Raw genomic sequence first — 144179 nt, 5'->3', positions numbered from 1 at the left:
TTTTTTTTCTTTTTTTCATTGCGGGGATTGAACCCAGATTCCATACATGTAAGGCATGCACATTACCACTGACCACATGTTTATTAAGTTTGTATTTTTAACTTATTTACATTATTATAAAGGAAATAGGGTCAAAGCAGAATTCAATTTTATGGTATTGGTGTACAACATTACTGTACACCACTAACAACAAAGTACCCATGATTCTCCAATCTGTCCTTATGTCAGCTCCAGTCTGACTTTTTCTTCCCTTCCACCCATCCTCTCATTACTTGTTGATTTACTGTTGTTGGGTTTGTGATAATATCACTTCCCTTAATGTGCTCCAGATCCTGCATCCTTATTCCCATATTACTTCTAGTCTATTTATTCCCCTCACATTCACCACCCTAACCTGTTTGTTTCCCACTATCTGAGGTTTAATATTGGTCAATACTGTCCATAAAGAATCCAGTGTGGGACCCCAGGAGCTAGCACATTACAGTATAATTGCTACTCCTTGACAACCCACTTTCTTTTTTTAAATTTTTTTTAGTGAAACACCATGGAGTACAGTTGTAGACTTACAAATTTTTGTGCTTGGGTTTCAATTATATAATGATCGAGTACCTATCCCTCCACCAGTGCCCATTCTCCACCACCACGGGTCCCAGTATCCCTCCCACCCCGCCATTCCCCCCATCCCACCCTGCCTCTGTGGCAGGGCATTCCCTTTTGTTCTGTCTCTCCTTTTGGGTGTGACATCCCACTTTCATGTGCTCTCCCATGTGAGTTCTACTGTGGGTGCTTTCGGTGGCTGAGAACCCAGCTGCCAACAGCGACAGATGAATGAAGAAATAGTGTCACAGGCTGGTTGGTAATCAGTGACCTTTTATTCAAGTCTCACAGCATTAGTTATATAGAAATCGCGAAGGGTGGTGGTTCATATAGGTGTGGTTGAACATTAGCATAACAATAAACAGATTTAAAGCCCCTCCTTCAGGGGAAGTTCTTCTAGGATATTAACTCAAGGACAAAATCCCATCTGGGGGTTCAGCACTCTAGATTACTAGAAGATCTGGTCTAAGGCAGGATTCCATCTAAGGGCGCATTGCTTTCTCCTTTCCTTAATTAGTAATCCATTTAAACAGTTATATTAAATTTACTCTTTACTAATATTTCTAGTCATTTTGTATGAACACAGTCAGATATGTTAACCTTAAAGGGTGGCTCTTCCTGTGGACATCTGGGGACATCTCTCTCTATATATATCCAAGACTACAGTCTTCAGGCAAAGTTAGTCTTTCCTAACTCCAGCAAGATCCTTATTCAGTTACTTCTTTGGGGTCATTACAGAGTTTATTCCGTGACTGTGCTCTTAACTTATTATACTTCTTATGGCGCTTAGCCAGTTCCTATTCTATGCCAGGGTAGCTTAAGATTTGGCCTGTGTCCATCCAAGTCCCTTGTCAGGACCCTTCTTTTGGGTGTGTTGAACAATACTAAACCACGCAAAGGACATAAAAGAAAGATAAAAGCAATATAGGATGGAATTGGGTGTGCCTCAGTAGCACTGTGTTGGGTGCAACTCAATAAACCTAAGCTTCCTGCGGGAGGAGCAAGGAAAAACCTATGTTATCCAACACTCCCATCATTACCAAAAACTGTTACTTTTTTCTGTGCTACCCAGACCTTCTTACCTACTCAGAGCACAAGCCCTAAATTCAGTCAGATCATCAACTTCACCTCATCGCTGAAAAACCCCATCCTTCTCTTTATTTTCAAAATTGTTCTCTCCTCTTCAAGACCCAAACCTGCCATATTTGCATCCCACAGTTCCCATTTAGATTGATATGTCCCCTTCTAATGGCTCCCCAGGCTCCCTGCCTTGCAGTAAGGCGGTTTCTTAGTGTCACAATTCACTCATATTTGTAGTCCTTTACTGGCCCATAATTAAGTAGGTGCCACATTATAGAGCGCCTAAGTCTACCCCCTATATTCCTCATTCCCATCTCCATAATCTTCTTTTCATTTAAGTTCTCGTCGTTGCTTATCACATTTCTTCCTCTAATCAGTGATATATGACATTCCTTGGTGGTCTGTGGTCCATGTCCATGTCCATGTCCCAGTTCATCAAAAGTCCCATCAATAATACCTATATGTTTGCTAGATGGGTAGACATTTTTATTGTGCATAATCCTTTTGAAAATAGTAAAACTGATGCAGGGGGCAAGAAGGCAAGAAATGAGGGAATCAATTTCACAAAACTAAATGTTGAGTGGATGCTATGAAGCTGAAAGATAAAAGAATTACATGCAAGTCCTATATCCTATTCAGCCTTTCAGGGGGTTAAATATTGTGCAATGACTAAGGTGAAGTGAGTAAGTGAATATTTTATACCTATTGAGGATCAGAATTGCCCAGGTTAGGCACTGAAAGTACCATATAAAGGCGAAGCTACAGTGTGCTTGGGAGTGTTGGTTTAGCATCAGCGGTACCAGAACTCATAAAAGCCCAATAATATCTATGACCTGGACATGGATAATGGAAGATGAACGTAAAATAGCCTTCTCACAAAAAAAAAACTATGTGCTTACAGGAAGTTGCATGAGGGTACAGGACACGAGATTCCCCTGAAAAGAGCTCCCTATAACGAAAAATGGGTCAGTTTAACAAATAAGTGTGATTCTGGCATATGTAATTATAACCCAAATAATAAAAGTCTATGACTCAATGAGTACATTATCTGTACAAGACTTTAATGGAAGAATAATGGCATAGCTTCCTCACAAAAGGGTTTCAGTCATATAGCAGAAGGGATAAGGACAAGGAAGTGGAGAGAAATCCTTTGCATCTTCCTCTCCTTCCTGGGTTTCTTTTACTTTTCTCTTTCTGAATCTGCCAGCTTAAAGGGTTACCATTATGCTTTGTTGGCAGGGAATGCTAGCTCATCACCTATATTGTGTTGTCCCTTTCTTCCTAGGAATGAAGAGAGGCTCCATTTCTCTGTTTTCCTTACAATTCTACTGTGAACACCTGATTGAGCAATGGCCAAAGGGACTGAGTGGAAGTTATCAGTGCGAGGCCCTGGCCAAGGCTTACTGAGTGTTTGAACTTCTGCTCTCCTTCTTCCCTTTTTGATATCCAGATACAGATGGTAACAGTTGGGATTTCTGGGCCCTAGATATATCAGAGGACATATCATGAAGAGAATATAACTATGGGTTGTGCAGAACCACCCAACTGTGACTGTTACTAGAATGAGAAATAAACCTCCCTATTTTTGAGCTATTTTAACTGTCATGGTGTTTTTGTTGCCTTGGTTTCACTTACCCTAAACAGTGTTATCCCAGTACCAGGAGGTTTACTCCACATCTTGGAGGCCAGCCTCACACTCTAGGGGTAAAGGCAGCTCAGATAGAGAAGGGAGCACCAAATAAAGGGTGCTGGGAACTTCCGCCCAGGATGGGAAATGCATGCTGAAAGTAGACTATAGACCGAACATGATTGCCACTCAATTCCTCTTTTGCAAACCACAGCACTCAAAAGGAGAGAGAGAACAAAAGGAAGTTCCCTGCCACAGAGGCAGGGTGGGATTGGGGGGATGAGGGTGGTGGGAGGTATACTGGGATTAGTGGTGGTGGAGAATGGGCACTGGTGGAGGGATAGGTACTGGATCATTGTATAACTGAAACCCAAGCACAAAATCTTGTAAGTCTACAACTGTACCTCATGGTGTTTCACTAAAATTTTTAAAAAATTAAAAAATTTAAAAAATAAAAAGAAAAAAATCTTATCCCCCAAATCTTTCCAGGACAAGTTGCAGTTTCTCTATCACCTTGCCCTAACATACATCAGAGTCTGAGGGTAGGCTGGCTTTCCTTCTTCTTACTACATCTTCCATACAGCTTCTATGTTTTCTTTATGTATGTGCCATATTCTATTTTAATTTATTTTAAAATTTTTATTATATAAAAATACCATGATTTACAAAGTTATTCATACTACTTGAGTTTTAGTGATCTAGCACAGATCCCATCACCAGTGCACTTCCCTCTACCAGTGTTCCCAGAGACTACATCAACTTAAAGAGTTTCTTCATGGCAAAATCAATGCAGGCTAAAACTAAATGACAGCTAAGTAAATGGAAAAAATATTTTCATTTGACACATGAAATAAAGGGTTGATATCCAGTATATACAAAGTACTCACAAAGATCAAACAAAAATAAATATTAAAAACTCCATCAAAAATGGGGAAAGAAGAGGCTGGAGAGATAGCACAGCGGGTAGGGCGCTCGCCTTGCACGCAGCCGACCCAGTTTCGATTCCCAGCATCCCATATGGTCCCCTGAGCACCGCCAGGAGTAACTCCTGAGTGCAGAGCCAGGACTAATCCCTGTGCATCGCAAGGTGTGACCCAAAAAGCAAAAAAAAAAATGGGGAAAGAAAATGAACAGGGACTTCTTTGAGGAAGACCAACAGACGGCCAAATGGTGCATGGAAAAATGCTCACTATCATTTATTGTTAGGTGTAGGATAACAATTGATTTGTCCTTTCTCCCTTGCCACAAGGAGCTTAGCTTTATCAGGTTACACCCATCACAGTGCTCCCGAGTCACTCCCATTCCTCTGTTTATCTGTAACCACTTCTCTATGCTCTCTTACCGAACCAGTTAATCAGCTTTTCCCCCTAATCAGACTCTGTTAATTTGTAAGGTCAGATCCTTCTAGGACACTGAAATTTTATTACAAGTTAATATTGCCTTTCTCCTCTCCTTATGTCTTTTGAATAGTTTACCTTAAAGCAATGCCCTTTTTGTATAGACACAGGAAGACAGTTAATATTATGCTTTGTAACTTAGGATTTAATTGGCTTTGAATATTATTCACTCCCAGGCATCTGCTTTCTCGACTTAAGCCTCAGTTGCCCTTAGTTCCTAACACCCCAAAATCAGGGTCCCGACGAATGACTGAATGGACCCAGGCAGCTGTGAGCTACCCTGGCATCGAAATGGGCCAGGCCAAAGTGCCACGATTCTTAACTTTATGTTAAGAGTTTGATCATAGACAAATGCTGTCATGATCCAAAAGTAACGATGAGACTAGGACCCTGCTAAGGATAGGAAAGATTATCTGGCCTGAGCACAGTAGTCTGAGATTGAGATGGCCCTAGAAGAGCAATTCTATAAGCTTAATGTATTTCTTACTGTGTCCATACAAAATGATTAATATTATGAATGCTTATATGTTTGTTGGACAAGGAGAGGAGAAACACACCCATGGTATTCCGCTCTAGGGTGGGTCGACCTGCTAATGAGAATCTGTCCTAGAAGCGACTTTCCCCATTGGAAAGAACTCTACCCCTATTGATTGTGACCACACCTATGTGCAATTGTTACCCCAACCCCTCATGTTGGGGGATATAACTAGACTGTAATAGTGGGCTGGGGTATTGGGATCCAGACTCCAGAAGGAGAAGGAGAAAGGTGATCAAGATCCAGATTCCAGAGCCAGAAGGAGAGTGAAGGGAGATCGAGGAGGAGAATGAAGTAGATGGGAGAAGAAGAAGCAGTGGGGGAGGCAGAGGAGAGACAGGAGTGAATGGAGAGAGGATTGGAATAAACTGCAACTAAGACCAACCAGCCTGGCCCGTGTTCCTTCCTTCGCCTGCCCATCGCCATCGACCTCCCTGGGTTGGGGGAAACGGCGTGAGACTACCGAAACGCAAGCAGTGGGAGAGATAGACCACTGAGATCCTTTTCTGTTTACACAGTTAGGGAAATCCAAATCAGGACGACAATGAGATACCATCTCATACCAGTAAGAATTGCACAAATCAAAAGTACTGGAAACAATCTGTGTTGGTTGGTATATAGTGAAAAAAGAACTCTCATCCACTGTTGCTGGGAATGTTGTCCCCAGTTTCTTAAAAGAACAGCTATCTTGATGTACGAATTCCCTAATGTCACTCGTTGGCATTCAATATTATGTTGGGTATCTAGTTTGTTGTCTTCTTCACCACCGTGACTACTGGAAAGTATCTGGGCAAAAGTATCCACTATAGAGATTGAAGGGATTGTCCTCCCATTGTTCATTGATTTTCTCGAGCGGGCCCAGTAACGTCTCCATTGTGAGACTTGTTGTTACTGTTTTTGGCATATCGAATACGTCAAGGGTAGCTTGCCAGGCAAAATACTCTCAGTAGCTTGCCGGGCTCTACGAGAGGGGCGGAGGAATTGAACTTGGGTCGGCCACGTTGGCTGCGTGCAAGGTGCAAGGCAAATGCCCTACCCGCTGTGCTATAGAGATTACTCAATTGCAAATACCTTTGCAAACAGCCAAACACTTGTAACATCTAATTAACAACTTTGTCATTCTTGGAAACTGGTCAGATGGAAGCCCCCAGGTTTCTTTGTAAAACATACACAGTGGGATTGGAGAGATAATACTGCGGGTAAGGTCTTACCTTGCATGCAACTGACCCAGGTTCAATCCTCAGCACCACAACAAATGGCCCCCTAAGCACTGCAAGGATTCATCTATGAGCACAAAGACAGAAGTAAGCCTTGAGCATCACCAGTTGAGGCACCAAAAAAATACACTTCTAAGTTGGGAAGCATTTTCTCTATATGAACAGAAATTCCATCATCTCAGACAATCTCCTTACTCCTCTATGTAATACATTCCCTCCTTCTGTGAGGAAATTACTTCAAACATGATGTGTTTTTTGGATTCGACAAGGTGTTTCACGTTACAACTATCTCCAATGACTTTGGCACTTATTTCATAAGTAATAAGAAATCTCTTAAGGAATTAGGAGATCCCATGACTCCTGCCTCCTCAGTCACTAGTTCTCTTACAGGGAAACAAGTTTCCTGGTACTCACTTAAGAGCCTAACACGCATTTCTCCAGTACTTTTCTCTGAAAAGTCTGTCCTTTTTCCCTGTTCCATACTATCTATCGATCATTCCCTATGGCATACAAGTGCCTTAATAGCATCTTTCAAAACCAAAACACACTGGTGATAGGTGTGTTGTTGGAATTATGTGCACAAGAAACCGTTATTAATAGTATTGTAAACCACATAATCTTAATCAATAAAATTTAAATAATAGAAATAAAATGAATTTCATCTATCAAAGAGAAAAACAAAATCAAAACACGCTTCATTGGAGACTTTTGGATTCTGGTACATCATTATTATAGTCACCATAGAAAAATAGTAGCACTGTAGCACTGTCCTCTCATTGTTCATTGATTTGCTTGAGCAGGCACCAGTAACGTCTCCATTGTGAAATTTGTTGTTACTATATTTGGCATATTGAATACCCCAAGGGGAGTTTGCCAGACTCTGCCATGCAGGCAGGATAATCTCGCTAGCTTGCTGGACTTTCCAAGAGGGATGGAGGAATTGAACCCGGGTGGCCGCATGCAAGGCAAATGCCCTACCCGCTGTGCTATCGTAAAAAAAGAAAATAGAAAATAGTAAGGGATAAAATTCTTCTCATTTATAAGACAGTGAGTTCAACTGCTGGCACCAAAAGAAAACTGAAAAAAATAAACTGAAAATCAATAGCTCTTCTTACATCTAGCAGAGAATATAAGGCACATGCAAGCCAATCATCCACCAATGGGAGAAATGGATGCAAGAATTATTACTTAGAAGCCAAAAGTGTAGGAGAGAGACCTCCCTTGGAGTCCCTAGTGGTATAGAATATTGAAACTAAAGAACTACTGGAAACTGAGTGTGGATGAAAATGAAAGCTAGAAATACCATAAAGAAAAAATATTATTTTTTATTTTACATATAAATATATAGTACAAGTACTGACATAATTGTTATACCGTTTAATTGTAAAAGGTGGCAATATTTTTACAAAAATTAATCCTATGATAGGGGCCAGAGCAACAGTGCAGTTGAGTAGGGAATTTGCCTTATATAGGGCTGACCTGAGTTTGATCCCTGAAATCCCATATGGTTCCCTGAACACCAGCAGGAGTAATCCCTGAGTAATGCTGAGTGTGGCCAAAAAGCCAAAAAATCAATCCAATAATGTCCAAAAATACAGTATGCAAATCAGTGTGAGAAAGGTCTGAGATAATTAAAGCAGAGTGATCACCTAAAAACTAGAGTCATAGGAGCAGGGGGACACTAACATCTCCCTGGTTGGAAAGGGAAAAATCTAAATGTTCATTTTTATGTTATGAAACCAAATCACAATCCAAATTTATTTGTGCATTTTAATTTAATTACAACATATAAAATTGACATCCGTGTAAATGAAGAGTTAGGATCAGCTATATCAACCACGAGAAAAACAATGAAAAAAGAACTAGTTTGAAATGTTTGTTAAAGGCCAGTGTGATTGGTAATATGTTGCCAAATGAGGAACAGAACAAGGTGTGATATGAGAGTTAGGTATGGTCAAATAATAATATGTATTATTTTAAGGGAGTTATATTTTAATCTAGAGTGCCACTTCTATGGTTAAATAAAGTCATGTTTCATTACAGCTCTTGAAAATCAACTATAACCATACTAAATATTAACCTACAACTCTCTGAAGTATTGTACTGTATTGTAAAACTTATAAGACTATGTAGTACAGAATGGTCCTTCCGTTTTGTAGTTTCTGACCTGAGGGAAGGACTCTCAGCATATAAAGTGGCTAAGGCTCTAATTGAAAATTGACATATTGCTGGACCTGAAAAATCAGAATAGAGTAGAGACAATCAGAAAATCTAAGGTTGTGCTTTAGCAATAAGAAAGTTAGGAGACAATTACACATGCACAGGTTTAAATAAAGCATGAAAATGAGAGATTAAAAAACTGAGCAGAAATTTCAGCTGTTACTCAAGACAGACTTTGTATTCTGAATCCAATTCAGTGAAAATTTGAAAAAGAAGCAAAAAGCAACATTTTTCAGAGTAATAAGATAAAATTCAGAGATTTCATATGGAATATATTGGATACTATCTAAAATTATTCATCAAAAGAAAAATTAGCACAATACCCATTTTCAAAAGAAAGGAAGTATAGATTGATCCTAATTAGAGAAACATGTTGGCTGGTACAAGTTATAACAAACATCTGCTATAATTTCATTCAATAATAAATTGAAAATATTCCAATAAGAGACAATATATTAATTCTCAACAAAGAAATAAATCCTTTTAACAAAAATCAATTATAAAGCTTGTAACTTAAAATCCATAAAATTTAAAGTCATGCAAATTTAATAGAACGGTTATAACAAAAAAGAATTATGAAATTTAACAAATAAAGGTACCCTATTATTATCATTCACTCCCAAATTTTTTGGCTTCTAGGTACCTTACTACTTCCAAGTGTGTTGGAGTTCTTCCTGGCACAGCTGCTAGAGGTAGCTGGGTCAGGTGGAATGCCCCAGGTCCCGACTTCTCTGGGAACTGGGCTGTTGCTGGGGAAACCTGGCATTTTCAGAAGATAACATAAATTAAATGGCCTTGTTATTTCTGGTGGCCAATGGCTTGGGATGAACACGGGTCACGGTCCTCCCGTTATTCATCGATTTGCTCGAGCGGGCCCAGTAACATCTGCATTGTGAGACTTGTTGTTACTGTGTTTGGCATATCGAATACGTCACGGGTAGCTTGCCAGGCTTTGCAGTGCAGGCGAGATACTCTTGGTAGCTTGCTGGGCTCTCCGAGAGGGGTGGAGGAATCGAACCCGGCTCAGCCAGGCCGGCTGCATGCAAGGCAAACGCCCTACCGCTGTGCTATTGCTCCAGCCCGTGGCTTGGGATGTGGGAAGCAAATATCTTTGGATGTCAGCAATACTTCATCATTGCATCTTCCTTAGAGCATCAAGGACAGTGCTCCAGTGGCTTCTTTCTAGTCATAACATACCCTCCACAACCTGATCATTAATGCACTTAGGCACAGTACCGCAGTCTCTAACCATTGCCTTTCCTAAAAAAATTTGTCATATGACTACAAGTCTATGGCCCGTGTGGGTGGTTTTTGTCCCAGCCATGCTGCAGTCTGAGTCTTTGAGCATCCATTACCCCCAACCTGGAAATCATCTCCACATTCCTGGGGTTCAGGTAGTTGGGGGCAACTACAAAAGTGGCACCCAAATTAGGTACCCTGAATGACAGAAGACTAACATGGATATCCCACATAAAAGTGGTATATGCGGTAAAATAATGAGACAAAATCAGTGCAGAGTTAGGCCCTTTATTAATAATCAGTCATTCCCGGATGAAGAAACTCTAGAAACTGAGATATGGCATAAGGCAAGAGAATGTATTTCAGGCACTGAAGCAGGGCAAGAAAATAGGAGACCGTAGAGAAGGATCTTCCAGATGGCTACATAGTCAGGATCCAAGTCCCTGTCTGTAGCTGTTGGATGGCTACAAAATGGGTCCTGGAAGGAACAGTTACGGAAAAAGAAATAAGGATTAAAACTGAGTTCTCTCTACATGACTATGAGACCTTCCAGAGGGTGTCCATGGCCACTATATAGTCAGCCACAAAGGATTAATAAAGAAACTGAAAATATTTTTGCATCTGAAAACTTAGAAGCTGCTGCACCTCGTCCCGATTCTTATTAAATTAAAAGAGACTTTATCCAGCCATAGCTAAGTCTCCTGTAAGAAGCGAATATGGAGGAAGAAAAAGAAAAGCTCAGTACTGGATTAAAGTCTGAAAAATCTACTTTTGCTCCTTGTGAGTCTTCTCTGTCGACAGATCCAGTTGATTTGTATGACGAGCCAGCTGAAACTGATATCGTCACTTCAGATCCAAGTTCAGACTCAGATTCAGACACTCTCCAGAAGCCTCTCAGGCCTGAGAAAACCCCCTTTAAGATGCACAGCTGCGGGGCTGGAGTGATAGCACAGCGGGTAAGGCGTTTGCCTTGCATGCGGCCAACCCGGGTTCGATCCCCAAGCACCACCAGGGGTAACCCCTGTGCAACGCCAAGTGTGACCCAAAAAGCGAAAATAAATAAATAAAAAGAATTTTTAAAAAAATTTTTAAAAAGATGCACAACTGCACCTTTGGCTGGCACATCAAATACCTTCTTCCTCTACATCTTGTTCCTTTTCATTACATTTACTCCCAGGCTTGAAGGACTACCGGTTATGATCCAGTGATTTGATAAGAAAACGTTAATTCTAACTCTCTAACTTAAAATCAGGAAAGCTGGAAACGGCAATGTCTCACTGTCTTTGGTTTAGAACGATTTGGCTACAATTTGACAGGCCGTCTTCATACCAAATGAGCTGTTTTTCTGCTGCCCAGAGAAACAGACTGGGGACAGAGTGCAAAGGTGAAAGGAAAAAAAACACTGGATAATCTAGATCAGCTGACAGAGCCTGATTTGCTCCAGAGATGCCCTGTTCTTCTTGTCCCAACTTAGCTGCCCTCCTTGTCATTCTTAGATGATCAGACAAACAGCAAGTTGATAGCTCAAACATGTGTGCATGTGTGTATCTGCTGATCATCTCTATGTTTGTTTGTGTTCAGTTTGTTTGTCGGTGTGTGAAAACTAGAAGAATCCAGATGCTTCTGAATTGTGCTGGACCATGATTAAGCTGAAAAGTCTCTAAACTAAGTGTTGACTACAGAGAGAAATTGTGGAATTAGAGCCAAAAAACAGAAGTGAGATAAGAGCTCTGTGAGACAGTGCAGAGTTTTACTTTCAGGCATTACTTTCTTAGCTAAATTTAATGAAAAATTAGGCTGTTTTACAAATAACACAGTTACAATGGATATCTAAACTAAATTAGGGAATGTTTTCTCATATTTTCATCACAAATCACAATCACAAATCATCCTGTTATTCGTCGATTGCCTCGAGCAGTCCCCAGTAACGTCTCCTTCATCCTAGCCCTGAGATTACATTCAAGGCTCTTTAGGAGAATGAGACCCATCATTGTTACTGGTATTTGGCATATTGGGTACGCCACGGGGAGTTTGCCAGACTCTGCCGTGTGGGCAGGCTACATTCGGTAGCCTGCCAGTTTGTCCAAAGTAGGAATGAGATAATAAGATGTCATAATAAAATGTCCGGAAGCTGGTTTTTATAGTCTCTGGGTCTTGGCCGATGATGAGATTACACGGCGCCAGGGGGCTAGTTGGTGGGTGTGACCCCCGCCTACTGGAATTTGGAGGATCTGGGTGGAGGATGCCCGGCCCCAATCCGAGTAGGCTTGGAGATCTCGGCCCCGGAACCCGCGTGACTTTGTCCCTCTGCCAGTACCTTCATGTGTGCGGAGAGTGGTCTCAGCATGGTGGTGGCTGGTCCTAGAGGTCTTCGGCTGCCAGAGCCCTGGTCGGGGCGGGGAGTAAAGCTCAACCCGCTTCCCTCCAAGGGGCCCCGGCGAGGACAGCTAGGTGCGGGGGCAGGAGACATATTTTCATAGATCAAATATTTTCTTATACTGGTATCTAAAAGTTTAGTGAAAAACAAGGACTTTTATGTCTGAAAGCATGTTTGTTTTTTGTTTCTGTATGGAATCATTGGGCCAGAGCGATAGCATAGTGGGTAGAGCATTTGCTTTGCATGAGGCTGACCCAGGTTCGATTCTTCCGCCCCTCTCAGAGAGCCCAGCCAGCTACTGAGAGTATTCCACCCACACGGCAAAGCCTGGCAAGCTACCTGTGATGTATTAGATATGTCAAAAACAGTAACAACAAGTCTCACAATGGAGACATTACTGGTGCCCACTAGAGCAAATGGATGAACAACGGGAGGACAAGGCTACAGTGCTACATGGAATCATTAGATTATTTGGTCTGGAAAACTTATGAATTGAAGTCGTGTCCAAACAAACTGTCCTCCCATTGTTCATCGATTTGCTCGAGCGGGCCCAGTAACATCTCCATTGTGAGACTTCTTGCTACTGTGTTTGGCATATTGAGTACTCTCGGTAGCTTGCCAGGCTCTCCAAGAGGAGCAGAGAAATCGAACCCGGCTCGGCTGGGCTGGCTGCGCGCAAGGTGAACACCAACACCCTACCGCTGTTGAATTGAAGTAAATATGGTAAAATCAAAAACTGGCTTAAAGAGCAATAATTTAGTTAAAGATATGAATTTCTTTTTTATTTTTTTAATTTATAATTTATTTATTTATTTATTGAATCACTGTGGGAAAAGTTACAAAGCTTTCAGGTTTAGGTCTCAGTCATGCAAATATCAAACATATTTCCCTTTACCAATACTTATTTTTTTACCACAAACCCCAATAAAACCCCACCTCCCACCCCTCCCAATTCCTGTGAGGCAGATGAGTTCTAGTTAACACTCTATCTACTTTGACTAGATTCATTGTTTCAATAAAAGATGCACCATTATTATTTAGAGTTTAACCCCCCCCCAAATCAGACATGCTGAAAAAGCGTTGTGAAATGATTTGCTTTCTACAGCTGGGTTCAAGAATTAAAACCTCGCGGCTGCACGGTTTTGGATTTCTGCTATTTTACTTATTAACCCTGGAAGTATTTCTGCTAAAAGTCAGATAATTAAGAGATTGGTTTCTGTGCTCTGGAGTCGTGGCCGTGCCGGAGAGCCGCTCGTGGGGGGCAACTGGTGAACTCGGTAGGGCGTGAAGGATGGGCCGGAACGCCCCCCTTCCCATGAGGTTTTCGTTGCCCCCAGACCCCCGGCTCATACCTGCTGTCAACAAGGAAAGATATAAATTTCTAAGTTTATAAAATTTTATTTAAAACTTTTTCTATCGGGGCTGGAGTGATAGTACAGCAGCTAGGGTGTTTGCCTTGCACGCGGCCAATCCAGGTTCAATCCCCAGCATCCTATATTGTCCCCCGAGCACTGTCAGGAGTAATTCCTGAGTGCAGAGCCAGGAGTAACCCTTGAGCATCACTGGGTGTGACCCAAAAGAAAAAAAACTTTATCAATGTTAAGAGACTGAAATTAATTATAGATATTTAAAAAGTAATATAGTCTATAGACCAAACATGATTGCCACTCAATGCCTCTCTTGCAAACCACAGGATCCAAAAGGAGAGAGAGAGAGAACAAAAGGAAATTCCCTGCCACAGAGGCAGGGTGGGATGGGGGACGGGGCAGGGGATGGGAGGGATTCTGGGACCCCGGTGGTGGAGGATGGGCGCTGGTGGAGGGATGGGTACTTGATCATTGTATAACTGAAACCCAAGCACAAAAATTTGTAGGTCTACAACTGTACCTCATGGAGTTTCACTAATAAAAAAAAAGGGAAAAAATTAGAAAAAAATAAAAGAAAATCACCGTTCTCTACATCTTGCATTCTACTGTCATCCAAAAATTGTTTTAAGCTAATTGAATCAGCTATTCAGCTGTTTTCAAATTATGAGTAACATGTTTTGTATGTTGCATATATCACTTAATCACTTAATCACTTAATCCCCGTTATTCATCGATTTATTCGAGCGGGTGCCAGTAACGTCTCCATTCATCACGGTTGCGTGCTAGCGTAGCCCAATGGTATCTGTTCGTTTTAGGAACATGTAGAGCCTCAAACCGATCATTTAGGGTCTTGACGAAGAAGTCTGACCATCTTATAGGTGGGCGTCCACGTGATCTTTTGATGTCTCGTGGAATCCAATCAGTAATGGCTCTAGTCCAGCGGTTGTCTGTAAACCTCATTACATGTCCAGCCCATCTGATTTTTGATGTCTTGGCAAATGAGACAGCGTCTCTGATTCTTGAGCGTTGACGAAGATCAGAACTCCGGATTCTATCTCTCATTTGAGTGAATCGTGATATTCCAAGCATAGTTCTTTCGATTCCTCTTTGAGAGACCCGAATAGTGTTCTCATCCTGTTTTCGTAGGGTCCAGGTCTCTGAGGCATATGTTAATGCAGGAAGAATAGTGGAATCAAAGAGATGTGCTCGTAGTTGGAGGTTCTTTGTCCTTTTAGTTATTTCTTCAATGCTCTTGAAGGCATTCCAAGCCGCTCTCTTCCTCCTGCGTAACTCAGGTGCCAGGTCATTCATCATGTTGATTTCTCAACCTAAGTATATATAACTGTTGCATTCGGAGATGGTGGTTCCGTTGAGAGCGAATGGAGCGTCAGGAACAAGGCTGTTTCTCATAAACATTGTCTTCGTAAGATTCAGCTGTAGTCCAACCTTTCCACACTCACGGTCAAAGTCCGCAAGCATTTGTGCTGCTTGGCTGATGTTTGGTGTTATTAGAACGATGTCATCAGCAAAGCGGAGGTGGTGTAGTTGCCGACCATCTATCTTCACTCCCATGTTTTCCCATTCTAGTCGTCGCATGATGTTCTCGAGGGTGGCACTGAAGAGTTTTGGTGAAATGGTATCACCCTGCCGAACCCCTCTCTTGATATGGATGATTACTTCTTTGTAGAATGGTGAGATCTTGGTAGTGAATCCGCAATAGAGCTCACGAAGGATCCTGATGTATTGAGTTTGTACGCCCTGATTGGCTAGGGCTTCCATGACCGCTTCCGTCTCAACAGAATCAAAGGCCTTCTTTAAATCAATGAACGTTAGACAGAGCGGCATCTTGAACTCCCGAGATACCTCAATGAGCTTGGTTATTGTGTGGATATGGTCGATGGTACTGAATCCTTTTCGGAATCCAGCTTGTTCACATGGTTGTCCTTCATCTAGTGTTCTGCTAATCCTATTCAGGATGACTCGAGTGAATAGTTTGTAGATGACAGACAATAGGCAGATTGGGCGATAGTTGCCAATGTCGTGGATGTCTCCTTTCTTGTATAGTAGTACAGTCTTGCTGGTTTTCCATTGGGATGGAACCTTGCATTCAGACAGGTAGCGTGTGAAGAGTCGAGCTAATGTATTGATGAGTACTGATGGTAAGTTCTTCAGGTGTTCAGGTCTGATCTTGTCTGGGCCAGGTGCTTTTTGTTTCTTTACCGACGAGATGGCATGTTGGATTTCGGAAGGGAGAACATTGGGAACGACATATCCATCATGTGGTATGTGGTATGTGGGCAAGTGGATGTGGCTATTAAAGAGATCTGAGTAGAATTCATGAATAATCTTCTCCATTGCCCTTCTGGAAGATGTGATAGATCCATCATGATGTCGGAGGGCAGTCATCTTGGTTTTGTAGTTGGTGAAGGACAGGCGGGCATTACGAATGTTTTTCCCAGCTTCTGCTGCATCTACCAGTACTGCTGCTCTCCTGTTTTTGAGGTCATCCTTGATGGCTTTTCTGCACTGTTTTGCCAGTTCGGACGTTTGCTTGTGGTTGCCTGAGGCACGTGCCACGCCACGTTGGCGAATAAGTTCAAGAGTGTTCGAAGAAAGACGGTTTTTTGTGGTTATCTCTCTCTTGGCATTCCTTGCACAATCATGGAGGTGCTGAATCATTCGATCGTATTCCTCATCAATGTTGTCAATGACGGCATCTTCCCATGTTGCTGCAACAGAGCCAAAGAGTTCCCAGTTGGTGGTTGTTCTGGGAGTCTTCTTCTTAAACCTTGCATTCTTTTCTCCTCGTTCTGTGAGGTAGAATTTTGCACGAAGAAGACGGTGGTCTGATCCCGTTTGGAATTTTGGGACAACAGCAACATCGGTTAGGCAAAACCGCCGATTGAATATGATGTGGTCTATTTCATTGTGGAACCGTCCATCGGGAGACTCCCATGTCCAACGTTTAGATTCAGCCTTTTGGAATTGTGAGTTACCATGGAAGGTTTTGGTTGACATGATGAACTCAGACAGTCTGTCACCTTGTTCGTTCCATTCCAGGCCATGGGTTCCGATGTGGAGTTCATCGACTGATCTTCTTGGTCCTATCTTGGCATTAAAATCACCGACAATGATCTTGTAGAAGGTGTGATCTTCTTTATAGAATTTCTCCAGCTCCATGTAGAATTTCTCAGTTTCTTTTTCACCATAACTGGATGTTGGTGCGTAGACAACAAAGATAGAAACTGCCGGTAGTGAGCCACATTTATTCAAGTGTAATCGTCCGATTCGGGTTGTTAGGCATTCAAATGAATCAATGCTTGTGACTAAGTTTGTGTTGACAAGGATACCGACACCACCGACGCCTCTTTTATCACATGTTCCAAGGAACAGTTCTTCTCCAGTGTCGAAAACAGCATGATGGGATTGATGTCTTCTCGTTTCAGTCAGACCAATGATGTCGTACTTGATCTTTCGTGCTTGTACCATAAGGTCTTCAATGGATGCAGCAGATGCCAGCGTACGAGCATTAAAAGTACAGACAATCATTTTTGTTTTTCTGCGTTTTGGCAGCCCATGTCTGCCTTGGTGTTTTATCAGCTTCTCCTTCCATATCCTTCTCGACTCTGCATAATCAGGGCTAGGGGAATGAGATCCATTTATTACTGGATTTGGCATATCAATTTGGTCTATTTGGCATAGATCACGGATAGCTTGCCAGGCTCTGCCGTGTGGGTTGGATATTTAAGGATATTTAAGGTATCCGGAAAATTATTAAATAAATAGTCGCGCGGCCGCGAATGCGGCCGCGCGCTCCCAGGAGCTTGTTGTGATAATCTTTGGATCCTGGCCTTTGTTGGGGTTACACGGCAGTTGGAGGGTGTAACTGTTTAGCTACTGACAGGTCCAGTCCCAAACCGTGCAGGCTTAGAGATCTCAGTCCCGGGTCCCACACACCTGGGTTCCTCTGCCAGTTCGGTTATGTCTGAGGCTTATATGTTGCATATATGTCCTCACATTTATGTACTTAACATATTCAATAATAATAAACTTTAAATGATATTAGAATTAGAATTTTAACAAATAATGTAAAATATTGAATGCATTTTTAAAAATGTGGACAAATTCATCTTCAAATAAAATAATTTTCCAACAAAAAAAGTAATATAGTCTTTTAGGTTTGGTTAGCTTTGCTGGAAGATTAGTATGAATAAACCAAATGGGTAGAAACAGTTGATGATTAAAACATTTTGTAACTTAAAATTGTAGTTACTTTAAAAAGATATGTTTGTAGCTGTCTCAGAAACTAAAACTCCATTTATCGCTCCCTCTAGAAGAAGCACTCAGCCTCATAACATTTATTATATGCTTGTTAAGGAGTTAGTTTCTTGATAACAGACTACAGAGAAAAAAAAGTGACTGTTTTAAAATCCAGCTGCAAAGTGCTGCTTCAACTTCAGTGGTTTTAAAAATGAAGAATTGGCAAAATAGGTGATAAATAACTCTAACTAGATTTTCCAAAATATATTCTTAATTAGTCAGCCTAGTACAAGAATATGCAGGCTATTATTAAGATGTTTCAGGACAATTTATGTGTTTTAACTCTGTAATGTCTCTGCAGTTCTCTGGAGACCAATGTTTTAAAACAAGTATGTTCTGGTTAAATAATAATGTGAAGCAAACATTAGTGCCGAGTATAGTATGTGTTTAAGATCCGTAAGTTTAAAGTGTTTTGGACATCTATAAAACTGATGTAATACTTTTATTCAGAAAGATCTGCAACTTGTCAGAATCTGGATCTGCTGATGTACAACTCGTAAGTCCCTTGCAGACTGCTACAGCAGATAGGGTGTCTTTAGATATTCCATGCCCTGAAACTATTGCTGTTTGGATGTTTAAAAATCAGCACATTGGGGCTTGAGCCATAGCACAGCGGGCAGGGCGTTTGCCTTACATGCTGCCAACCTGGGTTCGATTCCCAGCATCCCATATGGTCCTCTGAGCACCGCCAGGGATAATTCCTGACTGCAGAGCCAGGAGTGACCCCTGTGCATCACCAGAGTGACTCAAAAAGCAAAAAAAAATCAGCACATTACTCAACTACTACTTCTCTCCTATACCATAGCAGGACCCCAGATTTGGACAAATGACTCTAGTTATTTTTCTCTTCCTTGGGATTTTGGGGTTACCTCAGTTTCCTGATGAAGAAGGCACACTCTTTAATTTTCCTCTAGGATACTCCCTTTGCTCTATTTGTATAGGTGAACCCTCCTGCCTGAGACTACGTGGACAACAATGGCGGTATGTGCTTTCGCCTATCCAGACCCCTTCTTCCTTTCAACAGATTGCCTGTGCTCTGATTTGTATGATCTCTATTGATGTTTCTCATACCTTGCTTAAAGATATAGGTCATCCTGAGGTTCCTGTTTGTAATGTCATGTCCGCTGAACGTTGGAAACCTAAACCCCCTCATTAGAAGGAGTGTCGCTCCCCCTGAGGAAAACATTTTTCTCATTCATATTTTAGCATAATTAATTGGAGTCCTCATGGAAATTTTATTACTGGCTGTTCTGATGAAGACCATTTTATTCTGGGCCACTCTTGGTTTGGAACCTTCTGAGTCTACACTTCTAAGGTTTATGTCATTAGAAGAGGACAAAAGATTTTGGACTGGCATGACGGGAGACTGGCCCCTCCACAACTCGGGGACATTAAAAATAAAATCCTTTACCCTGAGCATAAGATTTATGGAAGATGGCTGTGGCTTTAAGCCCAGCTAGCATTTGTGTAGGAAATATCCCTGCTGACAAATATAATGAAGTTGTTCATCACGTTCACTGTAAGTGTTCTTTTTGGATTCAATCTTGTGTAAAATCTCCCTATGCTTTTGCTTGTGGGACCATTTCTTTGGATATAAAATTTAAAACTATTAGTTTTAATGGTTATGCCTTGTTCACTTGTATTAAATGCTTCCCTATTTCTATATGATGTAAAACACCATATTGTACTGCTGAAAGCATGATCTCACGTTTGCCTACCTGTAAACCTGAATAAGGAATGACAACATTTCCCCCAGGGAAGGAATTTTAATTATTGTTTTGCATTGGGGGGTAAATGTAAGGATTGGATGTGCTGGTTCATATGGGAGCCATATTCTTTTTTTTATTGAGTCACTGTGAGCTACAATTACAAATCTTTCATGATTGAGTTTCAGTCAAACAATGATCGAACACCCATCCCTCTACTAGTTTACATTTTCTACCACCAATGTTCCCAGTATCCCTTTCATCACCCCACCCACCCCACCTCCTGCCTTTATGGGAGGTACTTTCCTTTTCACTCTCTCTCTACTTTGGGTGAGCCCTATTCTTACCTATTTTAAGGAACTTCCACACTATTTCCATAGAGGCTGAACCAGATGACACGCCCGTTATCTGTGGATAAGGGTTCTTTTTCACCATATCCCTGCCAATACTGAGTGTTTTCAACCTTTTGATATATGCTGTTATCGCTCATGCGAGATCATATCTGACTGTTGTTTTTATTTTTATTCCTTTGATATTAAGTGACAAAGAGCACTTTTTTTCTATGCATACTGGCCATCCATATTTCTTCTTTGGAGAAGTATCTGCTCATATCCTCTCCTAATTTTTGATAGGATTATTGTGTTGCTGTGGAGCTTTGTGAGTGCATTTTATATCTTGAATATTTGCCCTTTTTCTGATGTATTGTATGAAAATAATTTCCCCCAACCAGTAAGATGACTTTATTTTAGCCTGGATCTCTATTGCCATGGGATAAAATTTTAATTTAATATCGTCTCAGTTATTTACTTTTGGTTTTCCCGTCTTTGCCAATGTAGTAAAATTATTGAAGAGAACTTTGAATTATATAACTCTGACAATTTTCTCATTTCAGCGAATATTGAGAGGATTGCCACTCTAATATCATTCTCCAGCAGCATTAAAAGTTCTGATATGCTTGAGAACTTTCCTAGACTTCTGTTTTTTTTGTTTTGGTTTGGTTTTGGACCATACTCGGTGATGCTCAGGGCTCACTCCTGGCTTTATGCTCAAGAATGACTCCTGGTGTGGCTCTAGGGTGTTCAGTTGGCCACATGCAAAGCAAATTTCATTCCTGGTGCGGTGCTTCTGTCTCTCTAGCCCTATAAAGTCTGATTATTTTATTTTAATTTTTTTATTTTGGGGGTCAAATCCAGGGGTTCTTATGGATTACTCCTGGATCTGCTTTCAAAGATCACTCCTGACAGTGCTTGGGGAACCAAACGTGCTACCAGGGATTGAACAGAGGTCAGCCGCATATAAGACAAGTGCCCTAACCTCTGTACCATCTTCCTGGCTCCATCACTTGGGATTCTATCCTCAACTGCTGGTGCAGCTGAATTATTTCTTTTTTTTTTTCATTATTCTTGGTGCTTCATGGTGAGTCCCAAGCTTTCTAAACAGCAACCTAATGCTTACATTTGAAGTATCAGGCTAATGTGCGTGATTCAACTAGTTTCTGGCAGCCATATATGCCATGTGAGAATTTCTTAAATGCTTGGAAGATAAATCTAGTAATTGGATTTATGTGTGCACCTGAATGACAACAGAGCATTGATGGCATCTATACCCTTTAGTTGCTACAGAACCAAGGTCTACTTAACCTTGACTCTGGCCTAGAGTTTCCAGTTGCTGGTCTCTGGCAGTTGAGGGGATAATGCAGTCTCACTGACTTGTGCAGTGATTGGAGATTATGTTCTATTGAACCCAATCATGGCTGTTCGGCAAACTGATCTTCACAGCCAGAGTGTGATTTTTTTTTTCACTTTTCAGTATCAGTTTCATGATGGTTGCTCTTAATAACGGCCTGATGGGTAAGGCTCACCTTCAGAGTGCTTGCTGTGTGTGTGTTTGTGTGTGTGTGTGTGTGTGTGTGTGTGGTGGGGGGTAGGGTGACAGCTCCCGGTTGCTTTCTCGGGAATGACATCTCCAAATTGTGGCCGAGGGACAACTGTACCCTGTGTGTGCTTTATACTGCCAGCAATTAGTCTCTTTCTAACACGATGGGTACTGGAACAAAACCGAACTTTTTTTTAACTAGATGTTTTAGTAGGAGACAATCTGACTTAGGTAGGAGATTGTCCAGTATACTCTATGGGAACTTTCTTTGGTTTTAAGCTGGCTGTACTACAAGCCTGTCAATTGTCGGACAGCTGGAGCCTGAAGGGCAGGGTCTGTGAGGACAGAGCTCAGGTTATGAGCATTTTGGGGTGGGGCCAAGATCTAAGCCTATAGCAGTGTAAATCTGACTGCTACCCCCATCTGAGATCCTGCTGAGTGGTGCTTACTTCCAGGTCAGCTTCTCTCAGCCATGATCAGGTGTGACTGTGCGCCCTTTGTTGGGCTTAAGAAATTCTGAGACTCAGAAACTCATGAGAGGAGCGATAGTACAGCAGGTAGGGTGTTTGCCTTGCATGCGTCCAACCTGAGTTCAATTCTCAGTATCCCATATGGTCCCCTGATTACCACCACCAGGGTAATTCCTGAGTGCATGAGCCAGGAGTAACCCCTGTGCATTGCCAGGTATGACCCAGAAATAAAAAAAAAAACTCATGGGATGCAGTACAAATTAAATTCTGTGAAAATCCTAGTTGCTTAGGAGGAATTATCTGGTGGGGGGATGACACAGGGCCATTTCGATTCAGGAGACAATTTTGTTAAGGCTGAGTCAGATCACTTCAGGAATGGCGGTTCCCTTCTCATTCCAGGAGCTGCACTCCAAATGCTGTATTGAGGAAACCCTAGTTTGTTTGCTATATTTTTTGAATCAAGATATTTTCCCTATTATGTCTTCTTTTACTTTTCATTAATTATTTTTATTGAGATCTCGCGATTTACATACTGTTGGCCAAATCTGTTTTCAACTTAGTGAGTTCTGTAAATCCGTCCTGGTGTAGTTTAGTGTTTTCTGTCAGGTACTGGAATTGCAGTCCCTTTTCTCCTTCCAATCTCAGCTTCCCCCTTCCCTCACCTTCCAGAGGAATCACTTTGCTTCTGTATGTCCATAGTTCTGCATTCAGAAATGATATGTAATGATAGCTGTTTTCTCCAGTGAATTCTGTCAAGGAGTGCCCGCCTGTGTTTGCATGTGTTCTTTGTATTTATGCCAAAAGGATGCTCACAAAACTGTCTTGGCTCACCCTAATTAGTTTCGATTTGGGTTTTTTTCTTTTTTGGAGGAGGAGGAGGATGGGGTCCCTGTAACAGGTAGTGCTCATAGCTTACTCCTTCCTGGCTCTGCACCGAGGGATCACTCCTGGCAAGGCTTGGGGACAATATGGGTGTGCAAGGCAAACGCCCTACGCACTGTATTATTGGTCTGGCCCCTAGCTTTGATTTTTGACAATTCAATGACAATGTACCTTAGACTATGTTTACTTGGGTACATTTTATTTGGAACTTGTTGAGTTTCCAGCATCTACATGTCTAACTTCTTTCACAGCTTGCGGAAGCTCTTGGATATCATATCTTTAATTAATAATTTGATTTCTTGTGGATGTGGCGAGAAAGGGATTCCCCTTCACTGCTGGTGGGAATGACGACTGGTTCAGCCCTTTTGGAAAACAGTATGGATGATTCTCAAAAAATTAGAAATTGAGCTCCCATTTGACCCAGCAATACCACTCCTGGGAATATATCCCAGAGAGGCAAAAAAGTATAGTTGAAGTGATATATGCACTTGTTTGTTCATTGTAGCACTGTTTACAATAGCTAGAATCTGGAAAAAACCTGAGTGCCCGAGAACAGATGATTGGTTAAAGAAACTTTGGTACATCTACACAGTGGAGTACTATGCAACTGTTAGAAAAGATGAAGTCATGAAATTTACATACAAGTGGTACTACATGGAAAGTATCATGCTAAGTGAAATGAGTCAGAAAGAGAGGGACAGACATAGAAAGATTGCATTCATCTGGGGAATATAAAGTAACAAAATAGGAGAATAATGCCCAAGAATATCCGAGATAAGTACCAGGAGGTTCACTCCATGGCTTGAAGGCCAGCCGCACATTGTAGGGGAAAAGGCAGCTCAGATAGAGAAGGGAGCACCAAATAAAGGGTGTTGGGAGGATGAGAGATGCATGCTGAAAGTAGACTATACACAGAACATGATTGCCACTCAATGCCTCTTTTGCAAACCACAGCACCCAAAAGGAGGGAGAAAACAAAAGGGAATGCCCTGCCACAGGGGTGGGGTGGGATGGGGGGACTGGGGGGTGAGAGGGATACTGGGAGCACTGGAGGTGGAGAATGGGCACTGGTGGATGGGTACTCAATAATTATATAACTGAAACCCAAACACAAAAATTTGTAAGTCTACAACTGTACCTCATGGTGTTTCACTAATAAAAATGCTTAAAAATTTAAAAATAATAAAAAACTCTGCCACAGAGGCAGGGTGGGATGGGGGAATGGGGGGTGGGAGGGATACTTGGACCCATGGTGGTGGAAAATAGGCACTGGTAGAGGGATGGGCATTTGATCATTGTATAATTGAAATCCAAGCACAAAAATTTGTAAGTCTACAACTGTACCTATTGGTGTTTCACTAATAAAAAAAAGAAATATCACAAATAGGCTTTCCATAAGAAAAGTAACAACTATTATCACTCTATTTTAAAATAGAATTATAATTTATAGCAGCATTGTTCATTATTAGTCAAAATTGGGAGTAACAAAGAGAGGTCCTTCTGTAGATGATGAGATACTAACTACCGTATATCTAAACTAATATTCAGTGAGCTATTACATTAGGTGAGCACTGACTTAATAGAAATCTTAAGAGGAACCCTAAAGCCTTAAGACCACACATAGTACCTGGTTCCAATTATGAAACACACAGAAAAGGTCAAAGTATAGAGACAGGAGAGCAACTTGTGGTGACCAAGGGAAGAAGAGGGAGGGATGGATATGTGGAAGCACTGGAAACTTCTGAGGATCAGAAAACTAATTCATATATAAAATGGTGAATATATTGGTGACAAAGTGCCATTTGTCATAAGTCACAGAACACATAATATAAAACGCATAATATAACATATAATATAAATATGGACCTTAAATAATAATGAATGATTATCGATTCATCAATTATAACAAGTATGCTTGCAAATGTACAATGTTAATAAGAAAAATGTTTGGGGGAGTTGAGTGTATAGGGTAACACTGTATTTTCCACATAATTTTCTGCAAAACTATTAATATTCTAAAAATAAATTTTGATTAAAAATTACATTGTAAATCAAGATCAAGGAGCTTTAATATTATATCTTTAAACAGATAATAAATATGTTTGCAAAATTAAAAAAAATAAAAATAAAAAATAAAAAAATAATAATTTGACTTCTCTACCTCCTTCCAGAATTTCTAAGATGAAAATGTTGGTTTTTATGATGTCTGATATAATTTTGATGTCTTCTTCATTTTTTAATTATATATTTCTTTTTTGATAATTTTGGACAGTACTTATGAACCTTCCAATATTTGGAAATCTTTGATTTACTACACTGTGTCTGTGTTTTGTTTATGTCAGAATGTAAACCAGATTCATTCTTTCAATCAATAGTGTATGAAACCCTCAAATTAATGCTTTCCCCCTGAGCCCTGTGTTACAGAAATGAGTTGGACAGGCATGGGAAGAAATGTACTGGAGAGTAAAAAGAGGCAGATAGGAGGTAACAGGGGTAAGGGCCTCTGGTAAACTGGTGGTAGTGGTATAGATGTGAGGCATATGAAGATGTCTAAATCACAGATCCAACAGTACTATAAGCATGAGACCCAAATTTTAAAATGGGGAAGTTTAGAACGCAGACTGAGGGCTTGGAGGTGGAAGAGAACCTAAGGACATTGATTTAGGAAAATTGACACCAGTGGCAGGATTCATACTAAAATATTGTGTGCCCAAATCTCTATTATGAACATACAATTTAAAAAAGAAGGAAGTTAATACTTTCCTTAATTGTACCAGAATGGAAAATAGGACTTTATTAGTTATTGATTATTAATATTATTATTATTTTCCCTTAGTCTCTACTTTTTAAATCTATTAAGTAATGTATCATTTTAGACCAAATAAAACAAACTTTACTTTTAGAATTTGTTATTTTTTAGATGAAGGTAAAGGTAAAGGCCCTCCCGTTGATCATCGATTTGCTCAAGCGGGCCCAGTAACGTCTCCATTTCAGACTTTGTTGTTACTGTGTTTGGCATATCGAATACGTCACGGGGAGCTTGCCAGGCTCTGCCGTGTGGGCGAGATACTCTCGGTAGCTTGCCGGGCTCTCTGAGAGGGGCAGAGGAATCGAACTTGGGTCGGCCATGTTGGCTGCATACAAGGCAAATGCCCTACCCGCTGTGCTATCGATTAAAAAGCTATTTATACTTGGATCTCAAGTATACGTTGTTTCAACATCAATCCCTTCACCAGTGTCCACTTCCGTCCACCAACTTCTTCCCCTTCCCCCATTTGCTTTCCACCCACTAGTCTACCTGAGTACATTTTTAATATGTAAGTTTTTGCACTGTGGTTTACAGTACTGTTGTGATGAGTTTTATACATAACACTTTCAGCATCACATCCTCCTGCCAGTTGAATGCTTCCCTCCACCATAGTCATTGCCTTCTCTCTGTCTATCCCTAGTTCCTGTAGGTGAAATGTTTCCTACTGAATATGTTCAGAATTTTAATATAACTATTTAACAATCACTAGGCTCACTAACTTGTTTATGATATGGGTTGTCTGTGTTCTTGACGGCCTGATTTCATATACTAGAATTCCTACAATCACCTCATGCGTGCTCACCAATAGTGTTGCTTTGAAATAGACCTTTGGCCCTCAAGTTCAGATCCTAGAAAGACACAGGAGACAGTGCAACAGTGCCCTCAGTAGCACGCATGGCAACTACATGCACATTCAGCCTACAGAGTATTTCTTGCAATTCAACTAGAAATCTGGAAGTTTTGGGCCACTTGTTTCTTCAATTCAAGAGATGCATCTCCAATATAAAAGTATGGTTGTGAAACCTTGAAAGAGATTAAGCTGCGAAGATGCTTCTGAACCCCTGCACCAAGCTGAGTCTCATAGGGGATATCCTGGAGAAGGATGAGTGAGCGTACCACCTGCCCAAACAGCCCCAGCAGCTGAAAACCTCCAAAATCCACAGTCACCTCCATGCTCAAGGCCCTACTCCACCACCACTCAGGACGAGCCTCATCCAGAAATTGATCTGTTGAAAAACTCAGTTATGTGCGTTTTGTGACCAAAATCTCCAGACCCTCACGGAGTCCGGGATGGGCTACCTCCCGCCATCTCTCTGTTCTTTCAGGAGCCTGGCAGTCACGCCCATGAATTGCCTCCAATTATTACCAACCATGATTCAGAGGCTCACATATAAATCCTGAAAGAGGTCAACAAGCTTCAGAGATGTTTCTGGATCCCAAAGTCACCATCCAGTTAAAAAATTTAACTCCAGTTTTATCACCCCATTCAAAAGTTTAGAACTCCTGGAGCATTCATGGCCATGCGACATCTCACTCTACACCACTGATATACCAGGAGTAGCATACCACATTAGATGGGATGTAAAGTAGAAAGCAGCTAATCTCAATTAAGAAAATATTTACACACAAGGCTTAACCTGTAACAACATGTTAGTAATCTCTTATACAAGGGCTTAATATTAGTTCCTTGGTGAGATACATCAACTTTCACGCCCTTTCATTTAAGGAAAACTTTTTGTTATCATTTTTAGCAAATTATTTATAACAAGCAATAAAAAATCAACGATTTAGGGCCTGCTATTTGGGCAAGCTTGAGCGGTAGTTGGGAAAATGGGAAATAATGGTGGTGGGCCGGTGTACTGGTGGTGGAATTGGTGTTGGAATATCGAATGTAACAAATAATCATGAAGAACTTTATAAGAATAATTAAATACTTTTTAAAGTGAAAAATAAAAATATGGTTGCCACCATCATTGTAATTATGAGCAGAGTTGAAGCAGTATCAAGAGAATCTTCTAGCAGTGGAATTCAGAGGTTATTAAATGAAGACCGTGTTTTATGGCCAAGAGAGATGAACACTCAATAAATAGTGTGATCAATAGCTGAGATCAGCACCAGGAGGATTACTCCATAGCTTAGTGGCCAGTCGGGCATTCTAGAGGAAAGGGCAGCTCAGATAGAGAAGGGAACACCAAATAAAGGGTGTTTGGAGGATCCTCCCAGGAGGGGAGATGCATGTCGAAAGTAGACTATGGACTGAACATGTTTGCCACTCAATGCCTCTTTTGCAGACCACAACACCCAAAAGGAGAGAGAGAACACAGGGGATTGCCCTGCCACAGAGGCAGGGGGGTATGGGGGGATGGGGGTGGGGGGATATTATCCATGGTGGTGGAAAATGGGCACTGGTGGAGGGATGGGTATCTGATCATTGTATAATCAAACCCAAGCACAAAAAATTGTAAATCTACAACTGTACCTCATGGTGTTTCACTAATAAAAAAAGAAAAATTAATAAAATAAAATTTAAAAAATAGTGTGATCACTTTTCATAAGCAAAAGAAACCAAGAATGAGTGAGCAGTTGGCCATGAAGCAGGAGAAGGAGGGTAAAGAGTTCCAATAAAATACCCCAAGCACTGCTAAGTGTCCCCCCCAAAAAAACATATATCATGGATCTTTTCCCAATTTCCATATCTGAGACAGTTTTCAGATCCAGAATACAACAACTGAAGGAAAGATGGGGTTCATAGGAAGTAGTTCCCTATGAGGAACACTGTTCAAAAGGTCATCCAAATTTACACAGCAGCAATACCACCAAAGAGACCTATGTCCATTCACACTGATAACTGAAGACTGGGGAAAGGGGAAATTCCCAAACATTTATAGAACGTAGAAGTGTTGGAATCAGATTGTATATTACCTGGAGCTTTATCACTTCCCTGTTACCTTGGGAGTCTATGTGGAACAGGTGTACATGGAATTCTACATTAGGTCTGACTCACAGTGCTCATTTCTCCATGCTCCTAATGTGTCACTAAAATGGACATGTATGATAATGTGCATAAATTCCAGCTATATTCATGATAATTAATGTAAGAGCTATCAGAATGGGAGATACAAATTGCATTCCCTTTATTGTGACTATAATAGTAAATAAACTAAATTTTGCCTCATTTGTGCAAATATGAATAGTACTCGTAAGACCTAAGGGACTCAGTTGCAGTGATCCCCATCATATCTTCTTTACTTCTCTAGCTCCTACTATTTTTTCAAGAAAATAATAAATCATTTATTGATTACACTTGATAATGGATGATACACAAACTTCATCACTATCCATAATTTTATCTGGTACCATAATTCAATTTGATGTGCTGCATATAATGTGCCAACAGTCACTAATAACCAAATAAATTATGCTTAGGTGGCCCTTTTAATAGCGAACTCTAGGTCACAATACAGTAATTGTAAGTTCAACCACACCAATATTTCTATGCTATTAGGGTAAGTTTAACAAAATGGCTTCAGAGTAGACTAACTTCACACAGGTTATTTTTTAAAAAGACACTTATTCAGAATCATAATCTAATGGAGTCCTACAATAATCAGGAACTGCAATATCAATTGTAGCTGCATACTTATTTTAATTTTTTCTGTAACAAATCATTATGGTTTTAGTCATATATCATGCAGCCCTTTATCATTATGAAAGATTTTCTTAGACATACAAGGTGAGGTTATTCTAACAGAAAGAATGTATTGATGTATTCAGGATCAGATACAGAGTAATAGATTACAAGGAGGTTGTGTAACCCCACATAGTGTTGCGCCAGCATCTCCCTTCAACTTTCATTTGTAAAAATTTCACTTAGATAATAATAGATAACAATATAGGTTTAAGGTCTTTAACATTGTAAGTTGATATGTGTTTATTATACATTAAGATCACTACCGAAATACCCATTCCCCACCTATTAGCATACAACTAAATCCCGTTTCTCGGTTTACACAACCCTCTGCCTTCTTTCCCTCAGTATCTACAGTACAAAAGTAGTGGAATGTGAACTGTTAGAAGCATTCCTATCACAAGCATTCATATGTACTTGCTATCACCCCTACTTTTCCAAGTTGTGCTAGAAGATAATGTCATAGAAATGAATATCTAAATGTAAGATAGATTTGAATAATGAAAAGAAAGATGTAATATCTGGTGCCACAATATGATCACATTTCTATAAAGTTCAATAGACTAGTTAATCCAATTTTTCAGATTAAAATTAAACTAGGGAGGAACTGGAGCAATAGCACAGCGGGTAGGGTGTTCGCCTTGCAAGTGGCCAACCCAGATTCTATTCCCAGCATTCTCATATGGTCTCCCAATCACCATGAGGAGTAATTCCTAAGTGCATGATCCAGGACTAACCCTGTGCATTGCCGGGTGTGCCCCCAAACCAAAAGTAATAATAATAATAATAAACTAAGGAAATAAATGTAAGACCATTATCATAAGATCAAAAGCCTTGACAAATAAAAACCAAACTGTTTAGAATACACAGTATGAAATATATTCACAAATGTAAGAAAACCTAAATTTTAGCAAAGTAGAAGAATAACAAACATAGAAGATCTTCATGAATGTAAAACTAGATACCAAATCTGGACCAAGAGTTCCCCCAAATGAGAGATGGGATGCAGTAGGGGATTCATTGGGAATCTATACTGGACTGTTGCAGAAGACAGACTGTAAGCAATACCATTTTAAACTCTCCCCTTACTCTCCACACAAAATGTATTTATAAGGAGGTAGAGATGTTGCAAAGATATGCCTAATGTCCTTACATCGTATGCAGGGATCAAGGTCTCTCTGGCCCATAAATGCCAGTAATATTCAAGTGCTATTCAAGATAAGATCTCTGTCTTATGTTACCAAATCATCCCCGGAAAAAATATATGCTACAAAGTAAAATTAAACACACACAGACATTGCCTCCAACAGCACCACATCACACTACATCCAGCAGAATGCCCTAAATCTGATCCCGTGACAATATGAAATATGGACAGGATACGGAGCATGGGAACTCTCACTCATTACTCATGGGAATATAAAAGCCTATGGTAATTTTTTCGTAACAACACAACCTTGTAAACAATCAAGATGTTGTTTAGTAGATAAATGAATATATAAATGACAGTTCATCCCAATAATGAATATTACTCAGTGCCAAAAGAAATGTGGAAACAAGTGACAAAAATATAAGGAAGAGTCTTAAATGCATATTGCCTAGTGAAAAGGCCTATGTGAAATGCTACTTGCTTCAAATTTCTATAATATGACAGTCTGTAAAGGTAAAAATACTGAGACAATGACAATATCATTAGTTACAAGGGTATTATAGGGCCAGGGATTAACAGACACAAAGCACGGATGGCGGGTGGGTGCAGTAAAAGTACTCTGTTGAAACTATAATGGTGGGTAAATGTCATTATACATTTGTCCAACCTGGAGAAATTTACAACCAAGAGTGGACTCTACTGCTAATTACATCCTTTGGATGACTATGATGCATAGCATAGGTTAATTTATTGTTAGAAATCTGCTCCTCTGTTGAAGGATCTTGCTAACAAACAAGTGTATGTATACGGCAACAGAGGGGATGAGAAATATCCATATTTTAAATTTTTCTATAAATGTGAAATTCTTCTAAAACCCACAAATTCTTTAAGAAAACACACAATCAGAGTTATATAAAGTAACACTGTAAACAAATAATGAATAACTGTTATTTAATATAGGAAACGGCGGCCAACATGGCCGACCCGAGTTCGATTCCTCCGCCCCTCTCGGAGAGCCCGGCAAGCTACCGAGAGTATTCGATATGCCAGACACAGTAACAATAAAGTCTCCAATGGAGACGTTACTGGGCCCGCTCGAGCAAATCGACGATCAACGGGAGGGCCTTTACCTTTACCTTTAATATAGGAAACATATGACTATAGATGGGTAGAGCATGGGGTGAGGGGAGTGGAAGTGAACATGGTGGAGGGAAGCTGACTCTTTGGTGGAGGATTTGATGGGTTTGGGAATGAGCTTTTTTTTTTTTTTTGCATTAAACCCTGCCGTAATCAATATTGTAAGGCACTGTGCCTAAAATAGAATTTCTAAAAAGGAAAACACACAATAGGAACAACAAAATCTAGAGAACAAAATAGAAGAAACACCACATCCACAGCAGATTGGAAACAGTTGTGAGCTGTCAACTTTTTTGGGGGGGCGGGGGGAAGAGAAGGGAGGAAAAAGGGAAAAGGGCTTGCACGCTTCATAGATGCAGAAGACAGGATGGGAAGAGGAGCCCTGGAGTAATTCTGGGACATGGGTCCACTGAGGTATTCAAGTCTAATTACATTATAATGACCACCTGAAGCTTCCTTTCAGAGAGAAGGCTGTTCATTCAAAGATTATTAGTCTAAAAAAAATATATAGAAGAGACAAAACATAAAATAGCATGATTCAGTGCACATCCAAGAGTAGGTATTTTTAAATAAGACTATATGTAATCTGAAATATGCACACGGCCATATGTAAATATACATATATGTGCAAGTTTACATTTGCAGTATGTGTGTATGCATGCACAATATTCCTGTGTAATAGACACCAGGTAGAGGTGTGGAATGTGGTGGGTTTTTTTTTTTTTTTTGCTCTTTAGGTCACACCTGGCAATGCACAGGGGTTACTCCTGGCTTATGCACTCAGAAATTACTCCTGGAGGTGCTCGGGGGATCATATGGGATGCTGCAAATTGAACCCGGGTCGGCCGCGTGCAAGGCAAACACCCTATCTGCTGTGCTATCACTCCAGCCCCTGGAATGTGTTTCTGACCGTGCAGGACCATGGAGAAATGAAATTCATTGCACTCCATGATGCAACAGCAGCTCACTCCCATACCTAGCCCTCGCCATGGCTCAGTAATAATATTCTAGAACACAACATGTCCAAATCTGAATTCCCAGATTGACACCCTGGGACTTAGTCCTTTCTGCAAGGGTTGGAGGGAAGATTGGATATCACGAGGCGCACCGGTCCCACAAGAGAAGGGAGCCACAGAACCCGACTCCAGGCTAACGAGACTCTTTTGTTCAAGTTTGTGAATGTACGTATCCCCCCCCGCCCCCCAACCTCGCCAGAATCAGCACAATCAGAGCCTATCCCGAGTGTTGAAGGCTCCGGCGGGGAGATGGCAAGCAGGAAGGGCAGACAGGACCTTTTGTCTATCCTAAATATAATCCAGAGCGAACTAGGTAAGAGTGTAGGGGTTGCACACTTCCCTCCCCACCTCTTTGGGTAGAAAAGGCAAGCCTGGGTTTGAGGGATGTCGTCTAGTGTGAGCCACGGGCACAACCATGCTTGCTTGAGTGAAGGCAAAGAACGGAACGCAACCGGAACTCATTAGCAACCCTTCCGGTATTACTGGGCGGTCCCCATATGTGTTCCATGAACGTGCCCACCTTTTACTTCCGGCGAGACGACGATGCCCAACCCCCTCCCGAAGAGCGAGGCGGTTTGCGGCCGCTAGTGGGGACGTTGGAGTTCCGTGGAGCCGAAAGTCAGGACCCCGAGGTAAGACAAACAAGGACCCAAGTTCCAGGGAAGATACTAAGTCAAAGGCTCGGGATCACTCAGTTTAGAAGACTTGACCGGAGTCAAAGCAAGGGACTTAAGTCAGTTATGAAGGCCCCAGGGGCACGTTGGCAAGATGGCGTCCCCAAGTCTGGTCTGAGAACGGTCCGAAACTCTAGTCGGCGGGGGGGAGGAATCCTATCACGTGAGGAACCCGTAGAAAGATGATAGATGGACCCTGAACCCCCCAAAAAAACTTCCCCCACCTTTCTGTCTGGGGAGACCAAGTTTGGGAGAAAGTGAGGGATATCTTGATTTCCACATTCGGGGCTGGGAGTCTGGGGATTTGGTACAAGGAGCAGGAACTCGGGTGAGCAGAGAGGGGGGCACAAGCCTCCCTGCAGTCAAAGAGAGGGGCTGAGGGAGGAAGGACTGAGCCTGGCCCCAAGGGAGGAGCAGTATAACAGCCCGAGGAAGCTTCGAGACTTAGAGGCAGTGCCGGACCACGTGCGGTCAGGTTTTCTATTTACATCCGGGTCAGTGCGGAATGGCAGCGGGTGTAAAAACTAGGGCTCCAGGTCAGCAGAGGGAGGACTCTGTTCTCCCAGGAGCCCCAGGAAGGACTCAGACAGGGAACCGAGAAGACTTCAGGAGCCTAGCTCCTCAGACCAATGGAGAGCCCTTAAAAACATACACAGGCTCTTACAAGTAAGAGGCCCCAGAAAGGGATGAGCACAGGTTGCACCCCCAGATCTGTACTGACGTAGGAGCTGGGCTGAGGTCCACAGAGGCAGGGTCCAGGTCATGATGGCACACAAATGAGATGCAGAAGGAAGGCAGAGGCATCCAGGACCCCAAAACACAGACCTATAAGCAGTAGGCAGCAGTTCTCCAAAGGAGACTAGTCATGATCTGCACCTGGAGATACTTGGGGTGCTGTGGGTCTTTTTATATCATGAGTCCTGGGGCAGAGAGGTGAGCATTCAAACCCCTTGATGGAAACCCAACTGAGGTACAAGAAGGAGACTGAGATTTTTATTTATTTATTTTTTTATGTTGGCTTCTCCAAAGGCCCTGAATGGCTTTTTTTTTTTATTAGTGAAACACCACGAGGTACCGTTGTAGATTTACAAGTTGTTGTGCTTGGGTTTCAGTTATACAATGATTGAGTACCCATCCCACCACCAGTGCCCATTCTGCACCCCCACCAATCCCAGTATCCCTCCCACCCCTCCCATTCCCCATCCCACCCTGCCTCTGTGGCAGGGCACTCCCTTTTGTTCTCTCTCTCTTTTTGGGTGCTGTGATCTGCAGAAGAGACTTTGGGTGGCAATCATGTTCTGTCTATAGATTGCTTTCAGCATGCATCTCCCATCCTGGGCGGATCTTCCCAGCACCCTTTATTTGGTGCTCCCTTCTCTATCTGAGCTGCCTTTGCCCCTACAATGTGCAGCTGGCTTCTAAGCCATGGAGTGAACAACCTGGTATTTGTCACAGCTACTCTCGGGTGTTAGTCTCTTATTTTGTTACTTTATGTTATCCAGATGAATGCAATCTTTCTATGTCTGTTCCTCTCTTTCTGACTCATTTCGCTTGGCATGATATTTTCCATGTAGTACCACTTGTATGTAAATTTCACGACTTCATTTTTTCTAACTGCTACATAGTACTCCATTGTGTAGATGTACCAAAGTTTCTTTAACCAGTCATCTGTTCTCAGGCACTCAGGTTTTTTCCAGATCCTGGCTATTATAAACAGTGCTGCAATGAACAAACAAGTGCAGATGTCACTTCAACTATACTTTTTTGCCTGTCCGGGGTATATTCCCAGGAGTGGTATTGCTGGGTCAAATGGGAGCTCAGTTTCTAATTTTTTGAGAATCATCCATACTGTTTTCCAAAAGGGTTGAACCAGTCGGCATTCCCACCAGCAGTGAAGGAGGGTCCCTTTCTCGCCATATCTGCGCCAACACAGGTTGCTTTTGTTCTTTTGAATGTGGGCCAGAGACTGAGATTTTTAAGCCCCACAAGAGAGGGAGGGACCCGAAGTCACTATGTTGTGTCTTTGAGGTTAAACGTATCCCAACTTCTACCTCTGGAGCCACAGAGCTGTTGCGGTCCTGCTGTGAGGAATGCGAGGTTCAGCAGCGGGTGAAGTTTTGGGCCCCTGAAGGACTAAAAGTCCTTAACCCCAGACATAGGTTCCCAGAGAAACCCATGATTGAACTCTTTCTGAGAGGTTAGGCAAGCTGTCAGGAAGGGAGACACTCTCTGCCTTCTAGATCTAAGTGTAGTGGTGACCTTGACCTATAGAATTCTGCCTCTAGTGAGTAGAGAGGCAAGAAATATTCCCTGCTCAGAATAAGTATAGCTGTCTTAAGGAGGAAGGAGGGGACCCCCAGCGCACACAGAGCAGGTCTCTATTGAGAGAAGCTCTGCACTGCTGTCACCTGGGGGTGACTGGCATGGGTCAGCATAGCTCTACATCCCTCACAAAGAAGAGGTTCTTGGTGTGGACCAGCAGATTGGGGTTTTCACACTGGGAGAGCTATCTTATACTATAAACCACAAGTGAGGTGTGAGAGGACCCCAATGTCCAGAGATAAAAAATGGAACCCTTGTAATATGATCTGCACCTGACATCAGGCAGGCCTGGGAGCCCTGGGCAGGGCTATGAGACCGAATCCTTGTGAATACCATAGCCCTGGTCTCAGGAGCTCAGGGCCTTGGTCTTAGTGTCTGAACTCAGGTCTTTAGATGGGGACCCTGGCTGTAGCAGGACTGCGGCAGAGTCATAGCACTGTCCCCTGTTCAGGACCATGGGATGCCCTGAGATAGTGTGGTCAGATGTGGATTCCTGATCTCCCTCTGTAGCATCTGTTATGTGGGATCCTGTTAGGTGTTTTACAATAGGATAGTTGAAGGGTAGCCACCAGGTCCTGGCAGTGATAAATAGTCCAGAGAGCATAAGGTACTTTCCACCACAGAATTAAGGACCATCCAGAGGCTGCCCCACCCCTTCTGCTGGTATAGAGCCCCATAAAAGTGCTTACTGTTTGCACCCTGAGGGTTTCTCTTCTTTCCTGGCACAGCAGCTCTGGTAACTGCATGGTGACACCTACTTTAAGCCCCATATCAGGTGACAGACTATAGAAGGCACAGTATGAAGCAGGCGGTCAAGGTGAAGGGGGACCACCCTGAATGCACAGCCAGGAGTCTTCCACCAGAGGACAGAGGGACTCCCACAGCACCAATGATATATAACAGGTGTCTTGCAATCAAGCCTTGGGCTGTGGTGGCTATTACTTGAACAATCATCTTACTTCCTCTTTCAGGTTTTTGGGGGCATCTGGCCAGAACGGAGCGTGTAAGAGTAAGAGCACTGCTTTAGAGGATTCAGGTCAGTCGTCTTGATCATCCCCACAAAAGGTGTGCCTAGCTCTGCAAAGTCTTCTCATACTCCCTCTCTCCCCACCCTGGCCTGAGGGTTCATTCAGCACAGTCCTATTTCCTGTCTGAAGTTTTTATCTTGCTCTTCAGCCATAACAGCTTCACCATGTTTGATGAAGAACACAGCAAGTTATCAGAGATGCAACAACCATTAGAGTCGATGTTCTGCAGTAAGAAGGGTAAGATGATGTTCTCCTCTTCCTCCTCCTCCTCCTGCTCCTCCTCTTCCTCCTCCTTCTCCTCGATTATCTATTCCTCAAAAAACCCCACCCCACCCTCTACTTCCTCCTCCTCCAGATCCTCTTCCCCTTTTATTCTCTCCTCAGACATCTCTGGAGATGAGGATAGTCCTATGGTTCCTCCTCCTTCTCCTTCTCCTCCTCCTCCTCTTCCACCTACTCCACCTCCTCCTCTGTATCCTCTATCATCTATTCCTCCAAAAACCCCACCCCACCCTCCACTTCCTCCTCCATATCCTCTTCCCCTTTTATTCTCTCCTCAGACATCTCTGGAGATAAAGGTAGTCCTACGGTTCCCAGTGCTCCCCCAAACTCTCCTGCTTCCATTACCTCTTCTGAGAAGAGTGCTGAAATTCCAGAGAAGCCTTCTGAGGAGAGCTGCAGCATCAAAGAGGAGGGTGGACCAGAGGCAGCAGGAACAGAGTCTTCCCTCCAAGGTGCAGAATTTCAGAAGATGATCGACCTAGTGGCATTCCTCCTCCTCAAGTACCGCACTAGCAAGACCATCACCAAAGAAGAAATTCTGAGTACCATCTTGAGTAATGACCAACAACTCTTCCCTGTAGTCTTCACCAAGGCTTATGAGTACATGCTGCTGGTGTTTGGCATTGAGGTGCAGGAAGTAGATCCCCAAATCCTCTCTTACAACCTTGTCCCTGCTATTGGTCTCACCTATGATGGGATGGTGGATCCTGAGCAGAGCTTACCCAAGACCGGCCTCCTGATCATGGTCCTGGGAATCATTATTCGGGATGGTAACCACTCCTTAGAGAATGATATGTGGAAGACATTAAGTAGGCTTGGGGTGTATCCTGAAATGAAACACTTCATCTATGGGGATCCCAGGGATCTCCTCACCAATGTGTGGGTGAAGGAGCAGTACCTGGAGTATAGGGAAATACCCGGAAGTGACCCTGCCTGCTATGAGTTCCTATGGGGTCCCAGGGCCTATGCTGAAACCAGCAGAAAGAAAGTCATTGAGTTATGGCTCAAAATCCATACCAGGGATGCAAGATCCTTTTGCTTACTGATGGCAGAGGTTCAGGGCCAAGAAGGTGAGGAGCTAGGAGATGGGGTTGCAGAATAATTCTAGAGTAGTCTGAGTTCTATGTGGGAGAGACCAGAGTGAGTTGGGAAACTATGGAGAGTGTCCTAGATGATGCTCTCACTCTTTGTGGTGAATATTAAATTAAACTTGGTTTTTGTTTGGGAAACTTAAAATATTTATTTTGTGAATAACCTTGACAACACAGTATTTGCACTTACCATAGATGAAAAAAGTTTGTTGTTTGTTTAAATTATTTGGTCAAATCTTATCTTATTTTGTAACCTGAAACTGGATGACATTGCTATAGGAATTTTCTTGGAAATGTGACTGAAGTTAGCAATAAAATGCATGGAGTCAGAAATTGAGAAATAAAAGTAACATGTCTTCTTAATATCTTGTTTCATTTCTTATATCTTTCTAATAAATACATATATGTGTATATATACAAAGATGTTTCTATATGTGCATACCTGGATATAACTATGTTATTCAAGTAACGGGGTGGGGGTTATCTCAGTGAATGAGGTTCCTACTCACTGGTTCATTTTATAGTCATAAGACTCTGCTCTTAAGAATGTCCATTTTAGAGAGAGAACAAAAGGGAATGCCCTGCCACAGAGGCAGGGTGGGATGGGGGATGGTGGGTGGGAGGGATACTGGGACCTGTGGTGGTGGAAAATGGGCACTGGTGGAGGGATGGGTACTTTATCAATTATACTTTGTATAATTGAAACCCAAGCACAAAAATTTGTACTTCATGGTGTTTCACTAATAAAAATTAAAAAATAATAAAAAAAATGTCCTTTGTTACACTGGTTTAATGTAATAATTGTTGTTAAGTAATAGGTGGCAAACTTTGTGACCAAAGTTTTATGCTGTTATTGAAATAAAAATATTGTAAAATTCCAAAAAAAGAATGTCTTTTTTTATTTATAAGGATATGAGGATGAGCAGAATGCACTCCCAGTTCATAGAGCAATAGTGTAGGACCCTGGTAATTTATGGGAGGTGGAGAAATGTTCTCTAAGACCCACAGAACAAGTGAAAGAAGGGAGAACCCATGGGCTCCAGTAGAGAAAGTTCCCACAATAGAGCAATTTGAATATTGGGAAACTGCAGGACTTTTAGTGGGAGGTAGTCGTCACTGAGCTGCATGGTGTCAGGAAATTGTCACGGGCAGGGATCTCTTATGGAAGAGATAGTTCCGGTATAGGCAAATGTTATGAGCATCCTGTGGGATCACGGTGAAACAGGAGAGAAAGCTCCTGAAGTAGATCTGAAAGTTTGTGGACTCTCTCATCCTCCTGCAGTACAACATGGTGAGGAACAGATAATTTTTTTTTGCTTTTTTGGGGTCACACCTGGCAATGCACAGGGGTTACTCCTGGCTCATGCACTCAGGAATTACTCCTGGCATTGCTCGGTGAACCATATGGAATGCTGGAAATTGAACCCGGGTAGGTCACATGCAAGGCAAATGTCTTACCCCCTGTGCTATCGCTCCAGCCCCGAGGAATAGATTTTTGTCTCCACTTTGAGCTACGAGGTCCTCACATGCAGGGTCTTGCTCCTTGAAGTGAAAAACACTGGGCAGGCCTGTACTCTCTGCCCAGCAGAGCCAAAAAGACTCCAGAAAAATGGCAATGAGCTCAGTGACCAAGAATTTCCCTTGCCAACTGTAAGTAGTTTCTAGTTTTCCCTGAGGATGAAATGAATGAAGAGTCACTCACTTGTCCGAAGTACCAAGGAGTGCAGGAGGTGGTCCCAAATTCGCAGAGCTCCCACCAGGAGCACCCTTCCACATGTAATGAATAATAAAGCCTCTGGGAAGAAATAAGTAGAGCAACGATATTTTCTGATTTTCAGTTTCAGTTTCCTATGTAATGGTAAATTCTTTGAGATGTCATAAAAACAAACAAAAAAGCCCACACAGAATTATGGTAGGATCGAGGTCAAATAATTTCTTGGAATACGTAATAGCCATTAAAATTCTCTAATAAGCAAGGACTTTGCTGCTGGGTGTTTAATACATTACCTCTATTATGCAGTACCACAAACAAAAGTCTGTCAAACTCATTTTATAGGTGGAAATTAGTGATCAGAAAGCTCAGGCAGGACCAAACTGCTGTGAATTCATCTTCAGTATCTAGATTCCCACTGTGGCTGTATCAGTCCCCTTTCTGCGTCTTCATTCTTCTTCCCCCACGCCCCAGTTCATTATATTTTCCCATGGACGAAAAGTGAGACTGTTTACAAGTTACTAAAGATAGAACTCAGGGAGGTGACAGGGAAATCAAACTGATTTCAGCTGCACCTGTGATTTTATTCACCTGGGGTCTTCCTGCTTGAGTACCAGTGCTTCCTGACAGCTGACTTCCCTGTGTGGGCATTTTACAGAGTTCAAGAACTTTCCCAAAGTCTGTCACCCTTCCCTACAGTGTGTCCTCCTGTCAATTTCTAGAACATGGCCAGCTAACAACCTGGTCCCTGCTCCCCCCAGGGTAGCCCTAATAAAAGTCCAACACAGAGTACCCTTTAACTGCGTTGTCTTTCTGGTGTCACATCACTCACTTTGGACCCACTAGTAAAAAAGCAGTTGGCCAAAAAGTTTAATCTGGCAGTGAGGCTATCTCGCCATCTGCGAAAACACATCTAATCATTTTATATGCCCCTTCATGTCCCTAGAACATAGGTCAGGGCACACCCTGCCCTTTGTGGAGGTTTCACAGGGCACTTACCTGACCCTGGCCACGGAGCACTTATCAACACTGCCTGGGATTTTCCCAGAGGGTGGAACATTTGTGGCCTGGTGCACCTGATGCTGCTCTGACAAAAACAAGATGACAGTCACCATTCTTCCACTCTTTCCTGTCTGTCCGTCCCCACGGAATGCCCTGGTTTCTCTGTGCCTACCTGCTCCTGTGTACATCTTAAACACTCGTAGAGGTGTGGACAATAGCAGACACTCAGGAGAATTTACCAGCATTGAAAAGAAAGAGAGAAGTCAATGTCCTGATTTTAGAGGCAATTTCATGGGGCCAGAGAGATAGTACGGTGACTAGGGCATTTGCTCTGCATACAGCTGACCTGGGTTTGGTCTCTGGCATCCCATATGGTCTCCTGAACACCGCCAGGAGTAATTCCTCTGAGCACAGAGCCAAGAGTGATCCCTGGGCATTCCCAAATATGGCCCAAAAGCGAACAAAATATTTATTTCTATGAGAGATACAGAAAAGTAAGTGAAGTGAAAGGCAGTCTGTCCTGAAATTTAGAGAAGAGTGTCCAAATTAGCAGTGAAACTCGTGGAGGGCACTAGAAGAAAACATTGGGGCTCTCTAACCCAATATTTTCTGGCAGGAGAAACTTCTTCCAGAAATGAGTTGGACTGAAAACCTCTGCTTGTGATATATCTTTCAGGCAGTTAGTAAACTGGGGACATCAAGTCCCATCCACATCTTGTCCCCTCACTTTCTGGACAATGTGGTCAGAATTGCTTATCCATGTATGCTCAGGGAGGGTTTTATGATAAACTTTTATCTCTGGATAAGGAGCAGAGCAACTATGGCTACAGGCATTTCTATTGAAAATTGCACAGAGGCTCATAGGTTAACAATTCTTACCCAGTATATGTTTTCTGATCCCCTGGGATCAGAGGGCTGGTGTGAATTGCACTGAATGATGAATTATTCCTTTTCCTGGATACATGATCTGATTCATATCATAGTCTCCAACTTTAGAAACATTCTATCGTCTTGGTCTGAATGGTGTGAGTCAGAGACGTTCTTTCGGGCATGGCAATGGGAGTTGTCTCTTGGGGAAGCAAGAAAACATAAGAGGATCTCCCCTCTTACCTCCCAGTCCAAAAACAAGTGGTATGGAGGGATATCCCAATAATACACTGATTTTCAAATAAAATGGCCAGGTCTATGCCCACCTAGGGTCCTCAGGTCCTTGGAGCTTTGTTGTAACTTTTCGAATTCTTCCCACCACAGACTGGAGTAGCCAAGTGGCCCTTCACTGGATTATTTTAAAGGCATTCTTGCTTATTTGGCCATTGTAAAGCTTTAGAATGGCCTGGACTTACCCATTGCCCACCGTGAATATCTTTTTGCCTGTATTATTTCCAGTTCCTTTTACATTTCTTCCCAAAATTTCTGAGGAGGAATTTTGTGCCTAGGGTGAACTGCGTTATTTAAATGCTGGAGAAAACCTACTGGTTGAGTTCCTATGTGCATAGGTTTAGAAAATACATCCCTACTCGGTTCACACTGAGGTCAAGATGGGAGGACTGTGCTGGTACTTGGGTTGGAGAAAACAATCCATTTAGAAGGTCATATGATCGCAGGGCATCTCGAGACTAGGCCTTAGTTTTCTGCCTATGCTCCAAACATATGGAGTTTCTTTACTGACACACTGTTTTGCAGTGCCATACTGTCTGTGTGAGTGTGCACACAAAGTATCTCAGTACAGTCTAGGCCGAATCCTGTTGTGAAATGGAGAATTTTGCCAGGAGCTCAGAACTTAGACTGGAGGACCTGTGTATAAAAAGAAATCTTCAAAAATTCCCAAGAGAATGTATGCTTATACAATTCTCTCCCGAAAGAGCTGCCCAACTCCACCATTCGCTGACTTCTGCTCTCATGTGAGTGGCATGGCTTCTGCCTGAAAGCCTCTTTCCTCTCTTTCCTCTCTTCTCAGGCTGAAACTTTGGGGTAGAGGGGATCCAGAAATTAATTCAGGGCTTCCCTTATGTGAGGCATGTGCTGTACCACTGAGCCACATCCCTGGCCCCTGAATTCCAATTTAGTTTAGTTCCAACATCCTAGACTATAGTCACATACTTCACTGAGTTTTTGACGATTCACATCTGTATCCTACAGTGCCTGGAACCGAGATGTCTCTGAAGACATGCATAGAATAAAGGTGATGGGTTCACTGAAGATGACAGGCCAGCCTAACCACAGGGGTACATTAGAAGGCTTGGGAAACCCGAGGGCTGGTGTGAACTCTCATGTACAAATACCAAGTGAAAAATGTAAGCAATGAGTGGAGAGTCAGGACACAGACAAGTGGAGAGGAGACTCACAGGCAACTGGTTGGTGATCTCTGACAGACACCTATCTTCCTGTCTGCTCCCTAGGACCTCACATGATCTTGACCTGGACTTTGCAAGAAACTCCTTATCCACCTGAAAGCCCCTCAAGAAGGGGCATGTAAGGACACCCTGGAGGTTCTGGAGGACTTTTCCAACTGGAGACGGTCCTTGCTCCTTTCAGTGGGAATCTTGATCCAGGGAGGAGTTTGACCTATGGACTTTCAGCTCACCCTCGGTGACAAGTGGGCCAGAACTACTTGGTACTACTCTCCTTCTTGTGTTGCAGCATCACCTTGCAAGCCTAGAGGATAATCTCCCTGGGAGTGGTGGTTCCTTTTGAACTTTGGAAAAAGACAAAAGGCAAAGGCAATAGATTACCTCTTTCATTCCTTCCATAATTCCCCAGCCTCCTCCCTAGATCTCTCAGGACCCCTTCCCCAACCCAAACAAGTGTTCATTCTTGTTCAGACCCCAGTCTCTCTCAGGGAGATATCAGGAACAGAGTGATGCCAGGTCTACTCGGGTCACCCTAAAATTTCCAGAAACACAGGACGCTTTCACGAAGGCAGATGGGATTTTATAAGAGCACAAAGGTCCAAAGACCCCAGTGGGTGGTATGCAGGGCATGAACTTTTAGAAATTTAGGTTGGATAATTTCAGATGGACAGAGGGATAGCCTTGGGAATGTCACCTCATCCTTTCTGGCTGATAGTTTCATCAAGCTCCTGAGGAATCCGTTGAGATATCCAACAGCCATGCCCAGGATTTGATACCAACATTCCTTTCCCTCACTGGAGCAGTGAGGGTGCTAATAGAAGTCTTCAAACTCCCTGTTCCATCTCCTCTGTTGCTGAACCACTAGATAAACCCTGGTGCTACAGAAAATTAGGTCAGGATCACTTCTTTCTCTAACAGAGATTTTCAGTGATCCAATGTCTGCACACACTGGAGCTCTGGTCTTCAGAAGCCTTCCTGGCCCCCACTCCCCCATATCACTGGAGCTAATGTGGATGTCTATTTGACATGCCAATGACTTACTGTAAGGGTAGTTCACTTCTAAAGTAGTGCTTATCACCATCGTCCAGGTAACACTGATACTTCTGGAACTCTGCAGTGCATGTTTACTACAAAGTCACATAGTTATGATTTATAGTTTGATTGGAAGTCATGCTTTTTCTTTTAAAATTTGTTTTTATAAAATCACCGTAACAACAAGTCTCATGATGGAGACGTTACTGGGCCCGCTCGAGCAAATCGATGAACGGGAGGACAGTGATACAGTGACAGAATCACTGTGAGATAGACCATTACAAAGCTGCTCATGATTGGGTTTCAGTCATACAGTGTTATGACACACATTCTTCCACCAGTGTACATTTCACACCAATATTCCCAGTTCCCCCCCCCCCCAACTCCCCTTCTCCTCATCCTGACTCTATGGCAGGAACTTTTCTTCTCGGCCTCCCCCTCCCTCTACCTTTCCCTCCCACTTTTCATCTCCCTCCTGCCCCTCTCCTTTTGGGCATTGTGGTTTGTAATACAGATACTGAAAGGTTATCAGGTATATATTTCAACACTCAGTCTTGTCCAGCATGATAATTTTCAACTATTATTGTCATACTGGTCCCTTCTCTATCTAACCTCTGTTCCTCACTCACTTGTGGTAGATTTCAAACATTGATGAGTCCTCTTGGCCCCTGTTTCCAAATTGATGCCTTTCCTGCCTTCATATAAAGAACATGGGCGCCTCCAGTGATGGCCCCCCAAACTAGAAGAAATGGTGGGGACTTAATCAATGGTTCAAAGTCTTTCTTCATTGTCTGGGTAGTTCATAGATCATTCATGGTCCTTTATGCTCATGGTCATTCATGATTATGGTCATTCTTGATCATTCATGGTCATTCACAGATCAGTGAATTTTGGGGTCTTGACACTAAATGAGGGGTTTGAGGTGGCAGCATATTGGCAGTAGGTCTGTTGCACTTGCTGGTGAGAGAACAAGAGGTACATCTGGAGAAACTGACTTTGGGCTGGTTGGGACAGCAGTGAAGTTGAGGGTGTCTAGATCTATCTCCAAGATTGGGAATGTTGAGACCCTTGGGATGTCCAATTCTTCCCAAGTTCCCTCATGAACAAACTCATGTTCCCTTGTGAGCTTGTCAGAGCTATCGAATCCATTGATGATTGGTCCATATATTCTGTCCCGTTCCCCTACTAGGCAGCCTCCATAGATTGGTTCTTTCTTAGAGGACTATGGGCCTGTAGGGCTGAGTTGAGCTCTGGGACTCTCTGGGATCTCCCCCCAGATACCTTTGGCAGTCCCTTTCCAAGGCTCAGTGTTTCCCAAAGTGGGCAATACCTCCCCTGGGGGACAGGCACTGGACTGGTGGGAAAAGCAATAACAAATCTGCTGCAATCGTTAGACACTGCTTTCTGTTTGTTTACAAATGGTAGGTTGTTAGGGGGCTCTGAGTGATAGTTTTTCTAAAACAGGAAGGTAGGTCAAGTAAGTTTAGGAGTCTTTGCTTTAGACCCTGAGCCCTCTGCCTGCTCTCTGTCTAGGAAGCTCTTGAAAGGGCAACAGTTCTGTGAGTCAAGCGTCTTAACTGACAATCTAACTCTTAATGGCTGTTTGGAATGAGGCCACCTGTAATTAAGATGGTGTCGACTTGTCTGGTCACTGGTCACTTGAAGTATCTCTTTTTTGTTTTTGTTTTTGCAGTACTTAGCCAGACCACAAGCAGTACATTTGCTGTTACACCCTTCCTAGCTGGGTAGCTCAGAGTAGGCAGCCTTACCTCTCCACCATTCTTTTCTGTCTGTCAACACCGGCTGGCACCTCCTCAGACAATGGACTCTATTTGGAGGTCACACAAGAGACTTGAACCAAAATGTCTGGGACAGGGTCCTAGTGCTTCAGCAGCTAACAAACTTGCTTAGGTTACTCATCCTTAAAACCAGCTCATGTAATAATAACCATTCTCAAGTGGGCTTGGGAAGAATAATTACCACTTGTGAAATGTTTTCAGGTTCTCAGAAGAAAGGTGATACATCCTGGCAGAGTATGACTGTCATATTGTGATCTTCTCATGCTGCCTCGGGGCCAACCTCTATAAAATTGCTGTTCATGAAACTCCACTATTGTAACTAAGTACAGCTATTACCCATAATGACATTAGACTAATGTCTAAGGAATTGCTGTGCTCATGGTAAATTCTTAAATCAGCTGGAAGCGAAGAAGGTGGACTAGGTCATGTGCTGTGAGCCTGTCCTTTAATCCAATTTCTAAAAGCAAACTGACTCTTTGGGAAGCTGGGTTTCTGTGAAAGCACCAGATAGCAACGTAAGGAGCACCTAAGGAGCACCAGGCAGCATGATTCCCAAGCACTCTCACAGAATCTTCCTGAGATTGGGAAAGACGTGTGCTTATTTCCATCCTAACGAGGGGAAAAACAGTGGCAGAAAGATGTTGACTTGCCCAGGACAGTCACGAGTAGAACAGCCCAGAGGGGAGGAGATCAGGTGTGAGCTGGTCATCAAGGAGTCAGTGAGCTAAGTCTGCAAAGGCTGTCGCTGCCACTGCAACTCATTACTGTCAACCCCACGGAAAAAAAAAAAAAAACTTCAGTTGTCAAGAGAGAAAGGCAAGGCAGGAGAGGGAGACAGAATTGGCGGGGGGTGGTGCGTGAGTCTTCCGCAGGCTACCCTGAGTTTGGGACAGTTTTGGGTGGGCCGTTCAGCCGCGCCCCACACGGCAGCCCTGGCCTTTGGCAAGGAAGTTGGGGACACAGACTTGGAAGCCACGGACAGCTCCGCAGGCAACGCCCGGGATGCAGAAGCCCAAGTGGCAGCCGTCCACGGGCTGCATCCCCGCCGAGCTCCGGCCTCCGGGGGGTGGGTCTTGGCAGTTTTGCCATCAAGGGCGCGGGGACGGGGGTGGGGGGGCAGAGCGACAGGTGTCAGCCATCCCTGCCCTTGGCTCCCCTCACCGCCTCGGGTCCCCGCGGGCCGCGCGCCCCTCCCCCTCCCCCCCCCCCCGGCCCCCCGCTGCGGCTTCGCGGGCACTCGCGGCGGCCGGGCGCGGGCGGGAGCGAGGCGCATGCGCAGGTGCCCTACGGAAGCCCGGGAGGCGGGGCGGGCGGCGCGCGCACGCGGGGCCGCGGGGACAGACGCGGGGCCGCGGCCGGCGCGGGCACCATGACCCGGCGCTAAGGCGCAGGCGGCCTGGGGGGGGGGGAGGGCGGGCGGGGGACGCTGCCGCCGCCGCCGCCACCGCTGCCGCCGCCGCCGCCGGGAAGTTCTCCGCCATGAACCTGAGGGGCCTCTTCCAGGATTTCAACCCGAGGTGAGGCGCCCGCGACGGGGACGCGCGCGGGACCCTCCCCGCGGCCCCCGGTCCCTGGCCGAGCCTCCGCGCCGCGCCCACGGCCACCCGCGGCCACCCGCGCCCCGCGTTCCCCCTCCTCGTGCCCGCTTCCGGGCTGGCGCGCCCCGTTCCCGCTTCGCCCCGGGCGCCGCCGGCCACGGTCCCGCTGCCAGGGCCGCCGCGTGTGCCCCTGAGCCGCTGCCCACCCACCCGCGGCCGCTGCCCCCCGGCAGCCCTCCGGCGTGCGCCCGCTACCCCCACCCGTCTGCCTCTCCGTGGTCCTGAGAACCGGGATTCCGCTCCATCCCCCCCACCCCCCATCCCCCCGAGTCGGGGGCTGGCAGCGCCTTACATAATTGCCTCCGTGGGGGAACCTGACCGTTTGCCCGCCGTCCGCCGCCCCCCCCCCCCAACCCCCCCGCCGCCTGCAAGCCACGAAGTTTCTGTGCCGGGAAGTAACGCTCCGGCGTTCGTTTCCCCGACGCCAAATGTCTCCTTGGACGTTGGAATATATTGGACGTTGGACAGGGGTGGCGAGCACCGGGTCCCGATTCCAACTGCCAGGCTCTGAGCGCCCCGAAACAGAGACCGTCTCTTGCTCCCCTTACTCCTACGTCTGCCACTTAGTTTGGGGGAACGAAACTCAGCCCAGAGAGAGCAGTTGGGTATCCAGAGAATTCTCTGCCCATCTGCGAAGCTAGGAGTTGGTCCGAGTTGGTGTGGGCAATCCGATGCTTAGAGCGCCCCGTGCCCTTATTTGAGGGTGGGAAGGTGCGTTCACTAAACCGTTTTGTTAAATCCTACTCGAGAATATTTGGGGTACTGGGAGGTCCGAGATTGGGAACGGAAATACAGGATTTTCAGTACTGGGTGGTGGGGGTCTGTTGGAGACCAGTCAGGGCTGCTTGTGAGAAGTTTAAGGAATTCTTCGGGGGCTGGGGGAAGTGCCCATATGGGAACTGCTGCTTCGACACCTCTGAGATCTGTCAAGTTTATATTCTGGAGTGCCGTTCCCCCCACAACTGTGGTCACTGTTCATAGGGTTGGTCTGGAGGGCATTCTGCCCTGGGTTGTTCGTTGAGAAGAGGTAAAGGAGAACTTTAATACCTTTATCTGCTGCCGGAGGATAGGATAAATCTGGTGTCTCTACACTGTTTGGGGAGAGTGATAAGAACGTTATGTAAAAGCTGAATTGTTTTGTGTCTTTGGGCCACTCACTTATCTGTTTGATCTGTAGAATGCGCATAATCACTTTGCAGGAGAGTAAGGCAAATTGAGGATTGTCTGCTCCTTGTTCCACAAATGTAAAGTTGCGAGGTGACAGATAATTCAGAAGCCCCCAGGAGTTGCCTCAAGCAGTCTAGCAGGGTGCAAAATTGTGCTGCCTATGCTTAACTTTTTCTCCCTTTTAGAATGGGCTCAGCCGCCAAAGTCATCAGGATGCGAAAGTGACAATGAAATGTTAGATATGTCAGATAGCTATTACTATTAGAACTATTAGATAGTTAAGCCAGTCTTCAGCATGTATAAATAAGTTCAATAAGTCGACCAACACCTTAATTTTACCAGGATTGAATGCTTTGGTGCCACAAAGGTTGAAAGCGCTGTTATAGGGCGCAGTTGGTCTGTCTTGTCGTTGAGTTTGTGGGAGTGAGCACTGCTGCCTCACAGCACAGACCTCTAGGACAGTGGCCAGACAATCTTGGTAAGGTTCAGAATTTTAGCTAGTGGGATTGGCTGTGTCATGGGGACACTGCATTTTTGACATCATTCTTTATTCTTGTTCCTATGTTGTGGATCACGTCCCACATAGTTGGAGAGAAAACGGAAAGGGATAGAGAGGAGAGCTGGTTGCACTGTGTCCCCAGACCTCTCTATGTCACCGCCCTCCCTGCCACATCAGTATTGGCCTCCCGTTCCAGGGCCTTGGCGCTTTTCTTTTGCCGGGACTGTTCCCTCTCCTCCTGACCCAATTAATTCTAATTTCTCCTGGAGCGCCCAGCTTGTTATTTGCTGCATTTGAACATTCGCTGTCCAACACTGTTCTCCGTCCTCAGCACTTCTTCATACCCTTCTGCTTATATACTGATTTGGCTAAGGCTTATTTCTCTTTTAACTAAACTTGTAAGCTCTACGGGACCAGGGCCATGACTGTTCTACATTATTGTATGGAATACAGTAATACATAATACAATAACACAATACAATGATATCATTCCTGTGGACCTGGAATAATACCCAGGTACTACTATAGCCTCTCGGTGAAAGGAATGAACGACAGTGCCTATAGGAAAACTTCTTGATCTTTTTTCCAACCGTGTCCCCCTTCCATGATTTCTTTTCCGGGCCCCCCACCCCTATTGCAGCATTTGGTTCCCTACTCTTATGCCATGACCTTTCACTTAGGTATTTGAATACCGGGGGCGGGGGGCATGCGACACCCAGTTGAGAAATTCTGCTTTATAGCTTCAGCTTTCCACTCACTGTTTTCTTTCCTGGTAATCTGCTCCCTGGCTGTCTTTGCACTCATCTCCCCTCCTTCAGAAGGCATTCACTGCTTTGAAGAGGTGGGAAAGACCATGGTGCTCAGAATGTGGCTGCCTGTATTTTATGGTTTATGGTAATGTCACAGAACCAGTCACTTGCATGATTGATGACTTCCAAGGTATGGGCTGTGTTGCCAGATGGCCTTCCGAGTCTTTCCATCCTGGTGAGTCTGAACCTGCTGCTGTATTGCCAAGGCTCTGGATAACTGCTGTGACAGAGGATGAATCACAGGTTTCAACACTTTGATGCACAAGGCTGACAGCCGACCTTCTGCCTGTTTCCATCTGGTACAGAATTGGTTGATCATGAACTTTCTAGTTACTCGATTTAAGATGTGCAGAAATAGACACTGGACCCACTGTGTCCTCCCCTGAATACCAGAAACTTCCCAACATCTAGGGAGCCCCGTTTATTGAATAGGCAAACTATTAGAACCAGACATAATTAACAAACCTCTGAGTAGTTCCTGAGGTAAGGATCTGGGAGTGAGTAGCCTTGACCCAGCACCCCACCCACACCGGGGAGTCTTGGGATTTTTCTGTGACTTTAGTGGAGTTGCTGGCCCAGAGTAGCAGGCTCTTCCGCTCTAGTGACCAGGTAATGCTATGAAAACTACCTAGGCTTCCTGAGTCAACGTACTCTGTCAGTGTGCTGAACTGGACAGAGTCTTAGTAATGCCACTGGGAGGCCAGGCAGGGGGTTCTATCTGTGGGCCTGGTGTCTTATGGAGATAGGACACATTTAGAAACTTCCTCATGTTGCAAATTCTAAAGTTGTTTTGGAGTGTATATAAATTACTTTGTCTTTTACTTTAAGTCAGGGATGGGGGGAAGTGAATGAGATTTCTGGCAGTTAAGTGAAGACAGCTACCTGGCCACTAATAGCTGTTTGCAAAGTGTTTATATTTAAGAGTGTTCATTTGACAAGCAGCATCTACTGAGTTTTTAACTGTGTTTCCAAGAAATGCTGTCCTGTGTGTGTTTCAGGTGGTCTGAGCCTAACAAATGGGGATGCAGTTCCTTTACATGCCCAAGTGCAGTGGAAGGAAAGATAATTGACATCAGCACATAATGAAACATCACAGAGACAGGGACGCATGCTGGGGGGGTGCACAAAAGTCAGAGCCTAGAATGCTCTCTCGGGTAGGCCGGCAGCTAAGATTCTAGAGCTTGATCTTGAAGGAAAACTGTGGGGATTTGTCAGAGCAGAGGACAGTAAAGACCTCTTAGAAGCACAAAGTGTTTCAAAGTCCAGCTTCATGGGAGGACCTGGACTGTCCAGACTATGGTGAAGATTCAGTGTTTGGAGGGCAGTGTAACCAAAATGAATCACACAGTTGGCAAATATCACACACGGTATTAGCAAAGACTGCCTACTGATTACTGTCCTCAGGAAAGTCCAAGCTCCACATTTGTCTGTAGTGATTGAAGGTCAGTGCAGGTAATGAACTTCCCACCCAAATATTTGTTTATTTGTTGTCCTAAAACCATCTATAAGGCCTCGTGATCATACTGACCTTACTATTAATAATAGCTGTAACTGATGGGGCATCTGCCATGTGCCAGGCACGTTGTCAGGGCCTGTTTCTACTATCTGGGATCTTTATAACCCTGCCAGGCAGATACCAGCCTTATTTTGCAGAGTCTGATAGAGCCAGTGACTTCTCTGAAATGGCACAGGCAACACAGGACCTCGGCGGGTTTCTGATACACATTGGTCTCCTTCCAAAGTTTGTTCTTTCCTGCAATCCCATGCTGTGTCTCTAGTGTAGTGATGCGGTCAGTTCAATATACTTAAGAACTCTCTGTGACTAAACAGACCAAATTAGTGCTAGCTTTCAAATAAGTTACTTAGGAAAAAGAGAAATACATATATACATACATATATATGGTGTATATATATATGTATGTCATGTATATATATATACACCATATATATGTATATACCTTTGCTCATACTCCTTGTAGCTCATCTAGAATTTTCTTTGGAGTATATTATAAATAATGATAAAATGCATCTCATATAATTCTTAATAACCATTTATTTTTAGGGATTTGGGGTCACACCTGGCGATTCTGAGGTGTGATTCCTGGCTCTGCACTCAGGAATCATTCCGGTGGTGCTCAGTTGATAATATGGGATTCTGAGGTTCGAACCCGGCTCAGCCTCAAGCAAGGAAAATGCCTTATCCGTTGTACTATCGCTCCCCCCCCCCCATTTATTATTTTGAAGCAAAGTAGTGCCAATTAGTTTGATCACTCAAATAGTTTGTGACACTTGGCTCAGGCAGACATTGGCTGTCTTCAATTTTTGATTCCACTTTGGCACCGTTGAGGCTTTTAAAAGAGTAGGATCTAGGTTCTCTAGGCAACTCCAGAAAGAATGCTCAAAAAACTGTTACAGGCAGTGAAGTGGTGCTTTGCCTGCCAGAGGGTGGGGGGGCCTGTCAGAAGGAGACGGGTCTCATTTGAACACATTTCTAGTTTTAGAAATACCATTCCCTTTCAGTATGCATCTTCCATCCTAGGAGGATCCTCCCAACACCCTTTATTTGGTGTTCCCTTCTCTATCTGAGCTGCCTTTTCCCCTAGCATGTGGGGCTGACTTCCAAGCCATGGAGTAAACCTCCTGGTACTTATCTTGGCTATTCTTGGGTGTTAGCCTATTTTGTTACTTTATGTTCCCCAGATGCATGCTGAAAGTAGACTATAGACCGAACATGATTGCCACTCAATTCCTCTTTTGCAAACCACAGCACCCGAAAGGAGAGAGAGAACAAAAGGAAATGCCCTGCTGCAAAGACAGAGTGGGATTGGGGGGATGAGGGGGTGGGTGGGATACTGGGATTAGTGGTGGTGGAGAATGGGCACTGGTGGAGGGATGGTTACTCGATCATTGCATAATTAAAACCCAAGCACAAAAATTTGTAAGTTTACAACTGTACCTCATGGTGTTTCACTAACAAAAATTAAAAAAAAATACCACTCCCATTGCTTTGTAATTATACGCATATTTTTTTTGATTGTGAGTCTTGAGGGCAGGATCCTGAGGCATTCAGTGGATTACAGGAACAGGTAGACATATCTCACTGGGAACTTTTGTCTTAGAGGAGAGGCAGTGGGTTGTTCTAGACGATTTTCAAGAACTCTGGGAGTTAAACTTCCCAATACTGAACTTGGAGCTGCTAATTACCTAGCCTGATCATAGGTCAGGCCTATGCAATGCGGCTTAGAATTGAAAATGAAAACCTTGAACTGCACTCTAGAGATAGGCTCTTTTAAACTAGTGATTCATGTTTTGGCAGCTGTGACCTAATAGTGAAAAGCATGATTGCTAAATGAGGTAGTAGAGCTTTTCTCCTTCACATATTAGCAGTAGCTAAAGAAGGCTGATCATTTGCACAAGTCGGCATCGCCTCATCTTACCGAATTGCCATGTGAGCAGCCCAGCGTGGAGGCAGGCCTAAGGCAGAGTGAGTGACCCGCCTGAGGACGTGTTTCCTTCTAGTCTCTTCTGCAAGTATGATTTGCTCTTGTCTGTCTGCCTTCCTTCCTTTCTTTCTTTCTTTCTTTCTTTCTTTCTTTCTTTCTTTCTTTCTTTCTTTCTTGTGAAGCAAGATAGTTGCATTGAAACGTATTTAGGAAGCTGTGAGGGCAAAGAGAGAGAAAATCTATGACCCAGAGAGCACACAGGCTTCTCTAGAGAGGAAATAAGCTAGCAAAGAAACATGGGCAGGAGATACATGTTCAGAGGAGGACAGGCATGAAGACTTTCTTAGGTCTGCTGCTTAAATGCTTTTTTTTGTTGTTGTTAACTTATTTATTTTTTAATTGAATCACCTTGAAATACACAGTTACAAGGTTGTTCATGATTGGCTTTCAGTCATAGAATATTTCAACCCCCGTCCCTTTACCAGTGTACATTTCCCACCACCAGTGTCCCCAGTTACTCACTCATTCCCCCACCCCCCGCCTGCCTCTGTGGTGGGCACTTTCTCTCTCACCCTCTCTCGTTCTCTCTCTCTCTCTCTTGCTCTCTCACTCTCGCTCTCCCCCCCCCCCCCGCCTTCCTTTTGAGCATTATGGCTTGCAATACAGATCCTGGAAGGTTATCATGCATATCCCTTTTCCTACTTTCAGCACTCAGTTCTTGTCCATAGTGATGATTTCAAACTATCATTGTTATAGTAGCCCCTTCTCTCTTCTAACTGCCCTCCCCACCAGCTCACTGTGCAAGCTTCCAACCACTGGCCAGTCCTCCTGACCCTTGTTTCTACTGTCCTTGGGTATTAGTCTCATACTATATATATATATATATTTTTTTTTATATATCCCACGAGTAAGTGCAGTCATTCTATGTCTGTCCCTCCCCTTCTGACTCATTTCACTCAGCATGATACTCTCCATTTCCATCCATGAGTAAACAGATTTCATTTTTCCTGTTGGAAATGTGTAGTATTCCATTGTATAGATGTACTATAGTTTCTTTATACAGTCATCAGTTCTTGGGCACTCGGATTGTTTCCACAGCCTGGCTCTTGTGAAGAGTGATGCAATGAGCATAGAAGTGCAGATTTCTGCTATGCTTTGGGGCCCTCAGGGTAGATACCCAGAAGTGGTATTGCTGGGTAAATGGGAACTCAATTTCTAGTTTTTTGAGAATTGCCCATATTGTTTTACAAAAGACTGAGCCAGTCAGCCAGTCAGCATTCCCACCAGCAATGAATAGCACTGTCCTCCCGTTATTCATTGATTTGCTCAAGCGGGTCCGAGTAACATCTCCATTGTGAGACTTGTTACTGTTTTTGGTGTATTGAATACGTCACGGGGAGCTTGCCAGGCTTTGCTGTGCGGGCACGATACTCTCGGTAGCTTGCCAGGCTCTCCGAGAGGGGCGGAAGAATCGAACCTGGGTCGGCCCAGGTTGGCTGCGAGCAAGGCAAGCACCCTACCCGCTGTGCTATTGCTCCAGCCCCAGCAATGAATGAGAGTCCCTTTCTCCTTGAGCCAACACCAGTTGTTCTTGTTCTTTTTGATATGGGTCAATCTTTGTCATGTGAGGTGATATCTCATTGTTGTTTTGATTTGCATCTCCCTGATGAGTAGCGAGGTAGAGTATTTTTCATGTGCCTTTTGGTCACTTGAAATTCTTTGTGGGGGCTGGGGCAATAGCACAGTGGGTAGGGCATTTGCCTTGTATGCGGCCAACCCGGGTTCAATTCCCAGTGTTTCATATGGTCCCCCCGAGCACCGCCACAAGTAATTCCTGAGCATGTGAGCCAGGAGTAACCCCTGTGCACCATCGGGTGTGACCTCCCAAAAAAGCAAAGAAATTTTTCTTTGAGGAAGTTTCTATTCATTTGCTCTCCCCATTTTTGATGGGGTTGGATGCCTTTTTCTTGTAAAGTTCTACCAGTGCCTTGTATATCTTTGATACTAACCCCTTACCAGATGGATTTGGGTAAATAATCTTCCCCATTCCACAGACTGTCCATGTAACTTAGATGCTTTTAAACAGTTTCCATCTTAATAAAATCAACAAAACTACCACCGAAAGTTTTTTCACTTCTGTTCCTGAGCAGCTTCTGCTCAGCAAAGAGGTGCGGTCCCTTTTCAATATTTTGAGAGGCTGTCGGCAGGTTGTGGATCGGAGCCAGTCTCTGAAGACAGAGGGGTGCTGCCTTAGCGGTTAACCTTCCAGAGACATTCCTCCCAGAATGTGCCTGTGCGCATGCATGCCTATGCACTCTTTTTGCACACAGACCCTCTGTCTCCAGACCAGCAGCTTTCACTGGAGGACGCCAATGGGTTTTGTATTTTATTTTGTATTTATATTTATATTTGTACTGGGATCAGGGCTGCAAGTGTCTGGGGTTGCTCCTGGTGGTGCTCAGAAAACTACATGGTGCGCAGGGTTTACTCCATCCTCTTGCATGCAAAGCATGTGCCTTATTGAGCTCTCTCCTTGAACCAGTGATGTGTTTTTAAAGAGTACACTTGTACAGTTGTGCAGTTGCCCTAATTTGATTTGCAGAAAGCGGATACTAGAGCTTTTACACCCACAGAATTATCCTTTTACTAGCTTTATGACTTTTTCAAGTCCCTTTGCCTCCCCAAGAGAATGTAGAGAGGGAATTTGAGCCTGGAGCAGAGAGCTCCATATAAAGTTCTGGGAACACTACTTAGTGTTCCCTAGTACTACCTAGTGTTACTTAGTACTACCTAGTACAACAGATCCTGATGGGAGTGGAGTAAGTCCATTTTAAAGGTGTAACTGAAGGAGCTGAAGATAGTAACAGGGGTTAAAGCACATGCCCTGCACAGAGCTGGCCCTGGTTCCATCACTGATAACACATGGTTCCCTGAGTTTTACTGAATGAAGTCCTTGAAGTCCCCCGAGAGGTCAGAGATTTAAACCAGGTCCACTGTGTGTGCGGCAAGCACCTTACCACCTTCCCTCCTGTACACTCCCACCTATCCTGGTTTGCTGAGACTTAGGCAGTCTGTGTATGTGGGATGAATGTCTCCTTTTTTGGATAAAGCATAATAGTTTTTATTGAAACGTATTTAGAAAGATGCGAGGGGAGAGAGAGGTAGACATATGTATTTAAGATAGAAAACAAGCTTCTCCAGAGTGGAACAGGGATGCAAAGGAGCCTAGACAAGCAAGATATGTGTTCGAAGGAGAACATGGACTTGAAGAAGAAATCTCCAGTCTGAATGCATGTTTCTTAAGAAAGTAGTTTAGGCTTTGCAGTGACTCTTTTTGAAAATGCTTTTTCTGATCACTGTGTCATAGCTTCCCATATTCTCTTGCCGGTCAAGCTTTGCACTCGCCGTGCTCTCAGATGCATGGGTTTAGTTGAGATATCATTACTTCCTTAGCCCAACTAAAGATCTGTGTGTATATTGTATCTTTGATAATTTTGCTTTGGGGGGCCACACTCAGGGGTTATCACGGCTTACTTCTGGCTTTATGTTCAGCGGTCACTCCTGAGCATAGAGCCATTACTCATATGGCATGTCAGGGATCGAACCTGGGTCAGCTGCATGCAGGGCCAGCACCTTACCTACTGTGCTATTTCTGGCTCGGATATTTTGATAATTTCTGCTTGTGTGTGTTTGGTTTATGTAGTCAACTTTGTAGTTTACTTCTCTTTTTTTTTTTTTTTTTTTTTTGCTTTTTAGGTCACACCTGGCGATGCTAAGGGTTTACTTCTGGTTCATGCACTCAGGAACTACTCCTGGCCGTGCTCAGGGGACCATATGGGATGCTGGGGATTGAACCCAGGTCGGGCCGCGTGCAAGGCAAACACCCTATGCTCTGTGCTATCACTCCAGCCCCCTGTAGTTTACTTTTATTCAAAGAGCCATCTATCGGTTTTTCTTTTTAAGTCTGATTTTGTACTGTTGTACTTCTGGTTTTATTATTTACATATTTTGCCCCCCCCCCGAATTTCTTAGTTAAGAAATCAATATGCTAGCTTTCTCTTTTCTTCTATATCCTTTCTTTTTGATTTTATTTGAACTTTTGGAGTAGACATATTTTCTGAGTTTTGCTTTGGCAGCAATCTGGCTTTTTTGATGATTTCAGTTGTTTTTCTAAATATTCTGTAGTAGTTCTGTTTTACCCTTGATTTCCTTACTATTTAAGGGAAAACTGTTAAGATTTACTGCTGGGCACTATGCTCTTTAATCCTCACCTCCACTGCTTTGAAGAGGTATGGCATCACCCATCTGTATTTTGCCTTTAAGGAATCTGAGGACCAAAGTTAAATAGTATTGCTCAGGGGTTACTCCTGGCTTTGTACTGAGGAATTACTCCTGAAGGTGCTTAGGGGACCATATTTGATGCCAGAGATTAAACCCGCTTCAACTAGTTAAAGGCAAACACTCTACCCAGTGTACTATGACTCTGGCCTCCAGGGAGGAATGTTAGTTTATAGGAAGGCATATGTCTTATTTGTTTGTTTGGGCTGTACCTGGTGATGCTCAAGACTTACTCCTGACTCTGCACTTAGGGATCACTCCTGGTAGATTTGGGGGCCCATATGGGATGCTGGGGATCAAACCCAGGTTGGCTGCATGCAAGATAAACACCCTACCTGCTGTACTATTACTTTGCCCCAAGAACATATAAATTTTATTTATTTTTTTTAAAATTTTTATTAGTGAGACATCATGAGGTACAGTTGCAGACTTACAAATTTTTGTGCTTGGGTTTCAATTATACAATGATCAACTACCCATCCCTCCACCAGTGCCCATTTCCCACCACCACGGATCCCAGTATCCCTCCCACCCCCCATTCCCCCCATCCCACCCCACCCCTGTGGCAGGGCATTCCCTTTTGTTTTCTCTCTCCTTTTGAGTGCTGTGGTTTGCAAAAGAGGCATTGAGTGGCAATCATGTTTGTTTTCAGCATGCTTCTCCCATCCTGGGAGGATCCTCCCAACACCCTTTATTTGGTGCTCCCTTCTCTATCTGAGCTCCCTTTTCCCCTAGCATGTGTGGTTGGCCTCCAAACCATAGAGTAAAATTCCTGGTACTAATCTCGCCCATTCTTGGGTGTTAGTCTCCTATTTTGTTACTTTATGTTCCCCAGATGAATGCAATCTTTCTATATCTATAAATTTTAGGGGGACACTTTCATACCTCTTGAACATTCTCACTAGTATACATTTTCTGTCAGTCTTGCTCACTGAGTCTTCAATGACTCTCTTCCCTGTTAATGAATCTCAAGGAGTATGCCTCTATTTTCACATTCCCATACCTGCTTATCAGTAACCATTGCCTTACCCACTGTTTTGATTCTAACCCCAGGAGCTATATTTTTGTACTATTTATTTGACTTCTTACTAATCATTTTCCTTTCTCATGTAATAGACCCAGATGTTTTTTGTGTTTTATTTTTGGGTCACAGCCAGCAATTATCAGGGGTTTCTTCTAGATTGGTTCTTGGGGTTGTTCTCTGAAGTGCTGAGAGTAACACATCATGTGGTGTCGTGGATCAAACACAGACCTCCTGCATGTAAAGCATGCAAGCAGCCTTTTGAGCTTTTTCAAGCCCATAGACCCAGAATTCTTTTTTTTTTTTTAATTTTTTTTTCCCTTTATTGTATTTTATTTTTTTTTAAAGTTGTAGATTTACAATTTTTTGTGCTTTGGTTTCAATTATACAATGATCAGATACCCATCCCTCCACCAGTGCCCATTTTCCACCACCAAGGATAATATCCCTCCCACCCCCATCCCCCCCTCCCCCCTGTCTCTGTGGCAGGGCAATCCCCTGTGTTCTCTCTCTCCTTTTGAGACCCAGAATTCTTAATTGACCTATAAGTCACATCAAAATCATAAAATCGCTTTTCCGCCTTCTAAAATACTTGGGATTTCCATTTTCATTATTTTCAGTATTTTATTAGGAAGACTGTCTTTTTGTTTGGTTGGTTTTGGGGTCACACCCGGTGATACTCGGGGGTTACTTCTGGCTCTGCACTCAGAAATTATTCCTGGTGGTGCTCAGGGGCCCAAATGGGATCCTCAGGCTCGAACCTGGGTTGGCCACGTGCGAGGCAAGTGCACTACCCGCTGTGCTGTATCTCTAACCCTAAAAAAGACTCTCTTAAGGAAAACGATGAATTTATCTTACGGGATTTACTCTCCTCCTGCCTCTATTTTTTTGTTTATAGTCTGAACTTCTTTTAGAAAAAATTTTCCCCTACATTTAATTTTGACTTTTGTTTATCATCATCTTTCTATTTTTTTCCTTTTTTTGCTTTTTAGGGTCACACCCGGCGATGCACAGGGGTTAATCCTGGCTCTGCACTCAGGAGTTACTCCTGGCAGTGCTCAGGGGACCACATGGGATGCTGGGAATCAAACCTGGGTTAGCCGCAAGCAAGGCAAACACTCTACCTGCTGTGCTATCTCTCCAGCCCCGTCTTTCTATTTCTTAATGTTCTTTTCTTTCTTTCTTTTTTTTTTTTTCTTTTTGGGTCACACCCGGCAATGCAGGAATTATTCCTGGCGGTGCTCAGGGGACCATATGGGATGCTGGGTATTGAACCCGGGTCAGCCCGTGCAAGGCAAACGCCCTACCCGCTCTGCTATCGCTCCAGCCCCTCTTTTCATCCTTAAAAGTCTTTTTCCTTCATGTCCTTTGTTTCTGGTATGATATTTTTGGTTGGCAGGTTGGTTCTGATTTTCTCAACTTTGTAATATTTCCTTATGCTTCCATCTCATCTTTACTTTCTTTCTGGTATCACTTATTTTTTTTAGGCTTGTGATCAGCCCCCACTCTATCATCCCTTTTCTTCTCGAAAGTGTACCACTCAGTCATTCTTGTTTTGGTATCTCTCAGGCTCACTGAACCCTTTTCTTTGTAGCAATTTGGAGCATTTTTTTTTCTTTTTGGGTCACACCTGGCGATGCACAGGGGTTATTCCTGGCTCTACACTCAGGAGTTACTCCTGGTGGTGCTCGGGGGACCATATGGGATGCTGGGAATCGAACCCAGGTCAGCTGCATGCAAGGCAAACGCCCTACCCGCTGTACTATCTCTCCAGCCCCCACAATTTGGAGCATTTTAAAGCATTCTAATCATAAAAGTATGTTGTGCAGCAGTTGGTTATCAAGTTGTTTGTTACAGGCCTCCCAGGGGTCTGAGTGCCTTTGCCCTCGGACCTGGGAAATCAAAACTATTCAGAAGAATGCTAAGTTCTCCTTTACAACTTTCTCCATGCTGATGATAGAAAATGCAGTGTTGCAGCTGCTTGGAAACTGGCCCGAAAGTAGACTTGTCACCATCAAGCCACCAAGCTGGTGTTCAGCGAAGCCAGCTACAATAAGAATTGCCTGAAGAAAGTAGCAAAGAATGGAAATCTCATTTGGTGGCAGTCCTCCTAGTGAGAACTCGAAGGAATGTATAAAGATCCCAGTCCCACATACTGAACTGTGCTGATGGGTTCAAGGAGGAAACGTCCATGCTCCTGAGTGACTCACTGCTTTTTCCATTGACCGTATTCTAAGTAGAAAGAATAACTATCAGACAAGATGTGATTATTTATACTAGTCGTCTGTGTTTGGTAGACATTTCCCTGAAAATGCATAAGAATCTGTCGCTTCCAGGAAAACTGTTGGTTGTGTTTTATAAATGGTAAATTTGAGCTCTCATGGGAAACTCTGAATTTTTGACATTTTATATTTTCCACCATAAACTCGGCAGGCTCCCTTTATGTAAAATATTTTCAGCAAAGTGTATCTTGCTAATAACTAATTGGATTTAATTTTTGCTATCGTGTGTCAATATAAGTCAGCATTGAGAGATCTCATTCATTACTTATTGATCCAATATTTTCCACTTGACCCACATGAGATTACACAATCATGCAGGGATAAAAGATTCATTCAAAGAGCAAGAGAGACCAGTGGATTTTAATGTTATAGAGTATAGAAAGTTCATTAATATTTCAGGTTGCACATCTCAGCTAATCTTCAAGAAAACTACCACTTGCTGAGTTCTGGTGTCCCCTCAGAGATGATTACATCATTCTTGGAAAAACCTATTGAAATCCTCAGTTCTTTTCTAACTGCACATCTCTGTGAATCCAGAATTTCTTCATATACTTGAACCAGAACTGTTCAAGTATATGAATTATAAACATATATGTTTTAAAACCTAGAAATATTCTATGAAGACAGGCGTTTAAAATCTGTCAAGGGGACTTAAGCAGTAGTATAGTGGGTTCGCATCCCATATAGTCTCCTGAGCACCACCAGGAGTAATTTCTAAGCACAGAACTAGGAATAATCCCTGAGTATCACCGGGTGTGACCCAAAAAGCAGCAAATAAATACATAATATACCTGCTAAACTTGCAAAAGTAATTCTGGATTTTTTTTCATAAAATCATGTTTTGATTTTAATATATAATTTTATTATTTTTAAATTAATAAATGCTTTTTTTTTGGCTTTTTGGGTAACACCCGGCAATGCACAGGGGTTACTCCTGGCTCTGCACTCAGGAACCATATGGGATGCTGGGAATTGAACCTGGGTCTGCCGCATGCAAGGCAAACACCCTGCCCGCTGTGCTATTGCTCCAGCCCCCACAGTAAATGCTTTTAAAATAGCAATTTTGCGCCAAGTAAAGTACATTTTAGATGATATAAGCTGTGACAACAACGCTCTTTGGAGTCCTTAGTCATTTTTTCTTTTTTCATTAAAAATTTTTTCCATGTTATTTAAACACCATGGCTTACAAAGTTTGTTTTGTTTTGTTTTGTTTTGTTTTTGGGTCACACTCGGTGATGCACATGGGTTACTCCTGTCTCATGCACTCAGGATTCACTCCTCGCGGTGCTCGGAGGACCATATGGGATGCTGGGAATTGAACCCGGGTCGGCTGCGTGCAAGGCAACTGCCCGACCCGCTGTGCTATCGCTCCAGCCCCCTACAAAATTGTTCGTGATGCATTTGTCACAGGCATTTAATATTCCAACACCAGTCCTACCACCAGTGTGATTTTCTCTCCACCATTGTCCCTGTTTACCCAACCACCCCCAAAGCATGCCCCTTTCGCAGGCTCAAAATAACTTATTTTATATTGCTTGTTACAACTAAATGGCTAAAGGAATTAACCAAAAATACTTCAGTAAAAAAAAATGGTGAACTTTGTTATATCTCACCATAGACCTTCTGAGGGTTTACTAAACTGTTGTTATTTGGGCCTTCTCTGGTAATGTTTTTGTTTATTGAGCTTAATTGCCTTCTATGTTACTCTCACATCTAATTTGGTGTGCTCCTGCTAGGATGTCAGTATTGCAGCGTTTGGAGGTATTGCATGGCTGCAAATGCCGCCGAATGCTTTGGAACTCCTAAATTTTTAACGGACAGTGAGCTGACAAGGCAGTGACTGCAGGGTGTGGGGGTGACTGCTGGTGCTTCCAGGGGTACTGAGTTGGGGGAGGGGAGCCTGCCTGCTCCCACTCCAAGAAGACCCCAGAGTTCTGAGCCAAAAACAGGTGAAGCAGAAATTTTTGGCAGGTTGGTGTCTTTGCAGAGCTCAGTCATGACGTGGTGGAGTCCAGCCATTGGCATGGTGGCAGCTCTTGAGCTGGGAGTGCAGCTGCCAGGGCTTTGGCAGGGACTTGGCCTGACCCCTCCCAAGAGTGTCCCAGAATATTCAGCCAGGAGACAGGTATATCCGTTAATTTTTGTGGCTAGTTGATCTCTTCTGAGATTGAATCATGAGTCTGTGAAGCTGAGTCGAGAGGTGAGCTCACATGGCGGGGGTGGGGGGGTGTGGGTATGGCTGCTGGGGCTTCTGGAAGTACGGGGGTGGGGTTGGCTTAGTCATTTATAAGAGAATAAAGGAATCCTGACACTAAAAGAATTTAAGAACCACCTGTTTAATGCCTTTTAGAAAATACTTTTTATATTCATTAACTTTAGATCCATAGCCACTCCATGAAGTATGTAATACTCTACAGATGATTATAGCAGGGAAGAAGAAAAGGATGTAGACGAGCATAGATTCTAGTAACTTCTGCAAATCTGATTCTTGCAACTTGAATTCTGACTTGAAGTTTGGAGGATGCTTCTTTTTACAACCTCCCCTATTTTTCCTAGTTGAAGTCTCTTGTTTCCCATGTTATAAAAGCTGTACATGCATCTTGCAGAAAATTATGAGCAAAAGACCCCTCTGGGGAGCGTAGTTAACCTCTCTATAAATCTAGCCAGATGCTTTTCCAAGCATACTGAGTTTCCAGTAGGAAGTCAGGATTTTCTATTACTCAATTAAAAGGACTTTAGTGTCAAATAGATCTCAGCTTGGATCCCAGTGCTGTAAATTGCTATCTGCTTGGAAAATTATTGAAATTCTAGACTGTCTCTTAAATAAATTGGGAAATAGTGACAGTTCCTCCTTCACAGGGTTTCTGTGAGGTCTGAGAGAATGCATGAATAAAAGTGCAATACCTGGAATTCTATTAACATTCAATAAACAGCCACTGGTGTCGTGTGTCAGCAGATAAGCCAGGTTTATTGAGATCTATCTTTTATTTTTTATTGAATTACTGTGAATTGCAAAGTTACTAAGGTATTTATGATTGATTTTCAGGCGTACATTGTTCCAATACTTATTCCTTCACCAGTGTCCACTATCCTCCACCAATGTCCCCAGTTTCTCTCCTGCCTCCCAGATTATATCTTTTAAATGTCCTCCTTTTTTAAGTGCACAGTCATGTGAGATTTTGAGTCCATAAAAGTAAAAAGTAAAGGCCCTCCCGTTGATCATCGATTTGCTCTAGCGGGCCCAGTAACGTCTCCATTGGAGACTTTTTTGTTACTGTGTTTGGCATATCGAATACGTCACAGGGAGCTTGCCAGGCTCTGCCGTGCGGGCGAGATACTCTCGGTAGCTTGCCGGGCTCTCCGAGAGGGGCAGAGGAATCGAACTCGGGTCGGCCATGTTGGCTGCGTGCAAGGCAAACACCCTACCGCTGTGCTATCGCTCCTACCACACGTAGATGTAGAACAGTCCACTCACCACATAAAATTTCCCCGTGCTCCTTTGTAGTCAAACTTTTCCCCATCACAAACACTACTGACCTCACTGTTTTCTGTGTCTCTACTTTTGACTTTTACAAAAGGACTGTTGTAGCATTTAACCATTTATCAGTTTGTAGACATTTGAATTGTTTCCAGTGGCTGGGTGAATAAAGTTTCTTTACTGTTTTGCATTCCCACCATGTAGTTGCTTAATTGTTTTTACATTCCCAACTATATGAGATTTCCAGTTGCTCCACATCCTTAGCAACAATTGTTATAGTTCATCATTTTAATTTTAGCCATTAGAGTGTATAGTTTTAGCTCATTATTTTAATTTGCATTTCCTTAATGAATGAAAATAATAGCGTTTCTCTTCATGAGCTTATTTGCTTCTTGTGTGACTCCTTTGATGGACTGCCTGCTCATGTTTTTGCCATTTTCAGTCAGATGTTTTTTCTTAGCTTTGAATGCAGTTACTTTTTTTGTTCTAGATTAGGTAAAATGCTTGTAAAAGTATCCAAATTTCTAGTATTGATGGATAGTTACTACATATCACCAAAATGCCTGTGATCTTTCCCCACTGTCCATATGTCACCTCTGGTTCTATCACCATAAAACTCTCCATAAAACTCTACCGTTGTTGACAGTATTGGTTCTGGTGCACACGGTTAACCAAATTTGCCAGCAGTGATGTGTTCAGGATCCTCCACCAGTGCCCTTGTCTTACCTCTGATTCACCTCATCCTTCCCTCAGCCTTCTCCCCTTCAAACTAGTAGTCTCAAGTCTATAATCAAGTGTCCAGTTTTATTTTCAATTGATATTATCTATACCCTTAAGATCATGTCCTGTATCTGGCTCACTTTACTCAGCGTGATTCCTTTTAGTTCCATCCAAGTCACCATGAACTGTATGATTTTATTTTTTATAGTGGCTGTATAGTATGTTATTTGTATATATTCCAGGATATATACCAGAAACTATCCATTCATCTGTTTTTAGACATTTGGTTTGTATACACATTTTTTTATGCTTAGTGCTGCAGTGAACATAGATGCACATAAAACTTTTTGAATTAAAGGTTTTGTGTTGGTTAGGGTGGGGACAGATGCCAAGAACAGGGATCTCTATCTCTGTATTACATGGGAGCCTCATTATTACTTTTTTGAGAAATTTCTATTATTTTTCAATAGAGCTTGAGCCAGAGATTACATTCTGACCAACTGTGAATAAGCATTTCTTTTCACCACTCTCTTGTCCACACACACACGTGTGTGTATGACATATGTGTGTATTTATACATGCCATTCTCACTGTTGTGAGATGATACCTACATGTCATTTTTTTTTTTTTGCTTTTTGGGTCACACCCGGCGATGCACAGGGGTTCTGCACTCAGGAGTTAGTCCTGGCGGTGCTCAGGGGACCAACCATATGGGATGCTGGGAATCAAACCCGGGTCGGCCGCGTGCAAGGCAAACGCCCTACCCGCTGTGCTATCTCTCCACCCCCCCTCCACATGTCATTTAATTTGCATTTCCTGACACAAAGCGATGATGAACATTTTATAAGATTATTGGCCATACATATATCCTCTTATAGGTATATGTATTCATGTCTTCTCCCCATTTTTGAGGAGGTCATTGTTTTGTTGTTGCTATTGCTGAGCTACGAGAGTGCTATAGGTAATTTGGATGTTAGTTCTCTGTCTGATTGGTGTATTGTGTGCAGATATCTTCTTCCTGAGCTCTGAGAGTACTATGTGTAATTTGAATGTTAGTTCTCTGATTGATGTATTGTGTGCAGATATCTTCTTCCAGTTGGTTTGGGTGTTTTTGTTTCAGCCACAAGTTTTTTGTAAATTATTAAAAAACCATGATTTACAAAGTTATTGATAGTTGACATTTTTTAAAATTTTCTCATAGTTTCTCTTTTAAATTTTGATTAGTGAAACACCATGAGGTACAGTTGTAGACTTACAGATTTTTGTGCTTGGGTTTCAGTTATACAATGACCGAGTACCCATTCCTCCACCAGTATCAACTTCCCTTCAGAAGTGTTCCCAGGTTTCTTCCCACCCCAACCACATTTTAAGTCTAGTTGTTGTAGTTTAGATCTCATGTTTTCAGTGTCGTTGATTCGGTGGTTTGGATAGATAGCTCTCCCACTACACTGCACCACTCATGTACTCAAGGACCTTGACCCATGCCTCTCCCCTTGCTTCCTGTCCACATCTCTTCTTAATCTTCCCCCTCGGTTGTTTTTCTTCTCTGTTCTTCTCATCCCTATATTCTGGGATCAAGGTTGATCGAGGCACCCTCAGCCCCCCACCCAATCCCCCACAGATACGTGAGAAAATCCTGTATTTTGTTCTTCTGGCTTAATTCATATGATATCTTCCAATTCCTTCCAAGTTGCAGCTGATTGCATAATTTCATTGTTCCTTTCACCGATGTAGTATTCCATTATGTATCTGTACCACATCTTTATAATCTACTCGTCTAAGACACCTAGATTGATTCCGTATCTTGGCTATTGTACTGAGTGCTGCAGTGTATCATGGAGTGCATATGTCCTTTAGAATGACTATTTTTATGTCTTGGGGAAACCCGAACTGGAATTTCTGGATGGTATGGTAGCTCAATTCTTAGTTTACTGAGAAAATTTCTCTACTGCCTTCCATAAAGGCCGAACCAGACAACATCCCCACCAGCAATGGATGAAAATTCCCTTTTCATCATATTCCTGTGAACACAGATTGTTCCCAGTATTTTTTTCTATGTGCGGTTTTCACAGGTGTAAGATGATATCTCTTTGTCATCTTAACAATTAAGGCAATTACCTTAACCCCTGCACACTCTTAGCCCTCTCAGTTTTTTATTAGCCTGAGGATTTTTTAAATGTGCTGTTCATTTTGCAAGTATTTTGATAATTTTACAGATATTTTTCTTGTTGGTTTTTAATTTACTTTTATTGTGAATAATTTATTTTTAATGATTTCAAATGTTTCAAATTTATTGAGGTCTGTGCTATTGTTCAAACATCAGTCTATCCTGGTGATCTGTATTCTCAATAGGATTTTTCATTCTGCTTCTGTAGGGAGGAACGATTTATTAATATTAGATTGTCTTGCTAGTGTTATTATAATTTTGTGTGTGTTTAGTATTTTTGTCTATCAATTTCTGAAGGAAGACTGTAAGTTTACATTAATGACTATGGATTTTCCTGTCTCCTCTGGTTTGACATTTTCCTATATTTATTTTTACTCAGGTTCTCACATTCACTCAGGTCTACCACTGAGTCAAATTTTCAGCCCCCTACATTTATTTTTAGGCTTTGTTATAGGCATATAAACATTTTCAGTTAAATCATTTGTCAGAATTATGTCATTAGAAACTACCCATATTTGTCGTTGGTAATAGTCTTTCTTCAAAAATATACCTTATTTTATATTATTATAGGAAGAATTCCTCCCACTCCTACCCAAAATATACCCAACCTTAAACCCTAAAACCTGTGAATAAGTTCTGATGTGGTAAAGGGGATTTTGCATGTGTATCTATGGCTGTAATATTAGATTTATTGTTATTATGATATTTTGCCACCGATATAGTGTCTTAAAACTACACAAGCAAGAAAGTTTGTAAGCCTGTAACTATACCTCACGGTGATTCACTAATAAACAATAAATAAATAAAATAAAAATCAATTCATTTTAAAAAAGTAAACTACACAAATATATGCTGGCAGTAGGACAGAAGTATTGGTACAATATTGTTCAGTTGAATCTTCTATTTAGAATCTCAGAAGACTGATAGTGCCCAGCTAGATCAGATGCATGAGACTCTTAGAAACTCATAAAGCTCAAATCAATGTATATGCTGAGATGTATGCCTTTGTGGAAGCTCTTGGAGATTAACCTCCTCCCAAGCTCAGTTGAGTTGATGTCAGAATCTAGTTACTAGTGTGATAACAGCACTGAGGACCCCATTTTCTTATTGGCTGTCAACCAGAAGCCAATATTAACTTGTTAAGTTTGCCTGCATAACTTAGCTACCTTATATCATCTTCAAAATAAGCAAAGTCAGGTAAAGTCCTCAAGTGGTAGACTTCTCTCATCTCGCATCTTCTCCCAAGTCTCTTTGCCTTCCCTTTCTGCTTTTTACAGACTACTACAATGATATAAGGCCCATCTACATAATATGGGATAATTTCCCTTAAGTGACTAACCTCAGTTGTGTCTGCAAAGCTCTTTCATGGTAGTACCTGTAGTAGTGTTTAAATAACCAGGGAATAGAACATTTGGGGGGAACTTTAGAATTCTGTCACAGTGACAGACTTTAAAATAGGAATACAGCATGCTAATGTTGCTAAGAGAGAGAACACTTTGTTTGCATATATGAGGACCCGAATTCAATTCCTGACACCACACACAAAAACATACAAAAGTAAATAACATGAAATAGGAATAATCTGGATGCTCTGAATCTAATCACATGAGCTCTTAAAAACAGAACTTTCTCTTGAAGCAAGAACAATATGACAAAAGGGGAAGTCAGAAATTTCAGTTGTACAAAAGATTTGCTATGCTACCACCAGGAGTAATTCCTTAGCGCAGAGCCAGGAGTAACCAACCCCTAAGCATCACAGGGTGTCCCCCCCACCCCACCAAGAAACAAAAAAAAAGATTTACTGTGACTTGCTGACTTTGAGATTAAAGATACTTAGTGCAGAGAATGGACGAAGATCTGCATTCTAAGGGCAGCCTACACCAGACAGCCAAGCCAAGAAACTTCAAAATGGCTGCAGACAGTATGAATGAGCTTGGTTGCAGATTCTTCCCAGAGACCCCCGATAAGAGCACGGTCACGGTCACAGTCCTCCCGTTATTCATCGATTTGCTGGAGCGGGCCCAGTAACGTCTCCATCATGAGACTTGTTGTTACTGTGTTTGGCATATCGAATACGTCATGGGGGGGTGAGATACTCTCGGTAGCTTGCTGGGCTCTCCGAGAGGGGCGGAGGAATCGAACTCGGGTCAGGCTGCGTGCAAGGCAAATGCCCTACCGCTGTGCTATCGCTCCAGCCCACATGATAAGAGCACAGTCAGTTAATATCCTGAGTTTCTTAATGAGATTCTGAGAAGAGAAACCAAGCCTGTTTGAACTTCTAACAGACACACTGAAGATTATATTAAGTTCGTAAAAAAATTTTGTAGCAGTAATAGAAAATGAAAACAGACATCCCATAGCCCTTGCCATGTACATTCATACATCAGCCCAGCTTTACATATTTGTGTCGAAATCTCCAAGGAGAGCAAGCTAAGCTGCTAAAATTCACAGGTACACTGTTCTCCTGATTGAAAACTCTGGGGTGCCCTTGGGAGAGGGGCAGGCCCAGTCCCCGCCCTGCCTAAGCTCTGCAGCAGCTACAGCCACACCCTACAGCGGCCACCATGCCAATGGCCCAGCTTCACTGTTTCACAACTAATCTCTGCAGAAACGCCAAACCAATGAAAACTCAAGGTACACCAGTTTTCAGGCTGACAACCCTGGGTCTTCTCAGGAGTGGTGCAGGAAGCCTCCCCCCACACCCATACTTCCAGAAGCCCTGGAAGACACATCCATAGCCACCACCACGTAAACTCATCCACAGGCTCAGTTCTACAGATCCTGGAGTTCCTGGAGTGACACTCCAAATTACACAATACTGACATCCCAGTCTGAGCAGACCATATAAATGGGAAAGTAACAGAGGCCAACTGAGCTCAATAAACAAAAATAATAAAATGGATCAACTAGCAACACAGCTTAGTAAGCCCTCAGGGAAGGACTTAATAACCCCATGGTGACTTATAAGAATTTTCACAATTTTTTTTTACTGCCGTATTTTTCAATAATTCATTTGCCATTTCGTTGTAACAAACAATATAAAATAAATTGTTTTGTGTATGCTCAGGGGACAGGCTTGGCTGATGGAGGGTGGTTGGGAAAATGGGGACAGTAGTACAGGGAAGGTCACTATAGTGGTCGGATTTGTATCAGAACATTGAATGCCTGCAACAACTGTATTATGAACAACTTTGTAAACCCTGGTATTTAAAGTTAAAAAGGAAAATGTTGGGGCCAGAGCCATAGTACAGGGGGTACATATAGTCCCCCGATCCCCACCAGGAGTGATCCCTGAGCACAGAGCCAGGAGAGATCCCTGAACACTGTCAGTTGTGACCCCCAAACAAAAAACAAACACAAAATCAGGGTAAAGAGATAGTACAACAGGTAGAATGTTTGCCTTATACACGGCCTACCCGGGTTTGATCCCAGTATCCCATATCGTCCCCTGAGCAGTGCTTGGAGTGATTCCTGAGTGCAGCAGGAGTAACTCCTGAGCATTGCCAGGTGTGGCCCCAAATAAAAAATATATATAAAGAGATTAATATAGTCACTCCAAATTGGGGGGGGGGGCATTTTGTTTCCTTGTTTTTGACCCACACCTGGTGGTGCTCAGGGATCACTCCTGGCTCTGCACTCAGCAGTCACTCCTGAGATGCTTGGCGGACCATATGGGGCACTGGAGATCAAACCCAGGTTGACTGTGCTAGGTAAGGGCCCTACTGCTATACTAACTCCAGTCCCCACTCCAATTTTCTTTCAGTTAGTATTGTGTTGGTATTTTTTTTCTGACCTTTTATTTATTTATTTTTTACTTTTTAGGTCACACCCGGTGATGCACAGGGGTCACTCCTGGCTCTGCACGCAAAAATTATCCCTGGCGGTGCTCAGGGGATCATATGGGATGCTGGGAATTGAACCTGGGTCAGCTGCGTGCAAGGCAAACGCCCTACCCACTATGCTATCACTCCAGCCCCCTGACCTTTTACCTTTAATCTGTGAATTTATAGATTGATAATGTGGGGTCTTATCGATAACATCTAATTGTCTTGATTTTTTTAAACATCCAATTTGACAGTCTTTGTCATTCAGACATTAATATTTAATGTAATTGTCAATAGAGTTGAACTTCAGCTGGCATTTTTTCTATAACCCATAACTGCACCCAGGCATTGGAGAGGGACAATATGAAATTACTTCCTTCCTTCCTTTTCTTTCTTTCTGCCACTACCATCCTTCACTGGTTTCCCATGTCAAAAAACTGTTCTTTTAAGTGTTTTGCCTTCTTTCTTATTTAAGGTAGGGTGAAAAAAACCCATTTCACATACTACATCAAAACTGGAAGTAGAAGTCCTCGACAATGTAATTTCAGATACTATTATATTTAGGATATCTTCTTCAGAAAGTACCTTTACCCTTAAAAAAAAGTAGAATCAAATAGTGACATAACTTTACTAACCTGAGCATATCAACATTTTCCAGTATTAGTTTCTTGGTATGATTAGTTCCATTTGTATAGAATGCTTCCTCATTTCACATATTTTAATCCCTTTGAAATATTTACACATTCTTCAAAATGAACTACAGTCATCACTTCTTTGCTTAGCAGAATCCCAAAACAATTCTCATTTCCTCTTCTGGGCTCTCATCACCCATTCTCCCCAGGGTACATTATGGCACAGAGGATGCTTTATTAGAATTATGTTTCTGTGAATTCTCACAGAAGCCATGGAAAGCAGGAAGCCTTTTTTTTTAAATTTTATTGAATCACCGTGAGATAGTTACAAGCTTTCATGTTTGGGTTACAATCACACAATTATCAAACACCCATCCCTGCACCAGTGCACATTCCCCACCACCAATATCCCCAGTATAGCCCCCCTTTCCCACCCTCTCCCTGCCTCCATAGCAGACATGATTCCCCATACTCTCTCTACTTTTGGGCATTATGGTTTGCAATGCAGACCCTGAGAGGTTATCGTGTTTGGTCCTTTATCTACTTTCTGCACACATCTCCCATCCCGACCGATTCCTCCAGCCATCTTTTTCTTAGTGATCCCTTCTCTATTCCAGCTGCCTTCTCCCTTTGCTCATGAGGCAGGCTTCCAGCTATGCAGCAATCTGTCCCATGTACCAACTGTCCTTAGGAGTCAGCTTCATGTTATGTTATTTTATACTCCACAAAAGAGTGCAGTCCTTCTATGTCTGTCCCTCTCTTTCTGACTCATTTCACTTAGCATGGTACTCTCCATGTCTATCATTTTAGAAGCAAAATTCATGACTTCATCTCTCCAGACAGCTGCATAGTATTGTGTAGATGTACCAAAGATTCTTTAACCAGTCATCTGTTCTAGGGCATTTGGGTTGTTTCCAGATTTTGGCTATTGTAGTGATAGCACAGCGGTAGGGCGTTTGCCCGGCCTAGCCAGGTTCGATTCCTCTACCCCTCTCAGAGAGCCCGGCAAGCTACCCAGAGTATCTTGCCCGCCAAACACAGTAACAACAAGTCTCAAAATGCAGACGTTACTGGGCCCGCTCGAGCAAATCGACGAACAACGGGAGGACAGTGACAGTGAACAGTGCGAAAGCAGGAAACTTATTTTATCCTTTAAGTTTTTCTTATTCCGTAACACAATGTTTCTACTACATTGAATTCTTAAATGAATGTTTATTAAATAGTGGCTTATTTTGACTTGCTGAAAACAAAATAGGATCACATGCTAGTAAAAGTGAATCCTCTTAAATTATTTTTCTTTTCTTCTAGTAAATTCCTCATCTATGCCTGTCTGCTGCTGTTCTCTGTGCTGCTGGCCCTTCGTCTGGATGGCATCATTCAGTGGAGTTATTGGGCTGTCTTTGCTCCAATATGGTTGTGGAAGTTAATGGTCATAGTTGGAGCCTCGGTTGGAACTGGAGTCTGGGCACGAAATCCCCAATATCGGTAATACTGCTTTATAAAACTACTGCTTTCTTCCATAGGAAGGAATCACTGCATTTTTAACTTTGACAAAGAAAGGACTACTTTATTTCAACTTGTCTGGAGTTTTCTAAGAACTATAATAAGGCTGGCAGATAGTACTGAAGTTATTAGTACATGCCTAGCTTGTGCCTGCCTGACCTGGTTTGATTCCCATCACTACATACCCTGATGATCACTACATCACTTCATACCCAGCTGCAACCCTCTGCACCCACAGCAACCTTTGGGTGGCAAGGGTATTCCCAGAACCCTCATTGCATTCTGGGGCTCTGGCACTGAACTACTGGCTCAGTTGGTCAAGAATCACTGGTGGGTCCCTCAGACCACCACCATCACTTGGGTGCCTGTCCCCTCCCCTCAAAAAGAACTATAATATAGGCAGACTATGCCCTATGTTTTATACATTTCAGTGTTTGATATGTATTTTCTTGCAAAAACAGTGTTAGGTTCAATGATTAAGATACTGACCAACCCACACAAGCCTATGCATCTAATGGATTTTTAATCAAACTATATAGCACTCTAAAGTATACTCTACTCCATTAGGAAGTAGGAAACCATCACGATTGTAGAAGTTCTATAAACCAAATTTTTAGCTTCAGTCATTGGGAAATCGATCCTTGGCTTATTCAGACCTGGGATTGGAGCACCTTTTGGAGCTCTTAGCAGTTGGGGGCAGAGAATTTGACTAGGAGATGGGGAAAGATGAAGCCTGATGCTGCACAGGAGAGCAGAACCTTTGGAGGCCAGGAAGAGGGGACCATTACTTTCATTACCTTTGTCTTCCTTCTTGGTACTTCCTTCTTCTACTGCCCTTACTCTCATTGTTGGGTCACGCCAGTGCTGATGGGCCTGTGCAGGTCTCTTCTCCGTAAATGGGGACTTAAGTCTTGAAATGAGTCTGCTTCAACTTATTTTGTTTTTGATTATCAACTTAAAAGACAAGATGTAGACCCTACAAGTTATGTCATCACACACATTAGTACCACATATTTTATGCCATTCAAATGGTCACAGGAGCCTGGGCAGGTGGGGAGCACTCAGGTGTAGTTTTTTTTTTGGGGGGGGGGTCACACCCGACGATGCACAGGGGTTACTCCTGGCTTTGCACTCAGGAATCACTCCTGGCAGTGCTCAGGGGATCATATGGGGTGCTGGGAATTGAACCCGGGTTGGCCGCATGCAAGGTAAACGCCCTACCCGCTGTGCTATCACTCCAGCCTCTCAGGTGTAGCTGTTTTAATGTTCTGGGGGGTGAGGGGGGGTTGTTGTCTGTAAGATTCCCTGAAGTGGCTACAAAATTTTGCTTTGCTTTGAGATAAATTTATACACATACTGTTTGTACTCAAAAAAAATATTTAGATCCCACTGCTTGCTATTTCCAAAATTGTTGAACTCTTATATGTTGGTTTAAGTTTTTTTCAAGCAAGAGAAGAAATATATGCAGTTGACTGTACAGATGTGGTCATTCAGGTGTTCACAGTAAATCTCTACAGAGACAGAGCTATGAGGTTCTATAAGAATAACCCCTACTTCCTTTGCTCTGTATCCTAAACTTGGGTATATTTATCTGCAAAAGACACATCATTATAATATCCATCCGAATTTTTGAATGAAACATAATAAGTCTTCCAGGTGCATTATTAAGCATTTTCTGATTGGTGCATTATTAAGCATTTCTTATTAACAATTTTTCATTGTTTAATCTATGAAAGTCACGGTGATGCATAACCAGTTAATAAAACTGACTTTGTTTATGAACAGTTTTTAACACTTTTGCTATTCTTTCTCTTTTATTTTCAGGTGTTAATCCATCCAAACATGATAGAAAAAAATGAAAAAGCGTTGATATTTTTATTTTTAAGTTATCTATTTTATTTCCTTAAAAAACTTACTAAAGTACCATGATTTACAGTTATTCAAAGTTGAGTTTTAGGTATATAATATTCCAGCACTGATCCTTTTTAAATGATATGTAATAATAATTACTATGTATTTTGTGAAATATGAGCCATACATTTTCATAACGCACACCTATAGAGCAATTGGTGATGCGTGAAATATGATTTAATGGTTCTTAATTTGTAAAGAGATGTGGAGCATAAGGATTTAAGGGATATTTATCGTTTTTTGACAGGAAGTGCTCAGTTTGATTAATCTTGAATTTAGTTGACTTCCGAGTTCTGAATAAGAGAGTGTATACGCTGTCAGGAGATGATGACTATGACTGTTACTTCTGAAAATGTCAAACATTCAAAAGGTTAAGTCCAGTTTGCTCATAATGTTCCTTTTTTGCGAAGGTAGTAATTTGAAGCTTGGAAGATGACTCAGGCTCAGATTTCTGTGAACTTTTTACCCAGTTTTTTCTTTGCTTCTTGTTAGATTTTCAAATGAAGTTTAAACCATCTAGGCGTGTTGCCTTTATGCTTGTTAGAGAGATTCTAACCGAGGATGCTTTTCTTCTTCTGTCCCCTTTCAGAGCAGAAGGAGAGACATGTGTGGAGTTCAAAGCCATGCTAATTGCAGTGGGCATCCATCTGCTCCTGTTGATGTTCGAAGTTCTAGTGTGTGACAGGATCGAGAGGGGAAGCCACTTCTGGCTTCTGGTCTTTATGCCACTCTTCTTTGTGTCCCCTGTGTCCGTTGCAGCCTGTGTTTGGGGCTTTCGACATGACAGGTCACTGGAGGTGAGAGGTCATATATTTAAGAATTTTTTTTAAGTAAAATGTTTTGGGTAGTTACTGTAATATGGGGGGGAGGCTGTGACGGGATTGATCACTCTGGATCATGGCACAAAAAGAAACGAGGATGGGAACGATCGCGTTTCTCTTCCTTAAATTTTCAGCCAGGCCATCAGGCTTTGTCTAGTTTCCTTTCTTTCCCTTTTCACTTCTGTCAGTCAGACTGTTCCTGAGAACTGAATTCAGGAGGATAGAAATCGATTCAGATACAAGGATGTTTACTTTAAAAAATTACTCACACAGTTGTGGGACTCTGGTAGGTCTGATATGACTAAGATAGAGTGGGGAGGCCAAATTTCTTTCTCTCCACAGCATCTGATTTTGCTCTCAAGGCCTTTTAGTTACTTGAATAAACACACCCACGTTATGAAGCGGAACCTCCTGGCCTTGAAGCTGTTTCCTTTGCTGCAAAATCTAGATGAGTGCTTGACAGAGAACTGGACACATCGACATCTAAAACTCTCTGACTTGACCGATGATCCAACACTTCTCCTGCCCTCTTTTTAATTTCAAGTCCTTTTTGCCTGAACTTAGGGGCTACCCAGTGGATGAAAAAGCAGGACTCACATGGGTGATGAAAATCACTGTGGAGAATGTTTATAGAGCACTTAACTGTGTGACAGGCACTGGACTAGCTCCTGCTCCTGGATCCGCACCAGTACAGAGTGATCAGTGCTGATCCTGCAAGTGCGAGTGGTCACCATCCTCAGGTGCCACAGAGTATCAACAATTTGTTCCATGTCATTCAGCCTGAGTCCCTGCCTGGATCCAGAGGCTGATGGCCCCCTGCCTTATGGTCAGGTTGAGGGGCAGAGATGGAGAAAATGGGAGGTGGGTTTTGAGACATGGGTGAACATGGAGGAAGGAAACTGCCATTGGATTGTAGAGCACAAGGTTGACTACATGAGCCTCAAGAGGGGGAATGATGGAGCAAGGCCCTGGGAGAAGCCAAAGAGTAAGACCCTGAATGCCATGGTCTTGACCAAAGAGAACAGGTACCCTCCACTCTGGTGCTGGAAGAGGCCAGAAGTGGTCAGTCACGTCCATGTCTTCTTTCTGCATCCAGCATCTAGTCCCTAGCTGCACTGCCTTCCTCTGGCTATTTATTCCATGACTGAGAGCATCTGGGCACCTGGGTCTGTAAGGACTCTCCTAGGAACCAGTGAGATAGGAGGGAAAACCAGCTTGAGAAGCACCCAGCTAGACCCTACATAACTTCACTGTGGTGAGCAGTGAAGTGGTAACTGTGTTCTGGCTCTGTGTGGTGTCCCTCCCTTTCTTCCCGTGAGTCATTTGACACCTTTGCCCCTGTATGCTTCAGCCTCCCTGCCCATTCATCTTGTGTGCCCTCTTTGGCCCGCTGCATCTACCCTGCTTCGAGCCTCTGAGTCCCTGAAGTATTTGCTCCGTACTTTTCCACACTTGCCAGGGACTTCTGTCTTTCATTTAGCAGGGAAAACAAAAGGGAAGCAACAAAGTGCTCTCAGTCCTGCACTGTTGGGCTGTTTCCTTCCCTCCTGTCACAGAAACACAGAAAGGCTCCCTTGCATTTCCTGAAAGCAAGGGAGCAGCCCACGCCACTCCTTCCCTCCAGGGTGCCCTTCCTGCCCTCTCTTTCCTGCACCCTCTCCCAGCTACTGACACGTCTGGTGCTTTGACATGCCTGGCACTCAGCATTTGGTTCCCTTGCCAAACTACTTTCCCTCCATCGCTAGCACACAATTTCCTGTTTCTTTGAATTCTGGTCTCGGGCATTTTCCAGCCCCAATGCGTGTCCTTCGCTTTAGTTCACACTTTCTGTCTCCGCTGCCATTCTGGTGCCGTGGCCGCTTCAATTCACATTTCTCAAGTTCTATTTCTACACTAGCCTGTTTCTTGTCCAACTTTACTCCAATCTGTGTCCTCATTATCTGCTAAAGGACCATTTTCATTTCATAATCCTGGCCTTTCGACTTGCGTTCTCTGTTATTTTTCTCATTTTCAAGCAAATCAGGTAATGCCGAGCTGTGAAAGTCCTCAGAAGCATACGTGAAAAAGAAGGCCTGTAAGCGAACATTCTAGTTAGTCACCTTCCGTATATTCATGCTGCTGTTGCCATTCCTTCCTAGAAGGAAGCTCCTCGAGGGGCCCTCCTGCTCCAGGAAGAGAGGGCGTCCCAGAGAAGGGTGCTGCATTTATTTGCCCAGGGTGGCAGATCGGGAGTTGAGAAGGGGCAGAGAGGGGAGGTAGTTCTTAGGTCCGGAGAACAGCAAATCGGAGGCTAGGGGGTAGGAGAAAATCTCACAGTAAAGGGAAGCAGGTGTGTTGCAGACCTGAAAGAAGCAAGAATTCTAGAAATGGACAGGGGTCGGTCCTGGGTGCACAGCGATATCAGCATGCTTACCCGGGAACTACACATATAGATACTAAGAAGGTAAGTCTTCTAGTTTGTGTCTTTTGCCACCTTAAAATGTTAGTCTGGGCCATAAAGTGCAGCAGAGGGAATTGTGGAAGTTGGGTGGGGGGGGCATTTGGGGGGATCAGGCTGAATTTCAGTCCTTCAAGCATATGTTGAGCTGTTTCGGGGCCCATAGTGAACTCTCAGGGACATCAGGGGCCACTGAGAACTTGTTAAAGGCACGCAATGAAAACTGATATCTCTGGAGGCACCTTTCAAATTCAGCCCCTGGCGGGATAGTTTTCTGTTCGGCCCCACTGAATTCCTGGTGGTGGGTGGTTAGTAGCAGCTGTGCTGAGATCACTTGGTTCAAAGCTCCCTATGGAGAGCAGCTAATGAGGGTGGGAGTGTCTTGAGAAACTGCAACAACCAGTACACATACACAGGCACACACACACACACACACACACACACACACACACACCCATTTGGTATTAGTTCAGGTTACTGAGAATGAAAAATTACCTTTTTCTGTGCATGGCAATTTTTTGCAGATAAGCCGTAATGGTAAGTTAGATCCGAATATTGAACTTGGTGGAACTGGGGGGCTTTTTTTTGGGGGGGGGCTATGATTCTGTGAAAATCCTGACATCTCACTATATGCCCTCTCAGTGAGCTTAGAACTTAGGGGAGCCGGGGCCAGACACTTCAGTTTTGCTGGCTTTTCACTACGGCGCCACTGCAAAGCAGAGAGCAGGCCAACCTGGAAGGCCAGGGAGCGATAGAGTCCCCTGGTGGGCAGGCTAGCAAGGCCCTGCTGGAGTAGGGGCTGTTGAGGAGGCCCCGACTAAGTAGGAGACAAATCATGGCGTTGCTGACAGCACGTACTGGCTACCTGAGAGTGGGGAGATATCTGGGCACCGTCCTGCGCAGCAGATGGGGAACTAGGGTGAGTGGATCATGAATCCTCTTTGGATGTGATTATACTGGAAGTGTCCCAGCAGAACAGCTCTGCCGGCAGTGGAGACTTTGAAGACCAAATGGCAAGAGACAGCGCAAGGCAGGGTTGAGAGTGAGAATGGGTGTGTTGCTGGGGATGTCTGGGAGGGGAATGTCTGATCTGAGGAACATCTCCCAGTTAGGAGCAAGGACAGGTGCTGAGGCTCTCAGAGAAGTGCTGCATGGCCACAGAGGCTGTTTCTGCCTGGTGAAGGCACCTCCTGTGTGTCCTGGGAGGGAGGCTGGAGCCCAGTGGGTGTAACTCGGAATGGCAGAGGGGACCAGAAGGAAGTAATTCCAGTGTGCCTCATGAAGCTCCACTGAAATGAAGAGAGAGCTGGGGTTCAGAGGGGATACTGCATCGAGCTGGGGTTCAGAGGGAATACTGCATCAGGGAGGCTTCATTTGGTCTTGGGGATTGTAGTTTTGTGAAAAGGAATAAAACTCTAAGCTTCTGGGAATGACTGCTAGAATAAGTGGGCATCACGGTGCAGTAAAGGGCTTACAGTTAACGTCTTGACATCATTGGATCCCCTGGGAGCCAGAAAGGAAGGCGTGGGTGCCTATTCTGACAAGAGGAAATCATGGGCTGGTCACGGTGAAAGATATTTGAATGGGGCAGGAGGGAATCTTGAGGAGACTACAATGAACTGCCTCCGTACTTGTAAACCTGGAAGCAAGGTCACAGCCCAGATAGTCAGAAAGGGCAGGGCAGCCTCAGAGCAGAGGGAGGCAGGAGGCCACAGTAGGTTCCTCCTAGGCATGGTACAGCTTCTTTCCTCATGCTCAGAGTGAGGTGGTTCCAATGTATTTTATCAGCTCTATGTAAATGTGGTGACCTAGTAAGGACAGTATTGAATACAGTGTTGACTATGCTTAACTGATTCTTCTCTTGATTTTCAGTTAGAGATCCTGTGTTCTGTCAACATTCTCCAGTTTATATTCATTGCCTTAAGACTGGACAAGATCATCCACTGGCCCTGGCTTGTATGTAACTTTAAACGTCTTTAATGAAAAGCTTTCATCTTTTAAAAGTAAATCGTATTCATTGTAGATAACTTGGAAAATACAGACAAGAATAGGTAATAGAAAAATCATTCCAAGTCCATAGGAGATAGCTTGATTGGCGTCTTTTATTGCCTGGTGTGGGAGTTGATTGTTCCATAAAGGTAGTTGAGAGCAGACTGCATGTGTAATTTTGCATCCCACCTTTTTTTCATATATTGCATCACAAATGTTTTGTGTATCAGTTCAGGACTTTATAAATATTATCTTTAAGATTTACATGATATAAAATAATCTCCAAATGTATTTACCAAACGCTTCCCTTGCTTCCAAATATTTCTGTTGTTAGCCATGTTTTTTAGGATTATAAAGTATACTGCAGTATCTACTTTTGTACATAAAAATATTTGCCTGCATTTTTAATTGTTTTCTTAGGAAATATCCCAGAAACCCTAATAGTGAGCCAGAGGGTGGGAACTTTTATTATTTGGGGATATCTGCTGCATCGTGTACCTGATTTTCTACAAAAACAGCTGCACTGGTGTATATTCCTGCCTGAGTGAGGTTCTTATTGTGCTTTTAACCTGTGGCTTCTCTCCACGGATGCTGATTAAAATGGGCTGTGCATATGGATGGAAGGAAAGGAATAAGGGACAGATGCATGGATGGATTGATGGATAGGGAGGCAGATTCATGGCGAGCCACAAGTAAGAACACAGTATGGTTTCAGCTTTGACCACATAGAAAGAAGGTTAGAACAAAGGCAGAAAAGTTTTCACTACTGCGGGCAGGAGAGATGATGCTGATGGATGCCCCTACTGATTAATGTGTAGTTTTGTGCCCAGGACATTTTCTCTAATTAATTTTGTTTATTTCAAAAAGAAAGGTGCAGAGGTCTGGCTCAAGTAAGTGGTAGAGCACATGTCTTGCATATGTGGAGTTTTTGGTTTGATCCTAGTACCACATGACCCCTTGAACATTGTCTGATATCTTTGTAGCAGTTTAGAGATAGTTAAACATATAGAACAGGGGCCAGAGAGATAAGGGGTTAAGATGTTTCTCTTGCTTGTGGCCAACTCCAGTTTAGTACCAGCATACTCTCGTCCCTGAGTACTGGAGTAACCCCTGAGGACAGAGGCAGGATTATCCCCCAAGCACCAGCAGGTTTTTTCCAAAAACAAAACAAAAAATAAAGATCAAAAAAGTCACTCTCTGGGGTAAGGGAATAAAATAAAGGAACAACAGCTCCATAAACAGAGGTGGGGCTCGTCTTTTCCACTCATAATCTTTGCTAAAATCTTTCTAGTGAAAAAAATCATCTAGCTACCAGCAGTTGAGTTCAAGATTTTCCATGTTTTAAAATGGAGAAAACAAAACATAGGAAAAAACAAATTTTTAGAATCAGGGACAATCTGAAAAAAATACCAATTAGGAACCTATAATGTTCTATAGGTTAACAGAGAGACTTTACCAGCTGTGCCCTGTGCTGGTTGTAGCAAATGAAAGAGTCGGATTGATTTCCTGTCTCCCAAATGATCAGGAGTAAACTGGTCACGCTGCTGAGATCACGAACACTCCTGTGCCCAGGCCCACAGCTGAGTGAGAATCTGATCATAGGTACTTTACACCCCCAAGCAAAGCTGGGATCAGGCTCTTCAGCAAACTGTGACCAGGAACAGCAGGTGCTCTAGACAATTATAAGTCATAACTTGAGGTCCCAAAGCAAAGCGTAAATCAAAACACTTTTAGGAGAAACTATCAGAAAAAAATCTTTGGGCCCCGAAGTTTGGTGCAAAGTTCCAGGAAATGACACCAACAGTGTGGTGTTTGTGAAGAAACTCCAAATTAAAGTGAAATGAATGAAAAGGCTGCAGGCAGGGAGACAGTCTTTCCAAGCACATATCCTACCAGGGTGTAGTTAAAACCTAGCTGCTTACTGGAGACTGACCACAATGTGGGACTGTATAACTGGAAACACTATTTTACAGTAATTTCTTTATGATTTATTATCAGTAAGTATTTAATTTTCATACCTATATACTGGGAGACGCGTAAGCATTTCTCAGGTGAAATGGGGTTTTTGCTGGGAAACATGAGAAACCCTGATCTTAAACATCTAAAGTCTCAGAACTCAAAAATAATAAAACAACCTAATTAAAAAATTGACAAGAGATTTGAACATGGCAGTTCACACGAAAAACCTATATGTAGGGTACATGGAAAAGAGATGATTACCCATTAGGCAAACTCCAGAACCAAGATGCAGTGTCTCAGTGGCAATGAAATGACAGCAGCAGCAAGAGCTGAGTGGGGGTTGTCCGAAGGCAGGACACAAGACTCTTAGACCTGCCATGCTCTCGAGGCCCTCTCCAAATGGGCAGTTTCTTTGGAAGCCCGGTAGAAAGGGGGCACGTGAAGCAGCAGGCCCGATCCTGGCCGTTTCCCCTGGAGAGATGTAAAGCACAAGACAGAAGCCCCAGGCATGAGAGCGGCCCACGCGCCTGCAGTGGCTGTGGGGAATGAGGCCGCTGGGCTCCATCTGGTGGGGCCGCGGGAGTAGGAACAGGCTGTCCAGGCAGGCCCCGTGCATGACTGGCACAGACACTGCTGATGGATGCCGGAAGTCTAAAGTGGAAAACCCCTCAAGAGCAGAGGAGTGGCTGAGGATGTGACACCACAGAAGAGGCTTGTTGGGGGGGAGAAGCTGCCCCCTGCCTGACCTGTGCTGCGCACCAGCACTGGACACTGGGAGAAAGCAGACTTCCTGTGGTAGGATGGCTTAAGACCCAGGGATGACAGACTTAGTCCTGGGGAGTGCACAAGGGAGAAAAAAACCGAGGGCTTGTGGGAGCCTGGCCAGTTGGAGGCCCCAGGACAGGTCATGTGATTTGTGGTGGCATGGTGTGGGGTACAGGTCTTTCTAGTAAGATGGCAAGACCGGGAAGCGGGGGTGGGGGGCTTGCCTATGGCAGACCAGGGGACTGCTACCTGTGAAAGGGCACATCGGGGAGGGAGGAGCGCACTGTGGTGGTATGACAGCACAAGCCAGGGGCGGCCTCGTGGATGCTCAGCACACTGCAGAGACATGTCTCCCCTCCAGGTGGTGTGTGTCCCCCTGTGGATTCTCATGTCCTTTCTGTGCCTGGTGGTCCTCTACTACATCGTGTGGTCCGTCCTCTTCCTGCGCTCCATGGATGTGATTGCAGAGCAGCGAAGGACACACATCACCATGGCCCTGAGCTGGATGACCATTGTTGTGCCTCTCCTCACCTTCGAGGTGAGCTGGGGGCAGCCGGTCTCTCAACCCGGAAACCCACCTTCCCCCACAGCCGCGCCTGGTGGTGCTCAAGGACCACTATTCTCCGCACAGCGGGTTTCCAGAGACTGTTCTCTTTTACTGTCATCCTTTGGGGGCGGGCGGGGTCTGGATTCTGCAGAGAGGGCACAGCTCCCTAGCCATGATATATCTATATATGCCCATGCATCCACTTCTAGAAGGAGAAAGCTAGAAGGTGGAGTTGCATGCTTTAATTTAGTGGAGAATTTTCAAATATGGGCCCTCGGCACTTAGGACCAGTGTAAGCAGGTGTTTCTCAAACAGATGGTGGCTTTGGAGCTGTTCGGGGAGGGCGAGACCTCACCCTGGCCCTTCGCCCGAGACCGGTGGGGCCCGAGAGCCTGCGGAGCTGAATTTCTCTTGAGGCCCGAGGGAGGAGTGTGCACTGCAGATGTGACGTCACTTTTCACTCTTTCCTCAGATTCTGCTGGTTCACAAACTGGATGGCCACAACGCTTTCTCGTGTATCCCGATCTTTGTCCCCCTTTGGCTGTCACTGATCACTCTGATGGCAACCACCTTTGGGCAGAAAGGAGGAAACCACTGTATGTACTCAGCGTTTCTGAAGTCACTGGCCTGGGTTTCTGAGGGATGTGAGTGGCAGGGGGGGGGTGCATGTGTGTGGCAGCCCTGCCTTCCAGAAGAATAAAGCCTGCGGCCCCAGTGCCATTTTCACTGGAGCTAGGCCTGAGGTAGGTCTGGAATCGCCCAAGGAAGGGCATGTTTACGTGCTCTGCCCTCCCTTCCCTGCCCTGTACCACAGCTGCCCTTGAAGGTCTGAGTCGCACAGTGGGAGCCTCTGAGCACCCCTTCTCCCTGCCAAGGCACTGGAGGGTTAGATGGGTGTGTGCATAACCCACAGAACCTTGGGCTCTTCTTCTGGCTCTCCCCAGAGTCTACCCCAATGTTCACAAGTTGCTTGGTGGCATCTTGCTTACTTGCGGATTTTGTTCACTGCATGCTTTGATACTATCAGGAAGTTTTCTCTACAGAGGATTCCTCTCTGTTGGGGCTGAATGCCTCTCAGGCAGGCTGTGCCTGCTGTGTGGCCCCAGGAAGTCCTGCAAGGGTATAAGATACCACACAGGCAGAGCAGCTCAGAGGTGACCCATGAGCTCGGGCCAACAAGAGCCTGCTGTCTTTGCACATTTCAGAAGAGCACTGAAATTCTTCCGTGGGTACCTAGGTGCCTCCAGGGTGGGGGGCAGTGACAAGGTTCCTCATAGTACAAGACTAGGAACTTGAATCTCAGTAGAGGTGCTCTGGGCTTACACTCTTGGGGCGGGGGGCATTGCTTCCAAGACTCTGGAGACACAGATCCAGATCGTCCTGCTTGGAGAACTGGGGAGCTCCACTATTGCCTTCAGTGGGGTTAATAGGCCCAGCCACCTCTTTGTGTGGTTCAGCAGAAGGTCCCAAACTTATTTTGCTGTGGTTCCCTTTTCAGAAAAAAAATCACTCAGAGGCCCCCTGGAAATATCCCTTTTCCAAGCAAGCAACCAAAAAGTGTTCAGAGGCTGCTATCCCCATTCCACACCCCAGTTATTGCAGTGCCCCTCAGAGGGAAAGATGCAGTCCATTGGCGAGGAAGGGAAGTTGGACTGGAGAATCTCAACACGGGATTTTCTCTTTCAGGGTGGTTTGGTATTCGCAAGGACTTCTGCCAGTTTCTGCTTGAAATCTTCCCATTTTTGAGAGAGTACGGAAACATTTCCTATGACCTCCATCATGAAGATAATGAGGAAACAGAAGAGACCCCAGTTCCAGAACCTCCTAAAATCGCCCCCCTGTTTCGAAAGAAGACCAGGGTGGTCATCACACAGAGCCCTGGAAAGTATGTCCTCCCGCCCCCAAAATTAAATATCGAAATGCCGGATTAGACAATCACATGCTGGGTCTCACGTGGGTGGACTGGACGCTTATTCTCCTCTCCCTGCCTCTGCCTCTGTGTTCACCCCAGAACTGGCACTGGAGCTGGGGCTCCAGGGACCTCCATCTCATGCCTTGTTTGCAAATGCCAGCCAGTGACTTACTGCGGGGGACACAAGGGGCCATATCAGTGGATGTGAACTGATGGTGGAAGTATGGGAGGGAAGGAGGAGGCATTCTCTGCACAGTGGGCCTCGGGAGGTGGCAGGAATGTGTGCCCATTAGGATGGATAAGCCAGACGGAGCACTTCTAGGTGGCTGCTTCTAAATGCTAAAATGCTCATAACAAGTGTTGGTCCTCAGTGCCTGCTACACCGGGCCACCCGCACGTGTATAGCACAGGGTTCCCCTGGCAGGGGTGCTGGGGAGGAGCTAGAAGGTGTGGCCCAGGTACACACCAGTCATCACTGCATGTCACTGAGGCAGCAGACGGCAGCAGGTGGTCCTGGTCCCATGGCTGAGACTCCTGGAGCAGCTCCGTGCCTGTATAGTATTTATGTGACTCAGCATTGTTACATATCGTGTGCACTCCCAGCTCTGTACAGTTGATCCTGGAAAGTATTTTTTTACAAGCTTGAACTGGACACGGACATGTGGTGTAACAGAGGTTGAAATCAGTGGCATGCCTTCCCCATCCATGGCAGAGTCAGTCTTTTGGGGGACCAGGCCTTTCCTCCCACAAATTTCTCCATCTACCTAGTATTTGCAGCTGCCGGAATGGCCATAGCAAGAAAGTGCCGGGGCTCCTCCAGCACTGGGAATATGGGTTCCCGGGAACCTCGGAAGCCCAGCAGCATCTGAAGAAGCTGCTGAGACCAGAAATAGGCAGCGGGATGGGCAGAGGTTAAGGGCTGACACTTTTTTTTCCCACTTCCTTCTCAAAATCGACTGTGCCCATGTGTTTCGGGCTGCAGGGACAGCCAGGAGTCGGGAATAACCCAAACCCTAGGACAGAACTTTCTGCCCAGATGTATAGGAGGTGAGGGCACTGGCTTCTTCCCCAGGTTACTGCTCCCCTGTTTCCAACGGGCGCTCAGCTGCCCTCCGCCACACGTGTGTCCTCCTGTTCTGTTGAGGGTGGAAGAGTGGGAACTTTCGGAAGGGTGTTGTGTCGCCTTTCCTGCTTGGTGTGTAACAGATGTAGCTCCATCACCCGTTTTGATCCCTTTAGCTGTTCAATAAACCGGTTCCTTGTTTTCCATATGTGTGTGTGACTCTGGCTTAAACCTGATAGGGCACAGGAACCATCCTTAACCAGTCAGTACAAAGGGAAACCTCCCGCTGCCACAGGCAGTCTGGGCACTGTTGGGTGGACACCCTCAACAAGAACTGCAAATATAGCCCAAACACACATCTCTGGGTGGGTGGGTGAGGGTCAGGGAGCTTGTACCCTGTTAGCCACAACTGTCATTCCCTGAAAACTCCTTACTCTCATGTTCTCCAGTGCCCAGATGATCTCACAATGAAATCCACGGCTTTAAATAAATATTCACCTCAGGGGCTGGAGAGATAGCACAGCGGGTAGGGCATTTGCCTTGCACGCAGCCGACCCGAGTTCAATTCCCAGCATCCCATATGGTCCCCTGAGCACCGCCAGGGGTAACTCCTGAGTGCAGAGCCAGGAGTAACCCCTGTGCATCGCCGGGTGTGACCCATAAAGCAAAATAAATAAATATTCACCTTTCTGCCTAGTTCACCCATACATCTCTACATGTTCATGGCCATTTAACTTGGATGTTTCAGCCCATGGTTAGCTGCAGTTGACGGGATAGGCAATATGTGACAGGTGGAATGAGGCCCTGTTGGTAGCCCCAGCTCCTCCCATGTTACACATTCCATCAACTACTTCCATGTCAGCCTTGCTGTAGACCAGAGCTGTCTTTCAAGTAGTCACTGTCGCTGTGGACTGTCAAGTAACTTGCTTTTTATTCACCAGGATTCATTGAAACACCAACACCAGGTAGGATTCGTATGCTCACAAGAAAGTCAGATCCCACAGCTTAAGGTGGGTTAAGTGCAGGGAGGTTAATTCGTGATATGGGAAGTCACCGCAATGGGAAATGGCGACCTAAGCACTCGGTGAGGGCAGTCAGCACTGTAGAGCCCCGAACCTCATCCATAGTGCCAGAATATTGGGTCTCAGGCAGGTAGCCCCGTAAGTTTGAAGAATTTTCTGCCTCAGGAAACTGTCTGAAAGTGCTCTGCATTTCGTGGCCAGAATTCTGTGATCCGAGGAGGTGCACCTCCCTGAGGAATCAATGTCTGAGGTCACCGGGTTGTGGGCTGCATCTCCGGCATCACCCCACAGAGATAGCGTGGCAGAGTTCACACTTCTTGTAGACCCGCAGGGGCATTTGCTAAAAGACAGGAAGCCATTGGAGTCACACTATTCCAGAGACTTTGCCAGACATGGGGTAGGTGGGTGTGTGGCTGCCTGGTCAGGGCATAGTGTTGTGTGACTGCAGTCAGAATCTGCTCCTCCTCAGGCTGCTGAGGGTGGTGGGACACACAGATCACCCTCTGTGTGACTGGTGGCACCTCATGTTGGCGTGTAGAGGTCTCTGGAGGCTCTCACCACCTGACCTCTGAGAAGAAGTAGGATGGTGTGGCTGTACTTTTGACCCTTGTCACCTCTTCCAGATTTATGGAGGGATTCCACTGGAACATTTGGCTGGTCAAGTAAACATTACTCCCTAGAAAACACAAGGCTTCACTCTGCTGGTCTCTGCAAAGGGTTTTAGAAAGAGCCACTGACGAGCCAATGCCAATACCCTCAATTTCGAGCCTCCAGAAACCACCTGAGAATGTTCTCAGCAATGGCAAAGAAGGTGAAGGAGAACTCGATCCACAAACCAAGAGGCAAGAAGGGCACAAAGTGCTATGGTTCTGCTTTAGATGGTAGCCAAGTGCCAGGGAGGAGAACCAGGACTGTGGGGTGGTTTTAGTAACATACCCAAACATCCTTCTGCACTGCTCTTAAGTCAGAGCAATGAAAGCTTTGCCAAGACTTTTTTTTTTTAAAGAGATTGATATATTTCTTTATTTATTGCAACAAATCTTTCTTTTTTTTTCTTTTTTTTCCCCTTTATTTTATTTTATTTTTTTTAAAGTTGTAGATTTACAATTTTTTGTGCTTTGGTTTCAATTATACAACGATCAGATACCCATCCCTCCACCAGTGCCCATTTTCCACCACCATGGATAATATCCCTCCCACCCCCATCCCCCCATCCCCCCTGTCTCTGTGGCAGGGCAATCCCCTGTGTTCTCTCTCTCCTTTTGGGTGTTGTGGTCTGCAAAAGAGGCATTGAGTTTGCCAAGACTTTTGTCTCGGTTGAAAACTAGAATCACAAAATTTTCTTTCTTCCAAGAGAAAAAACAAATAAAATGCTCCTGTGTTGAGTCACTAAAAATCTTGGAGACACAGAAAAACGCTGCCAGGGACTTTTCACCTGGAGATCTTACACATTTAGGTCAATGGACATCATTTATTTCTAGTCACTAGGTCCAATTTGGTTCTGGGCTTGCTCCAGGAACTCCAGAGTGACATTCCTGGGTTGAGATGAGGTCCTGCATTCTCTCTTGGTTTTGGTGACATGAGCTTGGCACAACTGTAGGCCCAGGCACGAAAAGCTATGGATCTCTATTGAGGCTGGTCCCACCCCCACACTCCGAGCAAGTCGGAATTTTCTCCTTGGATGACAGAGTTTACTTGGATTACTAAACAAACCAAGGCAGATCCAAGTATTACATCTTCATGAAAACTCCAAACACATGCTTGATTTGAAAGTAGATGGTCAAACTATGCTTCAGTTCCCCCAAATTATCCCAGATAATTCTCCCATATTATGTCCCAAATGCTACTCCATCATTTCCCTGAGACTTAGCAATTTCCCAGCTTATGGACCCATCCATCCTGAGAGAATCATGTGACAGCTGTGGGTCACACGAGAACATATTTCCCCCTCCAGGTCAAGGGGGCAGCTTTCAGCATCTAAAGTGGCAGCACCGCAGCTAAGGCACTTGTCTCGCATCCTGGCAGCACCAAGACAAATCTCTGAGCACAGAATTAGGAGCAAATCCTGAGCACGATTGGGTGTGCCCCCAAAACCACACAAAAAAAAAAAACAAAAGAAAATGAGGGGGCTCAGAATGGAGAAATCCAGCTGAAGAGCAGCTGCTGTGATTGTCAGTTGACAGCGACAGTCCAAGCATGACCTATGAAATCTGTTCCGGGGCCCAGCGGCCTTGTTGGCCTGTCTCCCCAAGTTCTCAGAGCACCAGCAAAGGTGACCCAGGAATATAGAGCCAGGAATAGCCTCTGATCGCCGCCATGAGTGGGCACGAGAGGAGAGGAAGAGATTGAAGGTGCAGTCAGGCTCACAGAGGATGGCAGACTGGGAAGAGGAGCTGAAGGATTTCTAGGCTGCTTCTTGCCCTGTGTCTGTATCCGAAGCTACAGTTCTGAGCCAAGTTGCCATCCAGAAAGGGATGTTTCACTTGATGTCATTCTTAATTCTGAAGCCAAAGCACCGCAATTTACAAAGCTAATAATAATAGGGCTTTGGGGTTGGAGCAATAGCGCCCCGGGTAGGGCATTTGCCTTGCACGCGGACTGTCTGGGTTTGATTCCCAGTATCCCATATGGTCCCCTGAGCACCGCCAGGAGTAATTCCTGAGTGCATGAGCCAGAAGTAACCCCCGTGCATCACTGGGTGTGAAACAAAAAGAAGAAAGTAAATAATAGGGCTTCATGTGCATCCACCTTCCCAGCACCCATGGGCCCAGCAGTGTCCGATCCCGCAGAAAGGGGGGATTCATGTGCAAGACAGATGGAGCAAGACCCAACGGCACTAAAATAGTGCAGCAGGGACAAACAACGCTGTCCTGGTAACAACAGCCCATGAAGGACAATGTTGCTGCTTTTGCCACCCCTCCCCCCCCAGGCCTGGTCAGAAAAGGAAGGGTCAGAGTGGGCAGTGGCTCGCAGCCCAGAAGGAGGCCTGCCGCAGGAGGGGCATCCGAGTCCTGCACTTGGGGCTCTCACCCCACGGACCCCTGGGATTCACTCATCACCACCCGGAGATGGCAGGTGCTGTCGAGCCTGAGAGACACACAAAGCAAAGTCCTTTGCCTGGGACCTCGGCGGTGTTGAAGACCAGGGCCTGCCGTGGAGTCAGAAGTATTTACCCACGAACCCGGATTCCACCCGCAACCGGAAGCACGTGGGGCAAAGGCGGTGGAGAGGCAGCCGGGCGGAGAAAGCCAAGGAGAGGGGCAGGGTGCCCGCAGGAAGAGCGCGGGGAGCTGAGGAAGGGCTGGCGCCCAGGAGCAAGGCCTTGGCCCAAGTCCCCCGGCAGGACGGCGGCAACGGGCCGTGCTGGTGGTGGGGAGTCGGGTGGGCTCAGTGGACGTGGCCTGGCTCGGTGCCCACCCGCATGGGGCTTGTCCCCTCCCGGGGGCGGAGAGTGCCCGACGCGGGCATCGTGGTGGGGATGGGCACTGGAGGGCGGCTGGGGGACCCTGGAGGGCGCGTGTGGCTTTAAGTCCCCGTGGGTCCGGCGCCTTTAAGCTCGGAATGTCCAGGGCCGGGTTCGAACTGGACCTGCTTGCCCCATTGATGACGTCAGCCCGGGCCTGGCTTCCGACGCCATTTTGCCCGGTGCCCCCACGTCCGAGCGAGGCTTTGGCCAGTGGCCGCAGCGCACAGAGCCGAGGTCGCGTGTGTCCCCGGAGGAAGCCGCGGGGATGGGCAGCCCGGCTCCGGCCCAGGCCCCAGGCGGTTCCCCTCCGGGGTGGGCAGAGCAGGGGCCTTCAGGGCCCTTAGCGGGCGAGGAGCCGGCCTGGCAGGGCACGGCCTCCCCTCGGGGGGCCCCGGAGCTGCCGTCCAGCCCCGCCGGCCCCTGGCAGCATCCTGAAGGTGCGTCTTTGGCGCCGCCGGCAGCGGCAGCCACCCGGGGCTCCCCGGGGCAAGGGGGCTCGCTCGAGACCCCCAGGCCGCCGGCAGCGGCAGCCTGCCAGGGCTTCCCGGAGAAGGAGGGCTCGCTCGAGACCCCCAGGGTGCCCCCGAACCCCGAGCCCCGGCCCAAGCGGCGCCGGCGGCGGCGGCGGGGGCGCGAGGAGCGCCGAGACCAGCTCCTGTACTGCCACTTCCCCAAGAAGCTCTGGAGGATCGTGAGCTCTGGCAGGTTCCAGTCCATCCGCTGGAGCGAGGACGGCACGTGCATCTGCATCGACAAGCAGCTCTTCCAGCACGAGGTCCTGGACCAGCAGGGCCCCGGCCGCCTCTTCCACACGCGCAGCATGAAGAGCTTCGAGCGCCAGCTCAACCTGTACGGCTTCACCAAGGTGCGCGCCCAGACGCACCTGTACGCCTGCCTCATCACCCGCGAGGCCCTCAGGCACTACAACGTCTCCAGGGTGAGTGGCCGCGGGGTCCCGGCCCGTCCACGAGCACTGAGTCGGCCGGGTGGGGGGTTAGGGGAGGCGCGGGGAGGCGGGCTGGGCCGGCGGCGTGGGGGCTGCAGGACCGAGGCAGGTGGGGGTCGGGGTGGCCCCCGGGACAGCAGTGCCCTTGACTGCGGGGAGTGGGGGAGGGTCACCAGGTGTTGCTTCTGCGGAGTCGGCCTCCTGGGGTGCTTCCTGCTCTGGGGGGGGGCGGCTCTCCCTGGGCGCCTTCTGCTCTGGGGGTGGGACCTCCCCCGGACGCCTTCTGCTCTGGGGGTTTCGACCTTACCTTGGGTGCCTCCTGCTCTGGGTGGGGGGGCGGCTCGCCCTGGGCACGTCCTGCTCTGGGGGTTTCAACCTCACCCTGGGTGCGTCCTGCTCTGGGGGTTCGACCTAACCCCGGGTGCTTCCTGCTCTGGGGGGCGGCTTGCCCTGGGCGCCTTCTGCTCTGGGGGTGGGAGCTCCCCCCGGACGCCTTCTGCTCTGGGGGTTTCGACCTTACCTTGGGTGCCTCCTGCTCTGGGTGGGGGGGCGGCTCGCCCTGGGCACCTCCTGCTCTGGGGGTTTCAACCTCACCCTGGGTGCGTCCTGCTCTGGGGGTTCGACCTAACCCCGGGTGCTTCCTGCTCTGGGGGCGGCTTGCCCTGGGCGCTTCCTGCTCTGGGGGTTCGACCTAACCTTGGGTGCTTCCTGCTCTGGAGGGGGCTCCCCTTGGGCGCCTTCTGCTCTGGGGGTTTTGACCTCACCCTGGGCACCCTCACCCTGTTGCTTCCTGCTCTGGGGGGGTCAGGCTAGCCCTGGGGGCCTCCTGCTCTGATGGGTGGTCCTCATCCCGGGTCCCTCCTGCTCTGGGGGATTGTAGTCACCCCGGGTACCTCCTGCTTTGGGGGGTTGGGTTGGGCAGGGCGCCTTCTGCTCTGACGGTGGGGAGGCACTCACAGACCGCTGTTCCCCCCCCCGCCCCCCGCAGATTCATTTCTATGACAACCCCTCATTCAAGAGGGACAACCCGAGCCTCCTGAAGCACATGCGGAGGAGGGTGAGGAGAGGCCCCAGGCTGTGCTTGGACTCTGCCTGGAACTACCAGAGAAGTTCTCCAGCGGCTCCCCCTGCACTGGGGCCCCCAGTCTCCTGGCAGCAGCATCTGCCATCTGCCCAGCAGAGCCCCCTGGGGCCTCCCATCCGCCCCCAAGGCAGCCAAGCTGCCAGCCTGCAGGAGTCCGACTTGTGCCTGGCCGCTCCAGGTGCCGCCCAGCTGGGCATCGCACACGAGTCCAGCCTGCCCTTCGGCAGTGCTCCGGCCGAGGCCTTTGAGGCCTCCTCGCCCTGGGGCCAGTCCGTCACGCTGGTGATCCCCTATCCTGTGATAGTGAGGCGTGGCCAGGACCCCGTGTGGTCCGTCGGCCCCTTGATTTCCTGGCAGAGCCAGGCTAACGGGCCTGAGCCTGTCTTGACCATCCTGTTGCCGGTGCCCATTGTGCTGCCCCTCATGCAGCTGGACGTGCACCTGGAGCCTCCCCAGCCAGACAACAGTCCCCGCTAGCTGCCCGTGCCCGCGCCCAGCTCGCTGCCTACCGCTGCCCACTACAGCAGCACCTGTACCTTCTTCCTGCAGCGGCAGCCCCCTGCCCACTGGTGCCGGGGCAAGGCCCTCTCTGCCCTACTGGCCCAGAGGGGGCGGGTCCCAGGGCACAGCGCAAATAAAGGAGTTCTTTATTGCTGCTCATGACACAGCTTCCGTTTCTTTCTGCGCCCGCCTTTCCCGCGGCCCCTGTCTCCCCGGCAGCTTAGGCCTTCACCCCGCACCTTCCGCACCCAGTCCCCAGGTCCCTCCATTCCCGCACTTCCTCTTCCCTCCTGTCCCATCCTTCCGGACCCTCTCTCTTCCCCTGCCCTCCCCCTGCCTCCTCTCTGCTCCCCTCTCTGCCTCCCCTTCTCTTCACTCAAAGGGGTGAAGTCACGGTTTGCATGAAGGACGGCTGGACTCTGATGCTCAGCGCCACAGGACTGCTGACCCCCTTTCATTCTGGTGGTAGTAGCAGCACCACTGCCTCCTGTGGCCCTGCTGAACACAGTGACCCAGCGTCAACCACTTGGGGAAGAGTGCTCGCAGCCTCTGAGCACCAAGGGGAGAGTAGGAGAAGTGGGTGGTCTTGGAGGTCCCCAAGAACTATGGGCTACCCCTGATGACCTCAATCACATTGCCAAGAACCTTGGCAGCCACACACTTGTATACACGCACTTGTGTGCAGACAAATGTAAGTGCGCACACATACAACATGCACACATGCATGCACGCACACACACGTAACACACAGGCACATGCACACACACACTGGGGAGAGTGGTTGAAGAGGGTAGTCTTGGAGGCCCCCGAGAACTATTGGGGTGTCCTGGGGGCCTCAATCAGATTGCTAAGAACCTTGGCAGCCACACGCTTGTATACACTCACTTGTGTGCACACACATGTATGTGCACATACATATGACATGCACACACGCATGCATGCACACATGCATGCACCACACAGGCACGTGCACACACACTGGGGAGAGTGGTTGAAGTGGGTGGTGTTGGAGGCCCCGGAGAACTATTGGGGTGTCCCTGGGGGCCTCAGTCACATTAGCAAGAACCCTGACAGCTTCTGTCCAATGTGGGGCAAGGCCTTCGTGGCCCCAGCGCAGTGGACACCCCCAAGAACCACCGAGGGCAGGCCTGGTGGCCTCCAGTACAGCTTGGCTCCCTAGTGGCCCCTATCAGATCCTGTCGGGTATGGACAAGGTGAACCCCAACAGTGCTAGTCTCCTCCTGATGTGCCCAGAGTCCCAATAGAGAATGTCAACGTGACCCCTGATAATTCTTTGTGGTGGCCCCACCAATGGAGGGTGTACCCCTCTGCCCAAGAGTCTTGCCAGGTATTGCCATGGCATTCCCCAAGATCAGTTGGGAGTCGTCCTGGTGGCTGCTAGCACAGTTATTTAGGTGTAGTCGGGTGATGCCCTACAATGCATCTAGTAGCCCCTTGGGCCCCATTAGTACCCTGGAAGTCCTCCTCACACACACACACACACACACACACACACAGACACACAAACACCACTGGATTTGGACCACCTAGTTCAGTAGCCAAATACTGTGCATTCCCTGTGACCTCAATTGACAGTCTGCCCCCTTGGTGCATAGTCACTGGGAATGTGTCTGAGTCCCTGAGCACTGTTTGGGAGGCCCCCAAATGAGTGAATGGATGAATGAATTAAACGCAGACATCTGTAATACAAACCAGGATTGAGGGTAGATGGAAGATTCTAGGACTGGGACAAGAGCTCTGTAACAAATTACGTCTCACACTCTCCTATCCCTATGTCTCATCTATACCCAGTCGCCCCGTACTCACACTTCTAGCACAAAACATGTCGTTTTAGCCTACACTAAGTCATTCTGTGGCATCCACTAGGTGACCCCAAATCACACTCAGCTCTGAGACTCTCACCCAGATATTGCACACCAGCTTCCAGTGCTTAAAGGTTCACTCCCCTAACAATGTCCCATGTCTGATGCCAAACCCAAGTAGCACGTCCTCCTAAAAAGCTACCCAATTTCTGCCAACATGGCTGTAAGCCAGAGGTTTCCACAACCCCCACACTCCAGGACTGACAGAATATTTGCTACAGTGGCTCCGGGAACAGAGGGCAAAATGCCATTTAGAGTCACCTGATGTCTCTAACATCAAATTGCATCCACGTGTCCTTCCACCCCCAGGTCAGAAACTTCACAATATGGAAGCTTGGGGCCCGTAGAAATGCCCGTGACCGTATTACTTCTGCACCTAATCATGAGAAGAGAGGTCAGGATTGGTTGTTGCTGTCATTGGGGTCAAGTGACGAGAGGGGACCGCTCTGCAAGACTTGGCATTCCCAAGTCACTGCTGACTTGGAGACATGGCACCAAGAGCAGAGGTTCCCAGCAGTTATGGCAAAGTCACATCAAGGAGCAGCTTGTCACGATGTCTAATGGGCCTCGATATTCTCTCCCTTTCCAGTGTCCCTGATAGGTGAGCCGGCTGCAAGCCAGATCACAACTCAATCTGACATTGGTCCACAAGCCTCGGGACACATGCCTTTCACCCCACACACCTTTCTGCACCTCCTTGCAGAATCACCTCTAAACTCTCAGTGCCAGCTCAAAGGATGCGGCTCAACTGTAGAGAACTTACCTTGCATGAGCATGAGTGAGGCTCTGGGTTCGATTCCCAACACTGGACAATGAATCGATTAATTAGGAAACCAAGAAAATCTCAGGAAACTGACTTCTCTCCTTCATTACAGGCCATGGTGAATCATCCTGGGTCTCTGTTTCTGTCCCCATGTCTGAATGTACTGAACGTGAGGACATGACATCAGCAGGGACACAGCACAGCAGGGGGACGCATAGGCAGTGCACTTTGGAAGGACGGTGGTTTTCACCTATTATTCTTTAAATTCTCTTTGGTTTGCGGGCCAGAGTGAAGGTGATGGGGGGCTACTCATTGAACTGTATTCAGGGGTCCTTCTGGGAAAGGTGCCGAGGTTCATGAGGTACCAGGATCGCACCTAGGCCTCCTGCATGCTGAATCAGCATGTCCTAGGAGAATCCAGGACCTCGATATTTCCTCTGTGTCTATGCACAGGGACAGCGGCAGGTCAGAGCGCCCTCCATATACCACCGCCAGGGGCAAGAGAAAAGTGTACAAGTGCCAAGCCGACTCCACTCTGAAACCAGTTGTAAAAAGGGAGTGGACTGTGTAAGTCGACAGGTGACCTGATGCCAAAGGTCACTGCCCAGTTGAGCCCTTTGGTCAACGGTTAGTGTCACCAGGCTACCCAGGGTAACTTAGGTAACATCAAGGGAACATTTGCCATTAGAGACTTGTTCTCTGTCCAGACGGGAGGAGGGGAGATCACAGCTACCCTCTGGGAAGCAACAGTGGTCACTGGCCAGCTTGCCACATTCCACAAGTGGACAGGAGAGCAAGCAAGAGGAGGATGACAGACTTTGAGAGAATTCTTAGACTGAATAGTATGTCCACATGGGGCAGGCATCTCTCAGTCAGCTCGGATACTCAAGCAGGAGGATGCCGGATGAAGGAAACCTCGGGCACAGCTGAGACAGCTCAGAATTCTTTGGCCACCTTTGCTGCTTGGTTCTGTTGTCAGTACTTTGGAAAGAGTCTGGCTTTTTGGATCTCGGGCAGACGTGATTGGGAAGGGAGGAGAGAATGAAGGCACAGAAGACGGCCTGAGGCAGAGATAGTGAGAACCTAGAGAGTGCAGATGAAATGACAGCACTCTGGTCCTGTCCTAGCTCTGTGATCTCAGGAATCATACCAGATTATGACACTCAAGCTCTTCATCTGTGAAGAAGCTTTCCTGTCTGTGGGAATCTTGGTGTTGCCCTGGTCACACTGGCTCTTTGCTCTTTGTGGGACCGCAGGCGATGCACCAATAAAAATGGGTAGCAGTGGAATTAACCTGGGGGCAGAGCCCCAAGAGCCACATCCAAGGTATTCTACGGGCTGTGTCCTCCAGGTAACTGCCAGCAGCTCTCAGGGATTATGCAGTGCTAGGGATCTAACCTCAAATTGGGCTCCTGCCTGCAGAGACTCAGCTCAGTTCAGAGCTCTCTGCCTGGAAACGATTAGAGAACATTAGTGGCCAGTAGATACTCTACTATGGATAGGTCCCCAAACCCAGCACTCTGTTGGCATTGCTTTGGTCTCAAGGGCTTTGCAGTTATACAGAAATTAGACAGGAAAGTCAGGACAACTTGATCTGCATTTCTCTTCCTAAGGGATTGCTTCTCAATGTGTGTCAGAGGGTGTTCACCAATCCCAGAAGGTCCCCAAGGCAGAGACTATCTCTCCACCTTGACAGATTCTCTCTGCAGAGAACCACAATAAATCTTTTCATCCCCAGGAAAAATAAGCCACTGCTTACAATGGGTCAAGGGACACATTAGGATACCTAGTTCATTGTCATTTCTCCGGGGTCTTTCTGGTTTTGCTGGGATGGGCAAAAGAGCCTGCCCAGTCACTTGTGGCTTTCAGGTTAAGGAGTAAGGGCCTGTGTTCTTTGTAGTCCTTGCTTTGTAGGACTACGTGGGCTTGCAAACACCCACAGTTTCCGCCTTGCTGCAGGAGATTTTACTCAAGGGACTACATAATCCACAGGTATGCTCAGAACACTTGCTTATCCTCACGCCTTCAGAAGCACCTGCTCATGGCTGGCCCTGGTCAACACCCAGCTAAAAGACCACCACTAAACACTGAAAGTCCTGCATGTTTCAGGGCTAATCTAAGCTAACCTGATTCAGGCCAGCACACACCTCTCTCCTGAAGCCCAACTGCCACGCCCTCTTTCACTTGTTGGGTGGGTCCTTAAAAACTTCTCACCTCTTTGCAGGAACAAGGTCCCACACTATCACTCTTATTCTGTGTGTGGGTGCAGCCCACTCATTCTCGTGTTCCACTAGTAACTCATGGCCCTCAGAAGAGCAGAGGCTCAGTAACTATCTGGGACATGAATAAGCCAGTACGCATCAGTTCATACACACAGTTAACTTTTTTAGAGAAGCTAAGAGCAACAGAGCAAAAAATTGCTCTCTTCTGCTTTTTGGCATTGACTGGATTTAACATTTCACTTCTGTCACATTTCCATGGCAATTCCCACAACAGTGCTAAGTTATCTTTAAAAAGTCACATCCTGACAGGGAAGCATTCCCAGTCTCTAACTAAACAACAGATCTCTCCCTCCTGAACTTGGCAAATGTGCATACTTGAGAGTCATTCAGAAGCCCAGATAAAACTCACCATTATCTTCTAGTAAGCAGAACAGTATCTGAAATGATCCCAAAGAAAACCAAGATTGATGTGCAAGTCATCACAACAAAAATAAAAACCCAAGATGTTCTCCATAAGGTACCCCAGCTGCCCTGCCCTCCCCTGCTTGGAACCCTGACTGCTCTCTGTAATTCTGTTTGGGCTTCTTGCTCCTCTTTATTGCAATGCGGCTCCTCAGTAAAGACCAGGTACCTGTGATCACTGTTGCAAAACTTGAGAAAACACTCTAAATCTTTCACCTCCTGGTTTCTGTTGGAGCCCCGGGGCACCAGAGTAACTGATAGCAGGCAGGGGAACTGTCAGGCACACTCTCATAATCCAAAGACTGCTCCCCATGCACAGACACTGCTGAGGTGCTCCCTGCACTCCCCAGAGAGAAAGTGCTCCCACCCGTAGACAACGCTACCCAATGCAATGCTCAGTTGTCTTCCTCAGATGTACTGTCATCCGCGATAAGCATGAACCCCAAGATCATCACCTGCTTGAAAGTCATCATCCATCATTATATGAAAAGTCATGACAAATGTGTTGAACAAGGTAAAACAGTGGCTTGAGGGTTTATGTCCTTCACAAGAATACAAAAAGACAGCTGGGAGCACTCACACACCTGGATAAAGAGGAGAAGGTAGTGCTCCTCTTCATCTAATGATATGATCCCAATTCGGAAAGATAACAGAAATGAAAGAACCCCAAATTTTCTTTTTTAATTTATTTATTTTTATTTTTTAATTTTTATTAGTGAAACCCCATGAGGTACAGTTGTGACTTACAAATTTTTGTCCTTGGGTTTCAGTTATACAATGATCAAGTACCCATCCGTCCACTAGTGCCCATTTTCCACCCCACTAATCCCAGTATCCCTCCCACCCCCCATCCACCCCACCCCACACTGCCTCTGCGGCAGGGAATTCCCTTTGGTTCTCTCTCTCCTTTTGGGTGCTGTGGTTTGCCAAAGAGGCATTGAGTGGCTATCATGTTCGGTCTATAGTCTACTTTTAGCATGCTTCTCCCATCCTGGGAGGATACTCCCAACACCCTTTATTTGGTGCTCCCTTCTCTATCTGAGCTCCCTTTTCCCCTAGCATGTGTGGCTGGCCTCCAAGCCTGGAGCAAAATTCCTGGTACTAATCTCAGCCACTCTTGAGAACCCCAAATTTTCAAAGACACATGAAAGTCTGGCTTATAAAATGTAGTCACCCTACCAAGTGGGAGAAGATATGCACATGCAATATATCAAATAAAGGACTACTGTTCAGGATATATTCGGCACCCACCACACTCAGTGACAAAGAAGCCAGTAATGTCATATAATCTGTAGAGAGGAGATGAACAGACACTTTCACAAATAGTACATAGAGATGGACAACAGGCACATGAAAAGTGCTCCTCACCTATTACCAGGGAAAGCAAAATGACAAGTAAGCATTCATTCCCTGATACCAGATTCAATGACATATATCAAGAATATGAAGAGCAATGAGTGTTAGTGGACACGTGTTGAAATAAAAAACCCTCCTGCATCACAGGTCATTTTTCTTGTGATAACATACTGTGGTTCATTATCTATGGAAAATAGTGGAAATTTTCTGCAAAAACTAAGCTCCCGTAAGACCTTATGAGTCCAATTCTTGGCGTTCTTCCTGAAACACACCACGTAAATTCCCAAAGATGTGTGCACAACTAAGTCATCGCAGAGCTGGGTAATACAGACCATTGAAGGGCACAGCCCAAATATCCTAGGCGTTGCTACATATACCTATATATGAATATTCACAGTGCATAAGTGCACAAGCATGTTCATTGTAGCAATAATTGCATCAGCCTTGTACTGGAAATCACCCAAATGTTCAGTGACAGAGTCGTGGTATGTACACACTAAAGAATAGTAAAATGAAATAAGAAAAGTTGAATTCATGCAGATAACTGCAAGCAAGAAAAAACACTGGAGGTTATCACAGTGAATGAATAATGTCAGAAGGAGAAAAATAAAATACTGGACGTTCTTATTATCTGTGGTATATAGAGGTAAAAGGGAATGGAAGGTATCAAATGGCAACAACCCTTGGCAAGGATTACAGAAATTAGAATACGAAAGAACAATTGGGAAACAGTGAGGAGGCAGGCTGGGAATGCCATAAGGAACTTGTTCAAGAACACATGGCTTTTAGGTGGTTTAGAGGGGAGGTAACTGTGTACATGAAAACCACGAGAGAACATTATTATAAGCACGTGACCCAAACTCTAATAAGTTAATTAAAAACAGTTGTTTACTAAGAAACTTGGGTGAATCTAGCTACTGATCCTCAGTTCATTTTAATGAGTCTATGACACTGCAGGTGGTTTGGAACACTTAATGCCTGAAGTAGCAACTAAGAAAGTCATAGTGGGCACAGAAATAACTTAATTGAGGGCCCAGAGTGATAAGACAACAACAAGTAGGACACTTGCCTTGAAGGCAAGAGTCTGCTTGGATCCTGGCATCACATAAGGTCTCCAGAGCACTGACAGGACTGATTCCTGAGCACAGAGCCAGTAGTAAGCCCTGAGCATCTCCAGGTGTCAACCCCCCAAAACAAACAAATGAATAAAGTTGTGACCACCCCCCACAAACAAACATGGGCCCCCTCTTGGCATATCTGAGGCTCTGCTTCCTGATAACTACTTCCCAGTCTCTGACCATGGTGCCCTGAGTTTATACCACCTCAGGTCTTCCAGAAATGATGGAGGATGGGTCTCTGTGAGATTCAGGTGCACTGGGGACCATGCCCTTCAGACTTCAGCAGATACCCCAAGTTCAGAGGTGGAGAGTGTGAACCCCGCACCGGCACTTGGACTCCCTAGATGTTGTCATGGGGCAGAGCTCGGCCTTGTGAGTCCCTTCTGGTCTCCCTCGAGGTCCACACCCTGATGCCTGGAGTAGCTAGGCCCTTCCGCCACACTCCTGAAGCCTCTCCCCAAACTGCGCTCCTGCTCTCTGCAGGCAGTTCCCTCCAGGTGGAAATGAGGTGAAGCCACATCTGGTTGGCGCCTTTTAGAACCCCAGGGTTCCAGGGGAACAGAGGCAGGTTACAGGGACTCATTGTCCTGCCTTATGCTTCACCTTGACTCGGGCAGGGCTGCTCCTGACCCCATCCCCTCAGCCTGCACCCCTGCAACCCAGGCTCTGAATCCATGAGTTCAGAGGAGGTGGGAAAAGCGAATGTGAAAACCCAGAGGCACACCTGGGGTCCTTGGGGAAGAAGGGGCTGAAGTTGCTGCTGCAGAAAAGAAGACCAGACAACGAACTATCCTGCTTCCAGGGGGTCTCCTTAGCAGGGAACACAGACTTTGGGCACATTGTGTTCGAAGATCTGAACAATGAGCAGTGTGACATCGCTCAGCCTGACCTCCTCTAGTCCCATCCATGTTCCAGAAAATGTCACGAGTTTCTTCTTTGGTAGGGCTGCATAATAAACACCATACTTCTTCAGGTGTGACGTTGCAATCATGAATGTTAATAATGATGTATATCAAAGTATCTCAACAAAAATGGTATAATTTTTAAGTTTTCCTATATTTTGCTTAATTGTGTTGGATCAGCATTAGAATCACAGATCTAAAAGCTGCCAGGCTTAAATCGTAGAACTGCCAGAATCACATTCTGTGCACATGGCACCCGAGGGTTTGAACTCGTGGCCTTGCGCCTGCGGGTAGCAAGGCAGGCTCTTGGTGCCACTGCTGCTATCTGCACCCTCCCTGCACTCTTCATGGGGACTTCAACGCAAAGTGTTAATAATAATGCAACTTGTATTTTCCTTTGTTGGCCCCAGCGTGAGGCGAATTACAGTGGAAGAACTGGATATTGCTGAATTGCATTTTTGCTTTCTTGACTGCAGTCTCTTAGTCCATTTCACTCATTACTCTGCTAATTATTCTAAAGATTTATTGGTATATTTGTTGCTGGAATTAAAATGAGGTTTCCGGACCACTTCTTGATCCAGTTACGTATGCCAAAGCTTTTAATTGGCGAACTTGGATCATTTCATTTGGCAGTTTTTAAGACTTATGTTACCCAGCATAATTTACAACCTTCTAAATTACAAAGTTTCAGGAGCGCAAATCCTAACTCCACAGCTGTCACAAGAGTGTCCGCTTCCCCCACCAATTTCTCATGGTCTCTGCTCTCCCATCCCGCACCCCCACCTTCTTGGTTAACTCTGTTCTGTGGGCCGCCTCGCACAGCCTGATGCCATTGGCCATTTGGTAGTGTCTTACTGTGTTTCTTTATGCTGCATATGAAAGTAATACTCACAAACTCAGTCAGAAGGACGTAGAGTTGTGTGTCCACCTGAGTCTCTTCTCTCCGATTTCCCATGCTTCTTTGTGATTCTCTTTGAATTGATGTGGCAACGTGTTATGATTTTTCCCTGGGTAATTGTAATGATGTTCTTGTGACCTGTGACCATTAAATGGAATATTTTACATTTATTATGCTTTGGGCAGATTTTTGCTCTTTTCCCTGTCCATATTCGTGTACTTAAGAGGACTGATTGCCTCTCAGTCCAAAGTTTTTATTATTATTTCATTCTACAGGCATCTCTTAATTTTTCTGGCAGTCACTTTAATGGTTATGATTCTCTTTAACTTTTATTTCTTAAGGGTTTTATCTCTTCTATTCCGAATTGTAACATGGGAGGAGAAAGTGTCTCACTTGAAAATCCTTTTCATCAGCATTAATCTCGTCCTTCCCTCTGGCCTGCAAAGCTTTCACGAAAATCCCTAGAGCATAGTGTTAGGGACTCAGTACATAGGATTTGTTTCTTCGTTTTCGTTAATTAAAGAACTATGATTTACAAACCTATGATAGTTGAGTCAGATGATGTTCCTAAATTTCCTCTAGGCATGCAATATTCCAACCCTAATCCCACCACCAGAGCCAACTTCCCTCCAGCAGTGTTCGCATGCTCCCTCCTCATCTACCCCCCCCAACCCTGCCTGCCACCTTGACACGCACATTCCAAGTGCAGTGGTTATACTTTAGAACTCAAGTAAGTGATCAGTGTGGTTGAGTCTGTGCTTTGAATGTCTAGCTATAAGAATCTCCCACACCACTGGAATACCTGAGGTCATAAATTCCGTTGTATAGAATGTTTAAAATGTTAGAGTCTTTAAAATAAAGACTATTTTAAAATAATCTTTAAAATAAAGAGTCTCTTTACCTTTGCTTTTTACCGCTGTAATCGTACTGTGGATTGACCTGTGACTAAATTGAAGTCGTGTGGACATTTTTGGAGCTTCCTGGATACGATGGTTTTTGCCTCCCACAACTTTGGTCAAAACACATTCATTATTATAGAAATAACATTTCTACGAATTTCTCTTTCTTTTCCTTCTGGGGCTGGAGCGATAGCACAGCGGTAGGGCGTTTGCCTTGTGAGCAGCCAGCCCGGCCGAGCCGGGTTCGATTCCTCCGCCCCTCTTGAAGAGCCTGGCTAGCTACCGAGAGTATCTCGCCTGCACGACAAAGCTTGGCAAGCTATCCGTGACGTATTCAATATGCCAAACACAGTAACAACAAATCTCAAAATGGAGCTGTTACTGGACCTGCTCGAGCAAATCGATGAACAACGACAGGACAGTGACAGTGACATTCCTTCTGGAACCTCCATAAAGCTGTTTCTCCTCTTAATTGTAACGCATAAGACTTGTAAGTGGATTCTGTAAATTTTAGTGATTTTATATTTTTGATGTGCTCTTTGTGTGTTCTTGGCTTCCCTGGGTCTTTAAATGCTCGCCATTTTGCTGACTCTACTCGTTTGGATGATAGCCTCTGTGTGTGATTCCTGACTTAATAGTTTGTTTCATGGTGGGGACTCAGTTTGGAATTTCCATGAGGAAACATTAAGTTTGGGAAAATGTGTTGAAAAAATTCCAATAGGTTTTTATGGATTGAAAGCATTTATGGAAATGGAGTGAAGTTCTCCTTCAATATTAGCTGCAACTGGTCTCCAGAACTAATTTCCTGGCAATCTATGTGTAAGGAATTAATTGACCCACTATTTCAGAGGGTTTTTTTTGTTTTTATTTGGGGAACATTTACATGACAATTCTCAGGGTTTACTCCTGCTTCTGCTTGGTGAAAAGAGATTAGTCTTGATGGGTCACAGGGAACAATATGCGATGTCAGGATATAACATAGATTGGTCAGGGTAGAATATGAATATAACTTAGATGCCAGCATGCAACATAGGTGCCAGGTTACAACATGGATAGTTGCTGTTCTATCTCTGCATTCCTCCCACAAACAAACACACACAGACAAGCACACACACATACACATTCTAGTTTAATGAAGAATAATAGATTTTCATTTCTAGCCACCTAGCCTTTTAATTTTGAATGATAAGGTTTACTTATCACAGCAAATATAATTGTGTGTTTTAATTAGTGTCATGCACCAGGGACTTGAAGACACATTCTGCAGACCTGACGTCACCCCTTGGAAACGATCGTTCTTGATTTTTCCTAGCATTTTCTCAGTCAACACTCTGATCTGAGGCTTTGGTTTGTTTGATTTCGGGGCCACCCTGCCAATGGTCAGAGGTTACTCCTGGCACTTAGGAATCACTTCTGGTGATCTCAGGGAATCCTAGGGGATGCCAGGGATCGAACCCTGGTCGCCCACATTCAAGGCTAGTGCCTTACTCACTGTACTATGTCCCCAATCCCAGATCTGAGACACAGCATGATGCCTAGATACCAGCAGGGCTAAGCTGGGAAGAGGTAAGTTGGGTATTTTGTTATTACAATAATTTTTGTGTGACTATATTTTTGGGGGGAATTCAGCGATAACACAGCGGGTAGGGCGTTCGCCTTACACGCGGCCAACATGGCCGACCCGAGTTCGATTCCTCCGCCCCTCTCGGAGAGCCCGGCAAGCTACCGAGAGTATTCGATATGCCAGACACAGTAACAACAAAGTCTCCAATGGAGACGTTACTGGGCCCGCTCGAGCAAATCGACGATCAACGGGAGGGCCTTTACCTTTACCTAATCCTTGAAAGCAAAGCAGGTTGATTACTTTCATAGAGTTTGATTTATTGTTTTAATTTCTTTTCTTTTCTTGAAAGCAATGCTCAGGGTTACCCCTGGCTTCAGGAATTACTCCTGGCGGTGACTGGAGGACCATATGGGTGCCAAGGTTTGAACCCGGGTAGGCTGGGTGAAAGGCAAATGCCCTACCCGCTGTACTATCGCTCCTGCCCTCATAGAGTATGACTGAAACCAGCAAATCAAGTACTGAGTTTTGATTGGAAGCATCTCTTCTGGAAGAGTCCCTCTGGTGGCCACTTTCTAGAATGCATGAGCAGAAATTCCAATATACTAGTATACTAGTTTGCGGGGGGGGGGGGGGGGGGGGGGGGGGGGGGCGATGAGAAACCCTAGTCTGTGTTACACCTTAACACCTTTGTGTAAGCAAGAATGGTTTCATAAGTCAGCCCATGGTGGATCCCAAATGAATGGCCTGACATAAAGGGGGCATCTGTGTCTAGGTGGGAAACAGGCAAAGCACATAACCAGGATTCCCCTCAAGAATGCTAAACAAGAGTGGCCAGCAGGCAGAGTGCTTTGAGGAAATTCTTGGGCTCTATAGAAATGCCGACACAGAGCAGTCAGCCACCATGAAGCTATGGCTTGGGGAACCAACCACAGGCATGAGCACAATTGGTTCTATATTCTTGTCACCTTGTGCTTCCTTATGTTTTACTACTTTGGAAAGAGTCTCACTGTTTGACTCAGAGAACATGTTTGAGTGGGGAGGAGAGAGAAGAATGAAGGCACAGAAGATGTTCTGGCAGGACCGGTGAGAACGTGGATAGTGCAGATTAGCTCTCAGCGGTCTGTTTCCATCCTCATGCTCTAGTCTCAGGACTCCCGCTAGCCCATGAGCCTCAGGTTCTTTATCTGTGAAGCAGCTTTGATGCTTATGGAACTGTAGGCGACGCACTGACAAAGGTGGCAGAGTTCAAGGGTGAAACTGTGTTGGGTGACACATATGGTTTCTCTAAGGGGCTACTCCAAGCCCATGGGGACTTGGCGGTGCCAGAGTTCAGACATGGGAATCTAGTCTGTCAAGCTAATAATTAATAGCTAATAAATTCAGGAAGTCACACTCAATTTCTCTCTCGTGAATCCCCACTGCCCATGCACTCTTTCACTTGTTGCATGGCGCTCAGAGACCTCTCCACTTCCTTCTCTGAGGAGGACTGACAGATGGCCAAGAGAAAAATGAAAAAAATAAGTTCATCAGCAATTACGATTAGGGAAATACTAATCAAGATGATGATGAGATATCATCTCACACCTGTGAAAATGGTAAAGCTACAGGGAACAAACTGTGCTAGCAGGGATGTGCAAAAGAGACACCCACTGCTGGTGGGAATGCGGTCTGGCTCAACCGCTATGGATAACGCTATTGAAATTTCTCATTAAGAACCGAGCTAACGTATGACCCAGAAACCCCACTTCTGAGTATCCGCAGCCCACAAAAACATCCATTCAAAGGAATATATGCACATGATTATTCGGTGCAGTATCTAGTACAATAGCTAACATGTGAAATCAACCTACGTGTCTTAGAATATCATGATGTGGTATATATACACAACGGGGAATACTGCACAGATGTAAGGAATAATGACATCATAAAATTCACTGCAAAATGGATGGATCTGCAATACACCATGCTAAATGAAGTAATTCAGAAGGACAAACACAGTATAATCTCACCTACCTACAGTATAGAATAGCTGAACAAAGAAATTCCTTGTATAGAAAGGGGTGGCTTAGATCACGCATGACCCAGAATATACCAAGGAGAAGGACAAAGGATTAAAACTGAGGGGCATAAAATAAACCGATGGGAAGGTATGGGGGGATAGGGGTCAAGGGCCTTGGATGCTTCATAGATGCAGACAAGTGGTATATCTATATACACAAAACACAAAAGCAACATTACTGGAAACATGGGACTCAAACTGCAACTACCAAACCTAAATATGTACCTACCAACGCGGCAGGCTGGGGGTGGGAGGGAACATGAGGAAAGTGGTGGAAGGACATTGAAGGGGGTGCTGTGTTCCGTGCCAGAACTCGTGAGTCTAAAACTGCAGCATGAATAACCTTGTAAAGCATGGTGTTTCACTGAAATTTAAATTAGGACATAATGAAAAATTTCTCATCTCTTATCTTAAATGGACAGGGTTCCAGATTAGTTTTGAGTGTGGGTGCATCCCACTCACTCTTGTGTCCCCGATAATGACCCATAGCTCTCAAAAGAGCAGAGAAACAGTGAGCATCTAGAAAATGAGGCACAATTATAAACACTGTTCAAATCCAGGTAACACACACACATTTTACTTTTTAGAAAACTTCAGAGCAACAGAGCACAATTGCTTTCTTCTGCTTTTATCCATTGACTGGGTTTGACTTGTAGCTTCTGTCGCATTTCCATGGCACCTTATGCTGCAATGCATAGTTATGTGTTACAGGGAATTTCTCCCAGGTTTAAAGAAAAGAGATAACAGAATTCCCATCCCGTTGCCAAGTGCATATACTTGAGAGATCAAAGTCACTCACAAACAAATTCAACATTTTCTTCTAGAAAACAGAAAATAACATTTACAATGACATTAAAGAAAACCAAACACATTTGATAAATCACCACAGAGAACTCTATCGCAAGCTGCTTTCCCTGGGTGTCCTGTTTGCCCTAGTCTCCACCCCTTGGAACTCTGACTGCTCTCCACAAATTCTGTTACACCTGATCAGGACTATACCTCCTCTTCTTACTAGAGGGCTCTTGAATTACAAACTGGAGGGACTTTTGTTCGTTAATATAGATTTTGAGCAAAAAATCCAGGACATCCATCTTGGTGGTTTCAGCATGGGCCCTGGGGCCCCAGAGAAACTGGTAGCGGGCAGGGATACTTCCGGGCACCTGCTGATACTTAAGATACTGCTCCTGCACCCACACATTGGTGAGGAGTTTACTGGGCTCCCCATAGATAAAGTGCTTCCTCCCTGGATGAACCCCCATGAAACCTAATTGCCCCCAGATAGCCTCTTCAGAGGCACAATCATCCTCGAGAACGATGAGCCCCAGGACCGTCACCAGCAGACCTGTATTGGACATGCTTTGCTGAGGGCCCACCATCCCATCATAAGTGAGGCCCAAGGTGGTGACTAAGGCATAGCTGTGGGTCTGGGGGTCTTCCTTCACATCAATGCCAAAGACTAGCTTCAAGCACTCAGACGCATGGCTTAGGATGACAGAGAAGTTCTCCTCTTCATTGTTGAGGATGGTTCTCAGCATCGCTTCCTTGGTGGTCAGCTGCGTAGTGCGGTACTTGAAGAGCAAGAACCCCACCAGATCAGATATCTTGTCATCCAATGCCTCCTGGAGGCAGGCCCCAGCCTGTGCTGGCTCATTGCTACTATGGAGCCTTTTCTCTTGCCTGCTGCTGGCAATGCCCTTTAAGGGATGGCTCTCTGGAGTGGCAGCCATGGTCCCCTGGAAATGACTGGCCCTGAGTGAACTCTGGTGGGGACCTTTGGGAACACTACACACTCCAGCAGCCGCTGCATCCCCTGTGGTGTCCTCAAGGAGGACAGAGGCAGTGGTGGATGAGGGAAAGTTCTTCTTCTTCCCCTCCACCTGGGACTCTTGACCATTCTTCAGATGCTGGTCCTCTTGTAAGTCCTGATTTTCATCCTTAAGCGTGAAAGCCATAAACTTATCACAGAGAGACATCATGGCACGTGCCATACAGCTGTCAGGTTTGTCCATAGCTGGTGGTTGAGGGGCTTCAGTCCTGAAAGAGAGAGGCAGTGTGAGAGGCCATGCTGTGATGTGCAACTTTGCAGTTCTCACAAAGATCTCTTATCTCAAGGAGAAAGAAAAGCCTCAGGGGATCACACTCACATGTGGGCTTCAGAAGAGAAAAGCTCAGCAACAGACAAAACTAACTGCAAATACAGTGGATACAAAAACACAGAGCTGGCGCCAGAGAGAGTACAGTGAGTAGGCAGTTTGCCTTGCACATGGTTGTCCTGGGTTCGATTCTCGGCAGGCCATATGGTCCTTTGAACACTAGCAGGAGTAATTCCTGAGTGCAGAGCCAGGAATATCCCCTGAGAGCCACCGGGTGTCGCCCCAAAACAAAACAGGGGAAAAACCCAAAGCAAACAAACACACAGCTGTGGTTCCCAGAGGGGGCGTTGAGCAGGAATCAAGAGGGAGCAGAGTGGGGCGGAGTGGACACTGTTCTCTGGTGCAGGATATCGAGGCTCTGGTGTTGGGCTTGGTTGGCACCACAAACAGTTTGAGGTATGAATCTTACATCAGAAGGTGACAGGAGAGAGATGCCTCAAGACCCTGTACCAGGCTGAGTCACATCCAGGACCTCGGAGTGCCACCACCCAGTGAAACAGAGTGCCACAAGCCAAAAACCTCCATAACCAATCGCCACCATGCTCACGGCCAGACTCCACAGGCTCAGAATGAGCCGCATCCTGGAATGAATCTGTTGAAAAACTCAAGATATGCGGATTTTGTGACCAAAATCTCCAGGCTCTCATGGAGTCTGCAGTGGGCAACCTCCCCCGATGTCTCTGTTCTTTCAGGAGCCTGGCAGTTATGCCCAAGAAGTGCCTCTGGTGCCATATAAGCACATTAACCAGTCACAATGCAGAGGCTCTTAAATAAATCTTGGAAGAGATCAACAAGCTAAAGAGATCCTTCTGGACCCTAAAGGTGACCAACCAGTTAAAACTTAATTCCAGCTGTACCAGCCCCATCAAAATTTTAGAATTCCTGGAGCGACATATCATACTTTACATCATTGATATTCCAGGAGTAGCACACCACATTGGATGGGATATAAAGTAGAAGGCAACCATTCTCAATGTAGAAAATATTAGAACACCAGGCCTCACTGTAACAAGATTTTAGTAATTTCTTATACAAGAGCTTAATGGCTCCCGCATGAGATACAAAAATCTTCACACACTTTCTTCTAAGGAAATCTTTTTTGATGATTTTAGCCTATTATTCATAACAAGCAATACAAATAAACGATTTAGGGTCTGCTATTGGGTTCTGGATTGGGTGGTAGTTGGGAAAATTGGAAATAATGGTGGGAAGCTGTAATGCTGGTGGAATCCGTTTTGGAATATTGAATGTAATGAGTCATTGTGAACATCTTTATAAAAATAAAGTTTTTTAAAAAGAAGGGGGAAGAAAAATTAACAATTTTCTCACCACGCTGAGAACTCAGAGAAAATCTTATTCTTGAGGGCACTTACCTGGGTCAAATGAAGAAGTGCACAGGCTCACAGGCTCTGTCTTTCTGGGAAGATGAAACCTAAGATGGTAAGGAAAGAATTATATAATAATTATATCCCGAGGCACAGGTTTCAAAGCCTTGGTCATTGGGATGGGTGTGCTTTGAGGGTACTGACCAGATCTCCTGTGTTCTTGTAAGGTTTACCTCTATGCTCATAGTCTATCCAGGATATTCCAAGGTCCTGGATGGGAAATTGGTGACTCCCCCCTTGGGACTCTGCCATCCTCAGGGGTCCCCACAAGCTGACCTGAGTCCAGATGCTCAGAACAAAGCTCTCCTATCCTAAGACCTACATCTGACATCGAGTAGATGCTCAGCCTGACAGCAGGGGCAGATTAGGTTTCCATGGGGTCCCTTTAACTTCTGGGTATGGAGTTCGACTCACTCCTCTCTCAGTTCTTCACCTAGAGTTGGCATAGACTCTACTGAGTGGAAGTGATTCCCTCAATTGTTAGATCTCTGAGTACCAGCTGAAGTTCTTCCTATGTTCCAGAGAGACACAAAAGGATGTTTCACAGCACTCCCCCAACACACACACACACACACACACACACACACACACACACACATACACACAAAAACACCCATGTTGTACCTTTTGTGAGTAACAAGGCTGTAGGGTCTTCCATCTCTAGGTGAATTCCCTACAGTCCCCTGTAAGTTTTCCTCTTCACTCCTGCCACTCATCCCTTCCTCCAAATCTTAGAATTAGAATCCACACCCTGAGGATTCCACGTGTCCATTTCTATAATGCCTTGCAGATATATGTAAGTGTATCACTCAGATTCACTGCAGTCTGGGGCTTTTATGGCTGAGAAGGAATAATATCTGACACTATGGAGTCCTGTTTTCTTATGTGGAAGTACATTCAGTCCACAGGAATTCCCTAAACGGTCATATGGACAGATTCTCATGCACCGTTCACTCCTCACCAAATTTATTACCTACCCTTTGCTGACCAAACATCATTCCTTAGACAATTTCTTCCAAATACCAGGGTCCAAGTAGCAATCTTCTACCACTAGCCATACCCACCTGGGAGCTTCAGACATGACTTCACAGGTGGCATCCAGCCAGATTGCTAAGAGATCCCTGTGTGAGCGTTGGTGTCCCTCCAGTATCCCACAATGAACTCTCTGTCAATCCTGATGACCAATGACTTAACCCAATTCCTAGCCTCTCATATAACTAGATACAGGGCTACTGTAATGAAGATGTCACACAAAATATCAGACGGGAGGGAAATAGGGGCCACATTCAGCGGAGTTTACTTAAGGCTTGGTCCTCTGGGTGAGTGGCAGGATTCAAACCTCAAAAATATGAAACTATTAGTGGTTTTACAAATAGATATAGTGCACATACCTGGTAAATTCAGAAGAAATGGTTCGATTCTCCACCCCTCTCGAAGAGCGTGGCAAGCTACCGAGAGTATCTCGCCCACGTGGCCAAGTCTGGCAAGCTACCCATGATGTATTCGATATGCCAAAAACAATAACAACAGTGGATGAATTATTAACACTTCTCACAATGTTCTCACAACTCAGTGACAAGGAAATAAAAGAGATAAATCATGAGGGAAAATTAAAACAGTAATTAAAATCATCGCATGGGAAAACACACTGATACACATGGGCTCACAGTTGAATTCTATCAAGCATTCAAAGGTGACTTAGCATCTATAATCTTCAAGCATCACCTGGAATAAAAGAAACAGGACTCATTCCTAACAGTTTCCTTGAAGCCGGTACCTCACCAGTAACAAGAACAGGTAGACATGAATTTTCCAAGGAAAATGTCAGAGGTCACAAACATAGTCCAGGGGTTAAGGCATTTTGTCTTATGTGTGGACAAGCTTGCTTTAATCTGCCACACCTCATGTGGCCCCATGGCACTGACAGAAGTTGTCCGTGAGTATAGAGTCAGGAGAAAGGGACATAGCTGGATGTGGGAAAAGGGGGTAATCAAAGACCAAGGTCTCTGAGGAAATTCAATGGAAGAACCGGTAAGCCTAAAAATTGAATCCTACAACATATCAAAAAATCATGCAACATGATGAAATAACATTCATTCATAACATCTAAGCATGCTTCTACTTAGGCAAACAACCTAACATATAACATGTTGATATGTTATCCAGCATATCAACAACGGGATGAAATCATCCATATGATCTGGCCAGAGACTTAGTACACCACCTATGGGTTTTGTCTTAACTCTTGCCAACCCACGTTCAATCTGGGCACTGCCTATGGATCCCTGAAATCTGCCAGGAGGGGTTCCTGAGGACAGAGACAGGAGTAAGGCCTGAGAACATCTGGGAGTGTGCCACCCCCAAACTCAAAGTATCATATCAGTCAATACAAAGATTTTGAAAACTCCAGCACCTATTCAAGATGAACATTTCACCAAGACATGAATAGGAGGAATCAGCATCAACATAGTCAAGGTCGTTAATAACAAACTAATAGCCAGAATTATACACGAGGGTGGAAAATTGATAGTCTTCCCTTTCAGAGTAGGAAGAGCCACGGATGTCCACTTTCTCCATTATTATTCCCTATAATCCCCGAAGTCCTCATCACAAGAAAAAGGCAAGAAAAATAAGTCAAGCAGATCCAAACTGGAAAAGATTTAATGTGTCATTATTTGAAGATGGATTGAAAACAGACATGGAAGACCCTGAAAAATTTCACTAAGAACACTCTTAGAAACAACAAACAGGGTTGGAACGATAGTATAGCGGGTAGGGCATTTCCCTTGTACATGGCCAACCCAGATTCTATTCCCAGCATCACATATGGTTCCCCGAGCTCTGCCAGGAGTAATTCCTGAGTGCATGAGCCAGGACTAAGTCCTGTGTATTGCCGGGTGTCGCCCATAAAGCAAAAAAACAAACAAACAAACAAAAACAAAAAAAAACAACAACCTGATGCAGAAAGAGCAGGCTATACAACCAAGACACGGAAGTATGATGTATTTCTATATTCAAATTATTAACTGGATGCCAAAGAGATTAAAAAAGACTACCCCAGGGGGCCTGAGCAATAGCACAGCGGGTAGGGCATTTGCCATGCATGAGGTTGACCTGGGTTCGATTCCCAGCATCACATATGGTCCCCTGATCTCTGCCAGGAGTAATTCCTGAGTGCATGAGCCAGGAGTAACTCCTGTATATCACCGGATGTGACCCAAATAGAGAAAAAGACTATCCCAGGGCCAGAGCGATAGTACAGCAATTAGGGCATTTGCTTTGCATGTGTCTGACCAGGTTTTGATCCCGGGCATCCCGGATGGTCTCCCAAGCACCGTCAGGGGTGATTCCCGAGTATAGAGCCAGGAGTGAACCCTAGGCATCGCTGGGTGTGATCCAAAAAGCAAAAATTAAAAAATACAAAAACCAAATGACTACCCTGTTCAAAAAGAGCAAGTACCTACAAATTCACTTAATAATAATTATGAAAGACCAGACAAAAGATGAGGCACTTAGATGTAAAATATATAAGAAGACACAAGGAAATAGAAAAACATTCCAAAGATGTGGGTTGGTAGACACCATCACTGAGATGACCATCCTACTCCAAGTATTATACCAATTCAATGCTATAACCAGAATAATCCCCGTGAAATTCATCAAGGACTTAGAGTGAACAGGGAAAAATGTGGATGGAAGCATGAAACTCTCTTGAGTAGAGGAAGCTATTCTGAGAAAAATATAGGTATTTTATATAATACTGAATTTATTGGATTTATATAAAATTTATATAATACTCTGAAGGAATAGTAACCAAAGAAAGCATAGCACTGCGGTAAGGCTAGACAATCTGGCCAGTGGATTAGAACTGAGAACCCAGAGACAAATCCTCATTTCCATGGACAGTTAAAGAAGCTAGGTGCATGACGTGGAGCAGAGAAAGCTCTTCAGTAAAGGGCGCTAGGAAAAATGGGCACCACACACAATAAATGAAAGTGGATATGTATCTCAACCAGTACACAACAGTTCATTCATAGTATTTTAAGAAACTATTAGAACAGAGGACAAAACTGATAGTTTGGGGAAAATGGCAGAATAATCAGGATGTAGGCATCAAAATTCTTTTCAATATGCTCCCACTGGCAAAGGTGAAATATACGAAAGTAAGCAGGTGCGACAACATGAAAACAAATTGTTTTGGTTACAGAGAAATCGTACAACGGGGAAAGTGTTTTCCTTGCACGTGGCTAACCCATGGTGGATCCCAACGGTCCCTTGAGCCCAGCCAGGAGTGATCCCTAAATGCAGAGCTTGGAGAAATCCCTGAGCACCACTGCGTGTGGCCCTAAAATAACAAAGAGTAGGAAAAATAGTTTTTCATGGCCAGAGGTTTAAACTCAGGTCAAAAAGAAAAGACAGCCTAGTGAGTAGAAGAGGAGAGTTACACAAAAGTCATGGAATAAAAGAATAAACACTGGAAATACAGAGCACTCAGAACACTCAGCAACAAGTAAATGAGTAACTCTAAGGAGAGCTCTAAGGGAGCTGGAGTGATAGCACAGCGGTAGGGCGTTTGCCTTGCACGCAGCCAACATAGCCCGAGTTCGATTCCTCCGCCCCTTTCGGAGAGCCCGGCAAGCTACCGAGAGTATCTCACCCGCATGGCAGAGCCTGGCAAGCTCCCCGTGACGTATTCGTATGCCAGACACAGTAACAACAAAGTCTCCAATGGAGACGTTACTGGGCCCGCTTGAGCAAATCGATGATCAACGGGAGGGCCTTTACCTTTTAAGGAGAAAAAAGCAAAAAGCAAAGGGAAACACAGACATGGTAGAGGAGCTTGCCTTTATGTGGCCAATCTAGGGTTGATTCCTAGCACCATTCATGGTCCTTAGAGCACAGCCAGTAGTGATCACCAGCACAGCGCTAGGATTTGGTGCTGAGCACGGAGTCAAGTGTAGCCTCATGACAAAACTTTTAAAAAAGGACAGGGAACTTGGAGAGATGAACTGACACTATCACAAAGACAGACAAATAGCACAAATATAAGAAAAAGGGCTTGCTGTCACCTGAAACCAAAGCAAAATGATGATGGCACATCATTCACACTGCGAGAATGGCATATACCAAGAACACGGGGGGAAAAAACGTGCCAGTGGGGATGTGTGATGTGAGAAAAAAATATACAAAAAATCAAAAGACAAATCACTCACCTCCACCAGGAATATAGTTTGGTTCAGACCCTGTCGAAAACTGTTGTCGGTTCTCCAAACACTAAGATAGGGGTACAGGGAGATAGAGCAGGAGTTAAGACATACTTAGTTCCACATGAATCAAAGACCAAAACCCAAACTTTGAAAAGATAAATGCACAATATTGTTTGTTTCAGGATTTAGTATAGATGCCAAGTTCTAGAATTAATCGAAAGGGCAGCTGACAGAGAAGTGTCATAAAATGGGATCCCATGCGTTTTTAAGCAAAAACGAACTCATGCAGTGAAATCCAACCTGGACAGAATGCGAGGCTGCTAAGTAAAAGTAGTCAGAGGTAGAAGGACAAATACCAGAATTCTCACTTATCTGCATTATAAGCAGAAGCATGATAATGGAAGGTATAAAATAACAGGAAACCCTTGCTCATCGGTAACAGAAATGCAAAAGCCAAGCAAGGAGAATTGGGGCGGGGTGATGAGGAAGACTAATAATATAAATTATTATAAATATATTTTGCAAGGATACTTGTAATTGAAAATAATGTTTTAGTTATCATAGTATCATAAGGTCGACGTTAATTGGTCCCAGTCTTTAGTAGTTCAGAGGTAACTGCAGGCATCAGGAGTATAGGCATGTAGCCCCAACTCTACTAAGTTAATTAAAGCTGATTTTTTTGTTTTTTTTTGGGGGGGGGGTCACAACGGGCGATGCTCAGGAGTTACTTCTGGCTTTGCACTCAGGACTCACTCCTGGCAGTGCTCAGGGGACCATATGGGATGCAGGGAATCAAACCCGGGTTGGCCGCGTGCAAGGCAAATGCTCTACCCGCTGTCTTATCGCTCCAGCCCCAAAGCCGTTTTTTTTTTAAAAAATAAGGAAGGAGGGGGTATGGATAGAGGCAGGGCATAATGAATTATTGGCTAAATACCACACTGACGCGACTGGTGAGTTTGGAAAGGGAACACTGAATGCCCAAAACTTTAATGAAAGGTTGTGAAAATCGCGGCTAAGAAATACATAAAATTCACTAAGACCAACCCAGGGAAATAGAAATGAGTCTCCTCCTGGCAGACAAGCAACGCTGCTCCTTGGTCCCTAGTGAATGGACTCAGAGCACGAATCTCGAGTCTGTACAACCTCGGGGTTTTCCAGCGCCGACAGCGGGTCGGTGTGTGGGATCCACGTTACCTCAGTCTTTAGGGCCCCCGCCTGATCCTTATAGGTCCGGTCCCCGCCACAGTGGACCTCAGGCCCTTCCCCGAGCACTGAGCCCGGGAGCCACACCCTCTGATGAAATGACCCGGAGTCTTCCCTCGGGTGGGGCCCGCAGGGCGCCTTCTGAGGTGGGCTCAAGAGCGCGCTTCTCCGGAGACTCTCAGGAGCGTCTGCTCGGAGTCTGAGAATGATGGCGACGCCCAGAACCCGGACCCCTCACTCCTCAGCGGTTTCCCGAGGCCTGAGGACCGGGGAGGGAATTCGCACCCCACACCCCGCCAGGTCACCCTCGCAGGTGATGATGGTTACCTTTTGTCCTCCCTCGGGGTCCTCACCTTGACTCCTGTCTGAGCTGGGCCGTCCTGCCCCACTCCCGACGGCGCTCTCCTCACGGAGCGCGTGGCCTCTGCAGGCCGCCCCCTGCAGCCGGAAGTGAGGCGAAAGTCACTTCCGCTTGGGACCCCAGCGCTTCCTGGCAAATACAGATGGTTTCCGAAGGTCCTCCCTGCCCTCTCTTGCCTTTACCTGGACCTCGGCAGGGCTGCTCCTGCCTGCTGCCACTCAGCCTGCTCCTCTCGGACCCGGGCTCTGAATCCCCGAGTTCAGAGGAGGTGGGGGAAGGGAATGCAAACCCCCAGAACCGTACCTGGGCCCTTCTGGGAGCAGCTGGGCTCAGTGATTCCCGTGTCAATGGGACAGGTGCCCGTCACCTTCCGACACAGGAGACTCCCCTGCAACTCTCCCAGGAAGGGCTGAGTCCGAGGAGGAGACCTGAAAGAGCTGCTGCACCAAAGACAAAGGGAGCTCAGAGAAAAAAAACTATCATCTTTCGGACAGGGGAGGGGGGATGCGGCCAAACTTGCTTTTATCACGGAACACAGAGTTTGGACACATCCTGTTCCGAGGATCTGAAGAAGGAACCGTCTGATCTCATTAATCCTTATATCTTCTTGTCCATCCATGTTCTGGCCAATTTCATGATTTTTTTCTTAGAGCTGCATCATATGTACCAGGTCTTCTTATGGGTGTGTTGTTGAAATTATGTATGTGGAAATTCATCATTAGCAATATGGCAAATGACAATCCACAAAAATTGTGAAACTCAAAAGATTTTATTGTGCTTAATGGTCTTTGGTGGGTCCTAGAATCACAGATATCAAGACTGGCAAGCCCAAACAGCAGAACTGACAGAATCACATTCTTTGCACAGGTGAGCCCAGCAGTTTGAATTCAGGACCATAAGTCTGCAGGGTAGCAAGGCAGGCTCTCTTATACCACTGCTCTGTTTCTCTGGACCTATATTGTATTCTTAATGAAATTTCAAAGCAAAGTGTTTAATAATGCAAACTTTACTTCCTTTTGTATATTCAAAATTATTTATTGAGGGTATATATCGCTAGAATTAAAATGACATTTCTTTTTTCCAGATAATTAGTTTTATTTTATTTTGATTTACTTTAAATTTTTAACTTATTTTTTAATTGAATCACAGTGAGATACACAGTTACAAAGTTTTTCATGGCTGAGTTCCTGTCTTATAATGTTCCAACACCCGTCCCTTTGCCAGTGTACATTTCCCACCACCACTGTCCAAGGACTCCCTCCCACCCCCGCCCCCAACCCTGCTGCCTTCATGGCAGTTACTTTTCTTTTCTCTCTCCTTTTGGACATCATGGTTTGCAATATAGATTGCCAAAGGTTATCAGATATTGCCCTTTACCTACTGTCAATATTCAGCAGTTCCTGTCCAACGTGATCATTTCCAGCTTAAAATGAGATTTCTATGGGCAGAGAAATTTGATCCCTTCATGATCACAAAAGCACACCAAACCTTTCACAAAATCACAAATCATCCTGTTATTCGTCGATTGCCTCGAGCAGGCCCCAGTAACGTCTCCTTCATCCTAGCCCTGAGATTATATTCAAGGCTCTTTAGGAGAATGAGACCCATCATTGTTACTGGTATTTGGCATATTGGATACGACACGGGGAGTTTGCCAGACCCTGCCGTGTGGGCAGGCTACATTCGGTAGCCTGCCAGTTTGTCAAAAGTAGGAATGAGATACTAAGATGTCATAATAAGATGTCGCGCAGCCGAACCTTTAAACTTGTGAATTTGGATCACCCCAATTTAGGACCATTATTGAAATATCCATTTTTTAAAAGTTTTTCAAAGTTTGTTATTTCAGCACCATGGTTTGCAAAACTCTTAATAAGCTTTTAGGCATACAGTGTTCCAACACTGCACCCCCTAGCAGAGTGCCAGCTTCCCTCCACCAATATCTCAGTTCGTTTTTATTCCATTCTGTCTAAATCCCTTCGGAGTGGCGCCATAAGTCCCCATCCAGTGGGGGCTGGCCACAGAGAATGAGACACATCATAAGGAGACAGGCAAACACACATATGCTATCCAAGTTTTCAGTTGCCTGGGCATCCTTGAGTGGTCTCACAGTATATGCCTTTTGTACAAGACTATACTGTTCACCCTCCCAACTGACATAGTAAGTTGACAGAGACATTAATATACAATAGGTGCATGAAGAGCAGAGACTGGGGTATTTCACTTGGCTAATGAGCACGAACCTTTAAAGTATAAAATCGGGCCAATTTCCTCTTCTGTGTTTCCTTTGAAATGTCTACATCCAGACGACTCTAAACACTCTTATTCTATACTTGTCTGGCAAGGATTTTTTTCTTTTTTGTAGGCAGGTTCTTTAACCTATTCTCTTTTTCCTGCTCTGTTATTCTTTCCATTTTTGCAACCTTTTCTCATTCTGATACCTAAACTATCCTAAAGGCATATCCTAACCTTGGGAGTTTTTGTTAGGGGGACAAATTCCCACACCATCCTACACCCCTCTCACTTTCAGGGTGTAATGGCATTGACAATTTGTTATTCCCTTACTATTCTTGCTATTGATTGATTCTTGCTATTCCAGGAGAGACAAAGTTCTCTCAATCACTTTCAGTCAGAATCAGTGGGACAAATACTGCAATATCAGTTTTTGAAGGCAAACCCCTCAATATCCCAGTCTCTTTCCACTATGTCCCTGTGTTACTCCAAGACTTCTGACACGTTGGTCTGATAAACTCCCACATTTTTGCAGAAAAGATAGGGAGTATTAAACATTCCTCCTCCATTCATATTCTCTGCACTGTAATGGTGAAATATATATATTTATGTATATATATGTATATATAATCCCCCCTGCTATTTCTTGCTACTGTTACAAACAGTAGTACCAGATCAAACACGCTCCACCTGCCAGGGATCTCATCTTCGCATTTTTAGTTATTGGTGTTTATTGTATTTGTTGTGTGTTTCATATTTGATAGAATTATTTGTTTCCCAGAACATTGTAGAAGGTCCACAGGTTGCCCATCTAACTCCCGCCCCCACCTATTACTGTCGCCTATTGTGAACAAGCTCTGTCATAGTGGTGCTTTGTTTACAAAGTACTCTACATTGCCACATCATACCCTTTTAAATGTCATACTCTATTTTAATCTGGGTCTTGCTTTTGATTCTGTTTTTTTCTTTTGGTCCATAGCTGGTGGTGTTTTTGCCTGAGTCCTGGCACTGCATTCAGGGATTGCTCTGCTGGTGCACAGTGAACCCTATGATTTTTTAAAAAATTTTTATTAGTGAGATACCATTGGGTACAGTTGTAGACTTACAAATTTTGTGCCCATTTCCCACCACCACGGATCCCAGTATCCCTCCCACCCCGCATCCCCCCAATTCCACCCTGCCTCTGTGGCAGGGCATTCCCCTTTGTTCTCTCTCTCCTTTTGGGTGTTGTGTTTTGCAAAAGAGGCATTGAATGGCAATCATGTTTGGTCTATAGTCTACTTTCAGCATGCTTCTCCCGTCCTGGAAGGATTGAACCCTATGATTTTATGAGCATCAAGACAGGGTGGGCCACATGAAAGCAAGTGCTTTAACATTTGTATTAGTTCTCTGACCCACAGTATGAATTAACGCATTAATACAAATATACTAGTGCATTCATACAAATTAATACTTTTTTATCAATTGTTTGGCCCTCAAGTCTATACTAGTTTTTTAGGGATCATACTCCATGCTGTGCATTTTATTAGTTTTGACTAATGTAGTATGACATGAACCCATCCGTGTAGATTGTATGGACTATTTTCATTGCACTAAGAATCCTGTCCTTTGCCTATCTTCTCTCTGCCCACAGTTCCTGCCAGCCATTAAACATCTTACAGTGGACATGGTTTAGCCTTTAATACTCTTATGATTTCATGATCCTGCAGTAAGCATATATTTAGTTTTATGGGAAACTGGAAAACTGCTTTGCAAAGTGGCCATACTTTCAGGCTGTCCCACCAATAGTGAGGGAGATTTCTAGAGTTCCATGACAGCTTCTGGTGTTGTCACTAGACCTGACTTTGGCCTTTTACAGAAGGGGGTCGTTATGTGTGTTTGCATTTAATTTTGCTCTCAATTTTCTAATTTTACAATGTTGAATGTATAATAGTGGAAGGCTGAAAATCCAGGTTTCAACGCCACTAGGTAGCTCCGGGAAAGAGTGAACTCCATGAGGTGCATTCTTTAGGATCTTGTAGAGTTTGGTCTGCTTCTTCTATGTTGACATTTTGAGTTTCTTAGGGAAATTTATTAATTTGTAAGATTTTGGCTTTGTTTGTAAAGTCTCTTTATTTTATTCTGGTACTCTTCGATGTTTCATATTTTTAAAAAATAATTGAGGTTGTGGAATTAACAATACTGATATTGCATACAATTCCTGCACCTTAGCCATAACTAGTAATGATCTTCTAGGATCATACTTGGGTTATACGGTACATGGGGGATTTAAATTTATGGCTCTGTGCTTAGAAAGTTGCAAGACTGCAGGAACTCTAGACCTGACCTATTCTTCTGGGTCCTCAGGGGATACTTAATGAGGTCATTACAACAACAAGTTATATGGGGACCGGAACAATAGTACAGTCCATAAGGTGATTGCCTTGCATGTTGCCAAACCTGGTTCTAGCACCGCAAACAGTCTCCCAAGTAAGTCTAGGAGTAATTCCTGACTGCAGAGCCAGGAGTGTGGCCCCCAATTTTTTTTCTCATTTTCGGGTCACACTGACCATGCTCAGAGGTTACTCCTGGCTTTGCACTCAGGAATCACTCCTGGCGGTGCTCGGAGGGGGGCACCATATGGGATGCTGGGAATCGAACCCAGGTCAGCCACATGCAAGGCAAACGCCCTACCCGCTGTGCTGTTGCTCCAGCCCCCCCTCCAATTTTTTTAACTGTTCTATAAAGCTAAGTTGTATTTCCTTGTTTTGACCAAACCCTGTTCACTTTATTCAGTATGCTGTTGAACTTTTGTCATTTACTTAAAATATTTGATGGCAGAATAATTAAAATGAGGCTTCTGAGGAACACAGAAAATTGAATCTCTTTAGTATCAACTCACAAACGCCAAATATTTTTTCATAGTTGAATTTTGACCCGTCCCAGCTTTCTCTCTGGTGGTCCCCTGATTCAATAGCATGCTCAAAGCAAATGCCTATTATAGAACTTCCCCTCAGAAACACTCATGACTTACTCTAAATCCTTCCAGTCAATAATTACCAATCACTGAAAATGTGGAAGAGTCCAGGGTCCCCAACTAACCCGACACAGGCATTTAAATCCATTTTGCTCATGGAACCCCTGCTTTTTCCACTTATTTCATTTGCTGTGTGGGTCTAAGGGAACTGCTAATCATCTCCGTTGAAATGATAGGCCTCTGCACTGTTGCTGAGTGTCCTGGAGTGCATCATATTCATCCTAATATTACTGCAAGTAGCCCAGGGCCTTCCAAAGAAGAGATCAATGATGTCTGAAAAATGAGTACTTCATTGGAAATTTATTCCTTGAGATCGAATTGCTCTGTCCTTATGTGCATGAGAAACCAGTATTAGTAGTATTGCAAACTAGAGTGTCTCAATCAATGACAAGTTATTTAAAAGAAAAATAAATTTATCCTTTTAAAATAATACAAGCATGACCCGGAGTGCACACACACAGTACTTTTATTAAAGGGCACAAGAAGTGAAAATGATGACATAGCTTACTTCTATTTTTCCATTTCTGACTCCATCCACTGGAATGCTCACTTCCATTACATTGTCAAGAAAATTTCTATTGAAAAACCATGTTGTCTAATTCTGTGTCACCAACCAAGATAGACTTTATCAGAATCGATTAAACAAAGTTTCCAAAAATCTCCTCTTGCATTTCAAAAGTACAAACACAGGTGTGAACAGGGTCATAAAATCTTCAAAGGCTACAGTCATTTGAGCTTCTACTAACAGGGAGAAATGCAAAACCCTGGAAATCAAGAGCAAAGCCCAAGGCATCACAGAGAAGAGGAAGCCTAGGACACCCTGGGTGGGAAACCTGCTCCCCAGGCATCAGCAGTTAATCCTGCCCTGCTCTCTCACCACTCTGGGATCCCAGCTCAGACCCCTCCTCCTGCTCAGTCTCAGTTTGCAGGTGGAAGGAGTCCTGAGCCCTGCTCCTGCCACTGAGCCAGAACTCCAGGACTCTCACCTGGCACATGGCAGCATGGGCACTGGGGCCCCACCGAAACACAGAGCGTGGGGGATCACTGCCCAGCACCTGCCTGCACTCCAGGTACTGCTCCTGCACCCACACTTGGCTGAGGAGCTCCCCGGGATCCCCGAAGATGGCGTGCTGCTCCCCAGCCTGCAAGCCAATCATACTGAGCGCACCCCAGATGGCCTCCTCCGTGGCGCAGTCGCCCTCCCGGACAATGATGCCCAAGATGAAGAGCAGCACGCAGCTCTGCAGCAAGCCGGAGTCGGGGCCCACAGCCTCGGCGTGGCAGAAGCCCAGGGAAGTGACCAGGACATAGGTGTGCTGCTGGGGATCCACTTCCACCACCTCAATGCCAAAGGTGAGCTGCAAACACTCACGGGCCCGTGGGAAGAGGACGGGCAAGAGCTCGGGCTCATCAGGGCACACTACACTCAGAATCTCGGCCTCGGGGAGGAGCTCTCCAGTGACATACTTGAGCAGCAGGAACCCCACCATCTCGGCCATCTTCCCATCCAACACCTCTAGGCCGCACAGCTCAGCGACTGCTGCCCCCTGCACGCTACCCGGCCCCTCTTCAGCGTGGCTGGAACTCTCCCCCTGGGCCTGCATCTCGGCAGCGCCCTCCCCACAGCAAGGAGAGAGGACAGGACTGGGGATGTTTGGGGGAAAAATGGGTTCCCCAGCAAGCTCCTCTTCAGTATCTTCCAGATCGGGGAGAGAGGAAGAAGAGAGGGAGGAATAAGACAGAGAGAAGTAAGAGGCGGAGGAAGACAATGCATCCGATGAGGTAAAAGAGGAGCACAAAGAGCAGGAGCAGGACGACGAGGAGGAGCTGGTGTCTTCTTCATCACTCCAGTTCAGGTGTTCGAATTCCAGGTCAGGTTCATCCTCTGGGTTCTGATGTTCTTCCTCAGGATTCATCAAGTCACGGGTGTGATAGCCAGGCATGATGACACGTTTCACAGGAAACAGGTGAGTGGACTGCAGACCTCGGGGAGAGAGGAAGTGTAAATGGCCTCAGTGGACAGAGGTGCCCTTGGGGACAATGACCACGACTCACCTGGATCCTCGAAAGGGGTGCTATTACTCTCACAAGCTCTGTCCTCCTGGGCAGACTTGTCCTGCGAAAACCTGAAGGAAGAAATAAGATCATTGTCAAAGTAGCAGCCACACAGCAAATTTGAGTCCTAGCAGCCTGTTGGACACCATTGGTGCTCTGAGGGTACCTATGTCCTCTGGTGGAAGACTCCTGGCTGTGCATTCAGGTGGCCCCCTCATTTTAACCACCTGTGTCATCGTACTGGGCAACCTAAACTCTCACCTGATATGGGGCTTAGAGTAGTTGTCACCATGAAGTTCCCAGAGTCGCTGTACCAGAAAAGCACACCAAGCACCTCTGCACTGCTGATGCCGCAAGGCTGTGCTGACCCATTCATTCACCCCCAGGTGATCGCAGTGCAGACCAGGGCTCCATGCAGACACACTGTGTGCTCTAGCAATCTCATCTGCCCTCAAGCCACCATACTTGGTCCCATCAGGGAATGTTTCCAGGCCTATGTACTCCCCAGAGGGAGGATCCTAAGAGCAAGGCCACTGCTGTAGTTATCTTAGGAGGCAGGGAGGCCTCCCTTCCTGACAGCTCGCTTAGCCTCCAGGAGTTCATGCGTGGGTTTTTCTGGCAGCACTTCTGTCAGGGCTCAAGACCTGAGGTCAATGTCCCCATAACTTCACCCTCTGCTGGGCTGGGCAACGTTCCTCACGGAAGGACCCTCACCACTCCATGACCCCCCAGAAGTTGGGATACACTTCACCTCACCCTGCATGGAGCTCCAAAGACACAACACGGTGGCAGCACGGGTCCCACCATTGCAGAGCTCAAAATCCGAGTCTCTGAGTGCCCCCCGTATGTACCACAGGGTCCGTGTTATAAATGGAACCCCAGCTCCCCAAGATTCTCCAGGCCCAGATCATGATTTGTCTCCTGGGAACTGCTGTCCACTGTCTCTAGGTCTGTGTCCTGGGGTCCGGGATGCCTCTGCTCTGCCTCACAGCCTCACTTGTTTGCCAGCATGACCTGGGCCCTGCCTCTGCAGATCTCAGCCAGGCTCCTGGAGTATGTTTCCAGTCTCTGGCAAAAACAGAGCTACCATCGGACGTTGTCCTTTTATGTTCCCTCCATTGATCTGAGGCCCTAGATGCTTGGAGTTTCCTCAGTTGCTCTCTGCGTCCTTTCCGAGCTCCTCTACAAGCAGTGTCCTCCCTCTGCTGACCTGGCTCCCTCGTCCTCACACCCACTGCATCTCTGCGGAGTACAGGATGTAGGAATAAGGACCCCACGTGGTCTGGCACTGCCTCTGGGTCCCGCAGCATCAGCAAGCTGTGATCCTGCTCCTGCCTTGGGGTCAGGCTGAGTTCTTCCTCCCTCAGCCCCCACCTTTTTACTTCCTCCCTCAGCCCCCACCTTTTAACTTCAGGGAGGCTTGCACATCCCTCTCTGCTCCTCTGAGTTCCTTCTCCTTGCAGTGAATCTCGACACTCATCTCTGAATGCAAAAAAATGTTCCCTGAGCTCATCTCCAACTGGGGTCTCCCAGAACTGAAAGCAAGGGTAGGTTTCGGGACTTTGCAAGTCTCTGGGGCTTCGGGGACCGTCTAATCTGCCTCTGAGTCTTCAATCTGCTGCTCCCAGCCTCTGAGTTCTCCCCACGCCGACCTGGAGACCTGATCGCATGCTCACCCCTTCTCATAGTGGGGTGCAGAAGGCAGGACACCTTGGGGGATCAGCACGTTTGGGCGCCGCCCACACACCAGACTGCACTGGCTGTGTTCCCTGGGGCATCTCGGTGCCCCTCTGGAATTCCCTTGGCTCAGGAGAGACTGCGGTCACCCTCTGGCCTCTGCCCTGCTCCAGGAGGACCCGGCTTCGCCACCAGAGTGCCTTGCCTTCGCCGCCGGAGGCAAGGAGGGAAGCATGCAACCCTCCCCCTCAAAGCACTTCCCGGGTTCCTTGGCCGTCTCAGCAAGACACAGCTGCATCCTGTGGGTCCCGTCCGGCCTCCCTCGGGGTCCTCTGCCTTTGCCCAGGTGTGGCTGCGCCCACCCCCTGCCCGCCTGAGCCTCCCCCCTACCCCCAGAGCTCTGCCTCCTGGTCTCAGGGAGGTGTGGAGCTGGACACTCACAGTCCCGCAGGACCCCGCCTCGGGGTGTCGTCGGTGCCCCACTGGCCTCTGAGGGTCCCCTCTGGTGGGACAGGAGCCCCTCGTGGTCTCTGGCAACGGCTTCCCCTCCAGCCCTTGACGAAATGGCTGAGCCTCAGGAGAAGGGGCGGATGGGAGCTGCGTCCCGGTGTCTGATGGGAGGCCAGAAATGAAACTGTGTTTCCAGGGCCGGATCTTTCCGGACAACTGAGACTGCAGGCACGTCGTGTTCTCAGGATGTTGCGGATGAAGAGTTTGGGCCACAGCTGGGGGTGGGCAGGCCCTGTTGGCTGCAATCGGGGATGAGCTGCTAATGCATCCTGGTGTGGAGAGCATTGTACTCTCTACCTTCCTTCCAGCCAAAACACCTCAGGCCCAGCCAGAAGCACACCTGAGCCTGGGGTGTTTTGCGCTGATACACGTGCATAACCCGTCCACGTATATAGATAATGTGTGAGCACAGATAGTGGATTTGAGCATGCTTTTATGACTGTCTCTCACAAAAATACCACTTCCTTTTTTAAGCATGTTTAGGAGTTTTTAATTTGTTTGAAAAATTACCTTCCTATCATCTTATAGTGAATGTTTCTCAAAGGTTTTTGGTCTGGACCCAAAATCAGATAAGGTGTTTTCACTGTAGTCTTCGTCTTTTGGAATATATTTTGTTCAGTTTTCTTTCATTTCTCTTTATTTTGTTGGTGGCTTGAGTCACCCACAGCAGGGCTGACAGGCTCAAACAGCAGTGCTCCCAGGAACACTAGAAACACCAGGGACTCAGGAGACTTGAACTCATGGCCATATGCTTGCAAATTTGCAAGGCTGGAACTCTGGGTCACTGCTGTATTTCTCTGCACCATCATGGCATTCTCAACTGGAGAACTGTCGTGGAAATTACTGTATAATGCCAAATTGTATTTCCTTGTTTTTTTCTTTGAGCTTAGTGAATTTATACACAATTCAGTTGAAAATTATTTTTTTCCTTTTCTTTTTTTTATTAGTGAAACACCATGAGGTATATATAGTTGTAGATTTACAAATTTTTGTACTTGGGTTTCAATTATACAATGATCAAATACCCATCCCTCCACCAGTGCCCATTTTCCACTACCATGGATCCCAGTATCCCTCCCACACCCATCCCCCCCATCCCACCCTGCCATTGTGGCAGGGCATTCCCTTTTGTTCTCTCTCTCCTTTTGGGTGTTGTGGTCTGCAAAAGAGGCATTGAGTGGCAATCATGTTCATTCCATAGTCTACTTTCAACATGCATCTCCCCTCCTGGGAGGATCCTCCCAACACCCTTTATTTGGTGCTCCCTTCTCTATCTGAGCTGCCCTTTTCCCTAGAATGCCCGGCTGACCTCTAAGCTATGGAGTAATCCTCCTGGTACTGATCTCGGCTATTGTTGGGTGTTAGTCTCCTATTTTGTTGCTTTATGTTCCCCAGATGAATGCAATCTTTCTATGTCTATCCCTCTCTTTCTGATTCATTTCGCTTAGCATGATACTTTCCATGTGGTACCGCTTGTATGTAAATTTCATGACTTCATCTTTTCTAAGAGCTACATAGTACTCCATTGTGTATAAGTACCAACGTTTCTTTAACCAGTCATCTGTTCTTGGGCACTCAGGTTTTTCAGTTGAAAATTCTTAAGGCTGTTTTTTGTTTCATTTTAATAAAGTAGTTGACAGCAATTTACTACATTCAGTATTCCAACACCAATCCCAGCACCATAACACTTTCCCTTGTAATGTCTTGAAAAGGGAGTTTTGCTCACACGTTGACCAGACCAGATGTGAGGTTGCAAATGCAAGGCCCCTTTATCCCTAGCTCGAGCTAGGGTCCAAGTCTCATCCAACCCAGCGGAGTCTTGACAAAGACCCTGACTCTGAATTCTAAGCAGTTTAGATAGGGTTTGGTTACATAACAGCATTTTTATCTAGGAACTGGCAATATGTTTCCAGTTCTGGTCTCTGTTCCTGTCCATGACTTCAGGGATCAGCATTATGTTTCCAATTTTTGTTCCCTGTCCGGTCCAGTGACTCCACTCCCTAGGCCCTCTCTGCTAGGCTGGGCGCCACCGCCCATGCCCCCTACTCTGATAGGCTGTTCCCATGGTCGGTTTATCTGTCTTCAGTGATATTGTTTTCTGAGAATTCGGGACCTCCTGATGGAGGAAACCAAAACTTAGGCCTGCTGAGTTTTGGTCTTAAAGTGGAAGCAGTCATGGCTTCACTTCAGCCTCACAGCACAGCAGGTTGGGCGTTTGCCTTGCATGCGGCCCACTGGAATTCGATTCCTCTGTCCCTTTCAGAGAGCCCGCAAGCTACCAAGAGTATCCTCCCCGCAAGGCAGTGCATGGCAAGCTCCCTGTGGCGTATTCGATATGCCAAAAACAGTAACAGAAGTCTCACAATGGAGATGTTACTGGTGCCCGCTTGAGCAAATTGATGAACAATAGGTGGATGGTGCTACAGTGCTACTTACCCCACCACCACCCAAGTCTGTTGTGTGAAGCAGAGTATAAAAACGCAGAAAATTGGATTTCTTCATGACCCCACAAAACACGCCAACGTTTTATTTATTTATTTATTTATTTATTTTTAACCTAGGAGTACTGCTGTTGTCTTCTAAGCTTTTCTTGCATAGTTTCAGGCCACATGTATAATCAATATGTCAATTTCAATCTATCTTGAAAAAGATTTTTTCTTTCTGTATCTTAATTTACAGTACTGTTAATAGTAGAGTTTCAGGCAAGCTCTTTTCAAATACCATACCCAAAACCAGAGTGTCAGCTTCCCACCATCAATGTCTCATGGCTGTCTCTCTCCCATCCCACACAACACCATCTTGGTCAACTCATATTTCTGGGCTGAGTGTCAGTGCTGAAGCCATTGTCTGTTTGGTATTCCATTCAGTGCTTCTTCGTATTCCTCAGGAGAGGAGTCTTTTAAAAATTTTCTCCTTCATATTTTAAATTTATTTTTTTATTGAGTCACTGTGAGATACTGTTACAAAGCTGTTCAAGATTGGGTTTCGGTCATAAAACGTTCCAACACCCAACCCTCCGCTAGTATACATTCCTGCCACCAATGACTCCAGTATCCCTACAGCCAACACTTCCCACCCCAGCCTTATGAGAGGAATCTTCTCAAACACTGTCATTCAGAAGGAGATACATACAAGTACAGAAATACCGGGTTTTATTGACATTTTCTTTAGTTTAGGAGTGGCTGTGATTGTTTTTCTTTTGTTTTTCATTTTTATTATTCTTTTTTCCCCCATTTAAAATCTTTGTTTAAATGTTATTTAGTTTAGTGTTATATTTAAATTCCTGGGAATTTTCTTCAAGGATTGTTGTTTTAAAGTTCTTATTATCTTTATATTAAGATTTCATACTTATATCCCTTTTGTCAGATTGTTTTCAAGCTCTTTCTAATAAGTCACAATTTTACTTTTTCCAACATCCATGTTGGTGCAATTTTAGTATGTTACTGGTGGTAGGTTGAGTTCTTTTTTTTTACTATCTCTTCTTGACCACATTTATCTATGCTGAGGGATTACTCCTGACTCTGCATTCAGGAATTACTCCTGGCCGTACTCAGGAAACCATCTGGGATGCCAGGGATCAAACCCAGATTGGCTAAATGCAAGACAAGCATTATACTTACTATAGTATCTCTCTGGCCCACAGACTGACTTTTTTTTGAAAAAAAAATCCTTCATTACATAAATGTCCCTTTATATTTACAGTAATGCTTTTTAAATGGTGATAATTACATTTAATTTTTATTTTGTAGACTTTATCTCCCCATTCTGAATGATAACCTAGTAAGTTAAAGAACCTGACTTAAAAATCTTTTTTTATCAGCACTTCACGTTTATTGTGCCACTCCTTCCGGCCTTCAATGTTTTCACAGAGAATTACCTACATTACTCTTGAGGGGATCACAGTATATTATTTGGTTATCCCTAGCCTCTTTTTAAATAGTCTATTCTTATATTTTCTTTTTACATCTTTGATCACACTATATCTTTGCTAGTCACTGGATTAATTTATTATGGGCATTTCAGAGATTATTGAAGAAAATATCTATTTTCTCGCAAAACATTTTTGTCATATATTTTTTCATCAAATAATATTCCAATGCCTTCTCTTTCACTCTTCTCCTTTTAGGAGACTTATTAAACTGTTTTTCCTCATGTTAATATGCTAAAGAACTTCTGGTATCTGTGCACGGAGACTAATCTCAGCATCTGAGCTATCTTTCTTATAAAGAAGAAGATACTCAATGATTAGTTTATACCCTGATACCAGTATTATATTTTCATTGCTTTAGTTTCTGAGATATTTGAAGAATGTGCAGCATGTGGGAACTGACAGGAATATCAGGGAAATTTAGTTCTGTACTGATCAACTAGAGAACAATGTATTCAATATGACAGTGGGAATCCAATGACCAAGAGAGGTCAGAGAACAAACTATCTTGTTTCCAGGGATTCTCCTTAGCAGGGAACATAGACTTAGGACATATTGTGTTTTAAGGACCTGAAGAAGGAACTGTCTGAGCAGTAGGGGGGAGAGGGGCTGGGCAAGAGTTGGGATTGGAGCTAACATTCTACTGAGCCGTGGAAAGCACTGATTCTACCTTCTTCACCTGCCATCTGAGTCAGAAACTTATCCCACACCTCTATCTGCTGTTAGTGTGGATACCGTAAGGTGATTATATGTGCAAAGATGCACATGCATATATATGCCGCATAGGTAGACCCAAGTATATTAATGCGTGGTCCTATGTATTTTATAGATTAAATATATTTCACACTTTTGTACAGAAAGTCTATTGTATAGAGGTACTTTTGCACATGATATCTAGTTTTGAAAATGTCTCTCTGGGGCTGGAGCAATAGCACAGAGGGTAGGGTGTTTGCCTTGCACGTGGCCGACCCAGGTTCGATTCCAAGAATCCCATATGGTCCCCTGAGCACCGCCAGGGGTAATTCCTGAGTGCAGAGCCAGGAGTAACCTCTGTGCATCGCCAGGTGTGACCCCAAAAAAGCCTCCCCCCAAGAAAATGTCTCTCTGATCTTCAGTATTTTTATTATAAATTTTATATGCATTTTACTCAAATAATTTTTGAACTGTCAGTCCAATCCCAATAAGGACGCTAAAGGTGATCACTGACAAAAGATAAGAGTAAAATGTGTCAGTGTTGTTTATTTGTATATAAACCTTTGTATTCTACATAGGTTTATATTGGAAATAGGATTTCTATGCGCAGTCACTGGATTTCTTTCAGTATACTTTGATGCAGTCAAATGCATAATTATGCTTGCATTCATGATTTTTTATTTTCCCCTGATTTTATTTCATTTGATGGGACCCAGAATCACATACAACAGGGCTGCCAGACTCAAAAAGCATCAGCGCCAAGATCACAGTCAGAACATCTGGGACCCCTGGGATTTAAACTCATGACCATATACTTGAAAGATTGCAAGGCAGGCTTTCCATACTTTCCAGGCTTTCTATTTCTGTGGACCCTCGTTGCATTCTTAGTGGAGGGAATAACACTCGAAAGAATGGAATACTGCTAAGTTATATTTTCCTTTATGACTGCTGTCTCTTAGTCCATTGATTATTCTCTTGAACATTTTAAATATTTCTTTGGCATTATGTTGCTAGTATTAAAATGAGGTTTCTCTCACTTATGAGTGAACATATTCCAGGAATGGGCGGCTGCATTCGTGGCCACCGGACACACCATAATACACTCCCTACCCATTTTTCATAAGTACCACACCACATTTTTTTTCAAATTGGTATTTTTATATTTATTTATTTATTTATTTATTGAATCACTGTGGGAAAAGTTACAAAGCTTTCAGGTTTAAGTCTTGGTCATGTAATGATCAAACACCTTTCCCCTTACCAGTACTTATTTTTCACCAATAAGAACCCCAATATACCCCTCTCCCACCCCTCCCAATGCCTGTGAGGCAGATGAATTCTACTTAATTTTCTATCTACTTTGATTACATTCATTATTTCGACAAAGGATGCACCATTATTGTTTAGAGTTTACACCCAACAATCAGAACTGTTGAAAAGGCATTGTGTAGCCAGAATCTGGAAAAAACCTGAGTGCCCGAGAACAGATAACTGGTTAAAGAAACTTTGGTACATCTACACAATGGAGTACTATGTAGCAGTTAGAAAAGATGAAGTCATGAAATTTCCCTATAAGTGGTCACTTAATCACTTAACTTCCCATTAGTCGTCGATATGCTCGAGCGGGCGCCAGTAACATCTCCATTTGTCCCTGTCGCGTGCTAGTGTAGCCCAATGGTATCTCCTCGCTCCGGGAACATGAAGGGCCTCAAACCGATCGTTCATGATCTTGACGAAGAAGTCTGACCATCTGGTAGGTGGGCGGCCACGCGGTCTTTTGACATCCCGTGGAATCCAGTCAGTAACAGCTCTAGTCCAACGGTCGTCTTTAAATCTCATTACGTGACCAGCCCATCTGATTTTCGACACCTTGGCAAATGAGACAGCGTCCCTGATCCTTGATCGTCGACGGATGTCAGAACTCCGGATTCTTTCTCTCATTTGAGTGAAACGTGATATTCCAAGCATAGCTCAGTAACTACAACTGGTCTCATTCACCTGACCCTATAAGTGATACTACATGGAAAATATCATGCTAAGCGAAATGAGTCAGAAAGAGAGGGATAGACATAGAAAGATTGTATTTATCTGGGGGACATAAAGTAACAAAATAGGAGATTAATACCCAAGAATAGCCGAGATCAGTACCAGGAGTATTATTCCATGGCTTAGAGGCCAGCCGGGCATTCTAGGGGAAAGGGCAGCTCAGATAGAGAAGGGAGCACCAAATAAAGGGTGTTGGGAGTATCCTCCCAGGATGGGAGATGCATGTTGAAAGTAGACTATGGACCAAACATGATTGCAACTCAATGCCTCTTTTGCAGACCACAACACCCAAAAGGAGAGAGAGAACAAAAGGGAATGCCCTGCCACAGAGGCAGGGTGGGATGGGGGAGGGGGGATGGAGGTGGGAGGGATACTGGGATCCATGGTGGTGGAAAATAGGCACTGGTGGAGGGATGGGTATCTGATCATTGTATAATTGAAACCCAAGCACAAAAATTTGTAAGTCTACAACTGTACCTCATGGTGTTTCACTACTAAAAGTTAATAAAAAAATAAAATAAATAAATAAATAAATAAATAGAAAAAAGGCATTGTGAAATAATTTGTTTTCTACAGCTGGTTATGAGAACCATATGATGTCATGTGGGCGCTATAGCAGCCACGCGATTTTGGATTTCTGATATTTTATTTATTAAGCCTGGAGGGATTTCTGCCAAGAGACAGATAATTACAAGATTGGTTTCTGTGGCTCTGGAGCCATGGCCGTGCTGGAGAGCCGCTGGTGGGGGGCAACTTGTGACCTCAGTAGGGTGTGAAGGACTAGCCAGGAATGGTCCCCTTCCCATGAGGTTGCAGTTGTCCTGTCACCGCCGGCTCATACCTGGCTTTCCAAAAAGCTCCAAGGCGGCCACCATCTTGCTGCCCAGGGGAAAAAAGGCGGAAGGGAGCAACACCCCTTCCCTCCTGGGGAGGCATGGTACCATGGATTAATGCATAGTCCATTCACTTTTCTGCCGCAAGTTGCTGGGCTCTTCATTAAGTCCTTGTGCCTCTGGAGCCATGGCCGGGTACCACACTACATTTGATGGGGGTCAAATTGAAGACAAAAAAATCATAGAGGGAAATATATATATGCATATGGACATATTTTCAGATATATATGTATATATATGAAAACTCACAACCTTTAACAACATGTTATTGATATCCTAAAGAATGTCTTAATGGCTTCTGCCAAAATAGAACAATCTTCACACTGTTTCCTCTATGGATACTTTTTTGTACCATTTTCAGTGGTTTTTCATAACAGACAATACAAACAATTTTTTTTATAAAATAAAATTTTTTTTGGTTGTGCTTTGGGACAGGGCTTGGGGCTTGGGAAGAAAAAATCCCACGTTTGGTTTTGAGAATGTGTAATGGTGTTGGGCTAGGTGTTTGAATATTAATGTAATAAAATATTGTGAACTAACTTATAAAATAAAAATATTAAATAAAAAATGAAAAACAGTAAATAAAATGAGGTTTCTGTAGGCAGTGGATATCTGGATTGATTTTTGATCCAGTAATACACTCCAAACATTTTTATTGATTTCATTTTTCATTTTCATTTCATCATCCTGTTAATCGTCGATTGCCTCGAGCAGGCCCCAGTAACGTCTCTTTCATCCTAGCCCTGAGATTATATTCACGGCTCTTTAGGAGAATGAGACCCATCATTGTTACTGGTATTTGGCATATTTGGTAGGCCACGGGGAGTTTGCCAGACTCTGCCCTGTGGGCAGGCTACATTCGATAGCCTGCAAGTTTGTCCAAAGTAGGAATGAGATAAAATTTTTCTTGATAAACTCTGACAATTAGCATTTAGGAACATTATGTCAATAACTGTGGGGCTTCACTCATGCATAAGGCTTGGCCCAAGCCATCTGGAAAGTGGCCTGGAGCGTGGCAGGGGCTGGGTAATGGAGGTCAACTGATGAGGTATATATCTGGCTATGGCAGGGTGGGTCTTCTAGGTGTGATCCCTAGGTCGATGGAGATTGATAGAAGCAGGCAGTTCTGGGTCCCGTTGAGTCTGGAGTCCAAAGTCACAAAGTTCCGCTTTACCTGGTTCTGTGAGGCTTCACTCATGTGTGAGGCTCTGCCCAAGAAGTCTGAAAAGTGGCCTGGAGCATGTAGGCGGCTGGGTAGTGGAGGTAGTGGAGATCAGCTGATGAGGTATTAATCTAGCTCTGGCAGGGTGGGTCTTCTGGGTGTGATCCCTGGGTCGCTGGAGATTGGTGGAAGCAGACAAAGGATCCTTGTGAGCCTCAAGCAACCACAAGCTAATGTTCGAGCTTGCAAAGCAGTGTAGAGAAGCAATAAAGGAAGACCTTAAAGAGAGAAGAGCAGCAGTGCTGGCCGATGCGGCAGAAGCTGGGAAAAGCATTCACAACGCCCACCCGTCCTTCGCCAACTACAAGACCAAGATGACTGCCCTTTGATGTCCTGATGGATCTATCACATCTTCTAGAAGGGCAATGGAGAATATTATCCATGACTTCTATTCGGATTTCTTTGATAGCCACATCCACCTGCCCACATACCAAATTCCGCAGGATATGTTGTTCCCAACGTTCTCCCTTCTGAAATCTGACATGTCATTTCATCGGTAAATAAGCTAACAGCACCCAGACCAGACAAGGTCAGACCCGAACACCTGAAGAATCTGCCATCAGTACTCATCAATACACTGGCTCGGCTCTTCACACGCTACCTGTGTGAATGTAAGTTTCTGTCCCAATGGAAAACCAGCAGGACTGTGCTACTGTACAAGAAGGGAGACATCCATGACATTGGCAAGTATGGCCGATCTGCCTGTTGTCTGTCGTCTACAAGCTGTTCACTCAAGTCATCCTGAATAGGATTGGCAGAACAATAGATGAAGGACAACCATGTGAGCAAGCCAGTTTCCGGAAAGGATTTAGCACAATCGACCATATGCACACGATAACCAAGCTCACTGAGGTTTCTTGGGAGTTCAAGATGCCGCTCTGTCTAACGTTCATTGATTTAAAGAAGGCCTTTGATTCTGTTGAGACGGAAGCAGTCATCGAAGCCCTACCAAACACGGCATTCAAACTCAATACATCAGGATCCTCCGTGAGCTGTACTGCGGATTCACTGCCAGGATCTCACCATTCTACAAAGAAGTGATCATCCATGTCAAGAGAGAGGTTCAGCAGGATGATACCATTTCACCCAAAGTCTTCAGCGCCACCCTCGAGAATGTCATGCGATGACTGGAATGGGAAGGAATGGGAGTGAAGATAGACAGTCGGCAACTACACCACCTCTGCTTCACGGATGACATCATTCTAATAACACCAAACATTGGCCAAGTTGCACAAATGCTGGCCGACTTCGACCGTGAGTGTGGAAAGGTCAGACTATTGCTGAATCTTACGAAGACAATGTTTATGAGAAACAGCCTCGTTCCTGATGCTCCATTCACTCTCAACGGAACGACCATCTCTGAATGCAACAGTTATGTGTACCTAGGTCGAGAAGTCAACATGGTGAATGGCCTGGCACCTGAGTTGTGCAGGAGGAAGAGAGCAGCTTGGAACTTGGACGCCCTCAAGAGCGTTGAAGAAATAGCTAAGTGGACGAAGAACCTCTGGCTCCGCACACATCTCTTTGACTCCACCCTTCTTCCTGCATTAACATACGCCTCAGAGACCTGAGCCCTACGAAAACAGGATGAGAATGTTATTTGGGTCTCCCAAAGAGGAGTCAAAAGAGCTATGCTTGGAGTATCATGCTTCACTCAAGTGACAGAAGGAATACGGAGTTCCGACCTCCGTCGACAATCGAGAATCAGAGACGCTGTCTCATTTGCCTAGGCATCGAAAATCAGATGGCCCGGAAAAGTAATGCAATTTGGAGACGACCGCTGGACTAGAGCCGTTACTGACTAGATTCCACACGACGTCAAAAGATCGTGTGGCTGCCCACCTACAAGATGTCAGATTTCTTCATCAAGACCCTGAATGATCGGTTTGAGGCTCTTCATGTTCCTGGAGCGAGCAGACGCCATTGGGCTATACTAGCACCTGGCAAGGATGAATGGAGATGTTACTGGTGCCCGCTCCAAATGTCAAGTGTCAATAACAGCTTTGAAAACATTTTTATTTCAGCACAATAGTTCTTATAATATTTTAAGAATGCAGGAACAGAGGGAGGGAGCATGCCTTATATGTGTCGGACCCAGGTCCAGAGGGAGGGAGCATGCCTTATATGTGTCGGACCCAGGTCAATCCCTGGCACAACATATGGTCCTGCACGCCCCACTAGGAGTGATACCTGAGTACAGAGCCAGGAGTAAGCCCTGAGATCAACTGGATGTGCCACAGAAACCACACAACAAAATGTCAGGAATACAATGTTCTAACTCCACACCCAACACAAGCATTTCAGCTCCCCCCCGAAATGTCTCAAGGTCGCTCTCTCCCATCCCACACCCCATCCTCTTGGTTGACTCAGTTCTATAGGCAAACCTTTCAAAGTTTGATGCCATTGGCCACTTGGTAGTATTGTCTTTTTTTTATAATCCACATGAGAGGAATCCTCTCAAATTCTTTGAGTCAGAAGGACAGCAATTTGTGGATTGTCTCTATGCTTTGGCCACTGCTGATTCTCTTCTCTCCTGCTTTCACATTTTACTTTGCTGTTATATTTGAATTGCTTTTCCAATATTGTAAAAAACTATGCACACAGAAGGTTGCATGTTCGCGGGCTCTCCGGATGACTCTATCTCGCCGCTGCCCGCGTTCGGTGCCCTTGAGCCGCTGTGTGTGGCCTGGATCGGAACGGCTATTGGCCAAGGGCAGACGAAGGAAGAGACCGAGGGCCAGGCCAGTTGATCTTAGTAGCAGGTTATGACAAGGAAGTTTATCCCATAGAAGAAAATTATGTTATGGAGGGTCTAGGTTCTCTCAAGCATGTTCCCCTTGCTAGTCTCTCTGTGGTCCCTCTTGCAGCCCTGCTCTCTCTCTCTCTCTCTCTCTCTCTCTCTCTCTCTCTCTCTCTCCAGCTCCTTTTTCTCCAACTCCCTGGCAGTCTGGGCTGACACTCCCCCCAGTCAGGTAGCCAAATCAACATAAGAAAGCCCTTCCTGAGGACCCACCTAAAAGGTAATTGTAAAGCCCTTCCTGACTGTCCAAGGACAAAATACCTCTTAAGGTGTTTTTCTCTTTTCCTCAGTCCAATAAACTATCAAATATCAACTATTCCTGAGGTTATGCAGGAAGGACAGAACAGTGTTATCCTACATCTCCCCCTTTTTCTTTTTACAAAAAACACAAAATTTGAAACAGGAAAAATTACTAGCTATTTTTGTGTGGACACAGTAAGAGATAACATTGAGACTTGTAGGGCAGCTCTTCTGGGAACACCTTGCCACAGACTCAGACTACAGTGCTCAGGCCAGATTAATCATTCCTAACCCTAGCAGGGTCCAAATCCAGGTATTACTTTTTGGATCATGACAGCATTTGTCTATGACCAAGCTCTTAACTTATAGTTAAGCATTATGGCACTTTGGCCAGGCCCATCTCGATGCCAAGGTAGCACATAGCTTACGGCTTGCCCTGGGTCCATCCAGTCCCTCATCGGGACCCTGCTTTTAGGGGCGCTAGGAAGTGAGGGCAACTGAGGCTTAAGTTGAGAAAGTGGATGCCCAGAAATGAAATATCATTGAGAGTCACGTTACAAAAGCATGTCTTCTTGTGTCCATACAAAAAGAACATTGCACTGAAAAAACTATGCAAAGGACTTAAGGAGAAGAGAAAAACAATATAAATATTGTCAAGTCAACAGAGCACAAAAAAAGAAGTTATGAATAAACACAGACGAATGGGAGCACTGTGATGAGAGCAACCCAATAAATCTAAACCCTACATCTCCCCTCTTTTCTTTTTACAAAAAAACAAAATTTGAAACAAAGGAACAATTCCAAATACAAAACAGTCTGATTAGTTGTACCAAGATTTCAGTCCAATCCTGGACCTAGAGCAGTGCGTAAAGCGTAAATTGGACGTAAAGTGTCCAATTGTCCTGCACTGTCCAGGGGTGATAAGAGTCACCAATGATGAGAGTCATTTTGTCCCATTCTGAAGGAACAAAGTGTCGGGATCAAAACTGAAGAGTTGTTCCTGTAACAGCATCAGGAGTGGTTGCAGCAATGAATCCCAGGGGAGCAGCTATTAGGAGTCCAATAAATTTCAGGAAGCACTGGATCAGTCAGGGAGCACTGGAACAGGAGCATCACAACTTCTGGCAGGAGTACTTCAGTAGGGGAATGCAGCCATTCTCCGGTCAGGTTCATCAGCAGTCATAGATGTGCAACCTAGCTTATGTTTGAGAAAAAACACTTTTTAAAAGTTATCAGAGGCTTTAACCATCAGGGTTTGGTCTCCGTGCCTGTGAGTAGAGAGAAAGACAGAGGGTAGCTCCAATACAAACGGATATCCTAGAGAGAAATGAAAAGGTGTTCCTGTTTAAAAGTCATTCCTTTCTCCTTCAGGAACCAGTGTATTCCAAGAAAAGGGTAAAAGTATTGTTAATTCAAAATATGGAGGCTTGGTGTTGTCCAATCCACAACCTGTAAAGAGAAGGATATAAGGAATGCTTTAGTGTGAACTCATTATGTGTTAAAGGAGCTAGTGGTCTTGCTGCAGGTCCTCTGATGCTGGCTCCTCTTCTTTCCTTTGTGACTTCCAGCTGAAATCAGTTTGGAGATGGTTTGGGGCTGGATTTTGAAAGGTTGTGAGTCTCTGCCAGTCTGAGATTCAACTCAGGCGGGTGAATTCGACTTCGGATGAGACGTAGTGGGACCCAAAGTCTCTCAGTGGGGTTATCATCTGTTGAAACAAAAGCATAGCCTTTTCCTCATATGAGGAGTTTCCCTGCTACCCATTCCTTGTCAACTTTAATCCAAATAGGAGAATTAATAGTTTCCTGAGCCTGTGCACCTTCTTGAAAATGCCTCTCAGATGCTGTATTGGGCTCACCTTGAGGTAAATTTAAGAAGTTTAAAGAAAACAATGTCAAGGACAAGGAATCAAGCGGGGGCATACCTCCTTTTTTGTACTTTAATAACTGTGTTTTGAGGGTTCTGTGGGCACGTTCTTGACCACTGTGGTTATACGGGATTCCAGTAGTGTGTTTAATTTGCCATTCATCACAGAAATCTTGAAAAGCTTTACTGGAATAGGCTGGGCCATTATCAGTTTTTATAGCAGAGGGAACGCCCATTACAGAAAACCATTGTAGTAGGAAGGAGCAGACTGCTTTGGTTCTCTCAGAAGACATGAGAACAACCCATAGGAAGCGAGAGTAAGTATCTATAGCTACATGGAGAAAAGGTTTCTTGGGGAAACATGTGACATGAGTCATATCCATTTGCCATAATTCATTGGTCTGTAGGCCTCGGGAATTAGCCCCAGCCACATGGGAGGTACATTGTAAAGGAGCACAAATGGAGCAAGCATGGACAATATGCCTGGCTTCCTGCATTGGGATACGATGTTGAACATGAAGATGGCGGGCATTTGTGTGTAAGACTTGGTGCTCCTCTTCAGCAGAGGTAAAAATTGGCGCCACCAAGAGATCAGCGGCTTCATTTTCTTGAGTCATAGGTCCAGGAAGACCAGACTGAGATCTTATATGAGTAATAAAAACAGGTTCAGAACGCTTCTGCAAAAGTGCTTGTAGCTGCTGAAGCAATTGTTGGACTATAGGGTTGGGGGCATTTAGAGAAGCAGTCACGATACCAGGGAAGAGACCAACCACATAAGCTGAATCAGAGACTATATTAGCAGGCCCTGGCATGTGGGAGAGTAGATAAACCAAAGTGGCAAGTTCCACTTGCTGGGCAGAGGTATAGGTAGTGTTTACTGTTGTGGTTAAAGAGGGTCCAGAAATTCCGCCTTTCCCCGAGGCAGAGCCGTCAATATAGTATACCCGAGCATCCGGGATAGATGAGGAGCGAATGATGGAGGAAATGATAAACGGAGTTCTTTTGAAAAAAATCCCAAGTTTTTCCTGCTGGATAATGGGAGGAAAGTTCTCCCGAAAAATCAGCTAAAACTCTTTGCAAAACATCACTGAGGGGCAGGATGGAGGTAATTTCTTTCACAGGGACAGGGAGAACAATGATATGAGGATCAAATCCCAGCATGGCAAGGGCTCTCAGTCTTCCTTTAATTATGTTTAGCCACTAGCATAAGGCACCAGACTCTTTGTTGTGCAAATGGAGCCATTCTAGTGCCAGAAAGCTGTGCAAGTGCAGCAGTGGGCGACTGGGGGGGGGGGTATCAAAAAGCAGGAGACACAATTTTTCTCCTGGAACAAACCTAGAAAGATGGGATTTCTGGAGTTGGTCCAGAAAAAAATTCTAATTCTTTCTGAGCTTCAGGAGTTAGCTGCCTAAGACTGTTCAGGGCGGAATCGCCTTCAAGGGTCAGGAATAGATTATGGAGGTCTGAGTTGGGAATGCCTAGAGAGGGCGGACCCAGTTAATGTTTCCTAGCAGTTTTTGAAAGTCATTAAGGGTTTTAAGTTTGTCATGGCGAATAGAAATTTTTTGAGGTCGTACAGTAGTACGCTCAAGAACATAGCCTAAATACTCATATGGAGACAGCATCTGAATTTTTTCTGTGGCTATTTGTAATCCAGCTTTGGGTAAACGAGTTATAACATCCTCATGCAATCTTTGGAGCTCTGCATCATGAGAACAAGCAAGCAAGATATCATCCATATAATGAATAACATAGGCCTGAGGAAACTTGACACAAGAAGGGCGCAAGATTAAGTCAACAAAATACTGACACGTGGTAGGGGAATTGGCCATACCTTGAGGTAGGACAGTCCATTGATATCTGTGCATAGATGCGTGATTATTAAGAGAGGGGACAGAGAATGCAAAAAGCTTATGATCATCTGGATGTATGGGAATGTTGTAAAAACAATCTTTTAAATCAATGACAATCAGTGGCCAATCCTTAGGAATGGCAGCAGGGGAAGGAAGGCCGGGCTGAAGAGCCCCCATGGGAACCATGGTGGAGTTAACATTCCGCAGATCAATCAACAGACTCCACTTTCCTGACTTCTTTTGGATAACAAAGACAGGTGAGTTCCATTTGAAAATGACGTTTCAATATGTCTCAACTTCAGTTGTTCTTCTACCAAGGATTCTAACACCCTTAGTTTTTCATTATTAAGGGACCACTGGGAGGACCACACAGGATCATGGGATTTCAACTGAATACAGAGGGGTGCTGGGTGTGAAGCCGCAGCAGCTCCAATGAAAAGAGTGGAACACTCAGAATCGAAGTCCACAGCGGGAAGTGGGATGGGAATCCTAATCTCCGCTTGCCATTGCTCAAGTAAATCTCGTCCCCATAAGTTCAGAGGTATGAGTGCTACATAGGGCTGGAAAGTGGCTGTAATGTCCTCTGGGCCAATAAACCTTAACCATCTGGCACTCTGCTGGACAGAGGAGGAAGGTATCATGCCTATTCCCTGCAAACCATAGGGTATTGCCTGCACGGCCCAGTTACAGGGCCAATATTGGGTGGAAATGATAGAGGCGTCGGCTCCTGTGTCTATCATTCCCTTAAATTTCTTTCCATGAATCTCAAGAGTTAGAAGTGGGTGGTTGCCTTCCCTCAGACGGGCAACA

The 144179-nt window shown here is 44.9% G+C and overlaps 3 protein-coding genes across 3 annotated transcripts; 2 read left to right on the top strand and 1 right to left on the bottom strand.

Annotated features, from left to right (window-relative positions):
* The first annotated feature begins 33215 nt into the window (after positions 1-33215).
* LOC130038380 (melanoma-associated antigen 8-like) lies at positions 33216-40897 on the top strand. Its single transcript, XM_056130260.1, has 5 exons — positions 33216-33341; positions 36677-36708; positions 36882-36970; positions 37294-38085; positions 40764-40897. Exons 1-5 carry the CDS (start codon positions 33216-33218, stop codon positions 40895-40897), a joined length of 1173 nt encoding a protein of 390 aa, XP_055986235.1.
* A 6528-nt stretch (positions 40898-47425) lies between these two features.
* On the top strand, positions 47426-87094 carry TMEM185A (transmembrane protein 185A). The gene is made up of 7 exons (XM_056130210.1): positions 47426-47518; positions 73288-73464; positions 75983-76190; positions 80524-80607; positions 83726-83902; positions 84384-84507; positions 85598-87094. Exons 1-7 carry the CDS (start codon positions 47481-47483, stop codon positions 85840-85842), a joined length of 1053 nt encoding a protein of 350 aa, XP_055986185.1. The 5' UTR covers positions 47426-47480; the 3' UTR covers positions 85843-87094.
* Positions 87095-109008: 21914 nt separating this feature from the next.
* On the bottom strand, positions 109009-110040 carry LOC130038379 (melanoma-associated antigen 4-like). The gene has a single exon (XM_056130259.1). It carries the CDS (start codon positions 110038-110040, stop codon positions 109009-109011), a length of 1032 nt encoding a protein of 343 aa, XP_055986234.1.
* Between the last annotated feature and the right edge of the window lie 34139 nt (positions 110041-144179).

The sequence above is a fragment of the Sorex fumeus genome, unplaced genomic scaffold (assembly GCF_029834395.1).
Source record: "Sorex fumeus unplaced genomic scaffold, SorFum_2.1 ptg000075l, whole genome shotgun sequence".
NCBI lineage: Eukaryota > Metazoa > Chordata > Mammalia > Eulipotyphla > Soricidae > Sorex > Sorex fumeus.
The sequence above is the reverse complement of the archived record's forward strand: the minus strand, read 5'-3'. Positions and strand labels throughout refer to the sequence as shown.

What these genes read in the sequence shown, in the direction of transcription:
- LOC130038380 (XM_056130260.1), top strand. Translation starts at nt 33,216, where the DNA reads ATGAACGTGCCCACCTTTTACTTCCGGCGAGACGACGATGCCCAACCC. An exon ending in ATCTGGCCAGAACGGAGCGT is followed by an intron (nt 36,709 to 36,881) that starts GTAAGAGTAAGA and finishes CTTGCTCTTCAG; the next exon opens with CCATAACAGCTTCACCATGT. An exon ending in GATGTTCTGCAGTAAGAAGG is followed by an intron (nt 36,971 to 37,293) that starts GTAAGATGATGT and finishes TTCTCTCCTCAG; the next exon opens with ACATCTCTGGAGATAAAGGT.
- TMEM185A (XM_056130210.1), top strand. Translation starts at nt 47,481, where the DNA reads ATGAACCTGAGGGGCCTCTTCCAGGATTTCAACCCGAG. An exon ending in GACATGACAGGTCACTGGAG is followed by an intron (nt 76,191 to 80,523) that starts GTGAGAGGTCAT and finishes CTTGATTTTCAG; the next exon opens with TTAGAGATCCTGTGTTCTGT. An exon ending in TGCCTCTCCTCACCTTCGAG is followed by an intron (nt 83,903 to 84,383) that starts GTGAGCTGGGGG and finishes CTCTTTCCTCAG; the next exon opens with ATTCTGCTGGTTCACAAACT.
- LOC130038379 (XM_056130259.1), bottom strand. Translation starts at nt 110,040, where the DNA reads ATGGACAAACCTGACAGCTGTATGGCACGTGCCATGATGTCTCTCTGT.